The sequence below is a fragment of the Jaculus jaculus genome, chromosome 7 (assembly GCF_020740685.1).
Source record: "Jaculus jaculus isolate mJacJac1 chromosome 7, mJacJac1.mat.Y.cur, whole genome shotgun sequence".
NCBI classification, from domain to species: domain Eukaryota; kingdom Metazoa; phylum Chordata; class Mammalia; order Rodentia; family Dipodidae; genus Jaculus; species Jaculus jaculus.
Genome location: NC_059108.1, coordinates 156,051,827 through 156,196,005, shown reverse-complemented (window position 1 = coordinate 156,196,005; position 144,179 = coordinate 156,051,827). Strand labels below are relative to the sequence as shown.

The window sequence follows — 144,179 nt, the reverse complement described above, 5'->3', positions numbered from 1 at the left end:
ACTTGAACAACTCCTAGAATCCAACACCAAAAAGTCAACTAACCTGATTTAAAAATGGAGGCCAGCCATGGTGGAACACGCCTTTAAATTCCAGCACTTGGGAAGCAGAGGTAGGAGGATCACCATGAGTTCAAGGCCACCCTGAGACTACATAGTGAATTCCAGGTCAGCCTGGGCTAGAGTGAAAACCCTACCTCAAAGAACCAAAAAAATAATTTAAAAAATGCAAACATATCAGATGTAGTGACTCACACCTATAATCCCAAAATTTAGGATGTTGAGGCAAGAGGACTGTGAGTTTGAGAACAACCTGGGCTACACCCCACCCCCCCCAAAAAAAAGTTGCACCATGGAAACAGCATGACCATAATGGGTTCCTTTATGACATTTACATACATGTACATAATATATTTTGATTATATATACAACTATAGATAAATATAAATATAAGGAATTATTGGGCTGGAGAGATGGCTTAATGATTAATTTGTTTGCCTGAAAAGCCAAAGGACCCAGGTTCAATTCCACAGTACCCATATAAAGCAGGATACACAAAGTGGCACATGCACTTATAGTTCATTTGCAGTGGCTAGAGGCCCTGGAATGCCCATTCTCTTTGTCCTGAGACTACATAGTGAATTCCAGGTCAGCCTGAGCTCGAGTGAGACCTTACCTTGGACCCCTCCCCCCCAAAAAAGGCCAACTGTTGCACAAATGCTGTAGCATGACAATCAGGAAGTGCGTGTCTGCTGCTCACAGACTTTGAACAAGCTAAGTTGCTCTGGGATGGGAGAGGCAGAGCCACTGTTGGGGGGTGATAAGCCAGGCAGTGAAACCCCATGATCTTCCCAAAGGGGGCCTCCAGGACAAGGGTCTGAGGTTCCTCCCAGCTGAGCTCCAGTTTCTTGAGCCCTTCACCAGGGGGACTTGGCCAAGGAGGCAGAAGTCACACATGGGGTTTTGGCCAGGATCTTGGTTTCTGTACTTCTTGCTGCATCCAAGGGCTTAATGGCAGCTTGGATCCCACCCCAGGCTATGAATAGATGTTGTCTCTTGGGTGTAGCCTAAGCAGTATGGGACACTGTAAACACAACAGAATGGACAGTGAGGCCTGGACCCAGATCAGGACCATGCCTTACTACTCCATACAGTTCCCTGGGGGCCAGAATGTAGATTCAGCCACAGCTATGGCCCAGATCGCTACCACCACAAGGGCAACCACTATCTATGTGAATGCCACCAGGCCACAGGCTTCATGGTCTCTTATGGAGTTCTTTTTTTTTTTTATTAACAACTTCCATGATTATAAACAATATCCCATGGTAATGCCCTCCCTCCCCCTACTATCTCCTTTGAAACTCCATTCTCCATCATATCCCCTCCTCCTCTCAATCAGTGTCTCTTTTATTTTGATGTCATCATCTTTTCCTCCTATTATGATGGTCTTGTGTAGGTAGTGTCAGGCACTGTGAGGTCATGGATATCCAGGCCATTTTGTGTCTGGAGGATCACATTGTAAGGAGTCCTACCCTTCCTTTGGATTTCACATTCTTTCCGCTACCTCTTCCACAATGGACCCTGAGCCTTGGAAGGTGTGATAGAGATACTGCAGTGCTGAGCACTCCTGTCACTTCTTCCCAGCACCATGATGCCTTCTGAGTCATTCCAAGGTCCCTGACCTCTGAAAAGAGAAGGTTCTCAACCAAAAGTGAGAGCAGCATTAATATAAGGGTGTGAACATTAAGAGAAGTGCTTACTGGGCAGTTTGATGAGCATAGCATATACATTTAGCCAGATAGTAGCCAGCGTTACATCCCTAGGGTTCATGACTACCCTTGTTTTAGGTTTTCAGTATCAGGGATGTATTCCCTCCCATGGAGCAGACCTCCAGTCCAATTAGAGGCAGTTGGTTTCCACCATGACAAACGTGCACCCGTTGGTTCATTTGGCCTGGCTGGCAAACTATAAGGCTTGCAGTGCCCACTTTTGAATATCTTCACTGGTGATTTCTCCCTCTCTCCCATTGAACTGCATGCAGAATGGTTTCTTCCAGCTTTCTGCCAGCTGATCTACATGGAGGAGGTTATCAGCTCAGTTCCAGCAGGATTTTTCAGTGGCCTTGCAGCTCAAGTATGTGGAGTCTTCAGCATTAGGGTCTTATCTTATGGAGCTCTTTAAAAGCAAGCTTTCACAGGTTGCATGTCTGCTTCCTCACCAGCTATAAGACCCATTTCCCACTGTAGGTGGGCTTCGCCTTCAATTCTGAGGTGCTAGACCAGGCACAGGTTGAAAGCTCATATTTAGGGAAGCTTCCTGCTTCGCCTGGACTGGCTGGCCCACACCAAGCCTGCAGTTCTGGGAAGCGTGCACTAGGTGGCAGTGCTGGCTGGGTAGCCTGGGGTCCTCTCCAGGCTCTTATACCAAACAAGTGTTAAGAGCAGCACATTGCAACATAGAAAATCAGCAGAAAACATCCTGGAAAAGACAGCATTTCTAATTTCAAGTTCAAGAAAACAGTCTAATCTCAGGCTCCTTCAAAATCTTTGTGATTAAATTTTTTTAATTCTTAAACTTTTAATTTATGCTAGAGAGATAGAGCAAGAATAAGAATGGTATGCCAGGGCCTCCAGCCGCTGCAAAGGAATCCCAGAAGCATGTGCCACCTTGTGCAATATGGACCCTGGAAAATCAAACCTAAGTCCTTATTAAGGTCTCATAGTAAAGTGCCTTAACTAGTAAGCCATTTCCCCAGCCCCTTGTGATCTTTTTTAAAAAATTGTATTTATTTATTTGCAAGTAGAGAGGGGGAAGAAGGAGAGAGGAGATAGAATGAGCGTGCCAGTGCTTTTTCAGCTGCAAACAAACTCCAGATGCATGCTTCACTTTGTACATCTAGCTTTACATGGAAATTGAACCCAGGCTGTCAGGCTTTGCAAGCAAGCACCTTTAACTGGTGAGCCATCTCTCCAGCCCTATCTGTGATCTTTGAACATTGCTACTCCAAGGTTAGAATGACACATTTCTCTTTTGCTGAAAGTAAAACAAACAAAAAAGCCTCTTTTGTTCTGTTGTATGGTTGTATCATAATGGCTTGCTCTCCCACTTCTCTGTTGGAGGACATCTTCATTGGCCCCAGCTTTCAAAACTATGAATAAAGCTGGAAGGGCATTCACATCCAGGATCTCCATGGATGCCTGCTTCAAATCACTCAAACACCTGTGGTAGGGCGACTGGGTCATGTGGTAGATTCTGGTTGACTTGGTAGAGATGGTCCTCACTCTGCAGCAGCAGAGAGCTGAGGCTCCACTGCCACGCCTCGTCCCCACTCTGCTCACTGCAGCGTTCTCACTGGGGCCGTGCTACTTGGTATGCAGCATGTGCTCCTTCACACGCTTGCAGGTGCATATGGCTTATGTGGAATCTGGAGGGTGGAACATGGATCCTTATAGGCATTGCAGGCAAGCATCTTGACTGCTGAGCCATCTGTCCAGCCCACACCCATTCACCCAATGACGGGTCAGTTGGTAGCTCTGTTTTCATCTTTTTCAGGAGTCCATGTTGATTTCCATAGTGCTTGTACAAGTTTGCACTCCCACCAGCAGTGAATGAGGGTTAATCTTTCCCCACATCCTCGCCAACATTTATCGTCATTTGATTATTTTCAATGATTGCCATCCTGACTGGAGTAAGGTGGAATCTCATAGTTGTTCTCATTTTCATTTCCCTGGTGGTTAAGGATGTTAAATAGTTCCTTAAGTGTATGCTAGCCATTTGTATTTTTTTTCTCTGAGAACTCCCTATTCAGTTCTCTGCCCCATTTTTTGAGTGGGTTGTTTGAATTTTTATTGCTTAGTTTTTTGAGTTCTTTGTAGAGTCTAGATATTAGGCCTCCATAGATGATATAGCTGGTGAAGATTTTCTCCCATTCTGTGGGTAATCTATTGGCTCTGCTTATGATGTGTTTGTCTGTGCAGAAGCTTTTTAGCTTCATGAGGTCCTACTGGTTGAGAGATTGTTTAACTTCCTGGGCTGTTGGGGTTTGTTCAGGAAGTCCTTTCCCACTCCGATATCATGGGAAGTTCATTCTACTTTTCCTTCCAGTAGTTTAAGAGCTTCAGTCATTATATTTGGGGACTTTAATCCATTTGGAGGTTATTTTTGTTTATGGTGAAATGAGTGGGTCTAGTTTCATTTTTCTATATGTGGCTATCCAGTTTATCCAGCACCATTTGCTAAATATGCTGTCTTTTCTTCAGGATGTGTTGCTAGCTTCTTTGTCAAAGATCAAGTAGCTGTAGATACTTGACCTAAGGGCTAAGTCTTCAATTCTGTTCCATTGGTCTATATGTCTCTTTTTATGCCAGTACAATGCTGTTTTTGTTACTATGGCTTTGTAATATAGCTTTAGATCAGGTATGGTGATACCTCCAGAAGTGTTTCTTTTGCTGATGTTTGATGTTTGTTTTGAAATGTTTGGATATCTGAGACCTACTGCCATTCCATATGAAGTTTTGTTGTTGTTGATGTTTTGAGATGGGCTCTCACTCTAGCCCAGGCTGACCTGGAATTCTCTATGTAGTCTCAGGATGGCCTAGAACGCATGACGATCCTCCTACCTCTGCCTCCCAATGCTGGAGTTAAAAGTGTGTACCACCACACCCAGCCCACATGAATTTTGAGATTACCTCTTCTATCTCTGTGAACAATTATGTTAGGACTTTTATCAGTATTGCATTAAATATGTTTACTGCTTTTGGTAGAATTGCCATTTTCACAATATTATTCTACCTATCCTGGAGCACAGGAGTTCTTTCCATCTTCTCATGTCCTCCTCAATTTCTTGAGTGTTATTATGTTTTCATCATGTAGGTCTTTCACATCCTCAGTTAGTGTTATTCTAAGGTATTTGATTCTTTTTTGCAGCTATTGAAAATGAGCCTGCCTTACTAATTTCCTTCTCTGTGTATTTGTCCTTTGCATATAGAAAGGCTACTGATTTTTGTGTGTTGACTTTGTATTCTGCCACTGCTGAAAGAGTTAATCACCTTTAGAAGTTTTGAGGTGGAGTATTTTGGATCACTAATATATAGGATCATGTCATCTACAAACAGGGCTAACTTGACTTCTTCCTTTCCAATTTGAATCCTTTTTATTTCTTTCTCTTGTCTTATTGCTTGAGCTAGTACTTCTAGTACTATGTTGAAGAGCAGTGGTGAGAATGGGCACCCGTCTTGTTCCCAATCTCAATAGGAACTCCTTGAGTCTTTCCTCATTAAGTATTATTTGGGCTTTAGGTACTTTATATATAGCCTTAACTGTGTTGAGATATAAACCCTCCATGCCCTTTCTCTCCAGCATTTTGATCATGAAGTGATAATATATTTTGTCAAAGGCCTTCTCTGCATCTATTGAAATGATCACGTGGTTCTTGTGATTAAATTTATTTATATGGTGAATTACATTAACTAATTTCCATATGGCAAACCATCCCTGCATCTCTGGAATGAAGGGCATGCTTAGGGCCACCTGCAGGCAGAGCAGCTGGAGAACCTGGCTATAGAGACAGGAGTACACGGCACCAGCTGCAGCAAGTGGCAAAGGGGCCTCAGGGGTCTAGTGAGCTACATGAGAGCATAGGAATCAGCAGATTCCCAACTATGCCTCCCCGCACCACCACCCCCCCCGGTGCCCACCCAGTGGAGGTCTGCTAAGACCTACTCCCACTGTAGCCTCACAATTCTTGCCTGATATTAACCCAGGAGCTGAAGTGTGGTTAGGAGGTTGCTATCTTGACCACAAATTATTAGATTTTTTTTAAAATATGAAAGCTGGAGAGATGGCTCAGTAGATAAGGCATTTCCTGCAAAGCCGAATGTTGCAGTCAGGTCTGTATTGCTGGCAGAATCACCTGACCAGAGCAGCTTGTGGGGAAAAGGTCTATTTTGGCTTACAGGCTCAAGGGGAAGCTCCATAATTGCAGTGGAAAACAATGGCATGAGCAGAGGGTGGACATCACCCCTTGGCCAATATCAGGTATACAATAGCAACAGGAGAGTATGCCAAACACTGGCAAGGGGAAACTGGCTATAACACCTATAAGCTAGCCTCCAACAATACACTGCCTCCAGGAGGCATTAATCGCCAAATCTCCATCATCTGGGAACACACCTAAGTTTATGGGGGACACCTGAATCAAACCACCACATTCTGCCCCTGGTCTCCATAAACTGATAACCATATATGATGTAAAATATCCAACTTTAAAAAGTCCCCATAGTTTTTAATCAGTCCTAATGATGTTCAAGCATTCCCATAGTACCAGATCTTTTAACTGAGCCACAATACCAAAAAATCCCCCCAAAACCCTTAATGGCACAGAATAAACATTCACACTGTGGAAGATGGCACTGGAGCCAGATGGGGTGGTACACACCTTTAATCCCAGCACTCAGGAAGTAGACGTAGGAGGATCACTATTCTTAAAAAAAAAAAAAGAACTTGAAATGGATCCCAGCCTAAACATAAGTGCTGACACTGTAAGTTCTCCAAAAGATTATGTAGTGGCAGCCTTTGTAATCATGACTTAGCCAAAAAATTATTATGTGACCCAAAGAGAATAAAGCATAAGAGAAATATGACTATGTCAAGTATTGAAACAGCAGTTGGGATTTCTCTGCCAATGCACCAACACAATGGAATTCTGGGGTGTCCCCAGAATCTTACCTTATGAATTCAAAGAACTGCAGTCTTCACTTTTCTAGAGTCAGAAGGATCTGGCTTCTCCTTATTCCTGCCTAAGGGATTCTCTAGACCTGTTTCTCCTTAAACTCAAGATGAGTTCTCCTTCCTAGAGTTAAGATTCCTGGGAGAATTAAACCTGAACCTGGCATCATGGTTGGTTAGCTCAGCCTCCATTCAGAACTTTGAATGACTCCAGTTTGGGACTCTAGGTGGGCTTTACCTCCTCCTGCCTTCTCATGGGCAGGATCTCTTCATAATCTCTCCCCTTTCCTTATCTTAAACTAATAAAGTCTTTGTTAACTTCACCCTCTAGTCTATGCATTTCATTTCTTCGAAGTTATCAGACAAGAATCTGGGACGCCCCCAAATTCTCCTATCATATCAGTGTGTTGGTAGATATTGGCACATTTGTGAGGAACCCCAAACTTCCTGCTTCAGACAGAAGCAGAATAATCAAATTATTTGCCAGAATGGAGGAAAATCCAGAAAGAATTCAGCCTGGAAGCAGAGCCCCCTACTCCACTTTATTTTTGTTTTTTTTTAAATTTTTTATTTATTTATTTGAGAGCGACAGACACAGAGAGAAAGACAGATAGAGTGAGAGAGAGAGAATGGGCGCACCAGGGCTTCCAGCCTCTGCAAACGAACTCCAGACGCGTGCGCCCCCTTGTGTATCTGGCTAATGTGGGACCTGGGGAATCGAGCCTCGAACTGGGGTCCTTAGGCTTCACAGGCAAGCGCTTAACCGCTAAGCCATCTCTCCAGCCCTCCACTTTATTTTTTAAAATATTTTATTTTTATTTATTTGAGAGAAAGAAAGAAGGGGAGGAAGGTACAGATAGAGAATGGGCATGCCAAGGTCTCCAGCCACTGTAAACGAACTCCAGACACATGTGCCACCTTGTACATCTGGCTTACATGAGTCCTGGAGAATCGAACCTGGGTCCTTTGGCTTTGCAGGCAAGCGCCTTAACCGCTAAGCCATTTCTCCAGCCCTCCACTTTCTTTTTCTTTAAATAAACCTGATGGTGCTATTGGAGCAAACAGAAGGTGTATGTGTTCTATACTGCTTACCCACAATAACCAGTGCACACCTGCTTATGCTCCACTCCCACCTGGCCAGCAAGGCTCTGTGGCCCTCCAAGGCCCTCTGCCTGAAAGCCTAGTGGACTCAGGTTAGCGGAGGCCACGCTCCTCCATAGCCACGGCTGTGCCCTGCTAGCTCAGCACTGCCACCTGTTGACAAGACTAGGAAGCACAGCCTCCCGAATCCCCCTGGGAAGATTTTCTCCAGACTGAAGCAGAGTGAAGTCTTGTGAAGCAGTGGCTGTCATCACCCAGCTTGGTTTTTATTTGCTTGTTTTTGTTGTTGTTTTCCCCAGGAAGGAGCTATGTATCTCAGGCAGGCCTCAGCTTGAGATCCTCCTAGCTCAGCCTCCCAAATGTAGGAGTCATAATCCCATCCTCACTTCAATGGAGTCATGTTTCTCATTTCTCTGAAGCCTACAATGATAAGCAGTTTTCCATATACTGACAGGCATTTGTAGCTCTTCTTTTTTTCATTTTTATTGTTACTTTTGGTTTTTCAAGGTAGGGTCTTGCTCTAGCCCAGGCTTACCTGTAATTCACTAGGTAGTCTCAGGGTGGCCTTGAACTCATGGCAATCCACCTATTGAGTACTGGAATTAAAGACATGTGCCACCATGCACAGCTTATGTAGCTCTTTTATTCTTTTTAAATTTTTATTTTTATTTATTTATTAGAGACAGAGAGAGGGAGAGAGCATTTGGCTTACATGGGACCTGGAGACTTGAACCGGGATCCTTAGGCTTCATAGGCATGAGCCTTAACCACTAAGCCATCTCTCTAGCCCTGAAGCTATTCTCTTAAAAAGTGTTTGTTCTCTGGAGCACGAAATGGCTGGATTGCTTGTTCTCCTATTGACTTCCTTCCTAGAGTTTGGATATTAATCCTCTGTCTCTGCACTGTGTTGTTTCCTTTGATGTATAGAAACTTTTCATTTTGATATAATACACTTTTCATTTTGGTATAATCCCCTTAGTCAATTCTTGCTTTTATTCCCTAAGGTATTGGAATCTCACTCAGATCTTCCTCTGTGTCACCATCTTGGAGTGGTTCCTCTAGCACTGTCCAAGTTTTAGGTGGTACTTTAAGGTCACTGACCCTACTGTAAGTTGATTTTTGTATAGGAAGAGAGTGGAGACCTGTTTAATCATCTGTGTGTAGATATCCCATCACTCCAGGCCCATATTCTGTATTGTGTGTTTCAAACTTCTTTGTCTAGATATCTCGTTATTCTAGGGCCATCTTCTCCACTGTGTTTTTGGCATTTGTGTCAAAAATTAAATGGCTACAGATGTGTAGGCTGGTTTCTGGCTCCTCTATTCTACCCCACTGGTCTGTTTTTATGCCAATACCATGCTGTTTTGTTTTGGTATTATGTCTTTGGGGTGTGTGTGTGTATAATATAATATTTTTTAGGTAGGGTTTCGCTCTAGCCCAGGCTGACCTGGAATTCACTATGTAGCCTCGGGATGACCTTCCACTCACAGTGATCTTCCAACCTCTACTTCCCAAGTGCTGGATTAAAGGTGTGTGCCACAATGCCTGGCCCTGTGGTATATTCTGAACACAGAATTGCTCTTTCTGCTTTTGCTTTGGTTATTACAGGGGGAGAGGGGGTCTTTTGTGCTTCTGTATGAATTTTAGGATTGTTTTCCCTAGTTTTGTGAATAATACCATTAGTTATGTGATGACAACTGCATTCAATCTGATCATTTTTGGTAATGTGGCTATTCTGCATTATCAATTTTCCCAATCCATGAACAATGGAAGGTCTTTCCATCTTGTGTCACTTCCTCGATTTCATTCCTCAATGTTTTATAAGTTTCATTGCAGAGGTCTTTCACCTGCCTTGTTAGGGTTATCACTAGGACTTTGTTTTTTGGTGGGTGTGTTTGTTGAGTGTCTATATAGGCCAGGCTGGCCATGAACCCACAATCTTCCTGACTCAGCCTCCTGAGATTACAGGCCTAGGAGTGTTTTGAAGATATTGTAAATGCCACAAGACACAGACTAACAGAGAAAGGAATGGAATATGATGGAGAGTGGAGTTGTGAAGGGGGAAGTTGTCAATAAAAAAGTTTTTAAAGGCCAGGCATGGTGGTGCACGTATTTAATCCCAGCACTTGGGAGGCAGAGGTAAGAGACTTGCCATGAGTTTGAGGCCACCCTGAGACCAAATAGTGAATTCCAGGTAGCCTGTCTAGAGCAAGACCCTACCTTGAAAACCAAACAAACAAAAATAATTAAATAAAAAGTCTGGTCATATCCAGCATTGAATCTATCCGATGATGGGCATTGCAGATATGGGCCACCAAACGTAGCTTCACTGGGTTCTGACAACCCATATTCAAGTGATTAGACTTGTGCAGCAAGCACTTTTATCCAGTGAGCCATCTTTCCATCCTGATTCTAGAAATTTTTCAACTACCTCCCCAATTTCTTCAGTGACTCACTGTCTATTTAAAAGTGTACTGCTGACTTCTGGTTAAGATGGTAGCATAGGTACCACACCAAAGCAGCCTAGAGGGGAAAAAGACCAAAAAAACTCAGCAAAATACACACTTTTACTAAAAAGTGAGGTATATAGGAAATTGAAGCAGCGGAAAAGTAGAAGAGATCCAGAGCATCCAGAGCCCACACAGGCTGGCAAAAACGGCCCTGGCAGCTCCGCCGGCCGCGGCGGCATAGGTGGCGCACCAGAAAGCCGCCAGGCTTGGCTCCAGCCACAGGAAAAGCCAGGTGCGGGAGCTTCCACTCACACCGGCGCTCTCCGCAACTCAGGAAATGTGAAGGGACAGTGGCAGTGAGCAATGGAGGAGCAGACCGCGAGGTAGAACACGTGGAACAGCGAGAGAACCAGAGCAGCTGCGGCTCCCTCCCCTCCCCCACCACCTGAGTCCAGCTCCAGTGAACAGAGCAGCGGTCCCGGGATCGTCCATGCCAACTTGAGCCGACAGTGGGACCCAAGCAGGAGCAGAATCTGGCAGCAACATCAGCGGCTCCAGCACCGGTAACAATGGCCCCAGCAACAGTGGCCACAGCAGCAGCAGATCCAGCAACAGCAGCTTCAGAGGCAGCAGCAGCAGCATATCCAGCAGCAGCAGCAGCCTCAGTGGCAGCAGCAGTGGACCCAGCAGCAGCAGCAGCTTCAGCAGCAGCTTTAGCAACAGCAGTTCCAGCAGTGGGGGTGCTGATCTGCAGGGCCACAGTTGCCAGGCTCAGTTTGCCCCACAGGAAAAGCCAGTGCCCAGCTCCAGAAATGAGAACAGCAGCCCGATGACCCAGGCAGCAACTTGACTGACACCAAAATCATCAAAGGTTTAACTGGGATTGTACCAGGGAAGGGTCTCACTTGGTCACAAGCTGACTTGGACCCCTCAACAGGCCAGAAATCTTAACCTCTTTGGTGATAGACGATCTGGTTGTTATAATAAGTATTCTTGCATACATACTTGGGGCTGTTTTTATTTGAATGTGTACAGTGTTTAGTTAACTTTTAAAATCTACCTGTATTTTATTCCACTCAGCCTACTTTAACTCCCATAGCAGGGAAACTCAACCCCTAGGAACACCTTTGTAGATACTCTGAGAGTCTTAAGAGACACACCTAACACCTTAAGCTCCTACCCTGAAAATATATAACATCAAATCAATTGATACAGCTAAGAATACCCAGCTAGCTAGAAAATCCAAGTATTAACTTAATCCAAGATGCAAAAATATATACATTATAACACAAGAAACACTAAAAAGCAAGACGATATAAATCCACCTAAAAGTATTAATGCATCAGAAATGACCTCTAGTGAGAACGAGTTAGAGGAAATGCCTCAGAAAGATTTCAAAAGAATGATTGTAAATATGTTCAAAGAGGTCAAAGAACAAATCAAAGGAATCAAAGAAGACACAGGACTCCAATTTAATGAAATAAAGAAGGCAATACAAGACATAAATAAGGAAATAGAAATAATAAAGAAAAACCAGTCAGAATTACTAGCAATGAAGTACACAGTTAATGAAATAAAAAACTCTGTAGAAAATCTCACCAATAGAATAGATGAGGGAGAGGACAGAATATCTAAGCTAGAAGACCAGGTGGCAGATCTAATACAGTCCAACAAAGAGAAAGACACTTATAGAAAAGTATAAATGGGAATTTCAAGATATTCGGGATGCTATGGAAAGATCAAATATAAGAATTCATGGCATAGTAGAAGGAAAAGAATTCCACTCCAAAGGCATAGTAGGTGTCTTCAACAAAATCATAGAAGAAAACTTCCCCCAAATTGGGAAAGAGGTGCCAATGCAGATACAGGAATCATTTAGAACACCAGCCAGACAAAACCTGGAAAGAACCTCTCCTTGCCATATTATAATCAAACTTCCAAACGCTCAAACCAAAGAAGAAATATTGAAAGCAGTTAGAGAGAAAAATCAAGTTACCTGCAAAGGCAAGCCCATCAGGATCACAGCAGATTATTCAACACAAACTTTAAAAGCCAGAAGGGCTTGGATTGATGTATTCCAAGTTCTGAAAGATAACTACTGTCAACCAAGATTACTTTATCCTGCAAAGCTATCCATTCAAATAGACGGAGAAATAAGGACATTCCATGACAAAAGCAGGTTAAAGGAGTATTTGAAGACAAAACCAGCTCTACAGAAAATACTTGATAGAATCCTCCATGCTGAAGAAAAGGAAAAGCACACATATAAGGAACCTAGAAAAAACAAGCAATACTCAAATACTAGTTAACACAAGAGAGCACAGGTAGAACAGAAACCACACAAAAAAATGGCAAACATAAATACACACCTTTCAATAATATCTCTTAATATCAACGGCCTCAATGCCCCAACAAAAAGACATAGGTTTGCAGACTGGGTTAAAAAGCAGGATCCAACAATTTGTTGTCTCCAAGAAACTCACCTTTCTATAAAGGATAGACATTATCTTAGGGTGAAAGGTTGGAAGACAGTGTTTCAAGCAAATGGGCCCAGAAAACAAGCAGGGGTTGCTATCCTAATATCTGACAAGGTAGACTTTAGTCCAACGTTACTCAAGAAAGATAAGGAAGGTCACTTTATATTGATTAAGGGCACATTCCCACAGGAGGACATTATAATCCTAAACATATATGCACCTAACATGGGGGCTCCCAAATTCATCAAACAAACACGATTACAACTGAGGTCACAGATAACATCAAACACAGTGGTACTGGGTGACTTTAACACCCCACTCTCATCAATTGACAGGTTATCCCAGGAAAAAATAAACAGAGAGGCATCTGGACTAAATGAGGTCATAGAAGGAATGGACATAACAGATATACACAGGACATTTCATCCAAATGCTGCAGAATATACATTCTTTTCAGCAGCACATGGAACATTCTCTAAAATACACCACATATTAGGAAACAAAGCAAATATTAAAAAATTCAGGAAAATTGAAATAATTCCTTGCATTCTATCTGACCACAATGGAATTAAACTACAAATCAGTAGCAAGAAAGGCTATAGAGCATACACAAAATCATGGAAACTAAACAATACACTACTAAATGATGAATGGGTCAATGAAGAAATCAAGAAGGAAATCAAAAAATTTATAGAGTCAAACAATAATGAGAACACAACATACCAAAATCTCTGGGACACAATGAATGCAGTTCTAAGAGGTAAATTTATAGCCTTAAGTGCCTATATTAAGAAATTAGAAAGGTCACAAGTAAACGACCTAATGCTTCACCTTAAAGCCTTGGAAAAAGAAGAACAAAGCAAACCAAAAATCAGTAGACGGGAAGAAATAATAAAGATTAGGGCAGAAATTAATGAAATAGAAACAAAAAAAAAATCCAAAGAATTAATGAAACAAAGAGTTGGTTCTTTGAAAGGATAAACAAGATTTGATAAGCCCTTAGCAAATCTGACCAAAAGAAAGAGAGAAGAGACACAAATTAATAAAATCAGAGATGAAAAAGGTAACATCACAACAGATTCCAGAGAAATTCAAAAAATCATAGGGACATACTATAAAAGCATGTACTCCACAAAGTATGAAAATCTGAAAGAAATGGATGATTTTCTTGATTTATATGACATACCTAAATTAAATCAAGATGTGATTAATCACTTAAATAGACCCATAACAAACATGTAGATCCGAACAGTTATCAAAAATCTCCCAACTAAAAAAAGTCCAGGCCCAGATGGATTCACTGCTGAATTTTATCAGACCTTTAAGGAAGAGCTAACACCATTGCTTCTTAAGCTTTTCCAGGAAATAGAAAAAGAAGGAATTCTACCAAACTCCTTCTATGAGGCCAGCATCACCCTGATACCAAAACCAGGCAAAGATAGAACAAAAAAAGAAAATTACAGACCAATCTCCCTCATGAACATAGATGCAAAAATTCTCAACAAAATGTTGGCAAACAGAATACAAGAGTATATCAAAAAAATCATTCACCTTGACCAAGTAGGCTTTATCCCAGATATGCAGGGATGGTTCAATATACACAAATCAATAAATGTAATACATTATATAAACGGGTTGAAGGACAAAAATCACATGATCATCTCATTGGATGCAGAGAAAGCATTTGACAAAATCCAACATCCTTTCATGATAAAAGTTCTACAGAGACTGGAAATAGAAGAAACATATCTCAATATAATAAAAGCTATTTATGACATGCCTACAGCCAACATATTACTAAATGGGGAAAAACTGGAAGCTTTTCCACTAAAATCAGGACAAGGGTGTCCACTGTCCCCACTTTTATTTAATATAGTTTTGGAAGTCTTAGCCATAGCAATAAGGCAAGAGACACACATAAAAGGAATACAAATTGGAAAGAGATCAAATTATCATTATTTGCAGGAATACAAATTGGAAAGAGATCAAATTATCATTATTTGCAGATGACATGATTCTATACATAAAGGACCCTAAAGACTCTACTAGCAAACTGTTAGAGCTAATCAAAACCTACTGCCATGTAGCAGGATACAAAATCAATACATAGAAATCAGTAGCCTTCATATATGCTAACAACAAACACACAGAGGATGAAATCAGAGAATCACTCCCATTCATAATTGCATCAAAAAAGATAAAGTACCTTGGAATAAACCTAACCAAGGAAGTAAAGAATCTCTACAATGAAAACTTTAAAATACTCAAGTGAGAAATTGCAGAAGCCACTAGAAAGTGGAGAAACATTCCTTGTTCCTGGATTAGAAGAATCAATATTGTGAAAATGGCAAACTAACCAAAAGCAATCTACACATTTAATGCAATCCCCATCAAAATTCCAAAGGCATTCTTCATGGAAATAGAAAAAACAATCCAAAAATTCATTTGGAATCACAAAAAACCTCGAATATCTAAAATAATACTGAGCAACAAAAATAAGGCTGGTGGTATCACCATAGCTGATTTTAACCTATACTACAGAGCCATAGTAACAAAAACAGCGTGGTACTGGCACAAAAACAGACATGTAGATCAGTGGAACAGAATAGAGGACCCCGATGTAAGTCCAGGCAGCTATAGCCACTGATATTCGATAAAAATGCCCAAAATACTCATTGGAGAAAAGACAGCCTCTTCAGTAAATGGTGTTGGGAAAACTGGATATATATCTGCAGAAGGATGAAAATAGATTCTTCTCTCTCTCCATGCACAAGAATTAAGTCCAAATGGATTAAAGACTTTAACATCAGACCTGAAACTCTAAAACTGCTAGAGGAAAAATTAGGGGAAACCCTTCAACATATTGGTCTTGGCAAAGACTTTCTGAATACAACCCCAATTGCTCAGGCAATAAAACCACAGATTAATCACTGGGACCTCATGAAATTACAAAGATTTTGCACTGCAAAGGACACAGTGAAAAAAGCAAAGAGGCAACCTACAGAATAGGAAAAAGTCTTTGCCAGCTATATATCTGATAGAGGATTAATATCTAGGATATACAAAGAACTCAAAAAGTTAAATAATAAGGAATCAAACAAGCGAATCAAAAAATGGGTTATGGAGCTAAATAGAGCATTCTCAAAGGAAGAAATACGAATGGCATATAAGCATCTAAAAAAATGTTCTATGTCACTAGTCATCAGGGAAATGCAGATTAAAACTACATTGAGATTCCATCTCACTCCTGTCAGATTGGCCACCATCATGAAAACAAGTGATCATAAATGTTGGTGGGGATGTAGAAAAAGAGGAACCCTTCTACACTGCTGGTGGGAATGCAATCTGGTCCAGCCATTGTGGAAATCAGTGTGGAAGTTCCTAAAACAGCTAAAGATTGATCTACCATATGACCCAGCTATAGCACTCCTAGGCATATATCCAGAGGAATCATCTCATTTCCTTAGAAGTACATGCTCACCCATGTTTACTGCTGCTCAATTTATAATAGCTGGGAAATGGAACCAGCCTAGATGTCCCTCAACTGATGAATGGATAATGAAGATGTGGCACATTTATACAATGGAGTTCTACTCAGCAGTAAAGAAAAATGAAGTTAAGAAATTTGCAGAAAAATGGATGGACCTGGAAAGGATTATACTAAGTGAGGTAACCCAGGCCCAGAAAGCCAAGCGCCACATGTTCTTTCTCATATGTGGATCCTAGCTACAGAAGATTGGGCTTCTGTGTGAGACAGAAAATACTTAGTAGCAGAGGCCAGTAAGTTAAAAAGGAGATATGAAGGGAAAAGAAAGGAAGGGAGGAGGATACTTAGTAGGTTGATATTGTATATATGTAAGTACAATGATTGAGATGGGGAGGTAATATGATGTAGAATGGAATTTCAAAGGAGAAAGTGGGGGGGGAGGGAATAAGCAGGGGATATTTTTTTATAATCATGGAAAATGTTAATAAAATTTTTAAAAAAAGAAAATAAGTACAAAACAAAAAAAAAGTGTACTGCTGGAACTGGAGAGATGGCTAAGCAGTTAAGGTGCTTGCCTGCAAAGCCTAACGACCCAAGTTTGATTCCCCTGTACCCATATAAAGCCACATGTGGAGTTTGCTGGCAGCAGCTAGAGGCCCTGATGTGCCCATTCTCTCTCCTTCTCTCTCTTTCTCTCTGTTCAACTCTCTTCTATCACTCTCTGCTTGCAAATAAATATCTTTTAAAGTGTACTCCTGGGTGCTTAAGGGATGGCTCAGTGGTTAAAAGCACTTGCTCTCAAGACATGACAGCCTAGGTTTAATTTCCCAGTACCACATAAAACCAGGTGCATAAAGTGACATATGCATCTGGAATTCATTTTCAGTAGTAAGAGGCCATAACATGCCCATTCTCTCTCATCTCTCCCCACTTTCTCTCCTTGCAAATAAATACAATTTCTTTTAAAAGCATACTGTGAAGCCTAAGAACCCAGGTTTGATTCCCTAGTACCCATATAAGCCATATGCACATGGTGGCACATGTCTATGGAGATTGTTTGCAGAGGCTAGAAGTCCTGGTGCACCCATTCTTTCTCAAATTATAAATAAATAATATATTAAAAAGTGTACTGCTTGCTCCTTTTGTCTATGTAATTTTTGTAGCTTCTTGTCTTGCTGATTTTTTGTTTTATTCCATTATAATATATTAAGACACAAAATATACATTTTTTATTTGTTAAAGACTTGCTTTATGGGCTGGAGGGATGGCTTAGTGGTTAAGGCGCTTGCCTGCAAAGCCAGAGGACCCGGATTTGATTCCCCAGGATCCACATTAGCCAGATACACAAGGTGGTGCATGCGTCTGCAGTTCGTTTGCAATATCTGGAGGTCCTTGTGCGCCCGTTCTCTCTCTCTCTCTTTCTCCCTCCCTCCGTCCCTCCCTCTCTGCCAAATAAATAAAATAAAATAAAAAATATTTTTTAAAACTTGCTTTTCTTTATCTGCCTGTCGGGACTAATATTTCATGACAGAGAAACTTTATTGCTTATCTTTGACATTGAATTAAAACATTTTTGAGATAAAATTCAAAAAAAACCCTTGCTTTATAGCATCAAATATGGTCTCTTTTGGAAAAAAAAAAAAAAAAAAACCTCCATGAACTGATGAGAAGAATGTGTATTCTGCAGCTGTTTGATGGAACAGTCTGTAGATGTACACTAACTCCATTTGACTTGTAGCATAAAATTGATCTCTGCAGTTTCCTTACTAGTACTTTTTTTTGGCAGGGGGTGGGGGATGATGGATGATGGACAACCTATCTACTAGTAAGAGAACTGAGCCTGGATATCCATGACCTTACAGTACCTGACACTACCTACACAAGACCATCATAAGAGGAGGAAAAGACCATGACATCAAAATAAAAGAGAGACTGGTTGAGATGGGGAGGGAATATAATGGAGAATGGAATTTCAAAGGGAAAAGTTGGGGGGAGGGAGAGTATTACCATGGGATATTTTTTATAATCATGGACAATGTTAATAAAAATTGAGAAAAAAAAGAATAGAAAGAGGAAAAAAAAGAGAGAACTGACATCACTGCTAATATTTGGGGGCCTGCAGTCATTGTTTGTTTCATAAAGTCAGGTTTCCAGATGTCCCATGCACATCTAATAGTCTCATCCTGAGTGGACTGTTTTCTTTATCAGGAAATACTGAGTCTCTCTGGCTCCTATGAGAATAGCTGGTCTTGCTTACTTGCAGATTCCATTTACTTGGAATATAATTTTCTACCCTTTCACTTTCAGTCTCTGTGTGTCTTTGACACAAATGTTTCTTGCAAGAAGCAAATTGCTGGTTCTTTTAAAAACTCCAATCTGGGCTGGAGTGATGGCTTAGCGGTTAAGGCACTTGCCTGCAAAGCCTAAGAACACGTTTGAATCTCCAGGTCCCACGTGAGCCAGATGCAGAGTGACACAAGTGCACAATGTAACATATGCACCACAAGGGGTACACATGTCCAGGGTTTGTTCTCAGTGGCTTAAAGGCCCTGGTGTGCCCATTCTCTCTCTCTCCCTCCCTGTCTCTCCCTCTTTCTCTGTGTCTCTCACTCAAAAATTAAAAAAAAAAACAAAACTCCAATCTGCCAGTCTGCATGTGTGTGTGTGCATGCATGCCACAGAACACGTGGAGGACAGAGGACAACTTCAGGGTGTCAGTCCTCTCATTTCACGTGGCTTGTGACAGGGTCTCTCCTGTTTTCTGCCACTGCCTGCAAGCTTTGGGATTCTTCTGACTCAGCCTCTCATTGTTGTAGGTGCATTGGGACGCAGACACAGGCACCAATGAGTGTTTGGCTTTTACATGGGTGCTGGGGACTTGAACTCTGGTCATCAGGCTTGCCTAATAAGCCTTTTAAACCATTGAGCAATCTTCCTATCCCCTACTTTGTATCTTTAATTGAAGAATTAAGACCATCTAAAACTCACCCAGGGTTATTACTGTAGTTCCTGTCATCTTATTATTTTTGGTTGCTTTCAGTAATGTGTTTCTTTTTACCTTCATCTTAGAGGCTTGATGGTTTATTGAATTAATGTTTTCCCCAGTTCATTGTTTAATCTTATAGTGAGATGTATTTTTTATATGTTCTCATGATTGTGTTTATCTTGCTCCCTCTTCTGGGTATAGGATTCTGTTGATATATAGTTTCTAATGTTGGTTTAGTGATTGTAGATTTCACTGGTTTACACCTGCCTTGGAAAGTCCATTTCTCCTTTGATTTTTGAAGTGTAGCTTTGTTGCATATGGTAATCTCAGTTGGCAGTAGTTTTCTGTCAGGACATAAAATACATCATTCCTTGAGCTGGGGATGTGGTTCAGCAGTTAAACGTGCTTGCTTGCAAAGCCTGCCAGTCTGGGTTAGATGCCCCAGTACCCACATAAAGCCAAATACACAAAGTGGTGCATGTGTCTGAAATTTGTTGCAGTGGCAGGAAGTCCTGCCATGCCCATTCTCTTTCTCTCCCTCTCTCCCCTAGCAAATAAATATCATTTTTTAAAATTTCACTCCACCCATCTTCTAAGGCTGCGCAGCTTCTGCCCTGCATCTTATCAGGAGAAACTCCCTGCCCTTAATCCTGGCTCCCGATGCCACAGTGCCTGTTTCCATGTGTTCTATGAATCTAATGAGGCAGATGAAATAATGATTATTCTTAGTAAAGTTGTACATATCACAAATATGTGTCTTCCCTTCCTCCTCTCTCCTCTTCCTCCTTCACAGCTCCCCTCGACCCATGTGTGGGCTCTCTCTCGTAGAGACTGGACTCTTACTACCCTCTAGTGGCCAAAACTGAAAGGCCATGCACTCAGTACCTTGAAGGACTTTACCACAGACATCTCAGGAATAAACCAAAAGGACATTTTATAAACAAGGAAGCTGAGGAGGCCTAGAGTTAGAATAGTTGGGACTAGTGGCCAAACCTCCTGATTTCCAGGCCACTTCTCAGTTCACTTTAATTTCCTACAGTTTTGGCTAGTTTTCATTCACTGATCTCATCATGGGGAAAGTACGAGTTAAATACCCTGAAGGCAACACAGAATACTGCAACATCTGCACTTCTACACCCTAAATCACAAGCTAGTTTGCAGCTACCGTGGTTCTTCTGAAGGACTATCTGCCATCAACCTTCCTTAGGTTACTACTATGTCTTTCCACCAAATATTTTTTTAAACCCATCACCCCATGTTCTCCTTTAATTGAAGAATGAGAAATATGCTATTATTCTGTCGGGGTTGCCTTTATATGTGACATAGTGTTTCTGCCTTAATATTTTCTGTATTTTTTTGCAATTTTACTATAATACACTATGAGCAGGTCCTTTTCTGGTTATGTTTATTTGGAGTTTTAAAGGCCTCCTGTGTCTGGATTTCCCTATCTTCCCAAGTATTTGAGGAATTTTCTATTATTTTACCAAATAGGTTTTTCTAAGCCTTTAAGCCTGTAGTTCCTTGGTCTCATCAATTCTATGTATGTTTGCTCTTTTAAGAGAGTCTCAAAGATTGTGTGTTCTATTCATTACTATTGTTATTATCTGAATGTGATAGTTCATCAATTATATCTTCAAGTCCTGATACTCCTTTTTCTACTTGATCAAGTCTACTAGCGAGGCTTTTGCTGAGCTTTTTAAAAAATATTTTGTTTTCATTTATTTATTTGAGAAAGAAGCAGAGAGAGAGGGAGAGAATGGGTGTGCCAGGGCATCCAGCCACTGCAATGAACTCCAGACACATGCACCATATTATGAATCTGGCTTAAATGGGTCATGGGGAATTGAGCCTGGGTCCTTTGGCTTTGCAGGCAAGCACCTTAAGAGCTAACCCACCTCTCCAGACTTTCACTGGAGCTTTTTTAAAATTATTATTATAATAGATATTTATTGTGATTCAGGTTTAACCAACTTTATAAAAATACAGATGCATCTGCAAATCTCAATTACAATTACTTCTTTGCCCATTCTTCACTCTTTTCTTTCCCAAATAACCTCTTTCAGATATGGTTCAAGGTAGAACTTATCCTCCTCCTACTTTGTCCACTGCTCCCAAGGCAAAATCTGATGCCTCAGGGACAGGTCCAGTGCCCTCCTAATGTGAAACATCCTGTTGATATACAGGTTCCCAGGAAGCCCTCTTAGAGATTCTTTCATGTCTTCATCTTCATACATTGTATTATTGCACATTAACCCAGTTTACTGAATCCTGCAGCACTGTAGTACCACTTTAGAATACCATCCAGCCACGGGCCTGATGCTGAAACTTCGTTGGCTGGATGCCTCTAGTTCTAAGAGGGAGGGGAAAAATGAGGACTCCAGTCCTATTTCTCCTCGTTACCTTGCCAGCAGACTTGCCAGCCATTTGACCCAAGACCCACTGAGCTTTCTGATACTAAGCTTTTATTTCCAAGGTTTAAATTGGGTTATTTTTCAGAATCTCTCAATTTCTACCTAGTTCCTCTTTCATATCCTGCTTTGTATTCCTGATTTGCCAACTATTTATTTTTATTCTTTTTGAAGTCACTCACTGATCATTTTGAAAAATTCTTCTGAACTCTTCCCACAAAATTTCACTCACTTTTGGTGGAATCAGTTACTGAGGATTTTTTGTAGAAGGTGTGCTGCCTTTCTTTCACACTTCTTGTTTCTATGCTGAGATAGGATGGAAATCACTTCCTACATATGTAAGAGTCTTTTAAGGAGGCAGCCTTCTCTCAATGATGTCCTCTGGGATAGTGACTTGTTGAAGTGCTAGATTTAATTCTAGATGAGTTTCTCTGCAGTTTCTATTTGGCTTGTTTGGGATCAGGTTTGATACGCTGCCTATTTTGGCAGCGCCTGAGCGGCCTACTTTCTCTGTATGTCTTACAGGAGTAAGAAGCTTCTGAAAGTTCAGGAAGATAGGTTGTAAATGTCAGATTTCTTGGGATGTGTCCTCTATGGCTACTCTTTCAGCTATGTCAGCACTGTGGGATCTGAAGTAGTATGAGAGTGACCTATGCATGCTAAGGGCCCTCTTTGGCACAGTGCCCACAGCAGCTATGACTCCTCTCTACTGCTGCTATGAGGATGAATGAACAGAAGTGACACTTCAGTGCTCTTCACCATGCATACTTGGGACCAGGTTGTCAACTGGGTGCTTTTATCCCCCTTATTCTGTAATTTGAAGTAACTACTAATGCTTGAAAGGAACCAAGGTGCAATATCTCTCATTGGCTGGGAGTGTAGCTCAGCAGCAAAGCATCTACCAGATACACCCGAGGCACAAGGCTTGATCCCCACACTGCTCATAAAGAAAATAGTAGCAACAAGCACAATACATTAAAAAACAGCAGATCCAAAAATACAATTAGGGGACTTCCGGTTAAGATGGCAGCATACATACCATGCCAAAGCAGCCTAGGGGGGGGAGAAATTAAAAAAAAAAACAAAACAGCAAAATACATACTTTTACTAAAAAGTGAGATGTATAGGAAATTGAAATGGCAGCGGAGAAGTAGGAGAGATCCAGAGCATCCAGAGCCCACACAGGCCAGCAGAGGCGCCTCCGGCAGGTCCGCGGACTGTGGCGGTGGTGGCAGTGCACCAGAAAGCTGCCAGGCTCGGTTTGAGCAACAGGAAAAGCCAGGTGAAGGGAGTTTCCACTCACACTGGAGCTCTCCACAAACTCAAGAAATGTGAAGGGAGAATGGCAGTGAAAAACTGAGGAATAGATCACAAGGTAGAAGAATATGTGGAACAGCAAGAGAACTAGAGCAGCATTAGCAGCCTTCCCTCCCCCACCACCAGTGCCCAGCTCCAGCAAACAGAGCAGTGGTCCAGGGACCTGGCCACGCCAACTTGAACCCACAGCAGGACCCAAGCAGGAGCAGAGGTAACTGGGATTACACTAGAGAAGGGTCTCACCTGGTCACAAGCTGACTTGGAACCCTCAACAGAACAGAAATCTTAACCTCCTTATTGTCAGGATTAAGGGAGTGGGTGAGGCTCCACATAGCCTAAGAGACAGACAGAGGATCTGGTTGTGATAATACCTACTCTTGGATAAATACTTTGAGCTGCTTTTCATTGAAAGTGTACATTGTTTAGTTAAATTTTAGAATGTGCCTGTATTTTGTTCCACTCAGCCTACTTGAATACTCTCATAGCAAGCAAAGCCAACACCTAGGGTCACTTTTGTAGAACTCTGAGGGTCCTGAGAGCCACACATAATGCCTTAAGCTCCTACCCTGAAGTTATATAACATCAGATTCACTGATACATCTAATAATACCCAGCTAACTAGAAAATCCAATCATTAAATAAACCAGGATGCAAATATATATATATATATATATATATATATATATATATATATATATATATATATATATAAAATAACACAAGAAACACCAAAAATCAAGACAATATAAATCCACCAAAAAGTATTAATGCATCCAATGACCTCCAGTGAGAATGAGTTAGAGGAAATGCCTGAGAAAGATTTCAAAAGAATGATTATAAATATGGTCAAAGAAGAAATCAAAGGAATGAAAGAGAAACTCAAAGGAATCAAAGAAAACACAGGACACCAATTTAATGAAATAAAGAAGGCAATACAAGACATAAATAAGGAAATAGAAATAATAAAGAAAAACCAGTCAGAATTACTAGCAATGAAGTACACAGTTAATGAAATAAAAAACTCTGTAGAAAATCTCACCAATAGAATGGATGAAGGAGAGGACAGAATATCTAAGCTAGAAGACCAGGTGGCAGATCTAATACAGTCCAACAAAGAGAAAGACAAACTTATAGAAAAGTATGACTGGGAATTTCAAGATATTAGGGAAACTATGAAAAGATCAAACATAAGAATTCAGGGCATAGTAGAAAGAGAAGAATTTCAGTCCAAAGGCATAGTAGGCATCTTCAACCAAATCATAGAAGACTTCCCCCAAATTGGGAAAGAGGTGCCAATGCAGATACAGGAATCGTTTAGAACACCAGCCAGACAAAACCTGGAAAGAACCTCTCCTCACCATATTATGATCAAACTACCAAACATACAAACCAAAGGAAAAATATTGAAAGCAGTCAGAGAGAAAAATCAAGTTACCTACAATGGTAAATTTATTAGGATTACAGCAGACTATTCAACACAAACTTTAAAAGCCAGAAAGGCATGGAGTGATATATTCCAAGTCCTGAAAGATAACAACTGTCAACCAAGGTTATTTTATCCTGCAAAACTATCCATTCATATAGAAGGAGAAATAAGGACATTCCATGACAAAAGCAAGCTAAAGGAGTATTTGAAGACAAAACCAGCTCTACCGAAAATACTTGATAGGATCCTCCATGCTGAAGAAAAAGAAAACCACACATACAAGGAACCAGGAAAAAACAAAAAATACTCAAATACTAGTTAACACAAGAGAGCAAAGGTAAAACTGGAAGAACTACAAAAAAAAATGGCAAAAACGAATACACACCTTTCAATATTATCTCTTAACATCAATGACTTCAATGCTACAACCAAAAGGAATAGGCTTGATGACTGGGTTAAAAATCAGGATCCTTCAATTTGTTGCCTCCAAGAAACCCACCTTTCTACAAAGGATGGACACTATCTTAGGGTGGAAGGTTAGAAAAAGGTGTTTCAAGAAAATGGACCTAAGCCAGGCGTGGTGGCGCACGCCTTTAATCCCAGCACTCGGGAGGCAGAGGTAGGAGGATCGCCGTGAGGTCGAGGCCACCCTGAGACTACATAGTGAATTCCAGGTCAGCCTGAGCCAGAGTGAGACCCTGCCTCAAAAAAAAAACAAAAAAAAAAAAAGAAAAGAAAATGGACCTAGAAAACAAGCAGGGGTTGCTATCCTAATATCTGACAAGGTAGACTTCACTCCAACATTAGTTAAGAAATATATGGAAGGCCGCTTTATATTGATTAAAGGTACACTCCTACAGGAGGACATTATAATCCTACACATATATGCACCTAACACAGGGGCCCCCAAATTCATCAAAGAAATGCTATTAAAAGTAAGTTCACAGATGATACCAAACACAGTGGTAGTGGGTGACTTCAACACCCCACTCTCATCAATTGACAGGTCATCCTGGGAAAAAATAAACAGAGAGACATCTGGATTAAATGAGATCATAGAAGGAATGGACCTAACAGATATCTACAGGATATTTCATCCAAATGCTGCAGAATATACATTCTTTTCAGCAGCACATGGAACACTGTCTAAAATACACCACATATTAGGACACAAAGCAAATATTAACAAATACAGGAAAATTGAAATAATTCCTTGCATTCTATCTGGCCACAGTGGAATCAAACTACAAATTGATAGCAAGAAAGTCTATAGAGCATACACAAAATCATGGAAACTAAACAATACACTACTAAATTATGAATGGGTCAATGAAGAAATCAAAAAGGAAATCAAAAAATTTATAGAGTCAAATGATAATGAGAACACAACATACCAAAATCTCTGGGACACAATGAATGCAGTTCTAAGAGGTAAATTTATAGCCTTAAGTGCCTATATTAAGAAATTAGAAAGGTCACAAGTAAACGACCTAATGCTTCACCTTAAAGCCTTGGAAAAAGAAGAACAAAGCAAACCAAAAATCAGTAGACGGGAAGAAATAACAAAGATTAGGGCAGAAATTAATGAAATAGAAACAAAAAAAAAAATCCAAAGAATTAATGAAACAAAGAGTTGGTTCTTTGAAAGGATAAACAAGATTTGATAAGCCCTTAGCAAATCTGACCAAAAGAAAGAGAGAAGAGACACAAATTAATAAAATCAGAGATGAAAAAGGTAACATCACAACAGATTCCAGAGAAATTCAAAAAATCATAGGGACATACTATAAAAGCATGTACTCCACAAAGTATGAAAATCTGAAAGAAATGGATGATTTTCTTGATTTATATGACATACCTAAATTAAATCAAGATGTGATTAATCACTTAAATAGACCCATAACAAACATGTAGATCCGAACAGTTATCAAAAATCTCCCAACTAAAAAAAGTCCAGGCCCAGATGGATTCACTGCTGAATTTTATCAGACCTTCAGGGAAGAACTAACACCATTGCTTCTTAAGCTTTTCCAGGATATAGAAAAAGAAGGAATCCTACCAAACTCCTTCTATGAAGCCAGCATCACCTGATATCAAAGCCAGGCAAAGATAGAACAAAAAAAGAAAATTACAGACCAATCTCCCTCATGAACATAGATGCAAAATTCTCAACAAAGTAGTGGCAAACAGAATACGAGAGTATATCAGAGAGATCATTCACCCTGACCAAGTAGGCTTTATCCCAGAGATGCAGGGATGGTTCAATATATGCAAATCGATATATAAATAAGTTATATCAATTATATAAATGGACTGAAGGACAAAAATCACATGATCATCTTGTTAGACGCAGAGAAAGAATTTGACAAAATCCAACATCCCTCCATGATAAAAGTCCTACAGAGACTGGGAATAGAAGGAACATATCTCAGTATAATAAAGGCCATTCATAGCAAACCTGCAGCCAACATATTACTAAATGGGGAAAAACTGGAAGCTTTTCCACTAAAATCAGGAAAAAGACAAGGGTTTCCACTGTCCCCACTTTTATATTTAATATAGTACTGGAAGTCTTAGCCATAGCAGCAAGGCAAGAGACGCACATAAAAGGGATACAAATTGGAAAGGAAGAAATCAAGTTATCAATATTTGCAGATGATATGATTCTATATATAAAGGGCCCTAATGACTCTACCAGCAAACTGTTAGAGCTGATAAACAACTATAGCCATGTAGCAGGATACAAAATTAATACACAGAAATCAGTAGCATTCCTATATGCTAACAACAAACACACAGAGGATGAAATCAGAGAAACACTCCCATTCACAATTGCATCAAAGAAAATAAATTACCTTGGAATAAACCTAATGAAGGAAGTAAAGGATCTCTACAATGAAAACTTTAAAACACTGAAGAGAGAAATTGCAGAAGACACTAGGAAGTAGATAAACATTCCTTGTTCCTGGATTAGAAGAATCAATATTGTGAAAATGGCAAACTAACCAAAAGCAATCTACACATTTAATGCAATCCCCATCAAAATTCCAAAGGCATTCTTCATGGAAATAGAAAAAATAATCCAAAAATTCATTTGGAATCACAAAAAACCTCGAATATCTAAAATAACACTGAGCAACAAAAATAAGGTGGGAGGTATCACCATACCTGATTTTAACCTATACTACAGAGCCATAGTAACAAAAACAGCATGGTACTGGCACAAAAGCAGACATGTATATCAATGGAACAGAATAGAGGACCCAGATATAAGTCCAGGTAGCTATAGCTACCTGATATTTGATAAAAATTCCAAAAATACTCATAGGAGAAAAGACAGCCTTTTCAGCAAATGGTGCTGGGAAAACTGGATATGTATCTGTAGAAAGATGAAAATAGATTCTTCTCTCTCTCCATGCACAAGAATTAAGTCCAAATGGATTAAAGAACTTAACATCAGACCTGAAACTCTGAAATTGCTAGAGGAAAAAGTAGGAGAACGCTTTCAACATATTGGTCTTGGCAAAGGCTTTTTCTGAATACAACCACAATTGCTCAGGCAATAAAGCCACAGATTAACCACTGGGAGCTCATGAAATTACAAAGACTTTGTACAGCAAAGAACACTGTGAGTAAAGCAAAGAGGCAACCTACAGAATGGGAAAAAATCTTCGCCAGCTATATATTGATAGAGGATTAATATCTAGGATATACAAAGAACTCAAAAAGCTAAATAATAAGAAATCAAACAAGCCAATTAAAAATGGGCTATGGATCTAAATAGAGGGTTCTCAAAAGAAGAAATATGGGTGGCGTATAAGCATCTAAAAAATGTTCTACATCCCTAGTCATCAGGGAAATGCAGATTAAAACACACTGAGATTTTATCTCACTTCTGTCTAATTGGCTACCATCATGAAAACAAATGATCATAAATGCTGGCAGGGATGTGGAAAACGAGGAACCCTTCTACAATGTTGGTGGGAATGCAATCTGGTCTAGCCATTGTGGAAATCAGTGTGGAGGTTCCTAAGACAGCTAAAAATTGATATACCATATGACCCAGCTATAGCACTCCTAGGCATATATCCTAAGGACTCATCTCATTTCCTTAGAAGTACATGCTCAACCATGTTTATTGCAGCTCAATTCATAATAGCTGGGAAATGGAACCAGCCTAGATGTCCCTCAACTGATGAGTGGATAATGAAGATATGGCACATTTATACAATGGAGTTCTACTCAGCAGTAAAGAAAAATGAAGTTAAGAAATTTGCAGGAAAATGGATGGATCTGGAAAATTATACTAAGTGAGGTAACCCAGGCCCAGAAAGCCAAGCGTCACATGTTCTCTCTCATGTGGATCCTAGCTACAGATGATTGGGCTTTTGTGTGAGAAGGAAAAAAACTCAGTAACAGAGGCCAGTAAGTTAAAAAGGAGATATAAAGGGAAGATGAAGGAAGGGAGGAAGATACTTAATAGGTTGGCATTGTATACATGTAAGTAGAAGAATAGATTAACGGGGGTGAAAAGGCCCAAAGTGAGGTCAGGGGAAGAGATTGAGTAAAGCAAAGGTGAATGGATGGCTTATCAAAATCTAAGAGGATACAAATAAATCATATGGAATCCTCTGGTTTTTGACAATGGAACACTCAGGAGCCATAGATCATTGTTAGAAATTTTTCAGTGCCATGGATGGGATACCTCCAGTGAGTTGCTGGCCAGGGAGGTCCCTGATGCCCCCAAAACATTATAGGCCATTGCTGAGGCCCTTGGTTTCCTACCAGGAATAGAGGATAAGTCCCTATTGCTGAAGACTCCACATACTTGGGCTGCAAGGCCACTGAGAAATCCTGCTGGAACTGAGCTGATAACCTCCTCCATGTAGACTAGCTGACAGAAAGCTGGAAGAAGCCATTCTATATGTAGTTCAATGGGAGAAAGAGATACAACCAGTGAAGATACTCAACAGTGGACACTGCAAGCCTTATAATTGGCCAGCCAGGCCAAATGAGCCAATGGGTGCAATAGTGGCACGTCTGTCATGGTGGAAACCAACTGCCCTCTAATTAATTGGACTGGAGGCCCACTACATGGGAGGGAACACATCCCTGATACTGAAAACTTAAAACAGGGGGAGTCATGAGCCCTGCAACATCTTCTGATGTCTGGATAAATGTATATACTATGCTTATCAAACTGCCCAGTAAGCACTTCTCTTAATATTTATACCCTTATATTAATGCTACTCTCACTTTGGGTAGAGAATCTTCTCTTTTCAGATGGCAGTGACCTTGGGATGACGCATAAGGTATCACAGTGCTGGAAAGAAATGACTGGAGTACTGAGTAACATGTCGATCACACCTTCCAAGGCTCAGGGTCTAATGCAGAAGAGGTGGTGCAAAGAATGTAAGAGCCAAAGGAAGGGTAGGACTCCTTACAACGTACTCCTTCCAGACATAAAATGGTCTGGATATCCATGACCTCATTGTGCCTGACACTACCTAAACAAGACCATCATAAGAGGAGGAAAAGATCATGACATCAAAATAGAAGAGAGACCGATTGAGATGGGGAGGAGATATGATGGAGAATGGAATTTCAAAGGGGAAAGTGGGGGAGGGGGTTATTACCATGGGATTTTTTTTATGATCATGGAAAATGTTAATAAAAATTGAGAAAAAAAAAGAAAAAAGAAAAAAATACAATTAAAAAGAAAAACAAGTAAAGGGCTGAGATGATTCAGTGGATAAAATGTTTGTCACTAGAGCTTGCACACTTGAGTCTGATCTCCAATCCCCATGTCAAAAGTCAGAAGCCAGGCTGCAGAGATGGCTCAGCAGTTAGGAGCCTGTGCTGCTTGAGCATGAAGGCCTTATGGGCCAGAGGTTGCCAAGTTCAACTCCTTGTAACCCATGTAAAGAGCTGAACATGGCCACACGTCTGTAACCTCAGTTGGGGAGGGGGTAGGGCCAGAGACCATAGAATTGTGAGACTTGATGAGGGTCAGTAGCTTCTGGTTGAAGGAGAGACTCCTTCTCAAAGAAATGTGAGAATGAACAACAGGACACACAGTGGTCTCCTTTGGCTTCTGCATACATGTGCATGGGGTGCAAAGATCTGCATACATGTGTATATACCACACATCACACACACCATGCATGTAGTACACATATAGGTGTGTACATTAAGAGAAAAAGCCAGAAGCCACAGCAGACTTCTATAATTCCAGCATGCTAATGGTGAAATAGAAGGTAGACTAAAAGAATTTTCTGGAAGCTCATGGTGAGCCCAGCAAAGAACAAAACCCTGCCTCAGACTAGGGAGATGATTCAGTGGTAAAAGGTGCTTGCCTGCAATGCCTCTTGGCCCAGGTTTTATTACCTATATAAGTCAGAGGCAAAAAGTGGTATATGCATCTGGAGTTGGGACAAGAGGCCCTGGCACACCCATACACACATGTAAATAAATAAATCATTTTAAAAGAAACCCTGCCTCAGGTCTGGAGAGATGGTTTAGCAGTTAAGTCACTTACCTGCAAAGCCTAAAGACCTGGTTTTAATTCCCCAGAACCCATGTAAAGCCAAATGCATAAAGTTATGCATGTATCCAGAGTTCATTTGTAGCAGCTAGAGGCCCAGGCATGCCGATTCTCTCATTCTTTGTCTTTTTCCTTTCTCTGCTTGCAAATAAAATAGATAATTTAAAAAAAAAAAGAAAGAAAAGAAACCCTGCCTCAAATGAAGTAGACACAGACTGGCCAGGAGGCATTGCAAGCAAGAACCTTTTACCACTGAATAATCTCCCTAGTCTAAGTTATCCAAAGTTATCCTCTGGGCTGGAGAGATGACTTAGTGGCCTATGAAGCCTAAGGACCCATGTTCGACTCTCCAGATCCCATGTAAGCCAGACACACAAAGGTATGGCAAGTACAAGGTCACATATGCCCCGGGAGTTCGACTTCAGTGGCTGAGGCCCTGGCATGGCAATTCTTGCTCTCTCTCTAAAATAAAACAATTTTTAAAAATGAAAAAAGTGGGGACTTCCGGACAAGATGGCAACCGCCTAGCTGCGCTGCAAATACCGGGGAAAGAAAGATAAATGCAGATCCTTAGGAGAGAGCTGCCCCAACATACCTCACAAGGGGCCTGACTGAAACTAAAGAAAATTGGCGAAGCAAGCAAGAGTGCTGTTTTCCTGATGAACCGGATACTAGCACAAAGGGGAAGGAGACCAGCACAGAGAAAAATCAACTCCTACCAAATCAGAGAGCCAGAGCCTCAGAGGCCCCCAACACCTCAGCACTGAAACAAACCAAAACTGAACCCAACATGGCTCAGGGAAATTTTGTGGAAGAGGGGGCAGAAAGAATGTCAGAGTCACATGTTGGGTCATGATATGCAGAGACATTTATCATACCAATAACTGTGGACTAACTCCACAATGCACAACCCATTTACATCAACAAGGAGGGTCCATTGGGAGTGGGTAGATCATGGATGAACCTAAACAATGGTACCAAACGGCCTGTATTTGCTGAAAAGAAAACTAATAAATTAAATTAAAAAAAAAAGAAAAATGAAGCCGGGCGTGGTGGCTCACGTCTTTAATCCCAGCACTCGGGAGGCAGAGGTAGGAGGATCACCATGAGTTCAAGGCCACCCTGAGACTACATAGTTAATTCCAGGTCAGCCTGGACCAGGGTGAGACCCTACCTCGAAAAACCAAAAAAAAAGAAAAATGAAAAAAGTTATCTTCTGATCTCCACATGCACACAATAGCATACACACACACTCATATACTATACTACCACACATGAACATGTACTCACACAGAGAGATTACTTAAAAAAATACACTTTTTAAAAAGCCAGCCATAATGTAATTGTAGCAGGCAGATTCAGGTTTGCTGAGATGAACTTCCAGACCAGGAACAGTTAAGGAGGAAGGGACTTATTGAATCTTAAAGATCCAGGGGAAGTTCCATAATGGCAGAAGAAGCTGGCCTATTTTCACAGGACCAAACACAGAGAAAGAAGCACAAGCCCAAAAGTCAAAAGCCACACAGCACAGCACACTTCATGGAACTCCTGCTAGGCACACTTTGCATATCTTTAGATTAAAATCTCAAACCCACCCCCACACCTTAACATCTGCCCAGTGACATCTGCAGCCACCTTCAAACTACAAACTAACAAAAACACTGAATATATTGGGGGCCATTTATTCAAACTACCACAGTAATATAAAAGGGACAAAAAGAATTTAGAATGAACTAAAAGTTAACATAGGCAAAAATATTTAAGGGGAAAACAAAAAGGGTGAGCAAAAGGGAATCTAGTTACAGAAAAGAATAAAAAAGAAATCCAGGGCTGGGAGAGATGGTTTAGCAGTTAATGTGCTTGCCTGCAAAGCCAAAGGACCCAGGTTCGATTCCCCAGGATCTATGTAAAGCCAGATACACATGGTGGTGCATGTGTCTGGAATTAATTTGCAGCAGTTTAAGGTCCTGGCATGCCCATTCTGTCTCCCTGTTTCTCTCTAGTAAAAATATTTTTTAAAAGAATTTTAAAAAGAAATGGAAAAGATTGTGAATAAAAATGAATATATACTAATATTCAAAAAGGTCTTAATAAAAAATGTTTCCTCTTGGGTTGGAGAGATTGCTTAGCAGTTAAAGCACTTGCCTGTGAAGCCTAAGGACCTATGTTCGACTCTCCAGATCCCACATAAGCCAAATGCACAAGGTGATACAAGCACACAAGGTGACACATGCATACAAGGGGCACACTCATCTGGTCTTCAATTGTAGTGGCTGGAGGCCCTAGCACACCCATTCTCTCTCACGCCCGCATTGAAAAAAAAAAAAAAAAGGCCAGTCTGTTGGGCCTGCCTCAAAGAAAGAAAAAAAAATTTAAATGTTTCCTTTCCACTCTACCAAGAAGGTCTATTGTACAGGCAAGAATGAGTATGCATCCTGTGCCAGCGAGGTCTTTTCATGACCTTCTAGGCGCTGCCTCTCTTGGAGAGAACACAAGATTGGGAGTTTATTCACTCTTTCCTTTGTGTTGCTTGCCAGGGGCCAGTGGGAATTGTGACACTTCTCAGCTGCCCCACGCTGCTCCTCACCATGAGTGACAGCAGAATACCCAGCATCCCTGGCAGAAATTTGCTCAGGTGTTAGCACTGTACACTCCTTTGTCACTGTGGCTCATGATGGTCTCCACCACCTTTTGTTCTGCTGCACAGTTGTCACTGTGCACTGACAGGGCAGAGGGATCCACAGACCCTGTGCACCTCTCACGCCTCTGATGAACCAGGTCTTAGCTCCCACACATGAACTCATGCAACTACTGGATGGCCCCACCCAAGCCCCCATGGCTGGTTTCCCAAGTTGCAGACCTGAAGGAATAAGCAAGCTCCGTTCTTTCGTCCCAGATCCATTCCCACTCACACAGTTCTCATGGGTTTTACCGCAGTCTCTCCCTGTAAGGCCAAACTGCCTCTCAAGGCAGATGTGTGCTGGTTCAGGTATGTGCTGCAGGTTGCTTGGAGACAAAAATAGTGCAGGACTTTTACCTTCCAAGACAGGAGACCCAAGCAAGACCTGCTCAAGATGGTCCTCCAACACCAGGTGGGGAGGACTGTCTCACTGATGGCATACTATGCAGGTCCCAGGTGCCCTGTCTGTTTAGACACTCTACAGTCTTCTAGCTCCATCTCCACCCTAGCTCTCCACAATGTAACTGATACTGGGACACTCTTACCACTCTGTTTCACTAGCCAAAGCCTGGGTTTCTCTAGGTCTGTCTGTCCACAACTGAATGTAGGCATTTTCCACAGTCACTCACCTCCATGAGTAGGTGCTCTTAGGTTTGGTGGGATGTTTTTGGCCAGGCTGGCCTAGACTCTCAATTCACTTTCCTCTGCCTCTCAGGTACTAAAACTGTAGCTGTGGAACACCACCCTTGGCTCTCTCATTCCACTCATTTTGGTTCAGTCTCATAGAGAAAATGGTAAGTGATAGATGTCCTTAATGCACCATCTTGCTCTCTCAAAAAGTTGAGTTTTAATTTTTAGTTATTTACTTAGTTGTTTGTTTATTACTTTTGCTTTTCGAGGTAGGGTCTCTCCCTGGTCCAGGCTGACCTGGAATTAACTATGTAGTCTCAGGGTGACCTCAAACTCATGGAGATCCTCCTACCTCTGCCTCCTAAGTGCTGGGATTAAAGGCATGCACCACCACACCTGGCCAAAAGTTGAGTTTTTAAAAGAAATCTGTATCCCTTCCCCAGTTTCATAAATTCAGGTCTTTTTAGAATGCAATATATATTAATGTTCTGACCAAAAAGTACCCAAAACAGAAACATTGTCTAATTCTTTTATTGTTTTAACACACATATGTCAGTTTACAGGTTTCCAATTTCTAAAACATGGACCAAGAACTTTAACTTAACTAAAATCCCTAAGTATACAAACTGAGGTTCTACCAAAACTGAGTATTTTTAATAAGGAAAAAAATCAGAAAATGCCACGTGGTCCCCTGTTGTGAACCGGCAGTCTCCCTTTCTGTCTTTCTCTTTCAATCCCCCAATTGCACCCATGGTCTGAAGCTGTGACAGGGCAGGACATGCAATCACTCTGGAGCCTTTTCTCTAAAATGAGCTTTGTACATTTAGATTCATACATCTAAAGCAAAACACAGCCTTTCCCAGAGCAGTCTTCTCTTACAACAACTTTTAATATGGTTATATGTGTCTAGAAAAAGATTTGTTTCCAGTGTTTCCCACCTGAACAAAAACAGCAGCAGACCCTGAACAAACAAAGGTAGCAGGATGGGGACCCTGGGGTACAGCAGGCCTGACAAGTAGATGCAGAGGAGCCTCAAACAAGCCTCCGTGGCATCCTACTGGGCGACCGGGTGTAACCACCCACATCAGGGACTGAGCACGATGGGCTTGTGAAGCTGGTAGAGAAAAGTGTTCTTCCCTCGGCAGCCTTCCCGATCAGCCTGCTCCATGACCAGCTTTGGATCCACCTAATGGGTCAGTGAAGAGTACCAGAAAGGTCTGTGATTAACCAAATTAATACAATTATACATACACATGGATGTGTAAGATAGCAAAAGTGTTCTGACCATTTTACAAAATTATTTACAAATGCTACTCTACACTCACATGTGATAATCCAGTTTTAATGAGATTTTTTAAAATATGTATTTTTAATTTGACAGAGACTGGGAAACAGAGACAGAGTCAAAGAGAGTATGGGCCCTCCGGTCACTGCAAATGAACTCCAGATGCATGCACCACTTTGTGCATCTTTACACAGGTACTGAAGAACTGAACCAGGGCCATCAGGCTTTGCAAGAAAGCACCTTTAACCACTGAGCCATCTCTCCAGCCCTGATAATCCACTTTTAACCAGAGGCTATCTTTACCGAGAATCTCCCACTCTGTGTGAAATGGAACAGTATAAGGGATGGGTGTGGTGGCACATGCCTTTAATCCCAGCACTCTGGAGGCTGAAGTAGAAGTTCATGAGTTCAGAGCCAGCTTGGGACTACAGAGTGAGATCCAGGTTAGCCTGGGCTAGAGTGAGATCCTACCTTGAAAATAAACAAAAGCAACAGTGGTGTACTTATTTAAACCATAGCTTTTTAAATGCATACCAACCTCAAAATAAAGTAAATCTGCTTTAAAAGTACTTCCTCCTACTATGCACACTTCATGTCTGCTATGTACACTTCAAGTCTGGTAGGCTTGGGGCTGCATACAGAGGTCTGTGCAATGACAGCTGTAAGAATTCCACAGAGGGAAGCCATTCTGGGGCACATGGAGACAGGGTGTTGTGCACTGGGAGAACCTTAGGCTCAGCAAAGAAACAGGATCCCAAGGGACCAAGTCTAACCTTAATGCTAAAGGGACCAGGAACAACTGCCCAGCTGGTTGACTTACAGAGACATTTCTGGCTCCTCAGTTAAAGCTTAAAATCCCTCTCTCTGTTCCTCACCATGAAACAACTTAATCCCGTTCTTTTGTTTTGTTTTGTTTTGTTTTGTTTTTGTTTATTGTTTTTATGTTTTTGTTTTTGTTTTCCAAGGTAGTGTGTCACTCTAGCTCAGGCTGAATTCGCTACGTAGTCTCAGGGTGACCTTGAACTCACAGTGTTCCTCCTATCTCTGCCTCCCAAATGCTGGTATTAAAGGAGTATGCCACCACTCCTGGCACTTATTCACGTTCTTAAGCCATAGAGAGAAGAAATATTCAAGAGGCAAAGATGGGCTCTATCCTGCTTTGCAACTGAACCATGTCTCTCAAATTCCTATGTTGAAGTGTAATGGGATAAGGAGGTAGGGTCTTTGGAGTGACTAGGGTTCAATGAGGCTGGGGTAAGGGGGGATAGCAGGGTCATCAGTGCTTCTAATCGACCAAAGAGCTCACTAGCCATGTCTCTGCCATGTGAAGACAGAAAAGCAGCCATCTACATGCCCTCAGGAGCTCTCAGCCTGTTGGTAGCCTAATCTCTGACACCTAGTACCCCAAACAGTGAAAATAAATGTCTGCCGTTCCAGAGCCAGCACTCTTCAGTGCTCATTTCAGCATCTAAGTACACAAAGGCAACAAAGTGGCCCAAAGCCAACAAGAAGACCTAGTGACAGGGACGACAAAGCAGTGTTTCCAGCTCTCAGTGAGAGCTGAAAGGCCCCATCTAGGTGCTTGTTTTGGCCAGACTCACAGAAGCTGCCCAGGGTCTTCATTTTATATACAGGATGCTATGCATGGCCACAACTGCTCACTACCTGCACCACTCACTCTGCCTGGGACCCCACTCTCAACAACGGTTCTCATTGGCCCTGGGCCTCAGTCTGTGTCAGTCAGTAGTCTTGCCCTCATCCCAGTAGCAGGCTCCTCCTTGCAGGCGACTTTCCACAGGCACCTATGTCCCACACACCTGATTCCACTCGTAGGGTTTTTCATACCACTTAGGAACAATCTTTTCTCTGGGCTTCAACCGACAGAACAAGCTAAAATAAAATAAAAATAAGACAGTCAAGGGGGTTTGGTGGTGATGGTGATTTGTTTTGTTTTAAGACAAGGTTTTGCTTTATAACTCAGGCTAGCCTACATAATCCAGTCTTGAACGACCTTGCCTCAGCCTCCAGATCTGGGATGCACCATAGGCATGCATCATACTTAGCAAGTTATCATAATTATACATTAGTAAATAAAAATAGGAGAGTGGTTTTTAAAACATATATATTTAAATCCTGTCTATTTTCCAAAATTAGAACTACAATAGGACTTTGAAATATTAAAATTATTACAGTTATATAATCAAATAATATTTTTCTAGTACATTTAAAAACAACTAAATGGAGCACAACAGATTTGGAAGGTATTATCCAAATCACCCAAAATGTTCAATTTTCAACAAAAAAAAAACAGGAGACATGTACAGCAGGAGATAGGAGTATGTTGTTCTATTCAGGACAAAAGAGTACTGACAGAAGCTGACTGAGTTGACCCAGATGAGGGGTCAGTAAAGGGACTTCAAACATGACAGATACAAACTGTCAAAAGACTTGAAAAATAAGGCAGTTCTGACTCAAAGATGATCTCAATAAAAATTTAATAAAAAATTAGAAATTCTAGGGCTGGAGAGATGGCGTAGCGGTTAAGCGCTTGCCTGTGAAGCCTAAGGACCCCGGTTCGAGGCTCGGTTCCCCAGGTCCCATGTTAGCCAGATGCACAAGGGGGCGCACGCGTCTGGAGTTCGTTTGCAGAGGCTGGAAGCCCTGGTGCGCCCATTCTCTCTCTCTCCCTCTATCTGTCTTTCTCTCTGTGTCTGTCTCTCTCAAAGAAATAAATAAATAAATTAATTAATTAAAAAAAATTAGAAATTCTATACTGTGTCTGGAGAGATGGCTTAGTGGTTAAGGCACTTGCCTATAAAGTCTAAGGACCCAGGTTCTATTTCCCAGTCCCCACATAAGCTGGATGCACAAGGTGACATATGCTTCTGGAGCTGTTTGCAGTGGCTAGAAGCCCTACTGTACCCATTCTCTCTCTGCCTCTTTCTCTCTCAAATAAATAAACAAAATATTTTAATAAAGAAGGAAATTCTAGGGCTGGAGATATGGCTTAATGCTTAAGGCACTTGCCTTCAAAGCCTAAGGAACCATGTTTGACTCACCAGATCCCACATAAGAAAGTCACACAAGGTGATACAAGCACAAGGACACATATACACACAAGGTGACACACATGCATCTGGAGTTTGATTACAGTGGGCCCCAGCACACCAATTCTCTCCTCTCTCCCTCTCTCTCTCTCTCATGTGTGTGTGCACCCATAAAAAGTCCAGTCTATTGGGCTTGCCTCAAAAAAAAAAAAAAAAGAGAGAAACTTTAGACTTAAAAAAGTAAAATAATTGAAATGGTAAATTCCCAGGTGGTATGATAACATGACATGTTAAAGACATGATATGAAGAACAGAGAAGAAAAAGACTAAAGAAATATAATCTGCCTCAGAGAACAGAGGTGTTAATGTATGATCAGGTTAGCATTAATAACTATGTGTAATACGTGTACATATATGTGTGCAGTGTAATGTCTCCCAACAGGAGAGGAATGTGGAAACAGGGCATGGAAAATATATAAAGAAATCATTTTAGGACTGGAGAGATGGCTTAGCAGTTAAGCGCTTGCCTGTGAAGCCTAAGGACCCTGGTTCAAGGCTCAATTCCCCAGGACCCATGTAAGCCAGATGCACAAGGGGGCACATGCATCTGAAGTTCATTTGCAGTGGCTGGAGGCCCTAGCGCGACCATTCTCTCTGTATATACATATCTGCCCCTTTCTGTCTGTTGCTCTCAAATAAATAAATAAAAGTAAACAAAAAATTATTTTAAAAAAGAAATCATCTTAAAAATTGCTTATAAGTACAGTAGAAAAAGATATGCCATGCAAACTGTAACCAAGGAAAGCCAGCATGGCTCTATTCATGTCAGGCAAAAACATAACTGTGGTGATTTGATTCAGGTGTCCCTCATAAACTCAGGTGTTCTGAATGCTAGGTTCCCAGCTGATAAAGATTTGGGAATTAACGTCTCCTGGAGGGAGTATATTGTTGGGGGTGGGCTTATGAAGTGATAGCCAGCTTCCCCTTGCCAGTGTTTGGCACACTCTCCTGTTGCTATTGTCCACCTTATGTTGGTCAGGGAGTGATGTCCATGCCATCCTTTCCCCTGCCATCGTGGAGTTCCCCTCAAGCCTGTAAACCAAAATAAACCTCTTTTCCCACAAGCTGCTCTTGGTTGGGTGATTTCTACCAACAATGCGAACCTGACTGCAACAGCACCTTAAAACAAGAACTATTGAGGCAGATGGAGAGAGATTCCATAGTGACAATGACCCTGGTCGAGGATATCCTGGAGAACTTCCTAGAACCAGCCTAGAGTGACTAACCAGGGTCATAGGATCCAAGATATAAAACTGTCAAAACTAAAATTAAGAAAACAATTTCAGTGCTGGTGGGATGGTTAAGCAGCTGAAGGTGCATTGCATGCAAAGCCTGCCAGTTCTGGTTAAATTCCCCAGTGCTCATGTAAAACCAGATGTACAAAGTGGCACCTGCATGTGGAGTTCATTTACAATGGCAGAAGGCTCTGGCATGCACATTCTATCTCTCTCTGTTCACAAATAGTAAATAAAATATTAAAAAAGAAAATAATTTCATTTATAATAGCTTCAAAGGGACTAAGATAGTTAGAAATCATTTAACAAAAGCCTAAGACCTGAGGTGAGAGGAAGGGAAGGAGGGAGTGAAAATTAAATCTTATGAATAATCCATATGGAAAAAATATATATATAGAGAGAGAGAGAGTGAGCGAGGAGACTGAGCAGAGGGGCCCTGTAGGGGTGGATAATACTGGCACGGAAGCACTGATTGTTGCAAGAAAATTTCAGTGCCAGGGATGGGCTACCTTCCAGCGAGTTGTTGGTCAGGAAGGCTTTGGATGCCTCCAAAGCACTACAGGTTATTCCCAAGGCTCTTGGTTGCCCACCAGAACTAGATGATAAGTCCCTATTACTACAGACACCACATGCTTGACCTTCAGGTCACTGAGAAATCAAGCTGGAGTTGAGCTTGAGGCCTCCTCCCTGTTAGCTAGCTGTCAGAATGCAGAGGCATGCAACCTGTTGGGGTAGAAAAGTTATCAATGGTCTTGACCAGCAGTGGACCCTGCAAGCCTTACAGCTGGCCAGCCAGGTTAAATGTACCAACTGGTGCAATGGTGGCATGTCTGTTATGAGGGAAACCAAATGTTCTCTGATTGGACTTGAGGCCTCCTCCACAGGAAGGAATTCATGACTGGTACTGAGAACCTAATAAAAAAAAACCTATAGCTGGGAGTTTATAAGCTTTAGGGGCAAAACTTACTGTTGTCCAGATAAATGGATATATTGTGACCACCAAACTGCTCTCTAAGTACTTATGTTTATGTACATATATTAACGCTGCTCTCACTTTTGGTTAGAGAAGCTTCTCTTTTTAGAGGGTGGTAATCACTAGAGAGATTCAAAACTCATCAGCATGCTAGGAAGAAGTGATAGCAGGATGTCCAACACGAAGTGAGACATCTCTATCAGACCCTCCAAGGCTCAGAGATACTGTAGAAGAGTGGAGAGAAAAAAAAAAAAAAACGTTAACAGCCAAAGGAAGGGAGGAAGTGCTTACAATAATGTCTCTGGACATGAAGGGGCTATAGTATTCATGATCTCACAGTCGCTGACACTTGCATAATAGGAAGAAAAAATGATGAAACAAAGTGGAAGAGAGACTAGTTGGAAAGAAGAAGGGATTCAGTGGAGGAGGGAAAAGTAAGGGGTGGAAGGGTATGGAAATTGTTAGTAAAAAGATTAAGTATAAAGCTGGGCATGTTGGCGCACACCTTTAATCCCAGCACTCGGGAGGCAGAGGTAGGAGGATCGCCATGAGTTCAAGGCCACCCTGAGATGACATAGTGAATTCCAGGTCAGCCTGGGCTAGAGTGACAGCCTACCTCAAAAACAAACAACAACAATAAAAAGATAAATACAGCCGGGCATGGTGGTGCATGCCTTTAATCCCAGCACTAGGGAGGCAGAGGTAGGAGGATTGCCACAAGTTCTAGGCCACCCTGAGGTGACACAGTGAATTCCAGGTCAGCCTGAGCTAGAATGAAACCCTTCCTTGAAAAACCAAAAATAAATAAATAAATAAATAAATAAAAATTTAATTAAATGGCTGGGCATGATGTCACAAACTTTTAATCCCAGGACTTGGAAGGTTGTGGTAGGAAGACTGCTGTGAGTTTGTGGCCAGCCTAAGACTACACAGTGAATTTCAGGCCAGCCTTGACTTGAATGAGACACTACCTGGAGGGGTGGGGGAGATGAGTTTGAAGCCAGCCTGAGACTACAGAGTGAATTCTAGGTCAGCCTGGGCTAGAGTGGGATATTGCCTCCAAAAAAAAAAAAGAATAGTATACCAACAAACAAGAAACAAGCATAAGACCCATACACTGAGAACTCTGGCAGTGTGAAGAGGAGTCCAAGTATCCATCAGATGAGACATTTCCCAGTTCAGGGGCAGATTCAACACAGACCTATCCCAATGCCAGCAAGGCTTTCTTTACAACTGGGCCACTGATGCTGAATAGATGGGTTAGAAGGATCTGGAGCAGGACAGAACAGGACAGGACAGGAGATGAGTTCTGCCTGTGCAACCACCAGAACTTTACAAAAGATGATGCGACAAACAGATATTTATACACAAACCAACCTATTTATACACAAACCAACAGCCACAGATTCTTACACGTGCCAGGAGACCTAAACATAAGGAGCAAGTATAAGAAAAACTGAAAACCTTTATGACTTTCGGTTTAGCAAAGTTTTTATACATAACCCCGAAAGCATACTTTTAACAAAAAGTAAAGCAAATTTCATGAAAATAAAAGTTGTGGTCATATGCTTCACATGCCATCTGTGTATCTGGTGAGGTGTCCAACTCACTGCATATAATATGTCCTACACAAGTGTAAGATGCTAACAGAAGAGACTAACAGAGAAATGATAGGTGGAAATATTGTGCCTTTTGATCAGTTTCTTCCATAACCTAAAACACCTCAAAAATACAATATAGAACCAGGCATGGCAGCTCATGCCTGGAACTCTAGCACAAAGGAGGCTGAAGTGAAAGGATCAAGAGTTCAAGGTCAGCTTGGGCCAGAGTGAGACCCCTGACTCAAAACAAACACAATGCATAAAACTTCTAAAGATGCCCCAACAGAGAGAGGAAAACACATATAACTAGGATTTATAAAGCATTTCCATAATCCAAAAATGAGAAAACAATTTTTTTCTTGATGTTTTTATTTGAGAGAGAGGGTGGTGGTGAAGGCAGGGGTGGGGGAGGGAGAGAGAACTTGCTAGAGCTTCTTGCCACTACAAGCAAATGCTAAAACCATGTGCCACTTTGTGCATCTGGATTTATGTGGCTATTGGAAATCAAACCTTGATGTCAGGTTTTGCAAACAAGTGCCTTTAACCACTAAGCCATCTCTCCAGGCCCAAAGATGAACTTTTTTTTTAAATTATTTATTTATTTATTTGAGAGCAACAGACACAGAGAGAAAGACAGATAGAGGGAGAGAGAGAGAATGGGCGCGCCAGGGCTTCCAGCCTCTGCAAACGAACTCCAGACGTGTGCGCCCCCTTGTGCATCTGGCTAACATGGGACCGGGGGAACCGAGCCTCGAACCGGGGTCCTTAGGCTTCACAGGCAAGCGCTTAACCGCTAAGCCATCTCTCCAGCCCCCAAAGACGAACTTTTAAAATTAATTTATTTGCATGTGTGTGTGCCCAGTATGGGCACCAGGGCCTCTTACCACTGCAAACAAATGTTAGGTGCATGTGCTACTTTTTGTATCTAACTTACATGGGTGACTTGGGAATTGAACCCAAGAAAGCACTTTTATCAGCTGAACCATTTTCTCAGCCCAAGACAAACATTTTTAAATAGGAAAAAAAAATCTGAACTGACATTTCACCAAGAAAAGACAGATAACCACTTAATGGAAATAAATGAAGATGCTCTATGTTCCTAGCCATTAAGGAAATGCAAGCAAGTTAACCTTCATAATAGGCAAAAAAGATGATCATATCAAAACATAGGAGAGGGCTGGAGAGATGGCTTAGCAGTTAAGCGCTTGCCTGTGAAGCCTAAGGACCCCGGTTCGAGGCTCGGTTCCCCAGGTCCCACGTTAGCCAGATGCACAAGGGGGCGCACGCGTCTGGAGTTCGTTTGCAGTGGCTGGAAGCCCTGGCGCGCCCATTCTCTCTCTCTCCCTCTATCTGTCTTTCTCTCTGTGTCTGTCGCTCTCAAATAAATAAAAATTAAAAAAAAAAAAAAAACATAGGAGAGACAATTCAATATAGTGTGGATTCAGTATAGTGGGCAAAAATAAGGGTGGTAGTGTGAATTATCATGGTTTATTGTCTATGCTTATGAAATTCGTCAATAAAAAAGCTTTAAAAACTGTCTCAAAACAGTTTGTCAAAAAGAAAATAAAAATAAAACCAACAAAATAAATTTAATAGAAGAAATGCAAGTTAAGACTACTAGCTCGCTACACTACAAACAGGGCACTCAGAGGGCCCAGAGCTGGTGGGGGCGGGGTGTTAAAAACCAGTGCCCTCACATGCGGCAAATGGGAAAGTAAAGATTCTTTTACTTCAAAAACAGTTTAACCATTCCTCCTTGTGTGTGAGTGCATATATACAAGCACAGGCATATGCACACCATAGCACACATGCAAAGGTCAAAGGACAGCCTCAGAGTTTTTTTTTTTTTTTTTTGGTTTTTCGAGGTAGGGTCTCACAGCCCAGGCTGACCTGGAATTCACTATGTAGTCTTAGGGTGGCCTCAAACTCTCAGCAATCCTCTGGTGTGCACCACCACGCCCAGCTCAGATAATTGTTTCTCACTTTCTACTCAGTTTGAAGAACAGGCAGAGTCTAGTTCACTGTTGCATTTGCTAGCCTACAAGCTTCCAGAAAATTCTCCCCTCTCCATTTCCTATCACATCATAGGTGTGCTAGAATTACTGGTACCTGCTATAGCAGTTAGCATTTTAATGTGGGTCCTAGGGATTCAAATTCCAGTATTCACACATGCACAGAAAGTGCTTTTTTCCCTGAGCCATCTCCCCTTCCTTAGTTTCACTATTTCTTTAAAAATTAACACAAATCTGGATATAGCAATACATACCTATCACCCCAGAACTTGGGAGGCTGAAGTGAGAGGACTGCTTCAAGTTCAAGGCCACCCTAGCCTACACAGTGAGTGTAGTGTGAGACCAGCCAGGGCTACATAGCCGGACTTTTTCTCACAAGAACCAAAAAAGCAAAACAAAAAAAGAAACATAAACCTACCAATACAATCTTCCAGATATACCCCTTCACAGCTACCTGAGAGGTGAACTGCTCACAGCAAGAAAAAGTGCAAATACCTCATCTACTGGTAAAGAAACGAACAAGATGAGCAAGCACTGCAACATGAATGAGCATCAGAAGTACTAAGCTACGTGAAAGAAGCCTGGTTCCACAAGAACACCACCATGTATCAGTCTCAGAGAAGGCAGATCAAACCAGGTGTGGTGGTGTATGCCTTTAATCCCCGCACTCGGGAGGCAGAGGTAGGAGGATTGCTGTGAGTTCTAAGCCACCCTGAGACTCCATAGTGAATTCCAGGTCAGCCTGGGCTAGAGTGAGACCCTACCTTGAAAAATTAAAAAAAAAAAAAAAAGAGAAGGAGGATCGACAGAGGCAGAGTCTAAGCCAGGCTTGTACCAGCTGGGGTAGAACAGCAATGATAACAACTTAGATTTTTACAAATAGCTTTATTGCAGTATGTGGTATATATACCAAAAAATTTATGAGTTTTAAAAATTTACTTGAGCTGGGGGGGGGGGTGCATGCCTCTAACCCCAACACTCGAGAGGCAGAGGTAGGAGGATCACTGTGAGTTCAAGGCCACCCTGAGACTACATAGTGAATTCCAGGTCAGCCTGGGCTACAGCAAGACCCTACCTCAAAAAAACAGAAGAAAAATTTTACTTATTTATTTGATGTGTACATGTGTATCCCTGTATGTGAGTGTGGGCATGTGTGACATGGGCATATGCAGCAGTCAGAAGGCAACATTTGGGACAGTCCTTGCCTTTTACCTTGTTTTAAAACAGGGCATGTCACTGTTCACCACTCTGTTCACAAGTTTCTGTGAACTTCTCTTGTATCTACCTCCCTTCTCGACACAGGTACATTGGAAGCACAGAAGCCCACCACAGCTTTTGGCTTTTCTGTGGGATCTGGGGATATGGACTTAGGTACTCAACAGTTAAAGGCAAGCACTTTGTCCACTGAGCCATCTCCCCAGTCTTAAGCACAAAATTCATTAGTTTCAGTAAGTTTACACAGCTATATAATCATCACCACAATTTGGTTTCAAAATATGTGTCAAGCACAGAAAGCTGGAAAAAGCTAAAAAAAAAAAAAAAAAAAAGCTAAAAGTTCAATGGGAGAGAGAGAAATCACAAGTGGAGATACTCAACAGTGGACACTGCAAGCCTTAAGTTTGCCCAGGCCGGCCAAATGAGCCAACAGGTGCAATAGAGGAATGTTTGTTATGGGGGAAACCAATTGTTCTCTAATTGGACTGGAGGCCTGCTCCATGGGAAGGAATACATGCCTGATACTGAAAACCTACAACAGGGGTAGTCATGAGCCCTAGGGGTATAACATCTGCTGCTGTCTGGCTAAATGTATATCCTATGCTCACCAAACTGCCCAGTAAGCACTTCTTTTAATGTTCCTACCCATATCTTAATGCTACTCACACTTTTGGTTAGAGAAGCTTCTCTTCTCAGATGGGATGACTCAGGAGGCACCATGGCCGGGTGTGGTGGTGCACGCCTTTAATCCCAGCACTTGGGAGGCAGAGGTAGGAGGATTACCGTGAGTTTGAGGCCATCCTGAGACTACATAGTGAGTTCCAGGTCAGCCTGGGCTAGTGTGAAACCCTACCTCAGGAAAAAAAAAAAGGGGGGGCCCCATGGTGCTGAGAAAAAGTGACAGAGAAGTGCTCAGGGTCCATTGTGGATGAGGTAGCAGAAAGAATGTAAGAGCCAAAGAAAGGGTAGGATTCCTTAAAACATGCTCCTCCAGACACAAAATGGCCTGGAGATCCATGACCTCGCAGTGTCTGACACTACCTACACAAGACCATCATAACAGGAGGAAAAGATGATGACATCAAAATAAAAGACTGATTGATAGGAGGAAGGGATATGATGGACAGTGGAGTTTCAAGGGGGAAAGTGGGGGATGGGACGAATTACCATGGGTTACTGTCTACAATTATGGAAGTTGTCAATAAAAATAAATTAAATTTAAAAATACTTGTCAAGCACATGACATCTGTGTCCTAGTCCAGAGGCCAATTTCAAGACCCCTTCCTGCTGCATCTTAGTGTCAGACTGCCTCAGGAAAATACATCAGGTCAAAACAGGCTGGGATGAAGCTTCCCACACAGAGATGGGATGGGGCAAGACCAGAAGCAGGGGAGGGTGTTGGTCTAATGACCAGTAAATCCCTGTAGTAGCACACAGAGAACCCTTGACATGCATGTGCCCCTCTGATCTGGAAGACAAAGAACCCACCCTCCCTGTATGGTGGGTTTGCCCAGATACACAGCCCAGACTTTAACTCACTACATAACTTACCCTAGAAGCTTCTGGCGAGCATTCTCTTGTAACTGTGCAATTCTTTCTGGCCCAAGATACTTGGATCCATTTGGTCCATCACACACTAGCTTGTTGATAGCAGCCCTGAGTATATTAATCTGTAAATAAATGGTAACATACTCATATGGCACCACACAGCTGAATTTCATCCCGCTGTATGTAAATAATTCATAACATTCAAAGTTACACTCTATGACAATCATCCATAAAGATTCTGACAGAATCAGCAAACCAACAAAAATAATAATAATCACAATCATAATTTAAGAAACAACAGGCTTGGGGGTAATCAACTGCTTTCTGAGTGGATATGAGGTCCACTCAGTGGGAGAAAATTCATACCTGGTACTGAGAACCAAGTCAGAAGCCTACAGCTTAGAAGGTTATAGACCCTACAGGGAAGCTTCCTCTGTTCTTTGGCTAAAAGAGGTTTTACCTATTAAAAGTCTTCTAAATTCTATGTTCATGCTGCTCTCACTCTTGGCTAGAGAATCTGCCTTTTACAGACCCATCAGTACAAGAAAAAAACACTGACTGCCTAGCACGAGACAAGTCATCGCTATAACATCTGCCAGGGCCCAGGAGACATCACAGAGGAAGTGGCAGGGTAAATGTAAGTTCTTTCACTGCTAGCCTGAGGACCACCTCCAGGGAGATGCAGTAGACACTGAGGAGACTCAACAGGCAGACAATCAAAGGCTGCTGAGTGCTCAACACTAAAGGAGACCTCTAACATGCCCTCCAAGGATCAGGCAACACTGCAGACTAGGGGGCAGAAAGAATGTAAGAGACACAGGATGGGAAGGTGTACTCTGAGGCACTGTTCCCACACATGCATAGAGGATGACTGGTTCAGTCATGACCCCACAATGAATACTGATAACTCCACTGAGGATGGCCCTCAGAGGAATGGGGGATGGGGAGAGAGAACATAACAGCCATAACCTGATGGGGATATGACCAATATTCACTATGTTCATAGAACAAAGTTCTCAGTTTTTTAAAAAAGAAGTACTCCTTTTGCACTGCAATCTCCTTGGGCACCAGGCAATCACGTCTCCATGTAAAACACTGTGGCAGACACCACATCACACTGGTGCAAAAGCAAAACCACTCTCTGTGGACAGTACGTCCCACTTACCTCTACTATGTCCTCCATGTTGAACTGCACATCAAAGGCCAGCTCAATGTCATGCTCTGGCAGTATAGGAGCCTCTGTACTTGAATTCCATCCCAGACCACAAAGGACTCCAGTATATGATTTTCCATCCTGATCAACTCTAAATACACAGTTTTAGAGGCTTAAAATACTGTTTCACTGTTTTGGCATTAAATGCTGGCTGATAAAATCATCCTGTATTTTTCAGCACTACTACAGCAATTAACTTTGCTTACATGTTTCTTTCTGTTTTTACATACAAATACAGATTAAATATCACTATAAGGATGGCAGGTTAAATATTTATGTAAACCCAATATAAGGTTTCTCATTGCTACAGAAGAGAAATGATACCTAAAATTCAGGCATATGACTTAAGCACTGAGCTATTTACTTTAAAAAAAAAAAAGCAGTTAAAAATGTTTCCTTAAGGGCTGGAAAGATGGCTTAGCGGTTAAGCGCTTGCCTGTGAAGCCTAATGACCCCGGTTCGAGGCTCGACTCCCCAGGACCCATGTTAGCCAGATGCACAAGGGGGCACATGCGTCTGGAGTTTGTTTTCAGTGGCTGGAGGCCCTGGCACACCCATTCTCTCTCCTTCTCTCTATCTGCCTCTTTCTCTGTCTGTCAATCTCAAATAAATAAAATATATATTTTAAAAAAGGAGTTTTTTTAAAAAATGTTTCCTTAACTATAAGCTCTGCTACATTGTTAATATCATTTTTATGATTTTTAAAATTGAAATATTTTTATTGACAACTTCCATAATTATAGACAATAAACCATAGTAATTCTCTACCCCCTTTCTCCTTTGCAACTCCACTCTTCATCACCTCCTCTCCCCCTCTCAACCATTATCTCCTCTATTTTGTTGTCATCATCTTTTCCTCCTAATCATCCATCTCACCATAGGCTCCAAAACAATGATGCCTAGTGACTATGGCTAAAACCTCTGAACTATGAGCCAAAATAAACCTTTTCCTCCCTTGCTTTTTGCAGGTATTTTGACACAGTGGCCAAAGCTAATCCACTGCTTCCCCTACACGCAGATAAAATGCAATGCTATGAAACCCTGGAGTTCACACAAGACCTTACACAGTGGATACTTCATCCCACAGTTCCCTGTAATACTTGCTGGATCTTGGCTTAAGAGCTATATAGTCTGCTAGGTGGTCTAAGCCTTCTACTTCCCATGGGAAGGCAGGCTAACAGGCATCTCACTGAGAGATAGCCACCAAAAGCTTAGACTCTAATTCACACAGTGGACAACAGGATGCCAGTCACCACATTTACTGTGAGCTACATTCCTAGGTCCACTTCCTATTTCTTCTGCTTGATTTTAATTAAGCTAGAAATACCTTCACAATATGAGCTCCTCCCCCCACCTTTTCTTTGGTAGGGTCTCACTCTAGCCCAGGCTGACCTGAAATTCACTGTGGAGTCTCAGGCTGTCCTCGAATTCACAGTGATCCTCCTAACTCAGCCTCTAAGGGATTAAAGGCATGTGCCGCCACACCTGACTATCTGATCTCCTTTTGAAATAAATACAAGCATAAGAACAGATGCCCAACACCCCTGTGGTGGGCTCATACTCCAACAAAAAACTATTAGTTACTTTTCTCATCACAGTGACAAAATACCTGACAGAATCAACTCAAGGGAGGAAAGGTTTATTTTAGCTCATGGTTTTGGGGGAGTTAAAGAGTCCACCATGGTAGGGGGAGAAGGCATGTTATCAGGAGCTCAAGGCAGCTGCTAGCTCACACTGCAGCAGGCAGGAAGCAGAAAAAAAACACCAGAACCAGAAGTGGGTTATTCCCTTCAAAGCCTGTCCCAGTGACCTACATCTACCAGGGAGGCCCCATGATCTCCCCAAAACAGTGCCACCAGCTGGGAACAAGGTGTTTAAAAACATGAGCCTGTGAAACATAGTTCAGACTCAAACTGTAACAGCACTCAAACTGAAAAGACTCTATGTGAAGAAGATATTGCACCTGGGCCTACTGAACACCACTGTATGCCACAGTATGGGCCCTTACCACTCAAGACCACTGGGCTGCCTGGAGCTTTCTGAAACTTTCCAGCATTGTTAGCCAGAGAAACATCAAAATTCAAGACTATAAGTACAGTTTCTACTGAACAAGTCTCACTTTTACACCACCAGAAAATAAAAACCAAGGGTGCCACCATGCCTTTAATCACAGCACTCAGGAGGCAGAGGTAGGAGGGTCACCAGGAGTTCAAGGCCAATCTGTAACTACACAGTGAATTCCAGGTCAGCAAACAAAAAAAAACAAAACAAAACAAAACAAAACAAAAACCTGAGATATCAACCCCTCTTAAGCCAAGACTCATGTCCCAGCAGGGAACAAATTGCCCAAAAGGCTCAAGCCCACATCCTCTGTGGAAGCCCTTTCTCCAAAGCTCTTTCTCAAAAGCCTGTGTACCAACAAAAATGGAGGCCCATACAATACCTTAATTCCATCACTGGTGTGAATAACATGCTGAGGAGTGCTGGCAGGCCTGGGATGTGAGGCATTAGGGAGGTCTCTCTTAGCAGCATGGTAGATCCTGTCACAGTGGAGTGAGTCAGCATCAGGCCTGTGCCTCACATCACTCAGTATCCCTCCTTCCTAGCCCAAACTGTAGCACTGTCTTCTGCTGAGTTTGTCCCCATGTGGCCCCTCCCAAGGAAATCATGTCCTGTCCTTGGCTCCCACTCACCCCACTGGAAAGTGACTCATTTGGTTACTCTTTTCTTCACTTTTTCATTAGACTACCCTAGCAGGTTTTCCTAGAGCCAAAAACCTCACAGACAACATAAAGGAACAGGTAAACAATCAAGGGATCAATTAATTTCTATATCCTTGTGGTATAAGAGAAAAGTGGCATTTCATTTCTTAAATTTACATTTTAAAATGTACTTGGAAAATTACCTAAAAGCATAACACATAAATAAATATAACACATAAATAACAAATAAAGCATAAATTCATTCACTAATTATAGAATAAACTGCTCCTAGCAACTGAAGTTGAGGAATAGTAAAGTGGGAGGACACCCAATACACAGAAGCCTTGGGATTACCAGTCTCGTTGACTGAGACAGAAGCTGCCACCAGCATCCTCTGGTGCTGTTCTGCAGGAGTATCACTAATGACCACGGAGTTGATGCTCTCCTTCTCAATCCAGACACACCTGGCAAGAACAAGCAGGGCACAGATGCTCATGTATGTGTGGGCAAGCGTGTCTGTGTGTGGAGGCCAGAGGACAACCTTGATTATCATTCTTCAGGTATTACTCACCTCTTTTGAGACATGGCCTCTCACCGACATGGAACTTGCCAAGTAGGCTAGACTGGCTGGTCACCAAACCCCAGGGGCCAAACTGTCCTACCTCTCCAGTGCTAAGATTATGAGCACACTTTACTATGTTCTACTTTCTTTTTACAAAAATTATTTATTTATTTGAGAGAGAGGGAGAAAGAGGCAGATAGAGAATGGGTACCAGGGCCTCCAGCCACTGCAAATCAACTCCAGATGCATGCATAACCATGTGCATCTGGCTTACATGGGTCCTGGGAAATCGAACCTGGATCCTTTGACTTTGCAAGCAAGAGCCTTAACTGCTAAGCCATCTCTCCAGTCCCTCCCCCCTTTTTTGTTTTTCGAGGTAGGGTCTCACTCTAGCTCTGGCTGACCTGGAATTCACTATGTAGTTCCAGGGTGGCCTTGAGCTCACGGCGATTCTCCAACCTCTGCCTACCACGGCTCATGTCCAACTTTCTTTATGTGGGTTCTGGGTATCAAACTCAGGTCTTTGTGCTTCAAAGAAAACTTTACTGACTGAGCAATCTCTCCAGCTGCAGAGTGGTCATTTTAAAACACAAATAGTTAAGGCTTTCCAACTAGGTTTGGATGAAGTCTCAAAGGTGGCTTATGAAATGTGCCCTTGTCTATCATAAAGTCTACAGCTTCCTTTCTCCTTCCACCCAATTCTCTAATTATATTTAACTTATTCCAAGTCCCCACAAGTAAAAACCTTCAAAGTTAGGGATTTGCTGGGCATTGGAAACCCCCCCCCCCACCAAGCCTCACCCAATACTACATGTCAAATACCTATAAAGACTTTAGGGCTGGAGAGATGGCTTAGCAGTTAAGCGCTTGCCTGTGAAGCCTAAGGACCCCGGTTCGAGGCTCGGTTCCCCAGGTCCCACGTTAGCCAGATGCACAAGGGGGCGCACGTGTCTGGAGTTCGTTTGCAGGGGCTGGAAGCCCTGGCGCGCCCATTCTCTCCCTCTTCCTCTGTCTTTCTCTCTGTCTGTCGCTCTCAAATAAATAAATAAAAAATGACCAAGAAAATATTAAAAAAAAAACAAAACCAAGACTTTAGGTCTCAGACAGTTCTGTAGAACCTTCAGGAAGGTCCTCCAAGCATGGCTGTGGAACCCCAGATGCTTCTATGACCATGTGAGCCCTTACTGAGAAGTATATAAACCTATACTGTCAACATTGGTTTTATGTTCTGTCCCCACTCGAACCACGGTGTTAAGAAAATAACTGCATTTTGTTTACCACTGTTCTCCAAATCAAGCACTACTCCCAGAATACAGGTCCCACTCAAATGTTCCCAGCACACCTGCTGAATGACATTTAAAACCAGAACAGGGGCTGGAGAGATGGCTTAGTGGTTAAGTGCTTGCCTGTGAAGCTTAAGGACCCCGGTTCAAGGCTTGACTCCCCAAGACCAATGTTAGCCAGATGCACAAGGGGGTGCACATGTCTGGAGTTCGTTTGTAGTGGCTAGAGGCCTTGGCGTACCCATTCTCCCTCCCTCTCTCTCTCTCCCTCTCTCTCTGTGTATCTCACTCTCAAATAAATAAATAAAAATAAACAAAAAAATTTAAGACCACAACAGATGAAGTGAAGTCTGGCAAAAGACACTCAAAGATGTCTACTATAGAACTTCTTTCACTGAAGAGAAAAGAATACCTTAGATTGAGAGGTAGGAGGGAAATTAGGATGAGCTAAAACAGTCTAGTATGTTAAATACAAAGTAAGATTCATTTCTGATGAAGTTTATAAATAGAGGAACAAAGAAAATATTTCATGGGAAAATTAATTTAGTCATACCTGAACTTGGATATTCTGGTCAGACTATGACACTTCAGCTCATAAGGGTTAAAGGGCCCATGGAGTACTGCCTGTACACACACAAAATAAACATGACCAGTAAGTCATACAGTGTTTAACCCAGAGGTCTGAGTCTCAAAGTCAGCTTATACTTTATAATTACACATACTTAAATGGCACACTGTCACCCTAGCACTTAGTAGACTGGCGTAGGACTGTGAGTTCAAGACCAGCCTGAGCTTCCTAGTGAGACCCTGTCTCAAAAAAAAAAAAAAGGTATCAGGTCATTCAAAAGATGACAAGACTCCTCAGAGCTCAGGAACAGGCTACTAAGAATTAAAGCAATTTTCTATAAAGATTTTTTTCATAAAGACAATAAATTTATGACCAAGCAACTCTTTCTGTGTGAAGCTGTTGTTATGAACTGTAAGTAATTCCCTGAAGTGTAAAAAGCAAAGGAGTTGTCAGGGTTTTGTGGGGTTTTTTTTCTCCTAAGATACAAGTCCAGCTTTTTCCATAAACAGACATCTTGCATCAGCAAAGTTCCTGAATATCTTGAACCTCTGATCTTGACAGGAATCATTCTCTCTCAAATTATGTTATATAGCTCTCCCCAAAAATCTGGGAAGCAAGAGACCAAGAATCACTAAAAAGTAATTCTTCTATTAATTTATTACAATTATATGATTGGTGGGAAGAGAAAATACATCAAAGTATACAGTCTTAAACAATTGGTGCTAACCCATGGCTTTACATGTTGAGAGACAGCTAATGTTCACAGAACACATTCATTTTGAGGAGAAAATAATGGAGCTTTTTCTCCAGAAGGTGTCTCATGGAGATGTTAAAGGTACATACCAAATCTGAATACACACATGAAAGTAATATGAAAAGGCCAGATTACAGTATCAAGCTTAACATGGGAAAACACTGGGTGAGTACATTTACACGTCTCAGGAAATAGCCCTTTGGCCCACAGGAGAGATGGTTTGAAAATGGAAAATTAATTCTTCCAAGACTTATTTCAGTCTTGTTTAGAATAGTCCTTTTTCCATATCAGTTCTTGAATAGTTGCATGGCCTTAAAAGGTCAGAGTGGTTTTTTTTTTTGTTTTGTTTTGCTGCTGTTGTGCTGGTGGTGGTGCTAGGACTTCATGCAGCATGTAAGCAGTTAACATTTGGTTACATTGCCACCCCAAAATGCTTTAAAGGTCTGTTGGCAGGTTAATGAACCCATCAGATCTTAAGTATAGAGCTCACCTATTTTCAGTCACTGCTAATGGTAATTGCATATTACCAAGCAAGATATGTTAGAATCTAAAAGGCACTCATTTTCCCACTACACATTAAAGTTAAAATGTGTAAGTATAATACAACAAACCATGCTATTAACCAAATAAAGGTCTTTTTGGACTGGGGATACAGGTCAGGGGTCTGAGCACTTGCATGGCATGAAGAAGGTCCTAGACTTAAATTCTAGTACCACAGAAAGAGGGGGAAGAAGAGGTAGGAGAGGAGGAAGAACAAGAGGAAGACAAAAAGAGGGAAATAATGAAAATGAGGAAGCAGAAGGAAAAGGAAGAGGAGGAAAAAAATGAAGAAGCAGCATTTTCTGGACTATATGACTGTTTTTCAGATATTAATAAATATGCTAGTACAAATATTCTTCTCTGTGTGTATGTGCATACAAGTTTGTAGATTCATACATCCATGATCACATCTGCAGACGCCAGAGGACACCATAAGGTGTTTTTCTCTATACTTCTCTTCCACCTTATTTCCTTAATACAGAGTCTCTCACTGTACATAGAGCTTGCACCATTTTTTTGGTTAAAATGGCTGCCCAGCAAGTCTCAGCAATCCTCTTGTCTCCAGGCCCTTTAGCTCTGGTGTTACAGGAATGTACCAAACTTTGTATGTGAATGCTAGAGATCAAACTCAGGTCCACGTGTTTGTACAGAAACCACTCTTACTTGCTAAGCCATCTCCCTAGCCTCCAGCATTCCTCTTTTAATCACCACAGTCCAACCCAGCTGAACAAGGCAGGCTTAAAGTCACAGAGCCAACAACAGGAATAGTACAAGTTTATCAGCAGGGAAGGGGACTCCTGCCAGCCAGCCCCTTTCTACAGCCAGGAAACAGCACTAACCCCACACTTAGCCTAACCAGAATACTTAGTCACTTTGGAAAGGAAGGTTAAAAACAAATTCTAGGGCTGGAGAGATGGCTTAGCAGTTAAGCGCTTGCCTGTGAAGCCTAAGGACCCTGGTTCAAGGCTTGATTCCCCAGGACCCACGTTAGCCAGATGCACAAGGGGGTGCACGTGTCTGGATTTTGTTTGCAGTGGCTGTAGGCCCTGGCATGCCCATTCTCTCTCTCTCTCTCTATCTGCCTCTTTCTCGGTCTGTCACTTTCAAATAAATAAATAATTAATTAAAAATTAAAAAACAAAACAAAGTATAGTCAGAGCCTCTTTCAAAGTCCCACTGAGGAATTGAGAATGCGGAACACAGGCTGTACTATGGGGAAAGTATCACAACATTCTATAACCAGGAAAGAGGCAGGCATGTGGTGCAAGTCTGTGAACTAGCACTAGGCCTATGAGCACTAGGCCAGAGGATTCTGAACTCAAAGCAGCATATGCTATTTACAGTGACACTGTCTTTACGAAAGAAAAAATCAGGGAGAAAGGAAAACCATCATGACTACAACTCTTAGCAAACAGTGTAGAAAGACTTCAAGTTTTAGATCATATTCTAAACTACTCTGAAACCACCTTGCAGTTCGGGGCACCCAGTCTATTGGAAGAAAAGCTCTCCAGCAGAACTCGGATGAGATGCTTCTCACTGTCCTTCATTACAGTGGGCACTGACCCGTCCAACATGGTTTCCACTGATTTGGAAAAGAAACCCTTGAGCACTTCATGGCTTTGCTGACAAAGATAAACAAATAAGAAAAGTTTATGTTGCTTAAAAGTAAAAATTAAATTAGAAGCACTTAACATAATCAAAACATTTCATAGATATAATCCTATTCTGCTCTGAATGTCATTAAGGTTCATGGAGATCATCTTAACAAGTTCATTTAAAAATTCTAACAGCGAGTGTGGTGGCACATGCCTTAATCCCAGCACATGGGAAGCCAAAATAGGTGGACTGCTGTGAGCTCAAGGCTAGCCTGAGATTACATAACGAATTCTAGGTCAGCCTGGGCTACAGTAAGACCCTACCTCAAAAAATAAGCAAAAAAATTCAAACAAATGTTATCTACATTTCAGCTATTACAGAGAAAGAAACCTTTTTAAAAGGAACTATCCTGCTGGGCATGGTAGTGTACTCATGTTATCTGAGTACTCTTGAGGTAAAGGTAGCCTGTGCTACATAGAATCCTGTCTCAAAAAAATACACAAGCAAAAATTACTATCAGTGGTAGAGCACTGGCCTAGCATGCTTATAGCCCTAGGTTCAACCCCCAGTACCAACACAGAGAAAGAATATCTTACATATAAAACTCAGTTTTATATGTGAATAGTACCATAATTCCTGCTTTTCATGTGTTAGAGCTTAACCAGTTCTTCGGTGAATATTTTGTTAGATTTCCCTTTCCAATTCTCAGTATCCTTCATCCCTAGCAAAAGTTACAGAAATACAACAAAAGATCTTCATCATCAGGCTCAAAAGCAGTCTCTCAGTTTCTTCAGGCCAAGAGAAGTAAATTCAAAACTAATTTTGAAAGAGCTAAATGAAATTTTGCAATGTTTGAAATTTATGAATTATTTATTAACTACTTCACTATGGAAATAATTTTTAGAATCCATTAAAAAAGATAAAACTCAAATGGTCGTTTTCAAATCTCATTTCTATTACAAGAAGAAAAAAGCTTAGTCAGGAAGGTAGGAAAAAATATAATGCATCCACTGTGTTGTAGCCTCAGAAAGATCTAGATGTTTAAATGGTACCACAGAGCAAAATGATGAACAAGGCCATGCATCACCCATCCCTCAGCACCTCATTCCTCCCCACCCCACCCCCCACACACACTTTGAGCTCTAACAAAAAAAAAAAAAAATGGTGCATACTTTTGACTCATAGGACTCCTCAGCGAGTTCAGCATGACCCTCCCTGATAAGAATGTCTCTGATGTTGATGGCATCTTGGGAGCTGGAGTAGCGGTACACGTCCACATGCAAGACACTGTGCACAACTGAGAAGACCTTCACCAGGAGAGCACAGCCGCTCACCAGGGAGGCAAACCGCCCACTGGCCCCACCACTCCAATGCTCACCACAAACAAGAGACTTTGCTGAGGGTTGCATTTTGCAAATCTTAAATTCCAAAGCCTATGGGACAGAAAAGTAAAATGAGACAATTTTATAAATGAATAAACACTGATCCCAAATACCAAGTAAACATGGTCTTTTTCATGTATCTCATCAGTGATCCCATCAAAACCCTCCTGAAAACCATGTGAGGCAGTGAGGGTTTCCCACCTAAAGAAACATGACTTTTCTTTTTATCCACATCTTTCTCCCTGAGGAAAAGGCACACATGGATGTGTCTAGAACCCCCTCCCCCCGCAAAGCTCTATCTGGGGTCAATATAACCAGAAGTCTAAGAAACAGTATTAGAAGGTAGCAAAGAATTAAAACAATTTTCTTTTGCTCAAAGTTTGAAACTCTCCACATATTTTAACTCACTTCAAAAAAAAAAAAGTGACAAGAATATCTATGGTAATGTGTATTTTAAGAGACCAAATTTGGCTAGTGTGACACAGCCTCTTTCCCAGTATGGGTACTGGCTCCAAAGGGCCATGCGACTTCTATCCAGCTCCCTTCTAGCATCCAACTCTCATTCTGCAGAATCTTTTCTATCTTACCTGAAATGGAAGTTCAAGTAACTGACAGGGAATCTCCATGAGAAGATCTAGATTTACATGAGATCTATTACCATAGTCCACAAAGAATACCTAGAAGAGAAACAAAGTAAATATTCTGACATATAGGGCCTCAAATCCCATTCTCAAGCAATGGCAATGTAGGGTCCTCACAAATTCTGTGCTCAGAATGACCTAGGCTCAAACCCACATACTGACAAGGGAAATACTTTAAATTCCTATTCTAATGGCAATCATTTCCTATTTCCTTACCACTTCTAACTGCAAAATATTTTCTAGAAATTGTTATACTTGACTACTTTCCCTCTCAGTGACTTATATACATAAAAACATACCTCAGCAGAATTTCCAGAAACATAAAGAATTTGAGCTCTAAAGTAGCTTTCCCTATTATAATCAGCAAAAGGCGCCAGACAGACCAAATCCGAGTGCGGGTGAATGGAAAGGGGTACCAGCTTCAGTCTGTTGATCTCATCAGTAAGCTTCTTCAGAAGCTCTGCATTCTTTTTGTCGATCCTGTACCCCCAGAAGTGCCCCACTTCCACCACCTGGAAGGGAGGGAGACAGGCAGAAATGAAGATGATTCACATGCTTATTCCTGAATCTGTGTGTACTCCATAGGTTTCTAATGGGCTCTTGGGAGGGGAAAAAAATGAGGTGCTGGTCAACAACAGGAAAGAAGTGTGTGAATCATCCTGTGCTCAGAGATAGAAGATTCTCTGTATGTCCAAGTCCGGAAGGCTTTGAAAGGTCTTAGGTTAGCCAAAATAAGACAGTTCCACAAGGCCTTAGGTGTTCTCCAAGTTAATGAAACCATGTGCAGGGCAAATGGACAGCCCACAGATAAAGAATAGCATGTGAGGCTCGGCAGGAAAGATTGAACATTCCATCAAAATGACAACACTGAACATTTTCTACCATTGCTGCATCAGGCCACCAGTGTTCCCATTTGTGTGGAACCCAGATTTCTACATGAAATTTCCCAATGAGATGCAGCCATTGTTTATTTGTTTACTTTTTGAAGTGCTGGAGGTTGATCTAGGGCCTCATACATGCTAGGGAAGGGCTCTATCACTGAGCTTCACCCCCAGTCCACATACAAATATTTTAACTAAGGTTTTATTTTAAACAAGTAAAAACCACACCCAAATAATAAGTGACAATGCTAACTTTGTTGCTATAAACTGAATTATGCAGCTACATGTTATGCCATTTTTGATGTTGGGTTTTTTAAGTATATTTATTTATTTGAGAGAAAGAGGGGAAGAGAAACAGGCAGCTAGAGAAAGTGAATGGGTGCACCAGGGCCTCCAGCCAATGCAAATGAACTCCAGACACATGTACCACCTTGTGCATCTAGCTTATGTGGGTCCTGGGGAATTGAACCTACGTCCTTTGGCTTTGCAGGCAAGTTCCTTAACTGCTAAACCACATCTCCAGCCCTTATGCCATTTTTGAAGCAGGTTCTCACTCTAGTCCAAGGTGACCTAGAACTTACTTGGTAGCCCAGGCTGGCCTCACACTCACAACCATCCTCCTACATCAGCCCCTAGTGTAATGGGATTAAAGGCATATACCACCACACCCAGCTATTTTAGCATTTTAAATACACTTGACATTTCAAGAAACTAACTTTGACCAGAAAATTGTTTGCTTTTCCATTTTAGCTACATTTTAGCATAACAAATACAGTGATTCATGCTCACTCACATTTACCAGATGTCTAAGGGGTACAGGTATGTATGTGTGACCCAGTTTCATGCACACATTGTATCTTTGATATGGAAGAAGGAAAGGCTCTATGGCAAGATGGCACTCTCACCTCAGTGACATCAATAGTTAGAAGGAGATCCGCAAATGTCCGAGGCCTGCCCAATGTGTTGAATGAGACTTGCATAGGATCTACTGTCTGCTTCTGGAAATCCACATTCACTCTATATATCATGAAGACAATAAAAATCAAGTGGTATAAAATAGGTTAACATATGTGAAATTATTACTTGATTTAGTCTAATATTTCTTTAAAAAGAGCATCTTAATAAAATACCTAAGCAAAAGTTATAAAGTATAGATCTTAACGATCCCCCAAAGGCCCTGTGATGAAGGTTCCCAGCCTCTGGGGATTATTGAAAGGTTGTGAAATCTTTAGGGAATGGGCCTAGGAGAAGAAAGTTAGGTCAATGGGGAAAATGTCTTAAGGAGGTAATTGGAACCCAGCCTGCTGTTCTTTCTCTGCAGTTCTTGGTAAGTGGTCTTTTCCATTATGTGCTCCCACCATGATGTGCTACCTTACCACGGTCCCCAATCATCAGGACCAACCAACCATGGACTAAAAACCTCAGATTCTATGAACCAAAATAAACATTTCTTCTTGCAAGATAATCATCTCAGTTATTTGTCATAGAAATGGAAAGGGTAGGACTACTTACAATGCACTCTTCCAGACACAAAATGACCTGGATATCCATGACCTTGCAATGCCTGGTACTACGTATACAAGACCCTCATAATAGTGGGAAAAGATGATATCAAAATAAAAGACAGACTAAGGGGGGAGGGGGATATAATGGAGAGTAGATTTGTGAAGTAGAAAGTTGGGAAGGGGAGGGAATTATCATGGTTTACTGTCTATAATTATGGAAGTAGTCAATAAAAGAGAGAAAAACAAAGAAAAAAGAGAAGAGAAAAAAATGATTCTACACTTGGCTCAATGTGAGGTTAGAACATATGACTAGCTAAACAAGCCCAAGAAATATTCATCCTTTAGAGCTATAAGTCAGTAACTGCTAAAGTTCTGGGATATGAAAACAAATTCAATAAACATAAAGTGTTCCTTTGATACTGTTATTCTAATTTTTGTAATATTTTTATGATAGAGTGAGACACTAAAATAAAGAGAGACAATTGGTATTCCATGGCCTTTGGCTACTGCAATCAAACTCCAGATGCATGCACCACCTTGTGTGCATGCATGACCTTGTACACTTGCATTACCATGTGCAGCACATGTGGGACATAGAGAGCTAGACATGGGTCTTTAGACTTTGCAGGCAAGCGTTTTGACCACTAAGCCACCTCTCCAACCCTGATACTTTTGTTCTAAAATAAAGAGAAAGAACTACAGGAGACTGAACCTACTCTTCCCATGTTTTAAAAATTTAATTTATTTTTAATTTTATTTATTTACTTGCAAGCACAGAGAGCTAGAAGGGAGATTGACTAAGAGAATGAGCATGCCAGGTCCTCTAGCCACTGCAAACAGATTCCAGATATATGCACCACTTTGCGCATCTGGCTGTATGTAGGTACTTGGAAATCAAACTTGGATAGCTCAGTCATCTCTCCAGGCCCATCTTCCCATTTTGGGTAAGTAGTACAACTGTCAACCAGCGTCAGGCACAAATGTCAGCAGAGCCTGACTTTGACCAAGCAGAACAGTTTCTTTGAGGGATGACCCCACCCCTCTTGCAAATTATGAGAAACCAGAATACCACATACCAGATACACCTAGAGGAATATGTTTTCCTTCCTTCGCCCTTCCCTTAGATTCCTGCCCAGTTCCTCCTAGAATCACAAAGTCTACAAATAAAAAGATAGACTTCTAGTCCCATGGTGGTTAGGATATGGCCCAAGACGTAAATAAGTTACAAAGACCCAAGAGTATTTAAATTGTGTCCAAAAGAAGATCCACAAGCTGATGGTCATTGCTGAGTGACAAGTGTCCGGCTCTAATCAGATTAAGGTGAGCAGGCCATCCTTGTCCTCACATCAGTGATGCCAAGGGAACTGACATAACTGAGCAGATGGTACTTGCAGGAACCAGGGCCCCAAATGCACCTCCATTATGCTGACCCTCCACTCTGCAAAAAACAAACAGAACCCCAATTTGTTTAACAAGAGAATTCTCAGAAGGAAATTCAGAAGCTTAAAGAGGAAGAAGGGAAATTATTAATCTGTCAATAGTCTGTATACCAGACATTATTTGTACTAAGCAGATGAAGAATCCTGAGGCTCAGGAAGACACGTAACATGCTCAAGCACACACAAGAAGGTGCTGAAACCAGAACTCAAAGCCAATGCCTCCAATCTGAGGTTGGTACAGCAAGGCTGAATAGTCATGTGAGAACAATGTTTGAAAATGTGAGTGTAGGTGGTACCCTCTGGAATTACCTTGTGTTTCTAAGCTTTGACACCGACCATCCTTGCACCTTCCCTTCAATCTCCTCTGCAGCATGAACACTGAGCTCCAGGGGCACTTTCAGCTGAGACATCTTAACTGCCAAGTTCACTGCAGGAAGAGTCTTAAATCTCTCTGTTGGATTCCGTGAAAACTCCACAAAGGCTCTGCTCAACAATCATGAATCAAAATATAAATTTACCAGGCATCCAACAAAAAAGAAATGCGTATTAATTTCCCTTTGAGCTTATATAAAAATACTCACTGAACAGCTCTCCTGAAAATGCTAGTAACTTTTCACTTTGTCCATCTGGCTTTAAGTAGTTACTAGGGAATCAAACCCAGGCCATGAAAGTGCTGCAAATAAGCACCTTAACCACTGAGCAATCTCCCCAGCCTACTAGTAACTCTTCATTCTAATTAATCAATACAAGTATTAACTAAATGAAGTATGATTATTCATTAAGGGAAACAAGCCACAATGAAAAGCTAATGAAATCAGAAGTGAGGGGACCTACCAGACACTTCCTAGTATAAAGCAAATAACATTGTGTATATGATCCCACATTCTATCAAGATGTCACATAGCTATGCAAACAGACTTATGATCCCTCCCACCATTATAAAATCATGTTGGGACTAATGCTGCCATGGTAATCTATCATTTTGGGTAGCACAGAAGGATGCCAAGCATCAAGAGCTCTGGAGTCAGAGCTCAACCTGTTATTCAGGTGCCCTACCTCCTTGTGGTCTGACTAATTTCTGCTTCCTGAGCCCCTCTCCTGCTCTCACACCTTTATGTCTTCCTCCTAGCCTCCTTCACACCTCACCTTCCTTTCCCCCATGTATTTTCCTTCCAGTCACTGCCTAATTTAATCTCTTCTGTATCTATTAGCTCTTTTGAGGACTCCTAAGTCTCTCCTTAGAAATAATTCCTTTTAATCTCTATACAGCATTTCCATGTCACTAACCTTACATGATGAGTACTTTCATCCTGACATTTCCATGATAAGGTTGTGAGAACTCTGCCCTTCTCCACTGCTAGCCCACTAGCTTCCCCAGGCTCAGTATTATGGCCTGTGTTCTTAACAACCAGGTCCAAAGCTTCAGCCTCCTGGGCTCACCTCTCTACTTTGTCCTCTACAAGCAATTACAAGACAAACCCAAGAATTCTTTTTAAAACATTTTTTAAATTTTTATTTGTTTGCAAAGAAAGAGAGAGAAAGCTTTACATGGCTTTACATGGGTGCTGGGGAATTAACCTGAGTCATCAGGCTGTGCAAACAAGCACCTTTAAACTCTCCAGCCCAAAGAACTCTTTCTCCACCATTCCTCCTCACGTCTCCATCTACTACTCTGTGATGGTTAATGTCTGGTTGTCAGTTTGACAGGATTTAGACTCCCCATGCTTCTTGGCACGTGTGTTAGGGGTTTTCAGATTAAGTGGGAGGATCTAACTTAACTGAGGGTAACACCAAATCCCATGAGTTGGTTTCCTGGGACAGTATAAAAAGGACCTTAGCCAAGCACTCAGCATTCACTGCTCTCTGCCATGATGGACTTCCTGTTGAAACTGTAGTTAAAAACAAACCCTTCCCTCCCCTCAGCAGCTTCCAGTCTGGTACTTTGATCTAGCAATGAGGAAGTAGCTGATAACACTCTCCACAAAAAAAAAAAAAAAAAAAAAAAGTGGTGCTGGGGAGATGGTATAGTAGATTAAAGCAGGAGTTTGGATTCCCAGAACCCACAAAAAGCCAGACACAGCATATGGTTCCTCTAATCCCAGTGTTCCTGTGGGAGATGAAAGATAGACAGGAGAATCTGCAGAAGCTTGCAGGGCAGTTAGCTGGTGCATACAGCATTGAACAATGGGAGATCCTGTCTCAAACAAGATGGAAGGTGAGGATCAACATCAGAAGTTGTTCTCTGACCTACACACATACACCCATGCTTACATACATGAACATACACACAAGATCAAAAAAGAATTTAAAAATTTTTTAAACTGTAAATAATAAAAATTCCCAGTGACATTCTAACAGACCATTTGTTCCTGGCCTGCTAATAAAATAGGGCTAAATCAGCTCAACTTTTATAGTGTCTATCTTCTAAAATATGTAGAATATTTATTAAGAAAATAAACAGATAAACTCTATTATGGGGCATCTTTGTGGCTACAGAGAACTGCAATAGTGACTCACAGTGAAAATCTAGGGACAGGGCACAATGGTGAGGCAAGAGCAGAGGAGCGGGAAACACAGGCTTAGCCCCAAAGTCCTGTGGAAGTCTCTGCTTTACAGCACAGGCCACCTGCACAATTCCTCCTGGTTATGCAGTTGAAGAGGATGCTAAATCCTACTGACATATAATGGACCAAAACTCCATTTCTAGAGTTAGCCAGTAGCCTCCAGGAAGACCCATTTCCATGTGTGTCTGGCTCTAAAAAGCAAAGTCTGTGACCAACTGAAATGATGTGCTGCCTTCATAATTGTAGGTGATTACAAAACAGAACTACTTACTTTGCACCATCAAATACAATGGATTTTACTTGACCACATTGTCTAAAGAGAGACTGCAATTGTTTGTAGTAAAGAAATCCGTAGTGGGGAATGTGCTTCAGCTGTAAGACATAATGCAATGCTGGTCAAAGCTATTAGCAAAAGCTACTGAATAGTCACAATACCCATGAGCAAGAAGCAGCTGCTCATCACCATCGTTTGCAAGCACAGCCTTTAACCTTTACAGAAGACTCAACCTATCAGTGCATGTAATGACTAAATAACTAACTCCATCTGTCTATAACATCACAATTCTGTGTAAGGAGTAATGGGAATCTAGGCAAAGGAGGTCAGATGGCTCATCATCAGAGGCTTTTTCCTCCTTGCAACAGCCAGAGGCAGGTACTTAGCCAGTGCTTCAAACCAGAGCTGCTACAATGCTCTCCTGGCACTTTCTGTTCTCTGTGCTCATTAGGTTACTCATGTTCCAAGCTCTGGCTCCATTGGAGACTCTGTAGACTGCCAGACCCTGCTAAACTAGAGGCCTACACTAGCTACAGAAGGCAGCAGGTAAGTAAGGGCACAGCTTAAACATGGACCCAAGTTCAAGTCCCATTTCAATGTTTCCAAAACCTAAGGGTCTCCTTAGTCAAATTATGGAATTCACACATCATGAAGTTAAGATGACAGTAAATCCTCAATTCAAAGGGTGAATAAGAAGCTCAGAGAGCCAGGTGTGGTGGCACATGCCTTTAATCCCAGCACTCGGGAGGCAGAGGTAGGAGGATCGCCATGAGTTCGAGGCCACCCTGAGACTCTGTGGTGAATTCCAGGTAGCCTGGGCTAGGGTGAGACCCTACCTTGAAAAAAAAAAAAAAAAAAAAGCAGCTCAGAGAAGAATGAATCTCAGACACATACACATAGCTTCTCATAGAAGTGCTAAGCAAAGCTAGGTAGCTATGATTTAGCTACTATGATGCATAATTGGTCACCTACCAGTGAACAGGCTGCCCAGGCCTAAGGCAGGGTCTTATAAGGACTTTCACTGTGCACAGCTGAAGGAAAGACACCCAGAGGAGAAACAGAGAAAGTCGGCCAAAGAGCCTCCTCAGCAATGAGGAGCACAGAAGGCCACATGCCTGAGCAAACAGTCCTCATAGCTACAGAAGAGTCAGCAGCCAACTCTTAAGTTATTTATTTAAGTAACTACTTATTTGTGTGTGTAAATGTGGGCATGTGTGTCATGGCATGCATGTGGAGATTGGAGAAAAATTTTCCAGTTGTCCTTGCCTTCCACCTCATTTGAGGCAGGGTCTCTCATTCATTGCTCCTTTTGTAAGCTTCCAGGAAATTCTCCTGCTCCTCCTTCCCTTCTCACAGTAGGCAGACTGGGATTACAGAAGCCTGCCACAGCTTTTGAATTTTATGTGGGGTCTGGAGATCCAAACTCAGGTACTCCATTGTGCAACAAGCACTAATGGATAGCACTAAGCCATTTCCCCAGCTCTGCAGCTTGCCTTTTAAATTGATCACAACTCTGCACTCCCTCACCTTGAGGGTTCTTCAAAGACCTAGGCTTGTCATGCTCTTGAGAATCTAAGCTCTTCCCTTGTGAATCTTCACTTCATCAGTAGTAGAAAAGATGGTGTGATAATGCTCAGAACAAAAGCAAGCAATGACTGAGCATTCACTACATGTCAGGAACTAACTTTACCAACTGTGTTCATTCCCTCATTCCTGAATCAGACTTGGGCTTTTATCAGCCAAGGAGTTCAATAAAAGCCCAGTTCTCAAAGGCTTGATTCCAGTTGTGAAACATGATGTAAACAAATGACAATGTATATTCAATGGTCAGTGCCTATGGCTGATCATTAGAGTCTCCTCAAAGTACATGTTACTTACATGTTCATTTCTAGGTCATATCCTCTAGCCCAGACTTTGAGGGGCCTTAAATCTGAACTTAAACATTGTCTAAGTAGTTCTGGTAGGCATCTAAGCTGCCAACGAGTAACATTTTGTTTTGTGTAAACTAAGCCCTTAATTTTTATTTATTTGAGAGAGTGGGAAAAAGAACCGGGGGGGAGGGGAGAGGTGGCAGTGAGGGAGGGTAGAAAACTGGCAGACCAGGGCTTCCAGCCACTGCAAACAAACTCCTGATGCATGCACCTCCATGTGCATCTGGTTTATGTGGGTCCTGGAGAATCAAACCTGGGTCCTTTGGCTTTGTAGACAAGTGCCTTAACCACTAAGCCATCTCTCCAGCCCTAAGCTGTTAATTAAACAAAATGCTCTTAAATACATGGCAAAGTTCCTTAAACCCTTCCAAGAGGCACAAGATCAAATCAGCACTTGAACACAAAAAAATCATCCAGCAAGATGAGGTCTGTAAAAAGGAAGAGACTAAGGGACAAGCAGAGGTATCTGAAGGCTAGACAGGCCCAGATTCACTTCAGAGAGACAGCCACGTGGCACTTACAAGAACAGAAACAACTAAGAAACTAACTCTCTGTACTAGCCACACTACAGGCAGCCCCAGCTGAGTGGTAGTCTGAATGGATGTACCCCAACAGACTCAGGAGTTTATTAAAGCATTACAGGTCCAGCCACCTGGCTGGAGGAGGTGTCACTAGGGGCAGACTCTAAGATGTGTTTTGGGCAGATTTAGAATTCCAGCCTAAAGTTATGCAATGTCTGACTTATGGAGTGTGCTCATTTATGGTGCTGCTGGTGGTATTTCTGAGTGGACCTGTGAAAAGGGGCCAGCTTCTTCCACCATTAGAGAACTTCCCCTGGATCTCTAAGTTTCAATAAATCCCTTCCTCCCATAACTTGTGCCTGTTTTGAAAGTTTATCTCAGTAACATGAAGCTAAACACAACTGGGAAACCAGCATTCAGCCTACTCTGGCTATCACCTACCACAACTGTTGTCTTTGGGTCTTTGCCAGCCAGCTCCCTCACTGCCATCTCTTCATCCGGCTGTCCAAAAGTAAAGTAATTTGGATAAAAAGCACCAGCCAATATGACCTGGAAGAAAAGAAGGTGTTCACTTCTTCTCCCCAATGCTCACTTCATTCCAGCATACTGGCAAAGCATATGACACACAATGTATAAAAGATGAACCTCTCTCGCCATCAAGTGCAAGTTGCCCTCCTGGTTATTTCCCCACAAGAGACAGCTACATGCATCCTTTCTTCAGAACAGCTGGTGTGCTTCTCAGAATAAGCTGAGCAAGGCAACAATAGCACACAGAGCTCGGGGGCCTCAGCTGGCTTTCTCACCCCAATATCTGCTCTGATGGGTCAGGCATTCTCTCAGGCAGACAGATACAACTCCAACTGAGACACCTGACTAACCTGAGCAATATGCTGGCCTCAACGTACACTTCTAAAAAGCACTCTGAGAAGCCAGCTGTGGTGGTACACTCCTTTAATCCCAGGACTTGGGTGGCTGAGATAGGAGGATTGCCATGACTTTGAGACCAGTGTGGGCTACAACTCAGTTCCAGGTCAGACTAGACCAGAGTACGACCCTGTAATACCTACTACTGCAACGACGACGACGACGACGATAACTACTACTACTAATAATAATAATGACACCCTGGGCTGAAGAGATGGCTTAGCAGTTAAGGTACTCGCCTGCCAAGCCTAAGGACCTATGTTTAACTCTCCAGGTCCCACATAAGCCAGATGCACAAGGTGATGCAAGCGTGCAAGGTTGCACATGTGCACAAGATGATGCATGTGTCTGGAGTCCAATGACAGAGGCTGGAAGCCCTGGCATGCCAATTCTCTCTCTCTAACTTGCTCTCAACCTCTCTCATTTAAAAAAAAAACAAAAAACAGGGCTGGAGTGATGGCTTAGCCGTCAAGGTGTTTGCCTGCAAAGCCAAAGGACCCAGGTTCGATTCCCCAGGCTAAACAGATGCACAAGAGGGTGCACATGTCTGGAGTTTGTATGCAGTAGCTGGAGGCCCTACCATGTCCATTCTCTCCTCCTTCCCCCTCCCTTTCTCTCTCTTTCTGTCAATAAATAAAAATAAATAAATAAATGTATTTTTAAAAGATCAGACAGGTGTAGTGGCACATACCTTTAATCTCAGCACTCAGGAGGCAGAGGTAGAAAGATGGTCATGAGTTCAAGGCCACCCTGAGACTACATAGTAAATTCCAGGTCAGCCTGAGCTAGAATTAGGCCCTACCTCAAAAAAAAAAAAAAAAAAGGCACTCTGAAGCCCTTTCTTCAAGGAAAAATAATGCCCTGGTAAAGCACAGCCACAGAAGACTCTCCCCTGACCACAGAGCAATTTCACATCCAGAAAAGCACTCGTGATCCCAGCACACCCCACTTAGACCTGTCCACCTCATGATGCCCCAGTTCTATGGGCATCTCAGCCAACCCTGTTCTGTAGGACTACTGCAGAAGCATTCTCCATCTGTCTAGAAAAAGATGCCTAGAAAATTCCTGGGAATCCCATGCTAGTTATCCAGCCCACCCTCCAGAGTTAGTGTCTGTTCAGTATAAGAGAACAGTTATATATACTGAGCAGCTGGAAGGGCAATAGTGACACTGGAAGTTCACTGGGAAAGAGAACAAGTCTGGATAACTCAACACTAGGAAGGGCATAAACAAGAAAGGGTAAAATGGCTTCTAGTTCCCAAACACACAACATAGGAATACTTTGGAGCTAAAATCACAGCAGCACAGATGGCATCAGCAATAGGAGAGACACATTCTTAGCCAAGGCATGAATGGGAAGAATCAAGAAAGGTACCCAGGGCATCACACCTGTAGGATGAAGCGCTGCTTGTATGGATACTCTTGGTCCAATACAGGACGCTGAGGATCCATATACATGTTGAACTGTGAGATTCTAGTCTTCAATTCTTCGTATAATTCAGCCACCTAAAGAAATCACATTGAAATCTGACATCTCAAAGCACATATGCTACTCAGAGTAGTAACAACAGGTGCACCTACAAGGTGAAACAACACAGATATTAACAGTTATCTGACCAAAGATTAATAAGGAATGAAAAGAGGATTAATACCAATGATAACATAACAACAGAGCACCCGGGAAAAATATCTGTTTTGCAACCTCAGCTTATGGAAAGAACACTGACTAAACCAGCATGATTCATAACAACAATCACCCAGGAGTATGGCATGCAGATAGCCATGACCACATTTATAAATCCTTTAGACCCTTCCCCAACCTCCACCATGAACATATCTACTTTTGTGGTCAGAAACAAGGTACGTGCTGGGCATGGTACACACCTGTAACCCCAGCACTCAGGAGTTTGTCATAAGAGGATCTCAAGTTAGAGGCCAGCCTCCAAACAAACCAACAAATAAGGCATGTGACACAAGTCCCTCCACAGGAGAAATCAAGATCAAGTTACATAAAAGAAAAAAAAAAGAGACGGACATGGTGGCGCACTCCTTTAATATCAGCACTTGGGAGGCAGAGGTAGGGGGATTGCTGAGTTTGAGGCCACTCTGAGATTCCATAGTGAATTCCAGGTCAGCCTGGGCTAGAGCAAGACCCTACCTCAAAAAAACAAAAAATTAAATTATAATAAAAACTTTCAAGCCAGGCATAGTGGTATATACCTGACATCAACACTAGGGAAGCAGAGGCAGGAGGATTAGGCATTCAAGGCTAGCCTTATTTGCATGATTTAAGGCAGGTGAGATTTTCTCTCTCAAACATAAACAAATAAAAGGAAAAGAAACATTTCATATGAAATGTCTAACATTAAATGCCTATGAACTAACTACAAATTAAGTCATCACAAAACTATCCTAATAGCTGGGCATGGTGACACATGCCTTTAATCCCAGCACTCGGGAGGCAGAGGTAGGAGGATCGCTGTGAGGATCGCTGAGACTACATAGTAAATTCCAGGTCAGCCTGAGCCAGACTGAGACCCTACCTCAAAAAACAAAAACAAAAAAAAATTATCCCAATAAATTTAAAAAATTTTTTAAAAATACAATAAACTTCTATAACAAACTGAAACAGGCTAGAGGTATTAACTCATGGGAAAGTGTGTGCTCAGAATGCTCAAAGCCCAGGTTCAGTTTATAACCTGTATGCATACATGCACAGCACAAGAAATGAATGAACAGGAAAAACTTCCCAACCACTGTCTCTAAGTAGGGGAAACAGCCCAAGCCATGTGCAGGAGGAGAGCAAATTCCAATGTCAGCCTCCATGCTTCTAGCACTGAAATCTCTTACAAGGTTCTAGTCACATAGGATGTATCTAATTTCATTTAGAGTTATGTCAGTCACTTTCACAAAATCAGAAGTTAGCAACAAAGAACTGGTAAGATGGATTGGTGAATATAAAGTGCTTGCTGTACACGCATGAGTACTAGAGTTCAGATCCCCAGACCTAGTTAAAGCCAAAAGCACACCCATGGCAAGATCAGAGACAGAATTTCCTGGAAGCTACAGGACCAGCTAGTCTGGTGAATACTGGAGTGAACAAGGGACTCTGCCTCAAAATGAGGTAGAAGGTGAGGACCATCACTTGAAGAGTTTGTCTCCTCCACACATGGGACATGGCACATATGTGGCACATTTCTGCACATGAAAACACACACACACAATACAATTAAAAATCCAGTCTGGAGAGATGTCTGAGTGGTTAAGGCACTTGCCCACAAAGCCTAATGACTCGAGCTCGATTCCACAATACCCACATAAAGCCAGGTGCACAAAGTAGTGCATACATCTGGAATTCATCTGTAGAAGCTGGAGGCCCTGGCATGCCCATTGTTTCTGTCTCTCTATCTCTCTCTGCTTGCAAATAAATGTTTTTAATTTTATTTATTTATTTGTTTTAGAGAGAGACAGAAAGAGACAGGTGAAAAGAACAGGTACACCATAGCCTTCAGCCACTGCAAACAAACTCCAGACATATGTGCCACTCTGTGCACCTGGCTTACATGGGTCCTGGGGAATAGAACCTGGGTCCTTTGGCTTCATAGGCAAACACCTTAACCACTAAGCCATCTCTCCAGTCCAAATTTAAAAAAAAAATTTGGTTGATTTTTCAAGGTAGGGTCTCACTCTAGCCCAGACTGCCCCAGAATTCATTATGTGGTCTCGGGGTGGCCCGAACTCATAGCGATCCTCCTACCTCTGCCTCCCAAGTGCTGGGATTAAAGATGTAAGCCACCATGCCTGGAAAAAATATTTTTTTAAAAAAAAAGAAGACAGAAAGAAAGAAATCTAGGGCTGGAGAGATGGCTTAGCAGTTTAAAGTTCTTGCCTGTGAACTCTTAAGAACTCATGTTCAAATCTCCAGGTCCCAAATAAGCCAGACACACAGTGATGCAAGCATACAAGGTCACACATGTGCATGCACACAAGGGAATGCATGCATCTGGAATTTATATGCAGTGGCTGAAGGCCCTGGCACACCCATTCTCTCTCTTTCTTTCTGTTTTCCTCTTCCTCTCCCTCTCAAATAATAACAACAGAAACCTAAAAACATTTCTTTCTACCTAGAAATGATCAAAAACTCCTCTAAAGTACACTGCATTAAAAGTAAAGCAGTGAGGGCTGGAGGGATGGCTTAGCAGTTAAGGCATTTGCTTGCAAAACCAAAGGATCCTGGTTTGACACTCTAGGACCCACGTTAGCCAGATGTACGAGAGGGTGCATGCGTCTGGAGTTCATTTTCAGTGGCCAGAGGTACTGGCATGCCCATTCTCTCTCTCCTTCTGTCTTCCTCTTTCTCTTTCTCTCTCTCTCTCTCTAAAATAAATAAATAAAAATAACGTTTAAAAGAAAAAAGTAAAGCAGCAGATGGAAAGATAATTCTGCAGTTGAAGGCACTGGCTTGCAAAAACTTGACAACCCAGGTCCGTTTCCCCAGTACCCACAAAGAGATACATGCATCTAGAGCTCATTTGCAGTGGCAGGAGGACCTGGCATGCCCATACTCACTCTCTCACTCCCTTCCCCGGCCCCCCCCCCAGCCTCTTTCTCTGAATGTCTCTTCAAATATATATATATTTTTTTTTTTAATAGAGAGAAAAGCACTGAAAGAAACTGTGGTGACAATACTAGCCCTTCTACAGGACATAGCCAAAACCATGGTCACCACAAAACCCCTAGCTTTAAATGCTTACAACTAGAAAATATTAATGAGTAAAATATTCATCTCAGGAATGAAAAAGTAAGCCAAGAAACAGAAGAAAATAGAACAAAAGTAAAAAACAATCAATTAGAATCCTCCACCCTTCCCCCTACAAAAAACAGATAACTACACAGCAGAGCAGGCACATAAACCAAGAGCTGTGCTCTCAGTAAACAGGGATCTCAAAGTTGTCCAGAAGAGGGTTCTCTCTGCAGGCCTGGGCTGTCCAAACCTTGCCCAGGCCAAAGAAAGGGTTGGGCCTGGCCCAGCTCCTGGGAGGTGATTTATGAGCTGCAGAAAGGTCCTGTCTGCTAAGTGTATGTGCTTTCCTGGACTTCATGCTGCACCAACAGTTTAGACAGAAGTTATACATGGAGGCCCAAGACTAGGAAGTATACAGAAGTTAAAAATTGATCTTGTAACCAAAACCAGCCAGTGGTACAGGAGGCCTAATACCCAGTCTGTAGTAAGAACCCTGGACACCAAAGCTTAGGGGATGTCCCTGGATTGAATGCTTCATACCTGTCGCCATACCCAGAAGCCTGCCCCACAGTGCTCTTGGGCTCCTCCCCAAGTATCTTACCCTCTGTAGACTTAAACCTGCTCCTTTGTCTAAGAGCATGGTAATATTCTGCATCTTATGGCTCCTTTAATCCAATCCCCAATGCTGCAAGGTGGGTTTGGGGATCCTTGAACACACAAGCATAGGCAACACAGAATAAGAGTATATACACACAGTTTCCAGAAGGCAAGAGATGCTACTGGTGCAAACAAACATGAATGAAGAAGGAAAGTAAGCACATCTGATATATATTACTAAACATATAAATCACGAAAGTAGAAAGAACCAGCAACCATAAGGAACATTGAAAAAAATCTATCACTTTACTGGCCACAGTAGCACAATTCTATAACCCCAGCATAAGGATTATGAGTTCTAGACCAGCCTGGGCTACATAGAGAGACCCTGTTGTCTCAAAATAAATAAATCCCCCAAAAAGTACTGATCACAATGATTTTATACATGAGTCCTATCAATTTAAAAGCAACATATTGCCAAAGCTGCTTCTGGGCATGAGTATCTTTCGATACTCATCCTACAATGGTAACCTAACCCTGATGCCAAAACAGCACTGTGCATGTATGCACACATCCCACAAATGCACAGGAGCCACAGTTTGTTGCAATTTTAAATCCATTTGTGAAATCCTAGAGAAAACAGTGGCATTCACACCCCAGCAACTTCTTGAGAAAAAATATGATCAAGGAGGTTTACTCCAAGAACACAAAATAAGATCATTAGATCATTAGTACAAAGCACATATTTGCTTTTGTCAGTCAACACTGAAAGAAACCACACACCCATCTTGCTTCTACCAAAAAGCTGCTGAGAGTATCATCATTCAGCATTACCTTACACACAGGAAGAGATTTCTGCAACCTGTAAAAGAATACTTACTAGGACCCCAACAGTTACCAGGCTGAAAGGAGTCTTTACCTTTCGAGGCTCCCTGCCAACAGTGGAAGGAGGCAGCGATGCATGAACCAGCTCTGTGCATTGTTGGTACTTAATGACTACTTGAAAGTCAGCTTATCTGATCAGTAGTCAAAGAATGGTTACCTTACCTCTCTGATTCTCTTGATTTGAATGTAGTTTAACCGTCCCCAGTCAAGTTCATCCTTAAATACAAAAAGATGAATCGTCAATGCTAAGGTAATAATAAGTTTAATTTGGCTACTACACTATAGATATGGCTCATCCAGAACCTAGACAATGAATGTAAATCTTTGCAGAACTGAACAGTGCACTCAAATGATCATGGCATGTCCTCTTCTGTTGCTTCTTCCTTCCCACTGAAGCCAGAAACAAGATCCAACTACAAACATTACACAGGGATCACTCTTTCTACCAGTTCATCAAGGCAGATGCTACTTGACTAGCTTGGAAAGAAAACTGACAGATTGTATACCAACAGGGAAGAGAACAAAGTGAAGTATCTCAAGTGTAGCTTTATAGGGCATTGTATACTTGTTGATAAGAGACCCATTGAGACACAGCAAAGGTACACACAGAAGTTCTACCAGTGATATTTGATGCCTAATCAGTTGAGGAGAAAAAACTTGATCAGAAAAAAAAAAAATTAGGAGCTGGAGAGATAGCTTAACAGTTAGGGCACTTGCTACAAAGGATCCAGATTCAATTCCCCAGAACCCACATAAGCCAGATGCCCAAGGTAGCACATACATCTTGAGTTCGTTTGCAATGGCTAGAGGCCCTGGTGTGCACCTGTACTCACTCCCTCTCTACTTCTCTTTCTTTCCCTCAAATAAATAAAAATTTAAAAATGGATTAAGAAGAAAAAAAATGTTTTAAAGAAATGAAATGGAGGCTACTAGGTTAAGTTCCTGTTAAGTCCATTGTCTAAATTTAGTTGAAAGTAGCAAAGGCCCTGAGGGCATACCAGTGCACAACAGAGATGTGGAACCAGCAGCCCCTTAACTCTGTAGGCTGGACACTCATTTCTCACAAGTGACCAAAGCATGGCATTCTGCAATAGGACCAGGCCACTAAGATCTAAGAGGACAGTGAGTAATGACTATCTGCAGTGACTTCAGCTCAGGTCTCAGCACCACCATAATTCTCATACAGTCACCAAGCTGAGACAGAGCCCTCAGGAAGCTGATGGCTCCCAGCTCCGCATGAGGCAATGACAAGTAAATGGAACCAACCTTGGGATGCCGTAGCTCTCCTCGCTGTCTGCAAGCCTGCCAGGCCTAAAAGGACATAACATACAGTTTCAAAACAATTTAATAGCTAACTAAATTTAATTCATATTACAATACATTGTGACCAAAGAAAATTTACAAATTTAGTGTTTTCAATCAACTTTATAAAACTGGCCTCAGACCTCTATCCACCTATTCTTCCAGCAGTTGTTACTTAATGCTCAGTGTGGCTGGCTCTACCACCACCACTTGAGAGAAAATCTCTCTTCCACATCAGGGTGTGCAAGCACTGATGGTGTGGGCCAGCCACCTCTCAGCACCCATGCCACAGCAGAGACTTACTTTAAATGCTTCCACAAGCGCGAGGCAGTCACTCTTACTATTACCCGAGAAGTTGACTTTGTTCCTGCACACAGATAACAGACCAGATTCCACACCATTAGGAATACGAGTATTAAGAATATAAAAGTAACAGGAATATGGATGTTAGTATTATTGATAAAACATGAGCAATGTGGATATGAACATTAAGTACCTATATCCATCCAGATGCTGCCGAAAAGGCATCGTGAAAAAATTCTTCAGAGAAAGAGCTGCCGCTAACAACAGAAAACACAGAGAATGAGGACTGCTAGCACATGACAGCACATACACTTTCCAGGGACACACTTGTCTCCACACTTACCTATAATGAGACATTCATCCAGGCATCCAAACACATGCCCAAGCACGATGAGTTTCCCCAGCTGCTGACTGACAGGGAGCTGAGCCAGCACTCTTCCTAAGAAGGTCAATTCGCCATCATGAGGGTTTTCATCTTCTCTCTGCCCACTAACTGCCAGTGCTCCAACCTTATGAAACAAATTAATGCCATTAACAAACCCTGACATATCCAGATGCCCTTTATCCTTAAGGTGGAAAGTGCAAGACATGAAATAAATACCAACTTTTGGTTGATAAGGTTCTAAATAAACTTATCAAAGGATAATGTTACCAACATGCTCTTGAAACTTTCACTACTTCACTATTTTTAGGTAAGTATGCTACTGGCAGGCAACACACAAGGAGGCTTCCACAAGTTCACTCAGCTCCCATCTTAATAGCTCACACACAGTACCAAAGAGTTCAGAACACAGTCACCCACCACAAACACTCAACTACAATTGTCAAACAATTGTCAGACATTGTGACCAGGCAGCCTGTCTAAGGGCAAAAAAAGAGTGGCTTCCTCAGCTTTGAGTGGCAGAAGCACAGCATCTTTGGCCCCATTAAAGAGCATGGACTAGGATACAGGTGATCCCTAGGCCGGTGGGAGTAAGTTACAAGAGCCAGGAGTGGGTTGCAGAGGCTAAAATGGGAACAGCAGGGTCTCTGGCATGAGGTGGAAGAGCGGAACTAGAGAAATGAAGAAAGCAAGCTGATAGGGAAAGAACAGAGGTCTCTGCATGCTTCTCAGGACAAGACTCTCAGGGAGGAGGTGTGCTGGGCTTCCTTGACAACAGAGCTAGCCTAGAGCCACATACTAAGCATTTACAACATCCAAGATATTTTAAAAGTTGTGAAGTTTAGACTCCCCCACAAAGTAAACATCTTAGCTTTGCCTACACTGCCCCACCTCCTTTAGGAGAAGGATGGTACGCTCGATGTCACTCAGACTAGGTGGAGAAAGGGCAGTTGCCAGCAGTGCTCTTGGTTCACCCATGTCAAGTAACTTCACTTTCAGTATTGTGCTTCCCAATGGACAACGCTGAAAAGAACAAAACTTCAATTCAGAGATAGTAAGTAAATCAATCAACAGTCACATGACTTGTACTCTACAGAGAAATACAACAGAAAGGGAGAAAGGAAAGAAACAAAAAAGCAGAGATCAAGAGCAGAGATGGGGGCTGGAGAGATGGCTTAACAGTTACAGTGCTTGCCCAGGATCCAGGTCCAATTCCCCAATACCCACATAAGCCAGATGCACAGATGGCACATGCATCTGGAGTTCCTTTGCAGTGGCTAGTGGCCCTGGCTTGCCCATTCTCTCCCTCTTAAATAAATATTTAAAAAGGAAAAAAAAAAAAAGAGCAGAGATAGTACAAAAATGCACAGCTGGCAAAACTGCTGAGAATAAGTGACTACAATGTGCTCAGCTTCAAACAGGACAGTAACCCACCTCTTCCAAGGCTCAGAGAACCTCGAGGAAGAGGGGGCAGAAAAAATTTAAGAGCAGGAAGAGGAGAAGGGCTCCAAAACATTGTTTTCTAGATATAACATGGCCATTACACTCATCAACTCACAGCAGCTGTGATTTCCAGCCAAAGAGTGAGTCTATCAATACTTCACCATTGATATGAAAAGGCTACATGAGAGCCTAGACTTCCCAAACTAGCTAAGATCAGCTAATGGTTGCTGGGAGAGGAGGAATCAGATTCTTCAATGGTGTAGCCATGCCATTTCACCATAAATAACCTTATATATGGGATCATGCAAGCAGCTCTAATTTAACTCACTAGTTTTTTTTACAGAGATAAAATTAATATGGGGAAGAACAGTGCTGATGGGGGAAAATAAGAGAGGGTAACTGAGGAAAATAAGATCAAAATACATTATATACATGTATGAAAATGGAAAAAAATTAAAATTTAAAAATAGAAACGAGGGCTAAAGAGATGGCTTAGCAGTTAAAGTGCTTGCCTGCAAAGCCTAAGGACCCATGTTTGACTCTCCAGGTCCCATGTAAGCCAAATGCACAAAAGATGAGGCAAGCGCAAAGTTACATATGTCCACTAGGTGGTGCAAGCATCTGGAGTTCGACCTCGGTGGCTGAGGCCCTGGTGCAGCAATTCTCTCTTTCTCTCTCTCTCTTATAAAAAGTAAAAGAAAAAAAAAACGAAATGGGACTAGTAGGAGGAAGAAAAGTTTCAAAGGAAGAGGAGGGGATAAAAATTATGAGAAGGTAGCAAAAACAAAATAAAGAGAACAGAGAAGAGTGAGAAAGAAGAAATGATAGGAAAGAGAGCTAGGTGTGGTGACACCTGTAATCCCAGCATGGTCCATAGGAGGTACTGTCTCAAAAAACTGAAAAATGTGAAGAGTTCAGGGTAGGGGAAAAGAGGGGAGGAGGAAAGACCATGTTTGGTAAGGTGGTGAATGGGGAGAGGATAGGGGAGGGGAGAGAGGGAAGAAAGGGGAGGCATAAAGACCAGGTTTGGCATGGTGGTGAATGCCTGTGATCCTAGCACTTTAGAGGCTAAGGCAGGAGATTGTGGATTTAAAACCAGCCTGGACTATATAGCAACATGTCATCTCTAAATAACTATGAAGGGGAAAGAGACCAAACACTAGGAAAGAAAAGACTAAAGAAGACTGGAAGGGACAGAAAAGTGGGGTGGGGTGGAGGGGAGAGGGAAGGAGAGGAAGAAAGGCAGGCCAAAAGCCGCTCACAACCACTCACTGTAAAGCAAAGAGAGTAGCAAGGTTAAGAAATAACTACAGAGCCGGCAAACAGGTAGCAGTAGAATATGCAATGCTAAACAGACTCTAAGCTAGTGTTATGATGCAAGACCAGCAGTCAGTGATGTTTCTGGAACCAAAATTATAGGACAACCAAAACCTGATTTAGCCTGCTCAGCAAAACTCTTTTAAAATCTAACTTTGATTATGACCAGTCACCAAAGCATATTACCAAAATCTCAGGAACAACATGATCAGGGATGGTGCTGTCCCAGAAATCCTTGTGTATCAGTCTGTAACAGTATCCTTTAGACACTCGTCCAGCACGGCCTGCAAAGGAGACATGCTCAACACCAAGCAGAATGAATCACTTTAATAACATGGAGAAAATAAATAAGCCATTAAAAAGCAACCAAGAAAAAATTCTTAATTAGCTTCTACCAGACTAGCTCAAGTAAAAACTTTAGACTATGTCAGTGTACACTTACAAATTATTTTTACTACAGTTATTATAAAAATATTATAAATAAAAATGACCAATTGTTTAAAAATCCATTGTACACTTGAAAAGGAAACCACCTAGCCCATGTGTAATGGCACAAAGCACTTACAAAACATTTCTTACAAGGCTCAGTATATACTAGTACAAACAGGCTATCGAAGGAAAGGCCTGCAGCTGGTGACAAGCTGTGGCTCAACCACTGCAACTGTCAGAATGAGGAGCAGCCCCCTCCTGCCCAGATCATCATTGCTTCTGTTTGTCTGACCTAATATCTCTGCAAAGCTTCCTTCAAGTTGGGCAGTACATATGAAATGAGAGAACTGTACACAAAAAGAGCTCAGAGCTCAGAGCCAAGTCTAGCAGAAGATGACCATGACACAAACTATTAGGTTTTTGTGACTATATCATTTGTGGAGTAAAAACAAAATCTTCTAAGAAAAAAAGAGGGAATGTCCTCAACAAATACACAGTTTTAAAATACAGGGTATAACCAAGTGAGGTGGCACATGACTCAAATCCCACCACTTTCGAGAGAAGCAGGAGTATCTCTCCAAGTTCAAAGTCAGTCTGGCCTACACAGTGAATTCCAAGCCAGGTAGGTGAGATTCTGAAATAATAAAAAATAATGAGCAAGAGTCACAGACAGGCATTTCACTGAAGAGCTGCCGATATTAGGTAAACACAAGAAAAACTACATAACCTTCTGAGACCTTATGGAAATACAAGTCAAAACCAAATGAGATAGCATGATATATTCACTGAATGGCTAAAATGAAGACAGTTCTGACACTATCTGCTAGTAAGGATATGGAGAAGGGGCTCACATATTGCTGAGGGAATGTAAACTGGTATGGCCACTATGGAAGCCATTCTTTAGCAAAACACACACACACACACACACACACACACACACACACACACACACACAAATACATGACCATATGACCCAGTGATTACAATTACCCAAAGGAAATAAAAACTTAAGGTCACGCAAAAACCTATACATCAATATTCACGCCTGCTTTGCTCCTTATAAGCCAAGAATGAGAGAAAGCTCCAATGTCCTTTGACAGGTGACTGCAGTGAATACTCTCAGCAATACAAGAGAATGAAATTCCAGCCCTACAGAAACTTGGCTGGACCCTGAGGCCAGGATGATAAGTGAAAAAGCCAATCTGCAAAGACTGCAGGGTATGTATTTCACTGCCTAGCCTCGTGGAAGACAAAACTACAAGGTTGAAGGTGGGGGGGCACCAGCAGGTACAACAGTATAGGCAGCAAGCACAAAGTAGGCTTTTCCCAGCAGTGGGACAGATCTGTACTCTGACCAAACCTACATACACAGGAGTATGTGTAAACTGCAAGAGAGGAGGGTACAGCACAGTGGTACTGTACCAATGTTGCAATTTACTTTAGACTATCAGGAGGGAACTGGAAGGACACCAGAGATTCTATGCACTAGTTTTCCATTTCCTATAGGGGAAAATATGATTTAAATTTTTTTCTAATTATAGACATTTTCAAAATGAAGAAAAGGTTAATCTCAAGAATGACCCAAAGATAATCAATTTTAACTATTTTGTATATTTCTAGTCATTTCTTTGTGAGCACTGGGGTTTTGGAGGGAAACTGGAAGAAGGTTAGACATGGTGAGATGAGTTTTGCTGATGTTCTGTTTTCATTTAACTTTACAAAACAATCCAGCTTGACATGAGTTCTTTCTCTTGAGACTTTCAACAGCCGGATTAGAATGGTGCCTTCAGCAGCTCTCAGACCTCTCAGGACAAGGCACTTCAGGAGAGGTAACACAGCAGGAGGCCTGAAGTCAGATTTTTGGGTCAAATCTCAGCCACATCCCCCACCACACACACAGAGAGAGAACCTTGGGCAGTTTCTATTTCCCTGTATCTCAGACTAGAGTGTTAATAAAGACACTGCATACTCATTCATGGTTGTCATGAGAACTAAATGAGAAGAGAAAATACCTAAATAGTATCTGCCAACAGTGCCCTAAAGTAAGCACTCCTAAAGTTGCTTTATTTATTTGTTGGTTTCTTGAGGTAGGGTCTTGCTCTCTAGCCCAGGCTGACCTGGAATTCACTATGTAGTCTCAGGGTGGTGACCTCAAACTCACAGCAATCCACCTATCTCTGCTTCTCAAGTGCTGGGATCAAAGGCATTGCCACCATGCCTGGAAAAGTTGCTTTATTTTTAAAATATTTTTATTTGCAAGAGGGAAAAGGGGGGAGAATGCATACATGTATATTCCAAGGTCTCTTGTCACTGCAAACTATAAATGTATGTGCCACTTTGTGCACCTGGCTTTAGGTGGGTACTGGGGAACTGAATCCAGGCCAGCAGGCTTTGCAAGGTAGCACTTTTAACCACTAAGCCATTTCCTCAGGCTATGCTTTACATTTTTCCATTTTTTTTTTTAATGAGAGAGAGCATGCTTTATTTTTTGATGGAGTAATTTCCTACAGAAACTCTTCTAATGGTCTTCTGCTAACTTTCCACATAAGGTTCTCTAGGAAAACACAATCATGTCTCAGTATGACCATAGTTGCTGCCCCCTGAAGCCAGTTCCTGGGGACAGCAAATGGTGTCACCTAGGGTAGGAGTGTTATGAACTCACCTCTCTATAGCCAAAGCATCCCACCTCCCCAAAACACACATACTTCACCGCACTTTGGCTATGTACCAGTGATTCAGCAAACCTTGAGCCCTCTGAGAAATCATAGAAAAGAATACCCTATGGCTGCAGAGATGGCTTAGCCACTAAGGCACTTGCCTGGGAAGCCTAAGGACCCGTGTTCTACTCTCCAGATTCCCACGTTAGCTATATGCACAAAGGCAAGTGCAAGGTCACACAAAATAAAAAAAATAATAATAAGATACTTAAAGAAAAATATCCTAAAAACACCAGTGCCTGGAGGAGATCAGAGGAAGCTCATCAAAATCAGTGAAGTAATCCACTTGGATACCATAACTATGAAACAAAAAGTTTAGCATATGTGCTGCCAAAGTGGGCACATGCAATAAAAGTTGCTAAATTTCACAGTGATAAGTGTTAAGAGGATAGGTCACCTGTCACTTTTATGTCCCTGGCACACTGGGAGAGGACAAAGCCCTGAGTCATCACACCCTCAGTATGCTTTGCCACAACTGCCTTACCTTTTCTCTGGTCACAGCTGGTCTTAGAGGCCCACCTCAATCGCAGACTCTGATAATTTGTATCTTCATCACAAACCAGAGTTCTGGTCAGACAAAAATCTATAACTGCCATTTTTAGAAAAAGCAGTATAAGTACCATGCTAACAACACAGCATTAATAGCAAACCACAAAGCAGTGATAAAACAGCATGAACCTGCAACTGCTAGAATTAATGTGCTTTCAGAAACCTCTGGAAATGTGCTGGCTGCTCACTACTGCCAAGGTCAGCACTACAAGTCTTTCAGTCTTTGTAAGGCACCTATGAAGTATCATAAGAAGAATAAAGCTATCCAAAAATATCATTATATCATGAGTAGGGAAGAGCAGCAAACTTCTTGGACATAAAAGGAACAGATGTTCTATCATCTTAACAGGATTCAAACCCTGTGTCCATGTCTGTCTCTGTATCTGTCTGTATGCCTGTTTTCTCTGTGCTTCAGAGTCCTCATCTGTCAGACTCAAGTGATGGAACCCCTTTCAGCTATCCCCTGGACAGTCCCTCCTGTCCTATGAGTAGAGCAGACTGTCCTTTGGAGAAATGGTGGCTAACTTCTCTCCTACCTCCCATGCTCAGAGTACCTCCTCACTGCTACTGCCTTCCTCAGATTATGCTATGCAACACCCTTCTCTACACTTGGCTCCCTGGTCTTCTCACACCAGTCCTGACTTACTTTTGATGATTATGAAACCATGATACAGTACTAACCACATTTACTCTTGGAGTCTTGGAAGCTCTCCCTTCCAACATCCTTGTTTTAGCAACATCTTCCTATTACCACACCTTTGGCCTGCCAGCCCACTGTACTCCTTCCTCGACCCCAATTTTAAGCCAGAACCCCTATCTTCTCTCTCTCCTGCTGTTGGGACCCTGCCCCAGCCATGCTTCTCCCCATCAGGACCTAAATTTCTTCATCTACACCCTGTTTAGCTGTTCCTTATGACACCCTGCCCTCCCACCTTCTTCCCTGACTTCCCTTCTGACCATTCAACTGCAAGTCCAGGAACTACAGAGACATGTAGCTTGGTACTCTTTTGATTCCTGACTCTGTCCTCCTATGTCCTAATATCAGTACAAACCAGGTGAATGACAGTTGTCCCTCTACTCCATGCAGTCTACAAAGTGCCAAAGGAAACCACACAAGCCCGACTTTCTGGACACCATCCACCTGCTCTGCTACCATAAGGTGTGTGTTCCATGTCTTCGGCTCAGTCTCTCCAATAAAGGAAAGGTGACATCTTCTAGTCCTCAAAGCAGACAGATCATGAGGACCACTGGACTCCAAGGCCACCCACCCTCCCTGCTTGCCTCTGTCCCCTGCAACTGTCTGACTCACGGCTCCCACCATTCTTTCTTGAGCCAACTGTAAGCAGGCATTTTTGCCTACACCAAAACAGCCCGTCCAAGTCTGAAATCAATAGCCAGTTCTCAGTAGTCTCTCAGCTGCCCCATCATCAAAACGGGATGTGCTCTCTCCCTCCTGAATCCAGTCCCATTTGCTGCCAGGCCTCTGAGCTCACCAAGCTTTCTCCTGCTTCACTGTCACCTTCTGCAGCATCTCTCTAATCTCACACCTTTAAGCCCTGGAACTCCCTTGACCTGTGTACCACAGTCCACTCACTCATTGATCCTGGTCTCTGGACTCACAGCACCTTTGGCTATCCTCAGTATTCTACCCAGTCTGTTCCTGGCAATCTGCACTACCTCTCAGAGACTCTGGTCCCCTCCAGTTTCTCAGGCTCAGATCACAATTCCTTATAAGGTTCCCCAAACTTCAGAATCAACCCAGAACCTGATGCTGCTGTCCCCTTGTCAATCATCAGCTCTCACCCAGGGTTTTGGGATCCCTGAAATTCCTATCCTTTTCCAATTTCAGTCTATTCTCAGAGCTGATCATGCGATCTTTCTTCTTCACCACACTCAACAAATATGACCTAGGATTCCACTGCTTTCCCTTACCCATCGTGGTCTGACATCCCCAGCCTCTGCTACCTTGTAGCCACATTGACTAAGACTGGATTCACATGTCCCCCATAGGAAGAACTCTTCCCAACACTCCCTGCTCTCACCCTCCCTGACCTTTCTTTCTTATACTCCAAGTCCTTAACTTTACTACATGTTCGCACTTATCTCAGTTAATCTTTTCAATACTCACCTGTGAATGAATCATGAGAATAAAGACTTCTTATCTATCTTGTTTCTACAGCTTCCACTGGCACAGAAGCAAAACACTATTAACTGTCCCTTTCCCTGGATTATCCAATTCTCCCCTCTTGCTGCTCCTAAACTCTCTTCCTTCTGCTGGAATCACAGCTCACTTGTCATTCAGGTTGGTCTGTGGTGCTCTGAATACAATGTCCCCCCAAAACGCATGTGTTTTGATTTGAGCTGGTGTCTACTTGGGAGGTGGAACGCTGCTGGAGGAGGGCTTAGGAGTATTAAGCCAGCTTCCCTTGCCAGATCCAACTCACTCTCCCACTGCTTTTGACACCTGGTATGGAAGAAGTGATGTCCAGCCTCTGCTCATGAGGCATCCCCTCAATATTGTAAATCAAAATAAACCCCTTCTTTCCATCATCTGCTTTGTTGTAGCAACTTGAAGGTAACTACCACAAGGTCTCTGTTCAAATACCACTTACTCAGAGAAGTAGTCCCATATCATCCTATTTAAAAATATTTTCCCTAGTAACTAACCCTTTCCCTTGTTTCTTATATAACATCATTCTGTATATGAAACTGTCATTTTATCTACTAATCATTTGTCTTCCACCAGAATGTAGTCACTGTAATGAACGTCTTGGTCTTAATCACCATGGTTTCCATAGCCATATGCACTGGACTCTTGACATAATTAGTCAACATGGGACGGGTTTGCATAAGCTCTCAGGAACCCAGGCCATGCATACAGAAGGCAAGATGGTGGGGCCATCATGGCTACCTTCTAAATATGAAGAACAGAGGCTCTTCTCCATCACAGAATTCTACCAGGGAACCCCAAAGATCTGCTTCCCATCCAACCCTTAAAATTTCCATAGAGCAGCCATGCCTGAGTGAAATGGTAGGCTCAGAGGAGGAAATAATGAACCTAGAGGATAGACAGACACACGTGGCAACTCTGGAGGAAAGGAAGGCCTGTCAGTGACCCAGGTTAAGGTGGAGAAGCAAGCAGAGAGACTTTACCATATTTGACATCTGGAACTGTGACAGAACTCTCTGCAATGTTGGTAGACAGAATAATCTGTGGAACATCAAATAAAATGGGCTATCATTTGCATTCTAGACATTGCTGCTCAGTTAGAAAAGGTTTTGATGTTAAATATTAGTGTAAACAATAAGCTCAACACTTGAAGTCCACTACCTTTCTATTTTATGCAGGTCACAACTGATCAAGAAGCCTCTGATGTATGGAAAACCAGCCACACACAACACAGAAGATGCTTAAAAGAAGCCGGGCATGGTAGCACACATCTTTAATCCCAGCCAGCACTCAAGAGGCAGAGGTAGGAGGATCACCATGAGTTCGAGACCACCTTAAGACCACATAGTGAATTCCAGGTCAGCCTGAACTACAGTGAGACCCTACCTTGAAAACCAAAAATAAAAAGATACTTAAAAGCAGCAGGAAGACACTAACCAAGAACCTGTCCCTGGCCCTGGTATGGTGACTTTTGGGAAGGGATGGAACAAACATGTTAAATCATTGAGTGCTGGGCTGGAGATGGCTCGGTAGTTCAAGGCACTTGCTTGCTCAGCCTGATGGCCCAGGTTTGATTCCCCAGTACCCACATAAAGCCAAAGTGGTACATGCATCTGTAGTTCATTTGCAGCAGCTAGAAGCCTTGGCACACCTGTTCTCTCTCTGTCTCTACCTCTCTCTCAATGTTATCTCACAAATAAGTATAATAAAAATATTTGAAAACCAATCCACAAGCACCCTAGAGTAGTCTGGGATGTAGTCCAGAGTCGTGAAGACTACTACCTTCTGTGCTCACACCTTGTCCTCCAGCACTCCTACCTTTCTGTACCCAGGGACTGGGCTTAAAAACACATTATTCTGTTCTTCTAAAGTCACACTGGAATGGAGTGGATAAACCTGTAACCTAAGAAACAAAGTACCAAAATGAAATAATAAAAGTAGCAAAAATAAAGTAATATTACACAATACACATGAGCCATGAAAATGAGTAACTATTCACTGGGATAATTAAGCAAGGCATAAGCAATGCACAGCACTTCAAACATACCTTTTGTGAACTATGTTTGTGAGAAGCTCATGCATATAGTTTATTTCACCCAGACCTAGAGTGGGAAAAGAAGAAAAAAAGAAATAAATGTGTATTGATATAAGCTAACTTTTAAAATAAGATAATATTTTTTTTCAAAGATCTTACCAGTCTATTTTATTTGACTTATCCTTTTCACCTAACTATATCATAATTATAGAAATGCACAATGACATTAACTAGTACTAACTCAAAACTATTTTAAATACATATATATATATATATATATATATATATATATATATATATACACATATATATATATATGTATGTATTCTGGGCTGGAGAGATGGCTTAGCAGTTAAAGCACTTGCCTGCAAAGTTCATTTCCCCAGTACCCACATAAGCCAGATTCACAAAGTGGCACATGTGTCTGGAGTTCATTTACAGTGGCTAGAGGCCCTGGAGTGACCATATTCATTCATTCAGTCTGTCTGTGTCTGTGTCTGTCTCTGTCTCTCTCTCTCTCCTTGAAAATAAGTAAGAGAGAGAAAGAAAGTGTGTATGAGAGAGAGAGTGTGTGTGTGTATTCTTCCAGTGTTTTCCTTGTTGGAGCAGTGAGTACTGGCTATGTAAGTAATTTTACACTTCTTTTCTTCCCTCATGTTGTCCATTTTCCTACAATGTGCATACAAAACTCTTCTTATAAAAAAAAGTTTTTGCAGCCAAATATGGGAGATCATGCCAGAACTCCCAGCACTGATGAAGTGGATGTAGGAGGACCTTGGTGTTCAAGGCCAGAGTGGGCTATATACATTGAGGACTTGTCTCAAACTTAGATTGGGATATAACTCAGTAACTCACTGTCAGACAGTTTGCCTAACATGAGTCAAGCCCTGGACTTGATCTACAGCAATGAACATAATAGTAGTTTTACTTTTTAAATTTTTATTTATTTACTTGCACACAGAGAGAGACTGAGGGGAGATAGAGAGAATGAGTGTACCAGGGCCTCCAGCCACTGCAAATGAACTCCAGAAGCATGCGCCACTTTGTGCATCTGGCTTTATATGGGTACTGGGCAACTGAACTCAGGTCATTAGGCTTTGCAGACAAGCCCCTTAAACATTAGATCATCTCTCTAGCCCAAAAATAATATTTTTAAAGACTTGGTCATAAAGATATGCTAAGTCTTTTTTTTTTTTACTACATTTGAAAACACATGTCTAATACATGTCTTATCCTAAATTATCAATATTTGGGTGTTTATCTCATTCTAAGTATTCCTAAGTGACTATCAACGTGGCTCTGCTATGGTTTTTTCCTTAATATAACATTAAGCATACCACAGTCATTTGATAAATATGTAAGAAAGCAAAGGCCACTCTGTACAATTGTTAGCTAATGGTTGTTTCCTGCACATAAAATGGGTCTATAGCCTAAGCAAAATGTGACAAAGTTTGAAAATTCAGATGTTACATTCCACAATTAAGTTTCTCTTGCTACATATTCTTTTGCTTTCCATCACTACACACACAAATCCTCCATGTTCTATATACCCCCTTTCAACATCAAAATACTTTATCATCATTTATAATTTCATCAAGCTATAGTGTTTAATAAACGTCATGTTGAAAAAGTACAATAGGGCTGGAGAGATGGCTTAGCAGTTAAGGAGCTTGCCTACAAAGCCAAAGGACCTCAGTTCGATTCCCCAGTACCCATGTAAGCCAGATGCACAAGGTGGTGCATGCATCTGGAGTTCGTCTGCAGTGGCTGGAAGCCCTGGCACATCTGTCTCTCTCTCTCAATCTCTCTTTCTTTCCCTCTCTCAAATAAATAAATATAAATAAATATTTTTAAAAATAAAATGTACAATATGAGTTTATTTTCTTAAACACTGGGAAAGGAACTCAAAGACTCCTGATGATTCCAGTGGTGTTAATGTCTCACTGCTCCTAAATAAACTTTACTGAAAGCTGAAAATAATCACTATATACACAACCATTTAAATGAACTCATACTTGAAACCAAATATTTTACTGAAAATTTTAAAGATGGCAAGACTGCATTTAAAGTTAGACTCTTGGACTGGAGGGATTATTTAGCGCTTAAGGTGCTTACCTGCAAAGCCAAAGGACCTTGGTTTGATTTCCTAGGACCTACTTAAGCCAGATGCACGAGTTAACACACACATCTGTAGTTCGTTTGCAGTGGCTAGAGGCCCTGAACATGCCCATTCTCCCTCTGTCTGTCTGTTGTCTGTCTGTGTGTCTCTGTCTCTGTCTCTCTCTCTCTCTCTCCCCCCCTCTGAAATAAGTAAATAAATAAAAATAAAATCAAGTTATGCTATTACAAAAAGACCTTTGTAGTAATACAAAGGTTATAGATAGAAGTCAAATTGAAAGTCAACAGTTACTCACATTCTTAGTATCTAAGAACACAAAGATAAGACTAACGTTTTCAGAATATTAACATTCCAGATCACAAAATTGTGACATTCACACCTGGCAAAAACACCAATACGCTGCTTCTCTCTGACACAAACTGGGCCCCTGACAAGGTCTTCTTCCTGTTAAAATGTGAACAGAACAAGTTTCAATCACAGCTACCAGAGCCCCTGTTTCATGAGAACCCTGATGCTTTGTTACAGATCATGCCATGTGATATTCTTCACTCTACTTACAAAACCAGAGGCCCTCAGGGAGAAACAATAAGGCATCCCCCATCATCAGGGCCCAGGCCTCCTAACTCCCATTGCTTTTACCTATAAGGCACACTATCTGTAACATTTTTCCTGGAAATTTGGCTACTACAATCCAGAATCCAAGACACAAAATACTAAGAATGACTACAAGCAAACTTATCAGTCTAGTTATTACTAGGAAGCACATTTACATGTTAAGATCGCAAATAATTACCTTTCTACTATTCTATTTATGTGTCTGTATATATACTAGTGTGTTGTGTGCTGTATGTATAATTAATGCACATGTGCAAAGGCCTGTATGCACGTGTGGAAAGGAGAATGTCAGGTTCCTCCCTCTTTCTCCTATCTATGTTGTTTCTTTGAGACAGAGACTCTCATTGGACTACAGCCAGCATTTTTGATCAAACTGGCTGACTAGCAAGCTCTAGAGATTCTCCAGTCTCCATGATTAACAGGACTGGAGTTATAGGCATGTGTGACCACACCCAGATTCTTACATGTGTGCTAAAGATCTAACTCCGGCTATCTCAGTAACTTTCAGTCTCAGAAAAAAAAAAAAAAAAGCCAGGCGTGGTGGCACATGCCTTTATGCCTTTAATCCCAGCACTCAGGAGGCAGAGGTAGAAGTAAGGGCTAGAGTGAGACCCTACCTCAAAAAAACCAAAAAAAAAAAAAAAAATCAAGTGCTAAAATAATATTGTCAGCTGGATGTGGTGGCACACACCTTTAACCCAGCACTCAGGAGGCAGAGGTAGGAGGATCTCCATGAGTTCAACTCCACTCTGAGACTACATAGTGAATTCCAGGTCAGCCTGAGCTAGAGTGAGACCCTACCTCAGAAAACAAAAGAAAACATACTGTCAATTAAAAAAAAACAACACAGCAAAACTATCTTTAAAAAAAAAAGTGTGGTGGGTACGGTAGTGCATACCTTTAATCCCAGCACTTGGAAGGCAGAGGCAAGAGGATTGCCATGAGTTTGAGGCCACCCTGAGACTCCATAGTGAATTCCAGGTCAGCCTGGGCTACAGTGAGACCCTACCTCAAAAAAAAAAATGTAGCCCAGACTGGCCTCAACTTCTGATCCTCCTGCCTCTGCCTCTTCAGCAATTTCCTATCAGCTTGCCATGACAACCAAACAAAACTGTCTTTTCATAGTGAAAGTCAAATAAAGACCTCTCAAGTATATGAAAGTGAGAGGATTATTTAATAGCAGACTCACCTTACCAGAAATACCGAAGGAAGTTTCTCAGACTAAAAGCAACTGGGAGTATTTCCAATTCACATGAACAAGCACAGAGCACTGGTGGAAATAACTATATTTTTTGTACGAATATGTATCAAGAGACAGAACTTGCCTTCTTCTGCCCCTTTGGTAGTTAAAAAGCACTTGCTTATGTGGGATCTGGAGAGTCCAATGTGGATCCTTAGGCTTCTCAGGCAAGCGCCTTAACCACTAAGCCATCTCTCCAGATCCCAAATAAGCCAGACGCACAAAGGTGAGGTAAACACAAGGTGGCCCACTTGGCAACACAAGTATCTGCAGTTCAATTTCAGTGGCTTAAGTGCCAAATCTCTCTCTCTTTCGCTCTCGCTCTCTCACTAAAATAAAAAAAAAATAGAACTTGCATAAAATAATATATATAATGTACTGGTAAACCTACGAAATACAGAAGTGTAACCTGTGGGAACATAGGGAAAAGGAGCAAACTAAACCTAAAGCAATCAGGAAGGAAATAGTATTTTAGTGGAGATTAATTATATAAAAAACAAGAAAGAAAAGTGAGTGAATGGCTGGGCATGGTGGCACACACACACCTTTAATCCCAGCACACTGGAGGCAGAGATAGGAAGATCACCATAAGTTCAAGGCCAACCTGGGGCTACAGAGTGGCAGGTCAATCTGGGCTAGAGTGAGACCCTACCTTGAAAAAAAAAGTCAATGAAACAAAAACTAATTCTTTAAGAAGATCAACAAAAGTCTTTAGATATAAAAGTAAAAGATGGAGGGAACACTACCACTGATCTCACAGAGATAAAGGGATGCAATAAGCAACAGAAAACAACAAATTAGCTTAGGTTAACTGTATAAATCTGAGAAAGACATAAACAACTGAAACGAACTCAAGAAGAAATCAATCAGAACAGACCCTACAGCCAATTGGGTAAATGGGTAAAAAATACCCATAAAGATGATGGGGTGTGGTAGTATATGCCTATAGTCCTAGCTACATGGATACTCAGGCTATAGGATCACCTGAACCTAGGCAAAATAGCTAGACCATGGAAAAACACAATGAAACTGGATGTGATGGTACTCACCTGTAATCCAGACTCTCAAGACTGAAGCAGGAGGATGGAAAGTTCTGCGCTAGCCTAAGCTACACATAGCAACATTCTTTCTTAAGAAAATCAAAAAGGGTGCTGGACAGTTACAAAAAGTGGTACATGCACCTTGCACACCCATACACTAACACAGAAATAAATTTCTTAAAAAAGGTTTAAAGTTTGAAGATAAAGAATAAAAGGCAGGGAGGCTACAGAGATGACTCCACAGTTACGAGCATTTCCTATGCAAGCATTAAGGGTCTGAGAGACCTGAGAGGTCAATCAAGTTTGATCCCCCAGACATGCATAAGTATATGGGAGTGGCCATGAGCACCTGAAACCCCAATTCTATGGGAAGCAGAGACCCAAGAACTTCCGGAGGAAGCTCTGGGATACAGCTTAAATAAGAATGGACAGAGAGGGCTGGAGAGATGGCTTAGCGGTTAAGCGCTTGCCTGTGAAGCCTAAGGACCCCAGTTTGAGGCTCGGTTCCCCAGGTCCCACGTTAGCCAGATGCACAAGGGGGCGCACGCGTCTGGAGTTCGTTTGCAGTGGTTGGAAGCCCTGGCGCGCCCATTCTCTCTCTCTCCCTCTATCTGTCTTTCTCTCTGTGTCTGACGCTCTCAAATAAATAAATAAAAATTATAAAAAAAAAAAAAAAGAATGGACAGAGAAGCAATGGAGTGAGATACCAGACATGCTCTGGTCACCATAGGCAAGGGTACCTAGCCACAGGTAAACAAGATGGTACACTGCAGGGGCACATGTATATGCATACACCACACACACACAACAAAAAGAGAGAGAGAGAGAGAAAGGAGGGAGGGGCCATTTTTTTCTATAACCTCTTTATTTTTTTTTTAATTTTTATTGTTTATTTATTTATTTGAGAGCAACAGACAGAAAGAGAAAGAGGCAAACAGACAGAGAGAGAGAGAGAGAGAGAGAGAGAGAGAGAGAGAGAGAGAATGGGTGTGCCAGGGCCTCCAGCCACTGCAAATGAACTCCAGACGCATGCACCCCCTTGTGCATCTGGCTAACGTGGGTCCTGGGGAGTTGAGCCTCAAACCAGGGTCCTTGGGCTTCACAGGCAAGTGCTTAACCGCTAAGTCATCTCTCCAGCCCTCTATAACCTCTTTATCTATGGGCTGTTCACTCTGGGAAAAATGTACCCATCTCAGTTAATCCTTCCTGGAAATGCCCTCACAGACCTGCATAACAGGCATGTCTCTTGCTTGAGTCCTGATCTAGTCTAGTTTACAGTAAAGATTAACTTCCAGCACTTGAGAGGAAAACATATCCCAAGTTTTGAAAATGCAAGCCAAACAAATGAATACCTGGATTACAGTGAGAGTCTGTGAGGAACATATCATGGAAATAGAGGGACACAAAGGCAAAGAAAGTCATGTGACCCTACATGTCTGGTTGCAATCTAGGTTTTAAAACTGCTAGTCCAAAACTCTGCTGCATGGCTATGGCTCTTTGAGGAGAAATTTCCAATTAAATACTTTCAAAATGCTAGAGACAGTGACTATTGCAAGGCTTACAGCTGGGCTTTGGCAGCAAACACCTGAACTCCCTACTTCAAATACAGGGAGATCACTAGTCTGGGAAAAGCTTGGGGCTACATAGCTAGACCCTGTCTCACATGAAACAAAAAATAAACCAGAGTCTGTAGCTCTCAGCTTTGTACTATAGAAACACCACGCAGTCTCAACAGAGTGACAAGCTGCTCAAGTCATCTCTGACTCTTACCCAGTCTCCTTCATGTCCAGGTCATCAAACATCTGAATCAGGGAGACAGCAACCTCGTAGATATCCTTCGTTATCACTGGATCTTCCAGGCGATAGGGAGGGAGCTGAAAATAGGAAAAGAACAAGAGGATTGCAGAAAAAATTCTGGGTGAGATGTATGAGTCACCCCTTCAACCCACCATTCCAACAAAAACCCTAGTGAAAAAACATCTACAGCCAATGTTATGAGAACTTATAGCATCTAGTACTACCTGGGACACCTGACATGTATGGTGCTAAAATCATGAGTAACCTACACCCAGTCACAAGAAAAATGGATAGAATCAGAGAGCCCTAACATAGACATGAAACACTTGGCAGGAAATCTATTTTTAAGGCACAGCAGAAGTTGTACCAAAGGCCCAGGGAACGTGGGAGTTGTTTCCTACTGTAAAGTCAGTGTTCCACTCTATCAAGCCCCTGCCTCCAAGAGACCCTAAACTCCAACATTTCCATGCAGAGGAACTACCAGGGCAGCATCATCCCTTTGTTTGCCAATGTACCATGATAGTAGAACTTATATGGGACACCAGGTGTCTGACAAGGCTTACAAGGTTGCTAGCCTACTTTTTGTATTAAGTAATTGCAAAGGCAGGAGCACAGGCAGTAGCTAGCATAAGCCTGTCTTTAGCCTACTTTGTTATTACTATTTTATTTCTGAGAATGAGAAACAGACAGAGAGAGAAAGAGACAGAATGGGCACTCCAGGGCCTTTCAGTCACTGTGAACGAACTCCTGACGCATGCACCTCCTTGTGCACATGTGTGACATTGCATGCTTGCATCACTGTGTCTGGTTATGTGGGACCTAGAGATTTGAACATGCATTCTTAGGCTTTACAGGCAAGTACCTTAATTGATAAGCTATCTCTCCAGCCCTTCAGACTACTTTGAATTGTACACTAAAGAAAACCTGAACCAAGCTCTTAAGGCTGCTTGTAATAGCTCCTTGGGGACCCATACAGAATGATGGACACCAACCATATGCAACTTTCTTCCCTGCCTACCAACCTGGGTTGGATTCCCCAGTACCCATATAAAGTCAGATGTATAAAGTGGCACATGCATCTGGAGTTTGTTTGAAGCAGCTGGAGGCCCTGGTGTGCCCATTATCTCTCTGTGTCAGTCTCTCTCCTATCTCCCTCTCCCTCTGCTGTAGAGACATCATGCCCAGAGGCATCCCCTACACACACAAAAGAAAATTAGCCTCTGTTCCCACAATGCATAAGCAACAATCCTATGGGTAATACCTACAACCCCACTGAGGAGGGTCCCCAGTGGAATGGAGGCAAGGATGAGGGAAAAGAGGGTACCAACACATGATCCATATAAAATATGTTGTTAGTAATAATAAATGAGAAACAAAAATAAATAAAATTTTTAAAACACTTCAAGCTCATCCTCAGCTATGTATGAAGTATGAGGACAGCCTGAGTTATGAGACGCTATCTCAAACAAAGCAAAACAAAATAAATCCTCTCTCATACCCCCCAAAAATACCTGGGCAGTAATATGGGGGAGCCTTGTGCAAAACCAACCCTCTGTGAGCCTGAGGAGAGTGGGATGCTTCCTCCTGTCCCTGAGTTATGGATCATGGATTGTGGTGATCTGAATCAGAAGTCACCTATCAAATCATGTGTTATGAATGCTTGGTCCTCAGCTGGTAACAATTTGAGAGGTGGCACTTTGCTGGAAGAGGAAGCAGGCTTGGGGACATTTGCAAGAGCTCAGCTCACTCACCTGCTACTATTTCCCCTGTTGGAGCAGAAGTGATATCCAGCCTCTGCTCATACCATCCTCTCCCCTGCTATCATAAAACTTCCTCTCAAGACTATAAAACAAAATAAAACCTTTCCTCCTATCAGCTGCTTTTGGTCTGGTGTTTTGTCCCAGCAATGTGAATGTTGTATGTTCCCACCACAATATTTCATTAGCATGCACATTTATACTTTATATATCTTGGTTAAAGTTACTCTTGGGGATAAAATGGAGTGTGGAAATAAGAGAGGGAAAGCATTCTTCAAAGGACAATAAAAGGAAACAACCAGAGCTAAAAACAGAAAGACCAGGGTCCCAAAGAAGGGTGAACTGCCACAGTGCCAAATATCAGAGGGTCCAACAAGCTTAGGGATGAAATTCTGACTCAGCAAGACAGAAAGCCTAGTAAGGGGAGTCTGGGCTGAGTAAGGGCAGCAGAGTCAAATGGTGAGAACAAAGAGTGCTAGGAGCTAGAGAAACAGACCATATATCCAGACAAAGTAGAGAAACTCAGGGAGTAAAAAGGTGTTTCTTTCTCTTTTTCTCTTCTTTTCTCTAAGATATGCCATCCATGAGCACTATGATATGTAGCAAGGTGACTCACTAAAGCACAATTTGTACTAAGATGAGAAACTCTGGAGACTAAACAAAGAATCACATCCATGTGAAAGAATGGTATACAACTCTAAAAATGAACCAAAGAAACTATAAATCTTAGCATTCAGGAGGCCGAGGTAGGAGGTTCGCTGTGAGTTCAAGGCCAGCCTGGGACTACATAGTCAATTCTAGGACAGCCTGAAAACAGATGTCATACCTGGCTTTACTTTTTAACTTCTGATACCTCAAAATGTGCCACACATATGAAAGCAATTTTAAGCATACCACACCCTTTTATGAAAATGTCCCCAAATTTAGCACTACAAACTTGCAGGTTTAGAACAACACACCTTATACCAGAAAACAGAAGTTTAATCAAAGTTGTATTTGAAGTCAAATTACTTCCTATCCCCAAGTCAATCTACAATTTTTTTTTTAATTGGTTTTTCAAGGTAGGGTCTTACTCTAGTCCAGGCTGACCTGGAATTCACTATGGAGTCTCAGGGTGGCCTCAAACTCATGGCAATCCTCCTACCTCTGCCTCCTGAGTACTGGATTAAAGGTGTGTGCCACCACGCCCGGCAAAATGAAACTTTTTGTTTGTTTATTTTTTGTAAGGTAAGGTCTCGTTCTAGCCCAAGCTGACCTGGAATTCACTCTATAGTCTCAGGGTGGCCTCGAACTCACAGCGATCCTCCTACCTCTGCCTCCCAAGTGCTGGGACCAAAGGCATGTGCCACCATGCCCAGCTATCTATAATTTTATAATGACCAAAATCTGACAGTTTCCTTTTCCAACACCAATCATGTTTGAAACAAGTCCCAGGAATTTTCAAAGAGATGTGTACTGTGAGTATAAAACTGCTCATGTTTTATAACAATGAACCCAGGAGTTTCCTCCCTTTGTTTTCCTACAATCCCCTTACCTCCCATCCCTCTGCTCTGATACCAAGTTCTATAAGGGGACTGTAACCATAAGTAGTGAATGCAAGCTTAGTCAAAAACCAGAGTCCACTGAATATGAAAAGAAGCATGCGTTTCTACATACCCCACTGTGATAAATGTGCCCCAGATCATTAAGATAGTACTCTTCAATATCATGTGGCTTGCCTTCCACTTCAAAGATATATGCAGGATTCATCTTGTTCTGAACAGGAACAGCAAAGTAGTCAGCAAACTCCTTGCAATTGATGGTGGCAGACATGAGGATCACCTGCAGGGCAAAGGAGCCAACCCATAACCATAAGCAGTGTAGCCCTCACTTTCTTCATGATGATGTCTAATAACTCTGGAGGTTTTAAGTAAAATATTGGGTAATTTGATTCAGGTGTCCCCCATAAACTTAGGTGTTCTGAATGCTACGTTCCCAGCTGATGGAGATTTGGGAACTAATGCCTCCTGGAGTGAGTGTATTATTGGGGGCAGGCTTATGGGTGTTATAGCCAGTTTCCCCATGCCAGTGTTTGGCACATTCTCCTGTTCCTGTTGTCCACGTTATGTGGGCCAGGGGGTGATGTTCACCCTCTGCTCATGCCATCATTTTCCCCTACCATCATGGAGCTTCCCCTCGAGCCTGTAAGCCAAAATAAACCTCTTTTTTCCCACAAGCTGCTCTTGGTTGGATGATTTCTACCAGCAATGCTGAACCTGACTGCAACAGTAAAGTGGTACCAGGAATAGGGTTGCTGCTAGACACCTGACCATGTGGCTTTGGCCTTTTGGAGCTTATTTTCAAGAGGAATGTGTAAGGATTTGAAACCTTGGTCTAAGAGATGCCTTGCAGTGCTGTAAATAGAGCTTGATGGACTATTCTGGTCTGAGCTGCAAGACCTGAATACAGTTAACAACTATGGACTGTGAGGTTTAGATTATGAGGGTGAGAAAGAGCTTTGCTTGGACTGGGCTAGCAGTTGGTGTGAGAAGCTTGCTCTTATGCCCGTGTCCTGAGAAGTTGTGCAGAGTTGCTTGGCGTAGAAATGAACTGGTATTAGCAGAGGGGTATGGCACAGAAAGAAAAGTCTTTGGGTGAACTGTTGCCTATTAAGCTTCAAGTGAGAGATTACAGCCTTTGAGACTGGGCTAGCTGACCTCTGCTGGGGCAACAGGAAGAATGTCGATTCTTTTGTAAAGGCCTGAGTGCTCAAGGAGTGTCCTATTCTTCAAAGTCTACTTTATTCCCCCCTGTATTAACAAATTGGCACCCTACCTGGTATTCTGGAGTATAAGAAATGCAGGAAAGAGAGGGACATTGAGTTTGCAACACGGTCTGCCATGGGCAGTGTGAAGCAGGTTTTGTTGGTTGCCTGCATGGAGACCCCATGGGGCTATGAGGATTAACCGTGGCTTGCAGTAGAGACCCAGTGGAAATGCCGGGACCACAAAATGGCTGCCTAGGAGCGCTGCCGGCCCCAATGAAGTTTTCCAAGACTGTGAATAGCCTAGCTGGAGGGGCAGAATTGGAATGCCAGAGACTTGTTGCTAGTTAGAATTATCAGACTTGGAGATTTTTCACTGGCTAGTGTTGTTGGACTTGAAGCTAGAGTTTGATGTTTACCTTGGTTGTTTTAAATCTTGTATTGGTTGAATGTTTCTTTGCTATGCCCAATGCCATCTTTTGCAGTGTGAATATTTATTCTGTGCCATTATGGTTTTTTTGAGGTTATTTTTTGGTATTATGGCTCAGTTAAAAGATCTTGGACTATGGGGATGTATGAACATCACTGGAGTTGATAAAAACTATGGGACTTTTAAAGTTAGATGAATGCATTGCATTTTACATCATGTATGGTTATCAGTTTATGGGGGCCAGGGATGGAATGTGGTGATTTAATTCAGGTGTCCCCCATAAACTTAGGTGTTCTGAATGCTAGGTCCCCAGCTGATGGAGATTTGGGAACTAATGCCTCCTGGAGTAAGTGTATTGTTGGGGGCAGGCTTATGGTGGGGAGAAATGTTCCCTTAAACAAATGAATATGTTTATACTTGGAAATAAGCCTTTCAAGATTTAGAAAGAAGTTGATTTCCAAAAGTAGGAACTCCTTCAGCAGTTCTAAGCTGTAATGACAAGCACATCCCAAATAAACAATCCCCAAAAGTGAGGCACAAAAGGCCTCTGCTGAGCACAGTTGGACTGTGGGTCATCTATGCTTAGACTTGCTTACATTGCAAAATCATTCAAAACCTATTGCTGCTTGGGCCTAGATGACATTTTTATTGCACTCTTCTTGTTAAAAAAAGATGTTTACCATTTCCTCACAGTTTCCAGTTACCTCACAGCCTACACCACTAGATAGCAGTGCATAGGCTGCCCTCAAGCCTCAGTACTACTTCCACAGCAAGGAGTGCTGGGCCATTCACATAGTGAACTGGATCCAACTGTTAGAGAGAAACAAATGAAATAAATCTTAACTCTTTCTCAGTCAATTATGATACCAAATTTACCTTCACAAAACGTGAATTTGTTCTTAAGAGCTTGCGAACTACCAACAGGAGGAAATCCATTTCTTCAGTCCGCTCATGTACCTACAACATAAAAAAAGAGGGAACTCTCACAAAGTATCAAGCAATGTGCATGTCAGTGCTGAATGAGAGGAGAGAAGGGGCCTCACATGCACCCTGGGAGACTAGCAGCTAACCTGTATCAGCTCAGCACACTCCTCAGGGTACCTCCTCTCTCTCTCTCTCTCTCTCTCCCCCTTCCTCCCTCTCTCTCTCCCTCTCTCCCTCCCTCCCCCCTCTTCCTCATCCCCCTCTCCCCTCTTGCTTAGTTAGGAGAAGGAAAAGAGCATCCACCCATAAGCTGGAGGAAACTATGCAGTCAGTGTCACCCTCAATGTTCCTCCTTTGGGACCATGGTATTTGGGCAGAGCATGGTTGAACCTCCTGGCCTTAACCACCTAATGCTAAAAGCACCTAGCCAAGTAACTCAAACAATCAAGAACATCATGTCTTCCTTGAGCAAAGAGAACCAGCCCCTCATCCCTGTTGACCCCTCTGCCTTGATCTGTTATTCTAACATGTGTGAGGATGAAGACAAGGCAGTCTAATGCTGACTGGTAAGCACCATGTCATATTCTATAATGCTCAGGAGCGAAGTTCACACGGTGGGCGAGGGTTGGCCCAGGAAAAATCAAGAAGGTCAGAAGCAGGAAAACCTGAACAAGGGTCAAGTCTGAGACAAGCAGGCAGAACACTTCAGCCGTGCCAGCAGAGGAGCAGTGGAGCAGCAGCTGCTTCATGCAGACCCAGACTGAGGCATGCATGGTTGCTTCCCCCAAGCCATCTGCCCAACATGAAGCAGCTGGAGCCAAAGGCCCTACTCTGTTTAGTCAGAGTACATCAGAGCACACCATAATAGTAAGATTCTTTTCAGAGCTCTCCCTGCCAAAGTGCAGAGATGACATGATAGACTCCTCTACACAGAGACAAAAGCTCAAAGCTTTTCCACAGCTCCCTTCTCCCCTTCCCACTGTCTCACAGCCTCACTTCCCACTGAGCAGAGTCAGAAGCCATTGATTAGGTGAAAACTGGAAGGTATTTGATGATCTTGTGTAATGACTAGAAATCCACACACAACAACGTGAAATCTCACTCTTCTTTTGCTCTATCACCAACTGTAGGATACCTCCTCAACACAAGCCTTCTATCACTTACCTAGAGAGAAAAATCAAAGCTATTGCCAGCGAAGGGCCCTTAAGGTTACCTCTTCTCAGCTTTTAGACCCCTGCCCTTAAAAGTCATAGCCTCAACCAGGGATAGTGGCCCTCATCTGTAATCCCAGCACTCAGGAGAGAGGCACAGGCAGAAGGATTAGGAGTTTGAGGCCAGCCTGTGCTACATGGGATTTTGTCTAAAACAAAATTAAGTAAAGCAAAAGCAACAGCCTCTCCTCTGAATGTACCCCCATATTCTCTGGGCCTGAAGGCAGCCCTTCCTACCCGGCCTGCAATACTCACCCAATCCACCATCACCCTTTTTTTTAGCACACATGTACAACTAAGCAGACACCAGCCTCCTGGGGTTTGCTGGGAACTGACAGCTGAAACTGGGTTTTGCGTGTCTTTATAGGCACCTCTTCTACTGAAGGTATTCAAAAAGTTAGTCCTAAGCTAACTTATTCTTTTTCAAGAGCTGAGAAGCCAAAAATAGTATCATTCTATTTGAAACTACCTGTCTATCTTCCATTTGGGGGCCTTATATTTAATTTGAAATTCCTATTATTTCAGAGAATATAGTACTCCCTGTAAACCTAAAACTTCAGATGTATTTTGTCACTCATTCCCAGGTGCTGGTGATTCTGTGAGGAGCAGGCAATACTGTGGTGGAGAAACTTAAGAGTTCCTGGCTGCTCCCACTGCCCCTGCTCTAGCAGAGTCGCTGCCTTCTGCTAATTATTCATTAAGAATGAATGTAGTCATCAATCCAGAATGGGTGGATTGTCTGTGTCACCTGTCCATGTGCAAAAAAAAGTGCCTTAGAGCTGGAGATATGGCTTAGCTGCTAAGATTCTTGCCTGCAAAGCCTAAGGACCCAGGTTCAATTCCCACATAAGCCAAACGATGCACTGGGTGGTGCATGTGTCTAGAGTTTGTTTGCAGTGGCTGGAAGCCCTGGCATATCCATTCTTCCTTCCTATCTGCTCTTTCTCTCCCTCTTTCGCTGTGTCTTTCTCTCTCAAATAAATAAATGGGATACTTGAAAAATAAATAAATACGGGCATGGTGGCACATAGCTTTAATCCTAGCACTTGGGAGGCAGAGGTAGGAGTATTGCCATGAGTTCAAGGCCACCCTGAGACTACATAATGAATTTCAGGTCAGCCTGAGCTAGACTGAGACCCTACCTAAAATAAATAAATAAATAAATCTCCTTAGCAAGTCAGCAGATAGAAAGCAGCTGCAGCCAGTAGTCCTATAGGCTTTGGAACAAGTTCCCATCTACTCAAGTTGGCCTACTTACAAAGCTACATTAAATTTCAGGTTCCTTCATGGAAAGTGGGCCCAGTTACAGTAAGGACTTAATAAATGCCAGCCACTGTAAAAGCTAGTACCTCTCAACATGCAGCCTGTTAAATCAGGCTCTGAGCTCTACAAAAGACACTCAAAGTTACCAAATGTGGTGGTTTGATTTAGTTGTCCCCATAAACTTAGGTGTTCTGAATGCTAGGTTCCCAGCTGATGGATATTTGGGAATTAATGCCTCTTGGAGGCAGTGTATGGTTGGGGGTAGGCTTATATGTACTATAGCCAGTCTTCCCTTGCCAGCGTTTGGCACACTCTCCTGTTGCTGTTGTCCACCTGATGTTGGCCAGGAGGTGATGTCCATCCTCTGCTCATGCCATCATTTTCCCCTGCAATCATGGAGCTTCCCCTCGAATTTGTAAGTCAAAATAAACCTTTTTCCCACTAGCCACTCTCAGTCATGTATTTTCTGCCAGCAATGCGAACCTGATTGCAACACCAAGTGATAAAGAAAAATTCTGAACCATGCTGTCCATGATACTATTTCAAAAGAACTACACCAGAGCATCTTCCCCTTTATCCCATCCTCCCCAAACACCTGCAATGCTGTACAACCAAGTACATGTGTACAAGATTGTAATGCACCCAAACAACTTCAACAGGGACACATGTTCTATCACCAGTGATCACGCATAGCACAACTTCACAGTGAGACATCACCTCAACAGCTCCCCAGTAGTCAAATTTCAGGCTCCACTGAGCATCCTAGCACCACCTCACATCTCACAATGCTGTATATTGGCTGATATTTCCAACTCCTCTAAAATGCGGTACACCTTTCATGATATTCTGTTTTATTTAAGCTTGGGTGTGAGCCATTTCTGAAGGATGTTGAAATATAACATTCCTGCCTTGAAATACTCTGGTTAAAAATATCAACAGCATCAATTAAATAGTCTGTCCTACTGAGAAAAGTCCAGAAAGTACAAAGGAAGGAGTAGGAAAGCTAAGAGAAGCCTGACACAGTGGCACATGCCAGTACCCCAACCCTCAGTAGGCTAAGTTAGAAGGATCATGGGGATATATAGAAAGATCTTATCTCAAAAGCAAATAAAAGAGCTAGAGAGACTGCTTAGTGGCTAAGGCATTTGCCTGAAAAGCCAAAGAATCCTGGTCGATTCTCCAGGACCCATGTAAGCCAGATGTACAAGGGAGCATAAGCACCTGGAGTTCATTTGCAGTGGCTAAAGGCCCTGGTGCACCCATTCTCTCTCTTCCCCCACCCCCTGGTCTTTCTCTCTCTAAAATAAATAAATAAAATTTAAAAAGCAAATGAAAGGCTAAGACAGGCACAAAATTTTTTTCCAGAAAAGTAAATAAATTAATATCTTGTCTTCATCAATTTATTCTCCTGAATTTATTCTCTAGGTTCAAACCAGGGCCTCTTACAAGCTAGGCAGGTGCTCTACCACCAAGCTACATATCAGTCCAATTTTTTATTTTTTATTATTTATTTTTTTTTAATTTTTTTATTTATTTATTTGAGAGCGACAGACACAGAGAGAAAGATAGATAGAGGGAGAGAGAGAGAGAATGGGCGCGCCAGGGCTTCCAGCCTCTGCAAACAAACTCCAGACGCGTGCGCCCCCTTGTGCATCTGGCTAACGTGGGATCTGGGAAGCCGAGCCTCGAACCAGGGTCCTTAGGCTTCACAGGCAAGCGCTTAACCACTAAGCCATCTCTCCAGCCCACAGTCCAATTTTTTAGTTACTGTTGTCCTTGACTTAATACAGAGAAAGTTCCTATGGCTGACTGAGACATCTACACAATAAGAGTCCTTAAAAGAGGCCTGGCAGAGCTGTTAAGTGACTCTGTGCAACTGTTCCCCTCTGCCAGGATACAGGCCAAAGACACCACAGACAGCACAAAACAAGTGAGGGAAAACTGCAATAAACCTCACTCACAAAGCAGATGACAGATCTGAACTAGGGCTGCAACCTGCCTATGGATCTCTGCTTCTAAAAGGGATTGTTTCCTATTCCTAAATATCCCACCCATATATGGGACAAAGAGCAAAAAATACAAACAGAAAATTCAGGCTGAGGAGATAGCTCAGTAGGTAAGGTACCTGCCTTGCAAGTCAGAAGACCTGTGCTATCCCCCAGTATCTATGTTAAAAAGCACGGCAGACACTGCAATGGAGAGTGGCATGCCTGAAGGTAACACCTGTGTCCACATGCATACATGAATACACTCACACAAATTAAATAAATAAAAGTATTGTTTTGTTTTTTTCAAGGAAGGGTCTCACTCTAGCCCAGGCTAACCTGGAATTCACTCTGCAGACCTAGTCTGGCCTCAAACTCAAAGCGATTCTCTTTCTTACCTCTACCTCCCAAATGCTGGGATTAAAGGCATGTGCCACCACTCCTGGCTAATAAAAGCAGTTTTAAAAAATTCATATTCAGCCCCCACTCTGCAGGATGCATGCACAGAAATCTGTTTTTCTTTTTCAGAAGGTAGTGACACCAGAGGAGATAAACTACCCCTCGCATCTCAGTCAAGGCCCAGGCAAAACCACAGAGGAAGTGGGAAAGACAAGCAAGGGTGCTGCTTCCATGGTGAGCCTGACAAAGCAGCGTCAGGGTGAAGGAGACAGATGCTGAGGATACTCAACACCTACCAAAGCAGAAATCCAGAGGCTCCTAAGAGCTCATCACAGAAGTAGACGTAAAATACACCCACCACAGCTCAGGGAATTTTGTGGAAGAGGAGACAGAAAGATGGTAAAAGTCACAGGTTGGGATGTCATGCCCAGAGACTCTGACTCCCCCGCTGTGCTGCTCCCACAATGCATAACCCACAACCCCATAGGGAATACCAGCAACCCCACCACGAAGGAAGGCCTCTCTGTGGAATGGGAGCAGGGAGGAGGGAAAAGATGGTAGCAACACATGATGTATCAAAATATGTTCTTAGCCAGGCGTGGTGGTGCATGCCTTTAATCCCATCACTCAAGAGGCAGAGGTAGGAGAATCGCCATGAGTTCGAGACCACCCTGAGACTACATAGTAAATTTCAGGTCAGCCTGGGCCAGAGTGAGACCCTACCTCAAAAAACCAATATATAAAAACATATATACATATCTGTTCTTAATCAAAAAATATTCATATTTGGGGCTAGGATGGCTTAAGTTAAGGTGCTTGCCTGCAAAGCCAAAGGACCCAGGTTCAATTCCCCAGGACCCACATTAGCCAAATGCATAAATAAGGGGGCACACATATCTGGAGTTTGTTTGCAGTGGCTGGAAGCTTTGGCACGCCCATTCTCATTCGTGCATGCTTTCTCTCTCTCTCGCTCACCCCCCCTTTCTCTTTGATTCTAATAAATAAATAAAAATATTCACATTTGGGCTGGAGAGATGGCTTAGTGGTTAAGGGACTTGCCTGTGAAGACTAAGGACCCAGATTCAATTTCCCAGTACCCACGTAAGTCAGATGCACATAGTGGTATGTGCATCTAGATGGAGTTCGTTTGCAGTGGCTAAAGGCCTAAAGTGCCCATTCTCTCTTTCTCTTTCTCATAAATTAATTAACATATTTTTAATCAAATTCACAAGTAGAAAGGGTAGACCCAAAGTACTTAAGCCCGCATGTTGAGAGGACACAAGGATGAAAGCCCATGCTGCATTTTGTGTTCTGTGAATGAGGACCACACAGAAGAGCAGAGTACTCACTTCATCAATGAAGATGTGCGTGAATTCCATCAAACTCTTGGCACTTACAATTTTCTGAAGCAGTACTCCAGTGGTCATGTAAATTAACCTGGTGTCTTCTGTTGCTATTTTCTCTAGTCCTACCTAAAATTAAAAATAAAAGAGTATAGGTTTAAGTGATTCCCATCTAACTACCCAAAGAGGATATGTCTATTTTACCTAAGAAAGGGAATTAAAACAAAAAACAGAAACTGTTTCAGAAGGTATAAAACATTGAAATGAAAAGTTTCCTGAGTGAATTTTTTTCTTCTTCTGTTTTGGGTGAGAACTGAGTAGCCTAGTCATACTGTCAAGACCATTTGCATGTTGTCGTGGTTCAAATATAAAATGTCCCCATAGACTCATGTTTGCCAATACTTAATCCCAAATTGGTGGTGCTGTTTGATTAAGTTGTGGAAACTATTTTTAGGAGGTTGAACCATGCTGGGGGAAGTATGTCCCTGGGGGCAGTCCATGAGGTTTCATAACCTGGTCCACTTCCTGTTCTACATCCTCCCTTCTATTTGATGATGTGACAGCAGCTTCCTGCTTCTGCCATGCTTTCCCCACTGTGATGAACTCTGCCCTATGGAAGTAGAAGCTGAATTAATAAACCTTTTTCCTTCTATTAGCTGCTTCTGTTCAGGTGCTTTGTCCCAGCAATGAGAAAGTAACTGATACAGGTGTGTGAAGAGACCTTCTAAACTAAAAAGATGTAATTAAATGGATAACATTATAATAGCATGAGCCCAAGACTTCTCACTTCCCTCACTATTAAACTGGAAAAAAATTAAGTTATTTTTAGTAATTTCACTTTTATTATATTTTTTAAATTATACCACAGTTCTGCTCCTTAATTTCCAGTAGAAAACAGCCACATAGATTACTTGACTATATCAAGTTTAACAGACTAGAAATTTAACAAAAAGGGATGATTTGCTTTCTCTCTTTGAGACTCACCTGATAGCCCACCAAGCCACCCAGTGTCCAGGAACGCTCTTTACTGATCCACCTAGCAATGCTGCTGGCCCCTATTTTCCGTGGCTGAGTAACCACTATGTTGCAGAAGGTGGAGTGCTGAGTATAGTAGTCCAGGACATATTGCGGGAGTTGTGTACTCTTACCACTCCCTGTAGCACCATGTATGATCACCACAGAATTGCTTTCTATCAAAGAAATAATCTGGAATTGTAAAAGAAAATAAACTTTCAAAATTGGCACAATTTTGTCAATAATGCAAAGTGTTATCTATCTCCAGAAGACCTTGAAGGCTTGCTTACTTTTAAGTTAAATTAGTAATTAATTATCTCAGCATCACAAAAAAAGAGCAGGACAACAACAAATGGTTACCACCTTTAAAACCAACTCTACTACCATAACCATGACTATGCAGCCCTGGCCAGCCTGGAGCTTTACAATGATCCTTCTGCCTTGGCCTCGCAAGTGCTAGGATTATAAGATATACCACTACACCTGGCACATAAATAACAATTTAGATTTTTATGGCTCTAGTCTAAATTTTGATTAAAAATTTTATAGTGAAACTACATATAATTCCACTGAAAAAAAGTTATTTTACTCAAGTCACATAAATTCTTCAAATGAATTTCTAAAAATTCTTCTTTTGCATTTATAGAATATATATGGAATATTCTAAAACACAATCCAATTCCTCTCACCAGTTCTCTGCCTTCACTTTAAATTTATTTATACTCTTATCCTTTTGGCAATAGGCAGTCAGCAAATACTAATTAATTTCAGTATTAGTATCTAGAAATTAATAGATAAATTATATCTACTCCATAAAGAACCTTAGGAAAAATAAAAATGAAATTTGGAGGCGCTGGAGAGATGGCTTAATGTTTAAGGTGCTTGCCTGTGAAGCCTAAAGACCCAGGTTTGATTACCTACTACCCATGTAAGTAGATGCACAAGGTGGTGCACATTTCTGGAGTCTGTTTGCAATGGCTAGAGGTGCTGGTGTGCCGGTTCTCTCCCTCTCATCTGTCTCTCTAATCAATAAATTTTTAAAAATTTTAAAATGAAATTTGATACATTTCCTATTGTATCTGTAACTACTTTTTCCACTAGAATTGTTAACAAAGGTTCCAATATATTTACTTTAACCATGTTTAATAACATAACTGATCAGAAACCTAACCATTCAACGGCTAGATCTGGCCTGACATTAGTAACAAAATGGTAAGTCAATGATTGACTAAATCAATAAGCAGGAAAAGGGGAACAATGCCACAAGTAAACCCCAAATGGAACTGTTGGGAAATGTTCTTTATAATAAGACATGACAGTAAGTTTCTTAAATAAGCTCTGCTCAGGCAGGACAGTCATTCACTGACATGTCCTACAAAGTCATGAAAAGCTAGGTAAAAACAGCCAGAAGGTGTGCTACAGCGGAGGCTTAACATGCATAGGCCAGGAGAAAAGTCAGAAGCAGTTATCACACAAAGATATCTTTAGGGAGTCCAGGAGACTCTCCACTGTGTCCTTCCCCAGAACCTTGTATATCACAGATGTGCTTGCTCACTTAGTGTCTTTCACATTGTAAGCCAACAGTGTTGGGCTTCAGATATTTATTCAAACAGGCACACTATATTATGACATACTCATGTAATACTAATCACAGAAGTAAATTTACCTCTTCCTTACATCGGTTTATAGGCAAATCAGGATACTTATAGGTTGGCTCTGGAATGCATGTCACATTTTGTAATTTAGCCAGAGGTTGCCTTGGACCTGGTTTCAGACAAAACAAACAAATACAATGCTATCTCTTAAGTGAAAACAAAGTTAACAAGCCAACAATATGTATGTAATCTAGATATATAATATACAGGTATATACACATGTGCCAAAATAGATTCTCTATAGGTTACACTGCAGCAGTCTTATTAGAACCCCTCCCCCAACTTAAATGGGTCCGCTGTTGATGCAGACAAGTAAAGTGAGAGATCTGTGACCTTCCATCACAGCTACCAACACTGCCGGACTGCAATGCCTCCTAACCAAACCAACCTCCAACATGTGATACCACTTGATTAAATGATACTAACAGGGGATTTCAGTAGAATATACCAAGTTAGTAAGTTTGCATTCCTTGCTACTAAAATAAATCAATAATGACAACAAACAACTACAACTTACAAACTACAGGTATGGTGAAAAGGGGCAATTCCTCTCCATTAAAATATCTTGACAAGCCGGGTATGGTGGCACACACCTATAATCCCAGCACTCAGAGGTAAGAGGATCACTGTGAGTTTGAGGTCATCTTAAGACTACATAGTGAATTCCAGGTCAGCCTAGGCCAGAGTGAGACCCTACCTCAAAAACACAACAGAAAAAAAATCTTGAGAAGGTGGCCCAACCTATTTAGCGTTCTCTAGTAAACTTGTGTACTGCTCTGGCTGCCCTACAAATCCTAAGCAGCCTCCGCATCACCTGACAAAGGGATGGAGCTTCAGAGTTCACAGGATAAGACTTTTACTGAGAAGTACATTTTACTGTCAAAACTAACTTGTAAATCTTCCTGTCCTAAACCACCTTAGTCTGAGAACACCTCTCAATCCCTGGTCCCTGCTCATCTCTTTTGCACCCATCTTCCTGGACCAAATGGCTCCTCCCTCCATCATCCCAACTGAACACATGTGGCCAAGCTTCTTTCATGATTTGTCTAATAATGTCATCAAGTGTGGCTATTTTTCTTTTTATTTCATTTTTTTTCCTTTTGTGGTCCAGGGATTAAACTGTCCCTTTTTATACACACACAGACTGCCTGCCTCATGGTGCTGGGATCCCACCAGACCCTCCTGCATACTAGGTAAGTACTTCATCCGTAAGCCACACCACAGCGCCCTCTTTTGCATGAATCAGAATGTGGTACTTGTTTTCAATTTTAGCCACAGGAGTAAGATCTGTTGTAACTTCTCCTCTGTGGGAAAGAGCATTCTTTCCAAGGCTTTCCTGGCCCTGACTTGACCTTTATAGCTCCTAGGCCTCTGACCACCCTCCCTACTTGTTATCAAGCTCACTAAAATGGGGCTTTCCATTCTCACACTCCACTTCCACCCACTATGCCTCTGACCTTTTGGGGGTTTGATGGGGTGTGGTTTGGATTTGGGTTTGGGACTTGGTCTTGAGTCTAGGTCTGGTTTTCTGAGACAAGGTCTCATGTAGCTCATGCTTTCCCAGTACGGACTAGAAAGGAAGCTGAAACCGCTGCCCTTGAAAGTAAGGACAGACACACAAGGGAAGAAAGAACAAGCAAGCAGCCAGGGAGAGTGGGAGTGAGGTGAGGAAAGAGCTATCCAAAGAGAGAGAGTGAGAAACAATGCTTTTAGGAAGACACAAAAGGAGGTGGATACAGTATTTTACTAAGGGACTTTACGCTGGCTCTGGTTCATGGTGCTGCTAAACGAACCCTGTTACACTGACAACACTGATGTGACTCACACAACTTGATCCCATGCATTCCGAAGGCTGCTACTTAAAAGACAAATCTTGCATGGAAAAAAATAGCAAAAGCCCTCAGCACACTATCTTTCTCCATGTAGCACAAGACATCACCTGACGTTTTTAGGTCACTGGCTATAACAGATTCAGCACAAATCAGGCTTAGCCTCTGCTGACACAGCCCCAGGGTGGACAGAGGACCAAGGAGCTGTGTGGCTGCTGGCTTTGTGTTAACAATAAAACAAAAGGAAAAGCATCAAAAATCATTTAAGGCAAAGCAACAAATTACACATGACAAAGCAAAGCCCAGAAGTGGGTGGAAAATACCATAGCAAATCTTTTCTTCTCATTTTTTTCCAATTCTCTTTATTCTAAATTATTAAAACATTAAAATATTTTTTATGAATTGGGAGAAACCAGAAACCATAAAAATGCCACTGTCTTCACTTAGTCATCCCATCCAATCATCATCATCATCCAACCATTGTAAATTTTAACAAGAACCTCTGGAGGGTTGAAACAGTATACAATGAACTTTAACAGGTGAGCGAGCAGTACATTAGCTCATGTGGAGAACCATACAGCATTTATCTTAAAAACTAGACACTGTCCAAACAAAAAATTAGCTGAATTGCTGCATCCATGGCCTACCCATAAAATTCAATTTTCAAAACAGGTGATTTAAAAGGAGACATAAAGGGAAGACAAAGGAAGGGAGGAGGATACTTAATAGGTTGATATTGTATATATGTAAGTACAATGATTGTAATGGGGAGGTAATATGATGGAGAATGGAATTTCAAAGGGGAAAGTGTGGGGGTGGGGAGGGAGGGAATTACCATGGGATATTTTTTTATAATCATGGAAAATGTTAATAAAAATTTAAAAATTAAAAAAAAACAGGTGATTTATATCATTTTCTCTAAGGGTGGATGGTGTTCTCATGCAACACTGAGCTCAGCTTGAAGCAGGGAGGGCAGTTGCCCTTCTCAGACTCCACAGAGGTTAGAAACAAAGGCTCACAGGAGAATGAAAACATCTAATACAAACATCCCCACACTACGGGAGGCAGTACTGTGAAATTCCTTCACCCCCCAACACCACCATCCCAGCACAACTGAACACTGCCATGTAAAAGCAAAGAACCTTGAAGAGGCTACAACCTGCAGCCAGGTGCCCACAGACAGTGGCACCTCTCTCTATCTTCAGAAAATGATTTGTCTTTAACTACAAAAAAAAAAAAACGAACTCTAGCTGGGTGCAGTGGTACACACCTTCAATCCCAGCACTTGAGATGCTGACATAGGAGGATCACCATGAGTTCCAGCCTAGGCTACAGAGTGAGTTCTAGATCAGCCTGGACTACAGTGAAACTCTAAAAACTCTACCCCAAAAAACAAAAATAAAAGAAATTAATTCTATAATATTCTAGACTGTATTAATGGCATGCAAGTTTCTAATGATTGGTTCAAAGTTTACACAGAATAATTACTAGCCTAGAAAACACCTATATCTTAATGATTTCCCTTTTTCCGTGTCTGAGTATGTTTTTAAAATCATTTAAAAATATCTTTATTTATTTTATTTATGAGATAGAATTGGCATGCCAGGGCATCTGGCCAGTGCAATCAAACTCCAGACACATGTGCCATCTTAAGTGCATGCACGACCTTGTGCACATGTGTCAACTTGTGCAACTGGCTTAAGTGGGTTCTGGGGAACCAAACCTGGGTCCTTAGGCTTTGCAGGCAAGTGCCTTAACCTCTAAGCCATTTCTCCAGCCCATGTTTTTACTTTCTAACTAGAAACCAACATGCCTGAAGTTCCAGTCATTTTGGTGGGGAGCTAAACAGAGTTTTGTGCCACACCTTACCATTTTAGTTAAGGATTTACAGTTCTTTAAAGGTGACATAGCTTTCTATTCATAAAATAACAGTGTTTCAAATTTCTGTGCTTATTGAATCTCACAGGCTCGTAAGCTAAATGTGATTATAAATTTTCAAGGTATGGAAACAAAGAAACAAAGCAGCTTAGCATCTGTTGATTCAGACCATCACTGTGACTGAATACCTGAGATAATCAAAGGAAATAAAGATCTATATTAACTCATAAAAAAAAAGAAATTAATTCTAGCTGGACATAGTGGCACATGCTTTTAATCCCAGCACATGAGAGGCTGAGGCAGGACGATCATTGTTAGAGGTCAGCCTGAGACTACATACTAAATTCCAGGTCAGCCTGGGCTACAGGAAGACCCTACCTTGCAAAACAAAACAAAAAATGAATTCTAATGTAACCTACAGAACTTATGTAACACATGTCCTTGAATTTCTATTCAGAAACATTTTTTAAATACCTACAAGTGAAACAAAACTAGTACCACATCAAAATCAATACTATTTTAAATCAAAGTACTTTATTATTTTATAACCAGATACAATACAATGCTCATGTTGAAACCTGTGGTCTGGGAATGGAAGCAGAGGTATCAGTGAGAGCTCATGGTTTTACTACAAAGAGATTCTGAACAACAAATACTTGTCTGTATGTGCGCATAGGCACATCCACACATGCACACAGGGTCTCACCTGGGCAAGAGCAGTTCTTCTTAGCTGCTTTCCTCAGGTCCCTCTGATCCATTCTCAAAAATACCACTGAAGTGCAATTTTCCAAACCCAAACCTCTTCCCTTCACTCACCCTACAAGCCATACATATAAGGCTGACCATTCCAGTAGGTGAAACAGCTGGGCGAACTCTCTGCCCCACAGATCTCCCTCCTTCATGGCACTGAGAACAACCTGCACCTCCTTTTCATTCACACCTCCAGTGAACTGTGGTTTAGGCTTTAAGACCCACCAGGGGCTTACAGGCACAGCATCAGACTTTTTAATCACTTTTTTCCTAGGAACTCTGACCTAAGACAAATCTTGCTACATCTACTTTCAAGTGGATAGGCCCCCTTGTCTGATTTACTTACACTTCATCCTCACTCCAATCATAACAAACAAGCCAGGACCTTCATCTCATCTTCCCTTTATCCACTTTACCTGCCAAGTCAGAGGCTAACATAGAGGATGCCTCTTGTACATCTATTCCCCATTGTAATCCCTCTCTTGCATGGGCAAGTTCTCTCTGAAAAGATACTTAGGCCTCAGTTTCATGTCTTGTCACCCACAGCAGGAGCTGTGCAAGTGTCACCAGTTAGGAGGCATGACATCCCAGAGTACTAAAGGAAGAAGGCCACACAAAGATTTCCCCTGGAGACACTTCACCCTGACTTTCCTTCTGAGTAGACAGCTCAGCCTCAGTTTTGTTTTGTTTTGTTTTGTTTTGTTTTGTTTTGTTTCTTTTGGTTTTTTAAAGTGGGGTTTCACTCTATTCCATAGTGGAATTCACTATGTAGTCTCAAGGTGGCCTCAAACTCACAGCAATCCTCCTACCTCTGCCTCCTGAGTGCCGGGACTAAAGGCATGCGCCGCCATACCCTTCCTCATTTTTGTCTTCTCAACCACAGCAGGAGTCATGAAATTGCCACAACAGCAAGAAGGCACACCATCATCTTCACCTCCGCCTACTGTTGCTTGCCAGTCCCTTTTTAGACATCAAATATCAATTGAGTTTTCAAAAGGAGATATACAGAAACAAGTGTTCACCCCAAATGGGAAGGACAGCTGCACATCAAAGAAGATGCCTTGTGAAGATCTAACGAAGGCAAAAACCCACAAGCCTTTCCCCTCCCTCCATGAGGAAATTTTAATAGGCCTGATCTTGTGATCTCTTGTGCTCTGACTAAAGACAGGGATGGGTCATGTCCAATCCAGAAGAAAGAGCTATAAACAAGCACATTTTTATTGAAAACTTTAATATATGAACATATTGTAAACTGGTCATGTTCCCATGGGGTTATATTCTTTTGTTCCGTCTCTCACACCACCATTTCACTAAAGGCCCTCTTTGGTAGTTATTGGTAGTCACTGTGGCATCATGAATGCACCAGTCATTTTTTGGGGGGTAAGCCTTAGGGTACACCTACCTACTTTGTAGCTCTTACATTCTTTCTGCCCACTCTTCCTCTATATTCCCTGAGCCTTGGAGGGTATAAGTCTCCTTCAGTGTTGAGATCTCAGAAATCTCTGATTTTCTGATTTAATGAGTTTTAAGCTTCCTCAGTTTCTATCACCATCTCCCTAGAGGAGGTTCTTAGGCTCGCAGTGAAAGCAGCACTCATATTTAATCCACCACCTTCTCTGTGAGAATACAGGGTCCTGGCAGACGTGGTGGAGATATAAACACAGACATTTAGAAGATTTTTTAAAACCTATTTTATTTATTTGAGAGAGAGAAAGAGGCAGAAGAAGGAGAGAGAAGCCGGGGTAGTGGCACATGCCTTTAATCCCAGCACTTGGGAGGCAGAGGTAGGAGGATCACCGTAGCTCGAGGCCACCCCAAGATTACACAGTTAATTACAGGTCAGCCTGAGCTAGAGTGAGACCCTACCTCGGAAAAAAAAAAAAAGAGAGAGAGAGAGAGAGAGAGAGAGAGAATGGGCATGACAGGGCCTCTAGCCACTGCTACAAACTCTAGACACTGGCACTACCTTGTGTATCTGGCTTTACATATGTACTAGGGAGCTGAACCCAGGTTCTTTGGCTTTCCTGGCAAGCGACTTAACCACCAAGACATCTCTCCAACCTCTCAGGAGACTTTCTGACAGGCACAACCTCTCCTTTTAGCCAAAGAATAGAGGAAACTTCCCTCTAGGGTCCGTGGTCTTCTAAGCCATAAGCTTCTAACTTGGTTCTCAGTAACAGGTATGAATTCACTCACACTAAGTGGGCCTCATGGCCAATCACAGAGTAGTTGATTACCCCATAACCTGTCACTATATACCAGTGGGTATATCTTGCCTAGGTAGGTGTTTTTGTAGCTTGAAGGATTCACTGCTTGTTTACACTATTAGTAACTTTTATCCCCCAATGGCTCACACAGCACTTCCAGCACTGAGAGAGAGAGTGGGCAGGGAGCTAGTTGACTTCCACCTCAATTCCAAAATGATCTCTCAATGTCTTGTGGCCACAGGCTGTGGTGTCTTCAGCAATAGGGCCTTACTATTTAGTACTAGTGAGGCAACCAATTGCTTTGGCAATGGCCTACATTGTGAGGTATAGCCCAATTCTGGCACTGGGGTTTACCAGCAGCAGCCTGTGGTTTTAAGGGTGAAGCTTTCTGTATTCCTGCAGGGTGCTTCTACCCAAACTTCTCCTCTCATTCTCTCTTTATGAGAGTTATGTCTTTTAATTAACTAACAAAGAGGTAGGTTTCTATAGCACACTGATTCATGCCATCATTAGCTTCATGTATCTCCCTCCACTCCTTCCTCCCTTATCCCCTAAGCCCCTCCAGCCCCCTATGATGTTCCTCCACTTGCCTGTCTACTATTCCCTCCCTCTGACCTCTTTCTTACTTCTTCTCTCACTAAGCTTTATTATAGCTTATTAACCAGTACTACTAATATGTACTGCAACTTAAAAACAAATCAGTCTATTCCATATTAGGATCCATTTATGAGAAAGAACAGGTGGTTTGTCTCTCTGAGCCTGGGTAACATTGTTTAGTATAATTTTTCCCAGGTTAATCCATTTTCATGCAGATTTTACCATTTCACTTTTTCTTACCACTGAGCAGAATTAAATGTACCACATCTTCATTGTCCATTCACCAACTGAGGAGCTTTTGCACTATTTCCTAGCTATTGTGAATAAAGCAGCAACAAACATGAAAGAGCAAGTTTCTCTATAGTGAAGTGTATATGCCCAGGAGTGGTGGTATAGCTGGATCAAATGGTAGACCTATATATATTTTTTGAAGAGCCTCCATGCCAATTCCACAGTGGTTATACAAGTTTGCAACAATGGATGAGGGTTTCTCTTTCCCCACACCCTGGCCTGCATTTGTTATCCTTCACATTTTTGATGATAGCCATTTGACCAGAGTGACATGGGATCTCAAAGCAGTATTAATTTGCATTCCCCTAGTGGCTAAAGATGTTGAACATCTTTTTTAAAAAAATTATTCGAGAGCTGGGCATGGTGGTGCATGCCTTTAATCCCAGCACTTAGGAGGCAGAGGTAGGAGGATCACCATGAGTTCAAGTCCACCCTGAGAATACAGAGTGAATTCCAGGTCAGCCTGGGCTAGAATGAGCCCCTACCTTGAAAAACCAAAAAAAAAAAAAAAAAAAAAAAACCACTGGGGGGAGGGAAGGAATTACCATGGGATACTGTTTACAATTATGGAAAATATTAATTTAAAAAATCACACAAAAAACAAATAAATAAATAAAATTTAAAAAGATGTTCTCACATCTTATCTCTTACCTAGTTCCCTAGAACTGTTTTTCCACAGACAACCTGAAACCCTCCTCGGAGGAAGGTCTCTCCTAAGGTTTAAATCTAATCCTAACATTGTGGTTGGTCAAGCTAAGAACTTGGTTAGACTCTTCCTGAGGCAGCCCCTCACCCTAACCAATCAACTGTCCCTCTGGCTCACCTGAGCTGGAAGGTAGGGCCTACCACCATAAGGTTATAAACATGTTTGTTGGGGGAAGACAAGGCCTCTGTGCCTGACTTTCAGCTGCTGGTGAGTTCCTCCTTGGCTCGGCTGGGCAGAGTGGAGAAGACAGCATCCATAGCCCACATGGGTTCTTTACCCCTTTTCCAGCTCCACACTTTGCAGGATCTCTTTGAACTTTGTCTTTTTCTCCCCACGGTTCCCCCATGCCCTCCATGTGGGCTGTCAAGCCATGGGGTGTCTTTCCTTGGTTCTGTATATCCCTCAATAAATACAATGATTTAATAATTATCCTTCTCAGTCTAATTTCATTCAACTTTTTATTTTTTGGTTTTTCAAGGTAGGTCTAGCTCAGGCTGACCTGAAATTCACTATGGAGTCTTAGGGTGGCCTCGATATCTCAGCAATCCTCCTACCTCTGCCTCCCAAGTGCTGGGACTAAAGGTGTGTGCCACCACAAATGGCTTTTACTCAATTATTAGATTAAAATTAGAAACAAGGGCTGGAAAGATGGCTTAGCAGTTAAGGGGCTTGCCTGTAAAGCCTAAGGACCCATGTTTGACTCTCCAGCTCCCACATAAGCCAGACACACAAGGTGACACAAGCACACAAGGTCATCCATGCACACAAGGTGGTGCATGTATCTGGAGTTCAATTACAGTGGCTAGAGGCCTTGGCATGCCAATTCATTCCCTCCCCTCCATAAAAAAGGCAAAGAAATTAGAATATCCAAAGTATCTTCAGGTCTCCATGCAAAGCACAGCCCATCTTCCAGTGGCTTCACTGGTCTCTTTGATTAGGGCCATCACACCCTGCCTCATACTGTGTCTCAGCAGCGGCTCCTGGAACCATGTGTGCTTCATAACCCACTCATGCATTTTTCATGCTTCAGAAGCCAATACCAGGTGAACAGGACACAGCCATATTCTTAATTCAGGGATAAAATAAATCATGACCTTGAAGAGCATGTTCCTTCCTTTCTAAAGAGTTTGCATTTCTACCATTCAGTCTTTCTGGGAGGAAATCACCTCAGGCATCCCTCTTTCCAAATTCTAATGCATTTGAAAACAGCAGATTCATAAGTGACGGAAGAGTGCTCAGCACTGAAATATCTCTATCACATCTTCCAAGGCTCAGGGTCCATTACAGACGAGGTGGCAGAAAGAATATAAGAGCCAAAGGAAAGGAAGGACTCCTTAAAACATGCTCCTCCAGACACAAAATGGCCTGAATATCCATGACGTCACAGCATCTGATACTACCTACGCAAGATCATCATAATAGGAGGAAAAGATCATGACATCAAAATAAAAGAGAGACTGATTGAGAGAGGGAGGGACATAATAGAGAATGGAGTTTCAAAGTGCAAAGTGGAGGGAGGGAGGGAATTACCATGGATTATTTTCTACAGTTACGTAAGTTGTCAATAAAAAAAAAAATTAAACTAAAAAAAATAAAATAGCAGCTTCAGTAACCTAAAATCAGTCTCTATGCCAGTAAATTTTAAACATGTTTGAATTTCTCCAATGTTAAAACTTGTATCTCACAGTTCCTTATCTTAGACAAACACATCAGTCCATTACAAATTTACCATTGATCAAACTGTCTAGGCATGGGAAGGAGAAATCAACCAGCCCTTACTCTAGTAGCCCAGTTTTAACAAAGTTCTCTGCAGTCATTCCTTCCCATTAAAAAGTTCATAAGCAGAGCTGGAGGAATGTCTCAGTGGTTAAGGTATTTGCCTGCAAGGCCAAAGGACCCAGGATCGATTCTCCAGGACCCACGTTAGCCAGATGCACAAATGGGCGCAGGCGTCTGGAGCTCGTTTCCAATGGCTGGAGGCCCTGAAGCACCCATTCTCTCCCTCTCTCTCCCTCTTTCTCTGTCAAATAAATAAATATTTTAAAAATATTTTTAAAAAGTTCATAAGCAAAGCCTCCAAATACAATTTTCTCTGCACTTAGCATTTTCAAACTCTTAACAGAATATCCATAAAACATGGCTTACTGCTCTGGAAGGTACTTTCAGGTGCTAGTATCAAGTCCATGCCCATTCCTCTACAACAAAAGTTCCAAAAGATCAAAATCCACATGGTCAGATTCATCGTGCAGCAACAATCTACTCTCTGGTACCTATTTCTGTTGCAGTCAGCTTTACATTGTTGGGACGAATCTCCAGACCAGACAAAAGAAGATGGACACCTTTACCAAATCCATACAGAGGGAAAGACCACCACAAGCAAGCACAATCTGGGAATCCCAATCTGAGCTCAAGCACACTGAATACCTTAGGCTGAAATGCCCCCGCTAACACCTTAGGGCTGGACTCCAGGTTCTACCCAGTGACACTTCCTTTAGCATGACTGCTGGAGAACTAAGTTCCAAGCTTTAATAAATTCCTGAATCTACTGGGAGACATCCATTCAAACTACCACAACTGGTATCCCTATTATTTTTTTTCACCTTGTCTTATTACTCAAGCTAAGCCTTCAAATACTATGTTAAGTAGTAGTGGGGAGAGTAGACCCCTGTCTTATTCCAGACTTTACCGAAAATGTTTCAAGATTCTTCCCATTTAATATGATATGGGCTTTTAGGTCTCTTGTATGTAGCCTTTTTATTATACAACAAGCATCTTAAAAGCCCTGAAGGGATAATGAGACAATGAGGCTATACCCCTAAGTCAAAAACAGAGAAAGGCAAGAACTCAAGGCTGTTTCTACCTCAAATGATATCTGAACAATAAACAGAAACTAACTGTAATTCAGCATAGTGACTGAAAAAAATGAACAATGTAAAACTAAATGAAAGAAAAGGGTACAGATAAAAGCTGCAAATTTTCCAGAACTGACAAAAGATGTCAACCTCTGTTATCAAAAAGCCCACAGTAAATCATAATAATAAGAAGGATTAATACAGTACTTTGTGTATATACCATATTTCACAATTATTAAAAATGCTAGGGGGCTAGAGAGATGGCTTAGCGGTTAAGTGCTTGCCTGTGAAGCCTAAGGACCTCAGTTCAAGGCTCCATTCCCCAGGACCCACGTTAGCCAGATGCACAAGGGGGCGCATGCATCTGGAATTTGTCTGCAGTGGCTGGAAGCCCTGGCGCACACATTCTCTCTCTCTGTCTCTCTCTTTCTCCTCTCTAATAAGGAAACAAAAAAGAGGCTGGAGAGATAGCTTAGAAGTTAAGCACTTGCATGTGATGCCTAAGGACCGCAGTTCAAGGCTCCATTCCCCGGGACCCACATTAGCCAGATGCACAAGGGGGCAGAGGTGCATGCATCTGGAGTTCGTTTGCAATGGCTGGAGGCTCTGGCACGCCCATTCATTTCTCCCCCTCCCCCGCTCTCTCTCTCTCTATGCCTCTTTCTCTCTCTGTCTGTCACTCTTAAATAAATAAATAAGTATTTAAAAATTTTTAAAAGCTAGGGCTGCCTGGTATGGTGGCGCATGCCTTTAATTCCAACACTCAAGAGGCAGAGGTAGAAGGCTTGCAGAGTTCAAGGCCACCCTGAGACTACATAGTGCATTTCAGGTCAGCTAGAGCAAGACCCTATCTCGAAGAAGAAAAAAAAAAGCTAGGGCTGGAGAGATGGCTTATGGAGGTTAAGGCATGGTTACAACACTTGCATGCAAAGGCTAATGACTGGAGTTTGATTCCACAGTACCAATATAAAACAAGATACACAAAGTTGCACATGCATCTGTAGTTCATTTGCAGTAGCTGAAGCCTGGCATGCTCATTCTCTCTGTCCTCTTCTATCTCCCTTTGCTTGCAAATAAACAAATAAAAGTATTTAAATAAAAAACAGCTCAAATGGAAACAAAGCCAGGTACGGTGGCATATGCATTTAATCCCAGCACTTGAAAGGCAGAGGTAAGAGGATTGCTGAGTTCAAGTCCAGCCTGGACCTACAGAGTGAGTGCCAGGTCAGCCTGGACAAGAGTGAGACTCTACCTTGAAAAATACATACATACATACATACATACACACACACACACACATCATTTATATACACATACATATATACATATACACACCTTAGATATACAGTCCAGTTTATCAGAGCCTAGTACATAGAATAAGTGAGCAGGAAATAGAGCTTCTTGGCTAGACAGGCAGATGGTATGTGATGGATAAACTTACATGGCAAAAGCTCCAGCTTCTTTCTCATAAACAAGGCCACCAATAAGATAACTAAAGGAACTCCACATTCTCACCAGTTGCACCATATGGAGGGGAATTTAAGAAGGACCTTTTGCTAGGTGTGGTGGTATACACCTTTAATCCTAGCCCCTGGGGAACAGAGGTAGGAGGATTGCTCTGAGTTGGAGGCCAGCCTGAAAACTACTACATAGTGAATTCCAGGTCAGCCTGGATTAGAACAAAATCTTACCTCAAAACATAAATAAATAAATAAGGGCTGAAGAGATGGCTTAGCGGTTATGGTACTTCCTGTAAAACCAAAGGGCCTTGATTCAATTCCCCAGGACCCACGTAAGCCAGATTCACAAGGTAGCACATGCATCTGGAGTTCATTTGCAATGGCTGGAAGCCCTGGCATGCCCATCTCTCTGTTTCTCTCTCTCTCTCTTTCTCTCTCTCTCTCTCTGTCTGTCTTCCTCTTTCCTTCTCTCAAATAAATAAAAATAAAAATATTTTTAAAATAAATAAATAAATACCTTTTACTTTATAACTTTCTACTGTTTAGAATTTTGTTTTGATGTTTACTACTAAAAATGCCTGTAGGGGGCTGGAGAAATGGCTTAGCAGTTAAGGTACTTATCTGCAAAGCCAAAGGACCCAGGTTCAATTCCCCAGTACCTATGTAAAGCCAGATGCACAAGGTAGCTCATGTATCTGGAGTTCATTTGCAGTAGCTGGAGGCCCTGGCATGCCCATTCTCTCACTTTCACTCTTGCTCTCTCTCTCTCAAATAAATGAATACTTTAAAAAAAAAATGCCTGTAGGAAGCTTCTGATGAAAGGTTTCTCAGTTGTCTTTTTTTTGATATTTTAATTTTTTTGTGGTTTTCAAGGTAGGGTCTCACTCTAGTCCAGGCTAACCTGGAATTCACTATGTAGTCTCAGGCTGGCCTTGAACTCATAGCGATCCTCCTACCTCTACCTCCTGAGTACTGGGATTAAAGGCGTATTCCACCGCACCTGTCTCAGTTGTCTTAATAGTAAGGTAAGGGTCCATTATCAATTTCATAAAGGTCAGACTATTTAGGAATTATGTTTAAGAAAGAAAAATGAACATCTTATAACATACCCATACCAAAAAATCCTAAATTATAAGAAGTATGGATTTTCTTACTTTGATCAAAATGAATTTCTTAAACTTTTGAGAAGACATGTGTTAATAATGTATGACTCACTCATGCATCATATGTAAGATACATAAAGGTGTATTTACCTGGCCCGCTGGGTGATTGATCACTGTCATACATATCAAGTTCTTCTGCTTCAAGTTGTCTGTATTTGTTAATATACTCCATTTCTGAGCTCCTCTGTCTGAGTGACCTGAAAAGAATAGTTAAAAGTTGGCATACTAGTTCCAAAGAAATCAAACTTCTATGCACCAGGAGTTCCTGAGTCCATACTGTACATGAAGTCATGGGGAAAATGTTCAATTAGCAAAGTAAAATATGCTAAATTCAGTCCCAAACAGAGGCGGGAACACTGGCAACAGAGCCATAACACCAGGCAGCAGGGCATGAAAGACAAAGAACTCCCTGGTTTCAGGTAAGATGAAGCTAGAGACAGAGCACATGCCTTCTGTCTAAAACACAAACAGCACCAAGCAGACTGGCAGAAAAGCCAGGCTACAGAACCTGCTAAGCCAGACTCTGACATGTCTCTCTTCTATCTCCTACCAGAACTCACTGACTGCCTCAAGTCAGAAAGGAAGTAAGGGCTAGAGAGATGGCTTAGCAGTTAAGCACTTGCCTGAGACACCTAAGGACCCCAGTTCGAGGCTCGATTCCCCAGGACCCACGTTAGCCAGATGCACAAGTGGGCGCACGCATCTGGAGTTCATTTGCAGTAGCTGGAGGCCCTGGCGCGCCCATTCTCTGTCTCTTTCTCTCTGTGTCTGTTGCTCTCAAATAAATAAAAATAAACAAAAAAATTTAAAAAAAAGAAAGTAAGTAAGCCTTCAAAAGCTCCAAATCAGAGCATTACTCATTTCCTTTCTCTGTTCTCCATTCTCTCACACCTTGACCCACAAGCAATGCTGTGGCAGTGGCACTTAGGGAACTGACCCCTGGGGCCCTCTATGAGGTGCCGACTCCTCCTGAGCTGCTTAGGCATGGTAGGACCTTCAGAACTGAGCTGCGGCAGAATGACCACCAGGGGCAACAAGCAGGGCAGATACAGGACACAGCAAAAGCTGCCAGCACTGCAACTACTGTCCTTGTTCTTCACAGGACAACCCCCAGAGAGAGTCACGATCTAATATTCACAACACCTAGGATACACATCAAAATTGTTTGGCACATAAAGACCCAGGAAACTCTGAGTAGAGCAATGACCTCTCACTGTGTACTGGTTATCAAATTTGGGGACCAACCAAATCTGACCACTATCCTCACACCAATCTCATATCTACTTAGACCCAACCACTCAAGTTCTTCCTTTTATAACTGAATAAAGCTAATATTCTTATGTATTTTATAAGTCTGGAATAGAGAAATTCTTAAAAATAACACAAAAATCTAAAAGGAAAATACAAATAAACTACATTATAATTGGATACTTGAGCCCACTCTCTGACATTTAAAAGTAATGCACATGGGCTGGGGAGGTGGCTCAATGTTTTAGAGTGCTTGCTACTTAAGCATCAAGACCTCTCAGGCCAGAGACTGCCAAGTTCAATTCCCTATAACCCACATAAAAAGCTGGGTGTAGGCTGGAGAGATGGCTTAGCAATTAAGGTGCTTGCCTGCGAAGCCTAAGGACCCAGGTTCAATTCTTCGGGTCCCATGCAAGCCAGATACACAAAGGTGGCACATGTGTCTGGAGTTCGTTTGCAGTGGGTGAAGATTCTCTTTCTCTCCCCACCCAGTATCACATGAAAATAAGAAATTTAAAAAGGTAGGTGTGAACACACATGCCTATAATGCCAGTCCTCAGGAGAGGCAGAGATCAGAGGCCGGCTGGGGCTCACTAGTGGATGCTGTTCCAAGTTGAGGGAGAGGCCATCTCAAGGAAAAGACACAGCTGAGCAGTAGGCGGACACCTGCCTTTGCTGGTGCAATGCACTTGCATTGCATGGAGTACACACATGTGCATATACCACACCTCACACATGCCACACATGCTCTACACACAAACACACACAAAAAGTAAAGTACTTATGCACACACCTGCAACATACTACAAGTATACTAAGAATTACTAAGAAAATACACTAAGCATACAAATACACTAGGAATTATAAATCAAGATGTGGAAACCCCCACAGAAATGTGATTAATGTCAAAAAGTAAATATACTGGTTATTTTAAATATTTTATTTACTTAACAGAGAAGAGGGGGCGAGAGAGAGAGAGAGAATGGGCACACCAGGGCCTCCAGCCACTGCAAACTCCAGACACGTGATCCCCCCATGCATCTGGCTAACATGGGTCCTGAGGAATCAAACCAACCTGAGTCCTTTGGGTTTGCAGGCAAACACCTTAGCCACTAAACCATCCTTCCAGTCCTTTATTGGTTATTTGAACCTTTTTCTTCCTTTTTTTTTTTTTGAGCCAGATTCTCACTCTAGTCAAGACTGACCTGGAACTCACTCTGTAGCCCAGGCTGACCTCAAACTCATGAAGATCCTCCTACCTCAGCTTCCCCAGTGCTGGAATTAAAGGCATGCACCATCATACCTACTGTACTGGTTATCCTATGTAGCACATTTGGAAAATGAAATATTAAGAAATTCATAAGATTCCATACGAATTTTATGATGAGTGCTTTTATTTAGTAAGTTACTAGGGTTTGTATAGAGACTTCACTGAATGTAGTACTAATGTCTTAATATTAAATCTCCTAATCCAAGAACATGGGATGTGTCTTAAGCAATGTTTTATACTTTACATTATATAAGTCTTTCATTTCTTTGGTTAATTCCTAAGTGTTGTATTTTATCGGATGCTATTATGAATGGAATATGTTCTGTCCTCTCCTTCTAAGGTTATTGTCTATGGCCTATTTTTGTATGCGGGCTTTATCTCCTACTACTCTGCTGAACTCAGTCATTAGTTATAACGGGTTTATAGGTTATTTTGTGTTTTCTACACACAAGATCATATAATCTGCAAACAGATCATTTTACTTCTTACCATCTAATTTGACTGCCCCTTGTTTTGCTTCAATAACAACATATATTCCCCAGTGATAGCCAGTTCAACCAGGAATGAACTGGGTACCTGCAAATGTGGAATATTCGTGCCATGGTAAACTACGGGCATGTTCTCAAAGATAAAAGAAGGCAAAGTTGGGCTGGAGAGATGGCTTAGCAGTTAAGGTGCTTGCCTGCAAAGCCTAAGGACCCATCTTCGACTCTCCAGATCCCACATAAGCCAGATGCACAAAGGTGAGGCAAGCAAAAGTTTGTATGTGCCCACTAAGTGGTGCAAGTGTCTGGAGCTAACTTCAGTAACTGAGGTCCTGGTGCACCAATTCTCTCTCTTTCCCTCTGCCCCCCCAAAATAAACAAATAAATAAAATAAATAAAACAAATAAATAAATAAAGGCAAAATTATCCTTTGTTTTTGTTTTTTGTTTTTGTGGTACTAAGTAGTGAACTCAGTACTACAAAATGGTAAGAAAGAGCTCTCCACTGATTTATAATAAAATGTCTTTTTAATTTAAAATGGGGAGTACATGTAAATTGTTTTGAGACAAAGAGAACATGGTTACAGGCTTATAGTAGTTGTTGACTTAGTTTATAAGTGATGATAACAGTTTTATGCAACTGTTCTTATACATCTACCTGTGTTTCATGTAGCAAACTGAAGTTCGGAAAGTCCTCAACAAAAGTTCTTGTTACAGATATACATTCATAAAAGCCCTTCAGAGAATCGTTGTTATAGCTCTTACCATCAGCATACACATCTAGGCCTGCCTTCAAACCCTATTAACTTTATTATTTTTTGGTTTTTCAAGGTAGGGTCTTGCTCTAGCACAGGCTGACCTGGAATTCATGATGTAGTCTCAGGGTGGCCTCAAACTCACAGAGATCCTCCTACCTCTGCCTCCTGAGTGCTGAGACTAAAGGCGTGTGCCACCATGACCAGCAACTTAACTCTATTTTGTTTGGATTTAACATAGTGACTCTACATTAATACTGACAACTTTCACAATTTTTCTTCATTAATTGCTTTGTGTAGAACTTCTATTACTACACTGAGTAGAAATGTAAACATGGGCATCCTTGCTTTGTTTCTGATCTCAAAGGAAAGGTTTCAGTCTTTTTCCACAGAATATCAGTGGTGAATATTGTCATATACAGCATTTACTATGCTGATATTTTCCCTCAACTTGTAATCTGTTGAGTATTTTTATACCAACAACATGAAATATGAGTTTTAACTTTAAAAGAATGAACTAGGGTCTGGAGAGATGGTTTAGCAGTTAAGGTGCTTGCCTGAAAAGCCTAAGGACCCAGGTTCAATTCCCCAGTACCTATATAAGCCAGATGTACAAGGTGGCACATGTGTCTGCAGTTGCTTTAAAGTGGCTAGAGGCCCTAGTGTACCCATTCTCCCTATCTCCCTCCCTCTCCCTACCTGCCCCTCCCTTCTTGCCTCCCCCTGCCTTTCTCTTTCTCAAATACTTTTTTTTAAAGCTGGATAAAAGAATGAACTAACAACCCTGAAATATTAATTCCACAGCAAAGAAATTAAAACAGAAGGGTGTTAGTCTTTCTATAATTGCAACCTAATACTGCTGAAAACTCTATCAGGTGGTCCTGAGTACAATGCCATCTCTCCATCCCAGGCTTAAGTTTTCAAAATATTTTCATTAACTTATTTGCAAGCAGAAAGAGAATGAGACTGGGCATGTGTGTGAATGGGCATGCCAGGCAGGGCTTCTTGTCACTGCGCATGAACGTCAGATACATGCACTACTGTGTATATCTGGCTTTACCTGAGCACTGGGAAGTCAAACCCCAAGCATCAGGCTCTGCAAGCAAGTGCCTTTAACCTCTGAGCCATCTCTTCAACCCCTATGCTTAGTTTTTACACAACTTAAAATCTCATAGATACACATATATGTGAAATAGTCTTGTTCCCCTTCAAATCTTTTGAAGTTTTATATTATTTAGCTTATTTATATAAGATATAACCCAGAAATTCTGACAACCACCAAACAGAAAATGACCTAACCATTGCACAGAATAAGCTTTGTATCTTCCACACAAACTAGCGTGGTAAGGTTGTGATACAATAGCTTACAAACACATTCGATAAATAAAATCTAATGTTGACCTGGTTTTACCCTGACAAAAAAGGAAAAATTAGCCAGGTGTGATGGTGTGTACACCTTTAATTCCAGCACTTGGGAGGCAGAGGTAGGAGGTTCACTGTGAATTTAAGGCCTCCCTGAGACTACATAGTGAATTCCAAGTCAGCCTGGGCTAGAGCAAGACCCTACCTAGGAAAAAATAATTTAAAAGGTACTTCCTTATCTTGATCTACAGATATGTCCTCTAACTATATGGTGGTAGGGGAGATAGTACACATAATATTTGGTCTTTATATCACTCTAACAATTTCATTAGAAAGGAAGAAAATAAAATTTAGATCAAGGAGCCAGGTGTGGTGGCTCACAACTTTAATCCCAGCATTCAGGAGGCAGAGGTAGGTGTAATGTCATGAGTTCAAGGCCACCCTGAGACTTCATAGTGAATTCCAGGTCAACTTGGGCTAGAGTGAGACCCTACCTCAAAAATCAAAAAAAAAAAAAAGGCACAATATAAATATAAACCAGTACTTGAAAATTTGTTTGTTTACTTGTTTTTTGCTTTGTTTATCAAAGTAGGGTCTCACTCTATCCCAGGCTAACCTGAAATTCATTATGGAATCTCAGGGTGGCCTCGAACTCACGGCAATCCTCCTGCCTCTGCCTCCTGAGTGCTGGGATTAAAGGTGTGCACCACCACGCCCAACAAAAAATTGTTTTAAACAAGTTCAAAGGAAGAAGTGCACTGCATAAGCTGAGGTGGTAAGCGAAGTTCTGTGAAATTCAGCCATGAGTAATGGACTCAATGGCTGAAGAGATGCTCAGTAAGTCAGGTAAAGGAAAGAGAGAGCCTTTAAGAAGTTCTATATGACCTTTTAAGTCTCTGTTCAAAGACTAGATGTGGTGGTTTTATTCAAGCATCCCCCATAAACTTAAGATGTTCTGAATGCTAGGTTCCCAGCTGATGGAGATTTAGGAATTAATGCCTCATAGAGGTGGTAAATTGTTGGGTGCAGGCTTAAAGGTGTTATAGCCAGTTTCCCCATGCCAGTGTTTGGCACATTCTCCTGTTCCTGTTGTCCACCTTATGTTGACCAAGGGGTGATGTCCACCCTCGGCTCATGCCATCATTTTCCCCTGCCATCAAGGAGCTTCCCCTCGAGCCTATAAGCCAAAATAAACCTCTTTTTCCCACAAGCTGCTTTCGGTTGGATGATTTCTACCAGCAATGTGAACCTGACTGCAACAGTAAAATGGTACTGAGGAATGGGGTTGCTGCTAGACACCTGTCTGTGTGGCTTTGGCCTTTTGGAGCTGATTTTCAAGAGGAATGTGGAACGATTTGAAACTTTGGCCTAAGAGATGCCTTTCAGTGCTGTAAGTACAGCTTGATGCAATATTCTGGTGAGAGTTGAAAGAACTGGATGTAGTAAGTAAGAATTATGGACTGTGAGGTTTGGCTTGTAAGGATGAGAAAGAGCTTTGCTCAGACTGGGCTGGCAGTTTGTGTGAGGCTTGCTGTTATGCCCGTGTTCTGAGAAGTTGTGCAGGGTTGCTTTGCATAAAAATGAACTGGTATAAGCAGTCGGATATGGCACAGAAAGAAAAATCTTTGGGTGAACTGTTGCCCATTCAGCTGCAGTTGAGAGTACAACCTTTGAGACTGGACTAGCTGACCTGTGCTAGGACAACAGGAAGAATGTAGACTCTTTTGGAGGGGCTGAGTGCTCAAGAAGTGTCCTGTTCTTCAAAGTCTGCTTTATTCCCCCCTGGATTAACAAACTAGCACCCTACCTGATATTGTGGAATATAAGAAATGCAGGAAAGAGAGGGTCATTGAGTTTGTAACATGGCCTTGTGTTTTAGAAATGGCCATGAGCAGTGTACAGGCAGGCTTGCTGGTCACCTGCATGAAGACCCCATAGGGCCATGAGGATGAACCGTGGATTGCAGTAGAGACCCAGTAGAGATGCTGGGACCACAAGATGGCTTCTAAGTAGCTGCCAGCCTGATGAAGTTTCCCAGGACTCTGAGTAGCCTAGCTGAAGGGGCGGAATTGGAAAGCCAGAGACTTGTTGCTGGTTAGAATCATCTGAGTTGGAGATGTGTCACTGGCTAGAGTTGTTTGACTTAAAGCTACAGAGTTTGATGTTTGCCCTGGTTGTTTTAAAATCTTGTATTGGGGGCTGGAGAGATGGCTTAGCAGTTAAGCGCTTGCCTGTGAAGCCTAAAGACCCCGGTTCAAGGCTTGATTCCCCAGGATCCATGTTAGCCAGATACACAAGGGGGCGCACGCATCTGGAGTTCTTTTACAGTGGCTAGAATCCCTGACACGCCCATTCTCTCTCTCTCCATCTGTCTGTTACTCTCAAGTAAATAAACAAATTGTTTTTTAAAAATCTTGTATTGGTTGAATATTTCTTTGCTATGCCCAATGCCATCTTTTGCAGTGTGAATGTTTATTCTGTGCTATTACAGGTTTGGGGGGAGATTTTTTTTGGTATTATGGCTTACTTAAAAGATCTTGGACTATGGGGACTTTTAAAGTTAGATGAATACATTGCATGTTACATCCTGTACAGTTATTAGTTTCTGGGGGCCAGGGGCAGAATGTGATGGTTTGATTCAGGTGTCCCCCATAAACTTAGGGGTTCTGAATGACAGGTTCCCAGCTGATGGAGATTTGGTAACCAATATCTCCTAGAGGGAGCGTATTGTTGGGGGCAGGCTTATGGATGTTATACCCAGTTTCCCCTTGCCAGTGTTTGGCACACTCTCCTGTTCCTATGGTCTACCTTATGTTGGCCACGGAGTGAGGTCCACCCTCTGCTCAAGCCATCATTTTCCCCTGCTGTCGTGGAGCTTCCCCTCGAGCCTGTAAGCCAAAATAAACCTCTCTTTCCCACAAGCTGCTCTTGGTTGGGTGATTTCTACCAGCAATGAGAACCTGACTGCAATACTAGGTGTGGGGGCTGAAGAGATGGCTCATCAATTAAGGCACTTGCCTGCAAAGGCTAATGACGTAGGTCCAATTCCCCAGTACTGATGCAAAGGCAAATGCACAGAGATGCACAGGCATCTAGAGTTCATTTGCAGCAGCTGGAGGCCCTGATGCACCCATTCTCTCTGTCTCTCTTCTGTCTCTGTCTGCTTGCAAAATTAAAATTAATTTTGAAAATAAAGACTAGATGTGGTGGCTCAAGCCCACAATCCTAGCACTTGAGAGGCTAAGGCAGGAGCATAGTGAGGTCAGCCTAGGCTATATAGCAAGTCCAAGGCTAGCCTGAGCTACATAGTGAGATCCTATCTCAAAAATCAACAAATAAATCTCTGACCTTGCCTGCACTACACCACCCAGTAAGGCCTTCTCTGACTAACATAACTGGGAGGAACAATGCAAGAAGGTTAAGTAACACACGACAATCTATAATTATCTTAATCATATACTCATATTTGTCTTTCCCTTAGAAGGATGGTCCCATGAAAGCAGGAACTAGACCTGTCTAGTGCACAGTCAACCAGCCCCTAACCCTTCAGGCCACAACAGACAGCCACAGATACTTGATGAGCTACTCCAGAAAAGGACAGAATAGATCTTCATCAGAAAACATTAAGAAATGAGGAAGGGGCTGGAGAGATAGCTTAGTGGTTAAGGCACATGCCTGCAAAGCCTAAGGACTCAGGTTTCATTCTTCAGATCCCACATAAGCCAGATGCACATGCATCTGGAGTTTGTTTGCAATGACTAGAGGCCCTGGCATGCCCATTCTCATTCTCTCTCTCCCCCTCCCTTCTCTAATAAATAAATAAAAATAAATATTTTTTAAAAGAGAAAGAAATGAGGAAAGGGCAAACTAGAATTGTGTTCAAAGGAAGAGAAAGACCAAAGAAGAAAAATAGGGATGAGGAAAAAAAAGGTTTGTCACTTGAACTTACTCCTAAAAGAGAATCACATTGTAGCTACAGGGAATAGAGAAAAGAACAAACATTTGAGAAGTCAAATCAAAGCTTAGGGGCCAGAAGAGAGCTCAGCAGGTGTGAGCAGTAAGGCTTGGCCCTGGGTGGAACATGAGGGAAAGTGGGTAAGAAGGGCAGTAGTGCAAAGCTGCAAATGAACATAAGCAGACAACTGATGTACAGTCCATTTCCAATACATGCTGAAATTTCATAACCATTTCAGAGGAAAGAAAATTTTAAGGATCAATATGCTTATTAAAAGGAAAATGTGGCAAGATGCCATACAACTATAGTATAAAATTTGGTAGGACATTTCTGTCATGATAAACTTCATTGCTTTCCTTCTCATACTACTACACACAATATAATATGAAAACCTTCTAGTTGAAGATAATAAATACTGACATATGGCTTTTTCCAGCACATAACAAGAACTGTAAGATGACTAGACATGTCACTCTTGATCACGTATGGCATGCAGGTCTGATGTGAACAATGCCTATTTTTTCTCAGTTTATTGGGAAGAAAAGCAACAGGAGACGTGATTATAAAAGGAAAAGCCACTGTATGGCCATGTAACAGTGAGCTAAAGGGTTAAAGATCTGTTCTACTTTATCCGCTCTGTGTCAAGACAGGCACTTGAACAGAAATTAGCACAATGAGGCCCAGGGCACACTAGCACTCACCTGAACAATGAGTGTTTTATCTGCCACTCCTGACACAATACGAAGATATTTTCTGTACTGAACTTTACAGTTTTGTTCTTACATCTCTACTTTTTCCTGGTAACCTATTATTGCCTTATGACCATGTACCCAAAGAGACTATCAGGTACATATTAAAGTTATCTACTTCAGTGTTTATAACATCCTCTAGCATTTCAACTTGCTTCAACATATTAATTTAGTATTTTACAAGAAAAACAGAAATAAAATGTAGCATTTGCTAAATATCAACATGTTACTGAGGTCATGTTTTGCCTATTTTGCTCAATTATTAGCTTTCTCAGATGGATATTTTGCAGAGTCAGGTCTGATCTATTTTTCCTTCTTTCATTAGGAAGGACAGTGATCTGGCTTCCAAATGTCCTAAAAGTTAAGCTGAAGAGTAAAAGCAACATGGTTATTTTTAGAGCTCTACAGGCATAAAAATACAGCACTAAACTGTGACCTGCAGCTATGCACAGCAAAGCATCACATCATGCGACAGTCTTCACTTTAGCTAGGAGCGCATCTGTAGTGCTTCAGAACTGCTCTTCATTTCATTGCTAAAGACATTTCAGGTACATCTGGGACCAGTATCCACAGCTGCCAGCATCTTTTTCAAACAGAATAAGCTTCACTGAATAGGTAGACCATTATATAATTTGTGAAGATTAAATAGTAAGTTATTTTTGTAATTTCTTCTAGCTTACTTACAAGATGAATTAATGAGCATTCTCTCCAGATGAAGACATCACAACCTCATTCCTAACATAGAAAGTTGTTTATTTCAAACAGTTTTATTGGGTAAATCAGAAGACACATTTCTTCAACAGAGGACACACCCAACAGAAAGGGATCTGCCGGAGTGGAGCGCAGCTTCATCACCTCTCCAAGTGAACTCTGGAAACCTCCCACCTCAGGCACCCACACCACCACAGCAGGTAAGCTTTACACCTTTTCTAGGCAAAGAACAAATTCCAAGTGTGCTTCAGACAGCACCTTTCATGACATTAGTATGTTAGAGCCTCCTAAGAACTTTCAATAGCAAGTATTATTTTCAGAAACTGTTCAATCTGTATAATTTTTCTGACTGTTTACTTAACTTCTACTTGTCTGTATTATTCCTAAAGCTTGGATTTTAGCACTGACCTAGTTAGAAATTAAAAGACTTTAATCCATGCACTAATCTTGCTTTGACCTGCATGGCTAACCAGTGAAATTTTTATGTATTTTTCTGGCAATATTATTGTCAAGAAAAAATATTTGCTCATTAGAACCAGAAAATTTTATGCAAGTAAACATACAAGAATATTTCCACAGGCTAAAAATGCCACTTTTTGGCTGGATGAAAAGGCCAAAAAATGATTCCTACAAACACACACATTATGCTGATTCTGATGTAGTGACAATGACACTACTTCGGGAATTAAAATGGCATTTAAAGGAACGTGAGAGATTAATACAAGAGATCGAGAATGAGCAAAAAGTTAAAAAAACAGGTGTGGATTACAACTGGCTGAGAAACTACCACAATCCCCACATGACCATCCCAGCTACAGAACAAAGACAACTTGAAGTTCTTTGCTCACAAGTGCAACCTTGCCAAACGGGAATGATTCTCAGCAGGTAAAAGTACTATGTTCTCTTCTTGTGATGTATGCTATTGCCTAGAGTAAGTTCCTTAGAAATTTAGACTAAAACTGTAATCTACTATGTAAATTCTTCAATCATATGAACTGAATACATACCTAGCTACCAAAATCCCTAAATATACCTCACAGATAGTTCACTGGTCCGAAATTTATTCAATTGCAATCAAAACTCTTTTACTAGAAGCATAATGTTAGAGCCTTTCTGATTACTCAAAAGGTAGGTAACTAGTAAACAATTAGATGAGCTTTTTTGGAAGGAGACGGGATACAACAAAAGGATTTTCTGAATATTCATTCCCATATTTCCCCTAGGTTTCGAGAACTTTTAGCAGAAAACGATGTACTGCCCTGGGAAATAGTCTACATCTTCAAGCAAGTTCTGAAAGACTTCCTTGGCAGTCCTGACAGAGGGAGTCAGAGTGGGGGTCTGCAGGACCCCCAGGAGGCCAGCCGTCCCACTGGCCCTGGGCTTCCAGGTGAAAGTTCTAAGAGTCCAAACAAAGATGAAATACCCACTATTTCAAGTTATGTAGACAGAAACACAAAGAACAGGTTCCCATCATGCTCACACAGAATATGGAACCTACCATATTATTACCCATCAAGTTAAGGAGTTTTCATGACCACTTTAGAATCTTAATATTAAGAATAAGAAACAGTGATATGACTTCAAGTTTTTTTATTACAAGCCCAGAAAAGTTAAAATTCCCTCAGATGTAACCTGTTTTAAATAACATTGTTTTTTAGCCACTCCAAATGTTCACTGTTTTCACTGAAAAGTATGCTTTTAACTAAACTGTTGCCTAAATATTTTGAAAAATTGAAGTATTTTTATTGTACCTCAAACATATTCATAGAACTGAAGACATTTAATATGAAGTTTGACATATTCTTTGTAAAACTTAACCTTTACTATTATTTTCAAAGAGGCTATATGTAGACTAAGTGAATAATGTGAACCTTATCTTTGTAACAGTGAGATGAAAAGAAGTCAACATACCATTATGTGAGGCCAGAAGGGTCAGGAAAGAGGGTAGTGAAGAGGAAAATAATCTAAAGTTGAAAACAAAGCCATCCTTTATCCACACTCAGGATCATTTCGAATCACGTTTTTACTTCACCATTAAGAGAAAGCATTCAAAACATAATTCTGTATCAGTAAAAATAAATTCCAAGAACATTTACAGTCACAGAACAAAAGTCATAAATCCAGATACATTTCCAAATATAGTGGTGGGAGTATCACATAGGCAGCAGACTACAAAGCAGGAAAAACTCTGTTGTAGGTTTTAGATCTTATCTAGTGACAGTCTTAGCTTTTGGTTTGGTGTAAGCTAGTTGTCTGTTACGTAAACACATCAAAAAGTTTTACCTGATACTTAACAGGATATTCAGTCAGACACAGAGGTAGGCAATTAATTGGGCTACTAGAGGGACAAAAGATAGCCCAAGATAATTTGGCACTGATATGCATAATTCAACTCTTCAGTCATGAATTTCTTCTAGTCAATCAGCCTTGTAGAATCATTAACACAGATTTGACATTTTTTTCTAGGAATTTCAGTTCATACCATTTTCAACTGGTCTCAATTTGGTCCTAAAGGCCAACCATGTAATAAATAGTATCTACCTGACCAGATTTAATAAAACAAGGGAAGTGAAAAAACAGTCCTACTTGGATCTTAAATAAAGATACCACTCACTATTGTTCCCTTGTTGTTCCATTTTCATGATATAACAACTTGGGCTTCTTCAGTTATGAAGAGATTTCCTAGAAATTAATGTGGGATAAGTGTGCCCAAAAATACACAACTTTCATTATGCAGTGAGTACAGAAAGTAGCAAATTTCCCTCAGCATGGTGGTGCATGCTTACTGTCCCAGCTACTTGGTAGGCTGAGGTGGGAAGATCTTTCAGACCAATCTGAACAACAAAGCCAGATCCCATGTCCAAAGTAATTTTAGGGGGCTGGAGAGATGACTTAGCAGTTAAGGCACTTGTCTGCAAAGCCTGAAGACCTAGATTTGATTCCCCAGTCCCCACATAAGCCAGATGTACAAGGTGACGCATGCATCTCGAGTTCATCTGCAGTGGCTAGAGGCAATAGCGCACCCATTTTCACTCTATCTCCCTGTTTCTCTTTCTAATAAGTAATTTTGGGAAAAAAAAAGTAATTTTAGGGTTTGAGAGATGGCTTAGTAGTTAATGTGACCCACATTTGCCTCTCCAGGTCCCACATAAGTCAGATGTACAAAGTGACACAAACGCGCAAGGTAGCACATGTGTCTGGAGTTCTATTGCAATGGCTTGAGACCCTGGGACACCAATTCTCTCTCTCTCCCTCTCAGTAGCTCACTCTTGTTCTTGCTCTCTCACATTAAAAAAGGCTACTCTGATGGACTTGCCTAAAAAAAAAAGTAATTTTAGGGCTAGAGAGATGGCTTAGCAAAGCCAAAGGACCTGGGTTCACTTCTTCAGTACTCATATAAAGCCAGATGCACAAGTTGGCACATGCATCTGGAGTTTGTTTGCAGTGGCTGGAGGCCCTGGAACACCCATTCTCTATCTGCTTCTTTCTTTTCTTCTTCTTCTTCTTCTCTCTCTCTCTCATAAATAAAATATTTTTAAAAGTGATTTTTAAAGGGCTGGAGAGATGGCTTAGCAGTTAAGGTGCTTGCCTACAAAGCCTAAGAACCCATGTTCAATTCTCCATATCCCACATAAACCAGACATTACAAGGTGACACAAGCACAAGGTGACACACGCACCTGGAGTTCAAGTGCAGTGGCTAGAGGCCCTGGCTTGCCAATTCTCTGTCTCTCTCTCTCTCATAAAAACTTTTAAAATAATTTAAAAAACTAAACTCGTGTGTGTGTGTGTGTGTGTGTGTGTGTGTGTGTGTGTGTGTTTCGAGGTAGGGTCTCACTCTAGTTCAGGCTGACCTGGAATTCACTATGTCATCTCAGAGTGGCTCGAACTCACAGCAATCCTCCCACCTCTGCCTCCCAAGTGCTGGGATTAAAGGCATGCACCACCAAGCCTGGCTTTAAAAGCCTAAACTTTTAGCCAGGCATGGTGGTGCACGCCTTTAATCCCAGCACTTGGGAGGCAGAGGTGGGAGGATCGCCGTGAGTTCAAGGCCACCCTGAGACTCCATAGTGAATTCCAGGTCAGCCTGGGCTAGAGTGAAACCTTACCTTGAAAAACCAAAAAAAAAAAAAAAAAAAAAAAAAAAAAAAAAAAAAACCTAAACTTTTTGAAAATATTTATTTTTCAAGCACGGGGGGGGGGGGTAGAATGGGTGTGCTGCTGCAAACAAACTCCATATGCATGTGCCATGAGTTTGAGGCCACCCTGAATTCCAGGTCAGCCTGAGCTAGAGTAAAACACTACCTAGAAAAACTAAAAATAAATTACATATATAAAGAAGGAGGCAGGGTCACTGGGAATGCTTCGAGTACATTTTATCAAAAGAGAGTGGTGTGGGCAGAGCAGCTAAAATTTTTGTTAGGAAATGAGAAGAAGAAAGTCCACGGAAAAGTGGTTGCACAGTACTTGCTACAATCAACTCAAAAGTTACTATTCCTAACTCACCCAACCTATGTAGTAATGCTGAAGTAATTCGATAAGCTGTGCACTCTTCATGACTTCTCATTTAACCCTCACCTTGTTCTTTAAGACATTATCCCCACTTTACAAAGAAGGAATACAGCCTCAAACAAGTTCATTGGCCTATCCAGTACAAGGGAACAGGCAGGGCCCCAGCCTGATCACACCTGCCTGCCAAACCCCACCCCAAGCTACCTTTTGCACTCCAAATGCAAACTGCCAGATGCCTACTTGACACCTACTCTTGGATCATGCAGGCACCTTAAAATCCATATGCTCAAAACCAAAGGTACTGAGGTTTGTTTGTTTTCTTAAAAGGACGAAATCTAAGAAATGAACCAGTCATGACCAAAAGAGCATCCAACACACACGGGGGGGGGGGGGGGGGGAGAGGAAAGGGAGGGGGGAGGGAGGGAGGGAGGGAGATAATTCGTCATTATGCAGCATTTTCTTATGTAAGCAAGCACTACCTACCCATTCAATTCTACATGCCAGAATCTCAGCAGAATCATTCTGTTCCCTTCGGATGGAGAGGAGCCAAAATCAGAATCACATACAATTACAAAGGTGACAAGCAAAACTGGTCTTTGGTCATCACGAATATGACCCTGAACATGCAATAAGTGCCTGGAGGGGGGAGAAACTAGGAAAGACGGCCTAACAGGAATTCTTTAGGTATGGAGAACACAGGAAACTTCTCTAAGAAGTTATAGCAGTAAGAATGGAGACCTGGTGATAGATAGTCTGTACCCTCAGTAATGTCTTCTGTAGGCAAACACCACCTAATGCAATTCCCATAATGTACAAAAAGATGCCGGTACCCAGCGTCACAAGCAAGCAGCTTCTGCTGGGGTGGACTCACTAGCCTTCAGCTTTCCCCTGCCCCTTTTCTTCCACCCGCTCCTGCTCAGTCCACAATCACCGGCCTCCCAAACCAGCGCCTGGCTCAGGCCCGGACCTCCCTCTGCACTAACCCACGAGCTTCCCACCACCTAGTTTGCGCGCGCCTCGCCGCCCTGTAGCCCACGTTGACCTTGAAGTTGTGACCCTCCTACCTCCCGAGAGCCGCGGTCGGCCTGGCCGCCGCTGGGGACCGCGCGGGACGCGGAGCGTGGGCCTGCGCCGGGCCCGGGGCCTCGGGAAGCTCCCCGGACTCCGCTTCCCCGCACGCGCCCTGGGCCGGGAAGGCGGGCGGCGAGCCGAGCAGCTCCACGTTCGTCACGGTCTTGCCAATGGTGAACCAGTCGTTGATCTGGTCCACGGTGAGCTGGCGCAGCATGTCGAAGACCTCCCTCAGCAGTCACCGTAACTGTCTCCAGCGCCTCCTCGACGTTGACAACGACCACCACCGCCAACACCTTCCCGGAAGCCCCGCCCTGCCCTGCTGCGTCCCTCCAATCAGAACGTGCCAAGCAGGGGTGGGGCCAACCCGCCGAGAGCCTCGTGCCCCGCTCCTCGCGCCTCCTCAGGCCTCCGTCCTAGGGCCTCGCTCCTCGCGCCTCGCTCCACGCCTCCCTCCTCACGCCTCTCTCCTATGCACCTCTCCTCACGCACCTCTGTTCATGCCCCTCTCCTCACGCCTTCCTCTTCATGCCTCCCTCCTATGCACCTCTCCTCACGCTCCTCTCTTCATGCCCCCCTCCTCACGCCTCGCTCCTCGCGCCTCGCTCCACGCCTCCCTCCTCACGCCTCTCTCCTCACGCCTCCCTCCTCATGCCTCCCTCCTCACGCCTCCCTCCTCATGCCTCCCTCCTCACGCACCTCTCCTCACGCCTCTCTCCTCACGCACCTCTCCTCATGACTTTCCTCAAGCCTCCCTCCTCATGCACCTCTCCTCATGACTCTTTCCTCAAGCCTCCCTCCTCATGCACCTCTCCTCATGACTCTTTCCTCAAGCCTCCCTCCTCATGCACCTCTCCTCATGACTCTTTCCTCAAGCCTCCCTCCTCATGCACCTCTCCTCACGCCTCTCTCCTCACGCACCTCTCCTCACGCCTCTCTCCTCACGCACCTCTCCTCGTGACTTTCCTCAAGCCTCCCTCCTCATGCACCTCTCCTCATGACTCTTTCCTCAAGCCTCCCTCCTCATGCACCTCTCCTCATGACTCTTTCCTCAAGCCTCCCTCCTCATGCACCTCTCCTCATGACTCTTTCCTCAAGCCTCCCTCCTCAAATCTCCATCCTCCTCCCTCCTCGTGCCTTCCTCATTGGTCCCTCCCTGTGCCGCCTCCGTCCTCGTCTGTCCTCCTGCCTCCCTCCTAGTGCCACCCTCCTCATTCCTTCTGCCTTATGCCTCCCTCTTCACGCCTCCTCATGCCTCCCTCCTCATCCGTCCTTGGGCCTCAGCCACAGATGAGGCCTGTGAGTAGCCTTTGCCTCCCAGCTCAAGGCCTGCTGGGGTCAGCTGGAGTCCGCTAACCTGGGCTTCCTCCTGCCGCTGCCCACACGCCAGCTGACGGCTTCGAGTCAGTGTGAGGGGTTACCATGTTGAGGTACTTCAGGCAGGCGCTGACAGAGTCATTAGTGCGCACCTGTGGTGGGCCTGGCCTAGTGTAGGGCCACACGGACCCCCACCTCAACCAGGAGCTGAACAGCAGAGGTGGGGTTTTTTTGTCTTTGCTTATTTGATTTTTGAGGTAGAGTCTCACTGTAGCCCAGGCTGACCTGTAATTCACTCAGTAGTCTCAAGAATGGCCTCGAACTCACATCAATCCTCCTACCTCTGCCTCCCAAGAACTGGGATTTGTACCACAGAAGCATAAAAAAGATACCAGAAGATAAGACTATAACCAACATGTGATATGTTCATACAGTAAACTTCATAACAACAACAACAACAAAAAGGCTGGAGACATGGCTTAGCAGTTAAGGCATTTGCCTACAAAACCAAAGGACCCAGATTCAGTTGCCCCAGGTCCTACATAAGCCAGAAGCACAAGGTGGATGCATGAGTCTGAAGTTCATTTACAGTGGCTGAAGGCCCTGGCATGCCCATTCTCTCTATCTACCTCTTTCTCATTCAAATGAATAAAATAAAAATTAAAAATTAATTTTATATACATATATATATGGACACCCAGAGCAGACCTGAAAGGTTAACAGCCCCAAAGCAAATCACAGGGGATTAGAGTTCATGGATGAAGACCTGTGGCAGGTGGACCACATGCCTAGGGCCTGGAAATCAAACTCATCATCATCCTGCCTAACTAAACCTGTATCTCAGGTGGGCAGGTCCTAGTCCCAGACCAAAACAGGTGCTGATCACATGTACAGGTGGGGAGGTTGACAGCAAATGGATGGTGGTTAAGCCCCTCAGCAGCTGAATGGCCTAGGTGAAGCTTGAATGTGAGGATGAAGAGTAGAGCCCTGAGGAGCACTCAGAGACAGGGCTGCCTGCCATTATCAGTGCCCAGTACACCAGCTGGCAAGGTGGACTCTCAGGAAACAGCAACATGAAGTAATACATAGGTGGTACCCAGAGCATGACACATGTCACCAATGTGATGCCAAATCAGTTACACAACAGAATAAAACCCAAACAGTGGGCTAGAGAGATGGCTTAGCGGTTAAGCACTTGCCTGTGAAGCCTAAGGACCCCAGTTCGAGGCTTGATTCTCTAGTACCTACATTAGGCAGATGCACAAGGGGGCACACGCGTCTGGAGTTCATTTGCAGAGGCCGGAGGCCCTGATGCGCCCATTCTCTCTGTCTCTCTATCAGCCTCTCTCTCTCTCTCTCTCTCTCTCTCTCTCTCTCTCTCTGTGTGTGTGTGTGTGTGTGTGTGTGTGTGTGTCTATCGCTTTCAAATAAATAAAATTTTTTTAAAAACCCAAACAGTGATAAATAAGAGGTCATCTTAAGAAGAGAGTAGTAGGGCCAGAGGGATTGCTTAGCAGATAAGGTCTTTCCTACAGAGCCAAAGTACCCAAGTTCGATTCCCTAGTACCCATGTTAGCCTGATGTACAAAGGGGCACACGTGTCTGGAGTTCGTTTGCAGTGGCTGGAGGCCCTGGCATGCCCATTCTCTCTCTCCCTCTTTCTCTGTCACATAAATAAATAAAATATTTTAAATTTTAAAAAGAGTATAATAGATGCCAGATTAGGTTGCATTTACTGGTGTCTCAGAGCATGAACTTAGCCTGGTATGAGACCAAAAGTTCTGCCATCAAATCTTATATCTGCTTCTAACTTATGTTGCCAGCTCTGAGTTGGTTTTTTCAAACAAAACAGATTTTCACAAATGTCTCCTGGGCTGGAGAGATGGTTTAGCAGTTAATGTATTTGCCTGTGAAGCCTAAGGACCCAGGTTCAATCCTTCAATACTCATGTAAGCCAGATGCACAAAGTGGTGCACACATCTGGAGTTCATTTGCCGTGGCTGGAGGCCCTGGTGCGCACATTCTCCCTCTCTCTCTCTCTCTCTCTCTCTCCCCCCTCTCCTTGAAAATAAAATAAAAAAATTCAAATGCCTACCAATACATAAAGCCAGTTAGACTATGTCATTCAGGATTGGTAGAAAATAACATAGTGTTAGGCTGGAGAGATGGCTCAGCAGTTAAAGGTGCTTGCTTGAAAGTAACATAGTGGTTGTGGCACTTGTGGTTGTGGCTCATGCCTGTAATCCCAGCACTCAGGAAATGAACACAGGATAAATAAGCCAGAGTTACATGTCAAGACCTCATCTAAAAAGGAGTAAAGGGGGCTGGAGAGATGGCTTAGCAGTTAAGGCGCTTGCCTGCAAAGCCAAAGGACCCAGGTTCGACTCCCTAGGACCCAGGTAAGCCAGATGCAAAAGGAGGCACACACATTTGGAGTTTGTTTGCAGAGACTGGAGGCCCTGGTACGCCCATTCTCTCCCTCCCCCTCCCTCCCTCCCTCCCTCCCTCCCTCCCTCTCTCTCTCTCTCTTTCTCTCTCTCTCTCTCCCTGCCCATTTCTGTATCTCTCTTTCTCTCAAAAAAATTAATTAATTAATAATAAAATAAAGGAGTAAAGACAGCTGGAGAGATGGCTTAGCAGTTATGCACTTGCCTGCGAAGCCTAAGGACCCATTTTTTTTGTTTTGTTGGTTTTTTGAGGTAGGATCTCACTGTAGCCCAGACTGACCTGGAATTCACTATGTAGTCTTAGGATGGCCTCGAATTCATGATTATCCTCCTACCTCTGCCTCCCAAGTGCTGGGATTAAAGGCCTACACCACCACGCCCAACTCAGGACCCATGTTTGACTCTCCAGATCCCATGTAAGCCAGACACACAAAAGCTGAGACAAGTGCAAGGTTGCGCATGCCCACTAGGTGGCACAACCATCTGGAGTTTGGTTGCAGTGGCTGAGGTCCTGGCACACCAATTCTCTCTTACTCACTCTAAAATAAAATAAAAAGGCAAAAGGAATAAAGAGAAGGAAATGAATCGCAACTTCATACTTTATGATTCTCAATTTCATACAATATATTGAAACCAAGCTCCTCCACAAGTCACTAACATTTGTATTTCTTGCACTGTTGCTGTTCCCATATGCTATCATCATTTGTCAATATCACAGTTTGGGGGGTGAGGGTAAGATAAAATCTCATGTAGCCCAGGCTTGCCTCAAACTCAGCACATAACCAAGCATGACCCTGCATTTCTGGTCCTCCTGCTTCCACCTTCCTGGTTCCAAGATTATAGGCATGTGCCATAATACAGTTTTTTAATTCTATTTATTTATTATACACACAGAAAAAATGGGCATGCCAAGGCCTCTAGCCACTGCAGATGAACTCCAGACACATGCATCACCATGTGCATCTGGCTTACATGGGTACTGGGGAATTGAACATGGGTCTTTAAGCTTCACAGGCAAGTTTTAACCACCAAGCCATCTCTCCAGCTCCCATAATGCAATATTAAGTGGAGGTTTTCTTCTGAAGAGAATTAATTTCACACAACACTGTGGCTAGATTTTCTGTCTTTCTTGATCTTTTGGACTATTATCTAATGACCTGGTCATATGCTTTCCAGTTTGGAAGCTGAATGTTGCAGTCAGGTTCAAAACCAAGAGCAGCTTGTGGGGGGAAAAAAAAGGTTTATTTTGGTTTACAGACTCAAGGGGAAGCTCCATGATGGCAGGGGAAAATGATGGTATGAGCAAAAGGTGGACATCAGCCTCCTGGCCAACAACAGACAACCACAGCAACAGGAGAGCGTGCCAAGCACTGGTAAGGGGAAACAGGCTATAATACCCATAGCCCACCCCCCTCCCATAATATGCTGCCTCCAGGAGGTGTTAATTCCCAAATCTCCATCAGCTGGGAATCTAGCATTCAGAACACCTAAGTTTATGGAGGACACCTGAATCAAACCTCCACACTGGCTCTCATTTTCACTACTACACACTGTTAACATTTTGCGTGGCCCCAGGTTGAACAGCTTTGAATTCCCTCCATCTGGCTCAATATAACTGGTACTTCCTGCTCACATGGGCCCACAGTTGAAAGCTAAAGAAGACAGCTTAACCT

The 144,179-nt window shown here is 42.2% G+C and overlaps 2 protein-coding genes and 1 pseudogene across 2 annotated transcripts; 1 reads left to right on the top strand and 2 right to left on the bottom strand.

Moving 5' to 3' along the window:
- Window positions 1–21,235: 21,235 nt before the first annotated feature.
- On the bottom strand, window positions 21,236–21,648 carry LOC101617250 (annotated as a pseudogene).
- Window positions 21,649–35,313: 13,665 nt separating this feature from the next.
- Tdrd9 (tudor domain containing 9) lies at window positions 35,314–138,959 on the bottom strand. The gene is made up of 36 exons (XM_004665639.2): window positions 138,736–138,959; window positions 122,717–122,823; window positions 108,905–109,002; window positions 107,209–107,430; window positions 106,231–106,353; window positions 99,976–100,056; window positions 97,583–97,747; window positions 94,143–94,246; window positions 89,857–89,921; window positions 87,371–87,425; window positions 87,142–87,226; window positions 86,307–86,364; window positions 83,089–83,193; window positions 79,645–79,742; window positions 77,590–77,721; window positions 76,660–76,825; window positions 76,510–76,573; window positions 76,317–76,380; window positions 75,978–76,022; window positions 74,874–74,927; window positions 69,875–69,991; window positions 68,003–68,110; window positions 65,107–65,207; window positions 62,581–62,754; window positions 60,233–60,344; window positions 58,746–58,958; window positions 58,393–58,482; window positions 57,596–57,856; window positions 56,294–56,449; window positions 53,519–53,589; window positions 51,475–51,584; window positions 50,862–50,958; window positions 48,371–48,509; window positions 47,209–47,327; window positions 37,332–37,404; window positions 35,314–35,415 (listed from the first exon to the last, which is right to left on the bottom strand). Exons 1-36 carry the CDS (start codon window positions 138,957–138,959, stop codon window positions 35,314–35,316), a joined length of 4,158 nt encoding a protein of 1,385 aa, XP_004665696.1.
- Rd3l (RD3 like) lies at window positions 133,747–134,681 on the top strand. Its single transcript, XM_004665638.2, has 2 exons — window positions 133,747–134,045; window positions 134,384–134,681. Exons 1-2 carry the CDS (start codon window positions 133,747–133,749, stop codon window positions 134,679–134,681), a joined length of 597 nt encoding a protein of 198 aa, XP_004665695.1.
- Window positions 138,960–144,179: the final 5,220 nt, after the last annotated feature.

Coding starts and splice junctions, on each gene's coding strand:
- Tdrd9 (XM_004665639.2), bottom strand. CDS start 138,959: ATGCTGCGCCAGCTCACCGTGGACCAGATCAACGACTGGTTCACCATT. Junction 122,824..138,735: donor CCGACCGCGGCTCTCGGGAG/GTAGGAGGGTCA, acceptor TATTCTTTTCAG/GTCACTCAGACAGAGGAGCT. Junction 50,959..51,474: donor TGTCTCAGTCAACGAGACTG/GTAATCCCAAGG, acceptor CCACTGTGACAG/GATCTACCATGCTGCTAAGA.
- Rd3l (XM_004665638.2), top strand. CDS start 133,747: ATGCCACTTTTTGGCTGGATGAAAAGGCCAAAAAATGATTCCTACAAA. Junction 134,046..134,383: donor ACGGGAATGATTCTCAGCAG/GTAAAAGTACTA, acceptor TATTTCCCCTAG/GTTTCGAGAACTTTTAGCAG.